Below are 144179 nucleotides of genomic sequence, written 5' to 3' on the forward strand. Positions count from 1 at the left end.
CTGATACCAAAACCAAAGACACCACAAAAAAAGAAAACTACAAGCCAATATCCTTGATAAAAATAGATGCAAAAATCCTCAATAAAATATTAACAAACCACACGACAATACATTAAAAAGATCATTCACCACAATCAAGTGGAATTATTCTGGGGATACAAGGATGGTTCAATATTTGCATATCAATCAATGTGATACACCATATCAACAAAACAAAGAACAAAAGCCATATGACCATCTCAATAGAAGCAGAAAAGGCATTTGACAAAATTTAACATCCATTCATGATAAAACTCAACAAAGTGAGTTTAAAGGAAATTTACCTCAACATAGTAAGGGCAATATATGAAAAACCCACAGCTAACATCATACTCAATGGTGAAAACCTTAGAGCTTTTCCTTTAAGATCAGGAACAAGACAAGGATATCCAGTCTCACCACTTTTATTCAACATAGTACTAGAAGTCCTAGCCATAGCAATCAGACAAGAAAAAGAGATTAGAGGCATCCATATTGGGAAAGAAGAAATTAAAAAGTCACTATTTGCAGATGACATGATACTATACATAGTAAATCCTAAAGACTCTACCAAAAAACTACTAGAAGTAATAAATGAATTTTGTAATGTTGCAGGATACAAAATTAATACCCAGAAATTGGTTGCATTCCTATACACTAATAATGAAGTAGCAGAAAGAGAAATTAAGAAAACAACACCATTTACAATTGTACTGAAAAGAATACAATACCCAGGAATAAACTGAACCAAAGAGATGAAAGGCCTGCACTCCAAAAATGAAAGAAATTGAAGATGACACAAACAAATGGAAAGATATTCCATACTCATGAATTGGAAGAATTAATATTGTAAAAATGTCCACTTTACACAAAACAATCTATAGATTCAATTCCCTATCAAAATACCAATAGCATTTTTCACAAAACTAGAGCAAATAATATTAAAATTTGCATGGAACAAACAAAAGACCCCAAGTAGTCAGGGGCACCTGGGTGGCTCAGTCGGTTAAACATCTGCCTTTGGCTCAGGTCATGATCTCTAGGTCCTGGGATTGAGCCACGTGTTGGGCTTCCTGCTCAGTGGGGAATCTGCTTCTCTCTCTCTCTCTCTCTCCCTCTGCCCCTCCACCCCCACTCATTCACTCTCTCTCTCAAATAAATAAATAGAATCTTTAAAAAAAAAAAGAGAGAGACCCCCAAGTAGTCAAAGTGATCTTGAAAAGAAGAAAACTGGAGGCATCACAATCCCAGGTTTCAAGATATACTTCAAAGCTGTAATAATCAAAATAGTATGGTACTGGTACAATAATAGGCATATAAATCAGTAGAACAAAATAGAGAGCCCAGAAATAAACCCATGATTAAACAGTCAATTAATCTAGGACCAAGGAATCAAGAATATGCAATGTAGGAAAGACAGTGTCTTCAATAAATGGCACTGGGAAAACTGGACAGCACTTTTTCAAAGAATGAAACTGGACCACTTTTTAACACCATGCACAAATGTAAACTCAAAATGGATTAAAGACCCAAATGTGAGACTTGAACCCCTAAAAATCCTAGAAAAAAAACACAAGCAGTAATTTCTCTGGCATAAACCATAACAACATTCTTCTAGGTGTGTCTCCTAAGGCAAGGGAAACAAAAGCAAAAATAAACTATTGGGACTGCATCAAGATAAAAAGCTTTTGCACAGTGAAGGAAACCACAAACAAAACAAAAAGGCAATGTATTGAATGGTTGAATGGAAGAAGATATTTGCAAATGTTATATCTGATAAAGGGTTAATATCCAAAATATATAGAGAATGCATACAAATCAACACCAAAAAGACAAACAATCCAATTAAAAAATGGGCAGAGAAACTAAATAGACATTTTTCCAAAGAAGACATACAAATAGCCATCAGACAATGAAAAGATGCTCAATATCACTAATCATTGGGGAAATGCAAATCAAAACCACAATGAGATATCATCTTACACCTGTCAGAATGGCTAAAATCAAATAGACAAGAAATAATAAGTGCTGGTGAGGATGTGGAAAGAAAGGAACTCTCGTATGCTATCGATGGGAATGTAAATTGGTATAGCCACTATGAAAAACAGTATGGAGTAATCTCAAAAAATTAAAAATATAAATGCCATTTAATACCATACCAATAATTCCACTATTGGGTATTTACATCCCTACCCAAAAAATCCCCACTAATTTGAAAAGATATATGCTTATTGCAGCATTATTTAAAATAGTCAAGATATGAAAACAACCTAAGTATTCACTGATGGATGAATGGATAAGGAAATGTGGTATGGTATATATATCTCACACACACACACACACACACACACACACACACACACACACACACAGGAATATTACACAGCCATAAAAAAGGGTGAGATGGTGCCACTTGAGACAACATGGATGGACCTAGAGGGTATTATGGTAAGTGAAATTAGTCGGATTGAGAAAGACAAATACCATATGATTTCACTCATATGTGGAATCAAAAAAAAACAACAACAACCCAACAACAATGAATAAAAGACAAAAAGCAGAATCAGACCTAAAAATACAGAGAACAAACATGGTTGCCAGAGAGAAGGTGGGTGGGGGTTGGGCAAAATGGGTGAAGAAAAGTGAAAGATACAGCTTCCAGTTATGGAACGAATAGATCATGGGAATAAAAGGCACAGCATAGGGAATATAGTCAATAACATTAAATGGCAATTTATGGGGACAGATGGTAGTTACACTTCTGATGAACGTAGCATAATGTATAAACTTATCAAATCACTATGTTGTACACCTGAATTTTTTTTTTTTTTTTTTGAGAGAGAGACAGTGCACATGCAAGCAGGAGGGAGGAGCAGAAGGAGAGAAAGAATCTTAAGCAGGCTCCATGTCTAGTGCAGAACCTGATGTGAGGCTCAATCTTACAACCCTGAGATCATGACCTGAGCTGAAATCAAGAGTTGGCTGCTTAACCAACTGAACCACGCAGGCACACCTGTTGTACACCTGAAATTAATGTAACATAGTGTGTCAACTATACTCAAATAAAATAACACAAAATAAAACCCAAGAGGACACAGTTCAGAGAGCTTCTGAGTTGGTGAACATGTGGACATTCAGAGAGAGTGGTGCCCTCGAGAAGGCATGGAAACTTCTTGCCCTTTCCCCATACCTTACCCTATGCATCTGTTCCATCTGGCTGCTCCTGAGTTATATCTTTTTATAATAAACCAGTTATCTAGTCATTAAAATGTGTCTTTGAGTTCTATGAACTACTCTAGCAAATTAATTGTACCCAAGGAGGGGTTCTTGGGAACTTCTGATCTATAGCCAGTTGGTCAGAGAAGTGCAGGTAACAACCTGGATTTGTGATTGACATCCTGAGTTGGAGGAGGTTGTTGGAATCTCCAAACTATAGCTAGTTGGTTGGAAGCACAGGTGATAACCTGGGCTTATAACTGGCATCTGAAGGAGTTGGAGGGGCAGTCTTATAGGACTGACCACTTACCTATGGGGTCTGATGCTATCTCAGGGTAGATAGTATCAAAATCAAGTTAAGCTTTGGATGCCCAGGTGGTGTTCAGAGAATTGCTTGGTGGTGTGTGAGGAAATCTATTCCCTCCTTCTAGGAACTGGGTCTAAGAACTCAAAAAGAGCATGGATACACACACACACACACACACACACATACACACACACACACACACACAATGAGAAACTAAAGTTTCATGAAACAGTACTTACTCTTACCATAGGTAACACACTTTAAAATTTTCTAATCTATTTTATTTTTTCTAAATGGTTGGGATCCACTGATAGATTATGACTTGAAGTTTGAAAAACCCCCTTCTCAGAAGAGTCCCTAGAACTTGCTGCTTCTGCTGAGAATCTGCTGAGTTTGTCACTGTTAGAGCACAGGGTAAAAACCTTCCCTTCTGCTAGGCATTTATATAATTTCTGTATGTCAGAAATCAGTAGGAAACAGATTTTTATCTCCACAATGGTAAATAAGCCCAGAGATGTAGGCCTATAGTCCGTTTAACTATAATCAAATAATCTTTACACCAGAACTTCTTGACTACATTCTGATGAACTTGTTAAACATACTGTGAGCTACAGGGGTAAAAAAGGAAAAATACAAAGTACTTTAAAATAAAAATTTAACATTACCTCTGCTGTTTGCAGAATGACATCTGCAAATATTTGGCTTAGGGCAAAAGGAAGGGATGCTGGCTCCTTGTCTGATGTCAATTTAACACAGCAGTAGAAGGTATACATTCCCATTTTGTCCTACCATGGGCAAGATCTGTAGTCAAGGCTTTCCCCACCCCCACCCCCAGTTATCTTTCTGTATCTTTCTAAATACCATTAATCTTGCAATCTATTGTAGTCCATGGTTCGAAATAGGTTTTTCACATAGCTGTGTGTGCAGCTGGTGACCAGAATCAGGGAGAGCTTCTGTCTGCTACAGCAGAAGTGAGAAGAGGCAGATGTGGCAGGTGGATGGAGCTTGGATTCAGAAAACTGGGGTTTGCAGGTTCCACTCCTTGGTGAATTACACTGCCTTAGAATAAAAGCATTAACCTTCTCTGAGCCCCAGGATCATAAACATGTAGGGTGCTTATCATATGCCAGGTTTGGTGCTTGATTTTGACAAAGATGACTAAACCATAGTGCATATCCCTAAAACAGAGGTGACAATACTGTAATACTATTCTCATAGTTATTATCAGAATTAGAATAGAGAACAAACAGGAAATACCCAGCACAGTGTTTTACCCATCTTAGGATTATTTGTTCATTTCTTTTTGAATTGGAACCATCTTATTATGAAATATAACCCACATTTAGAAAAATGCAAAAACATATATGTTCAGCTCACTGAATTATTAAAAAGCAAACATTCTTGTAACTGTCACCCAGATATAGAAAGAGAATACTGCTATTAGTCCAGAAATCTCTACTTGTTCCACCCAATCACAACCCCTCACTCCTGCTAAAAGTAGCCATTTGCTTGACTTTTACAGTTATCACTATCTTGCTTTTCTTTATATACACATACTTTTTTAAAAACCACATAAGTATGCATCCTAAACATTAGTTTGATTTAGCCCGATTTTGAACTTTATATGCAATGTGGTCTAGCTGGCTTTTTTAGTTATCACATTATTTTAACATTCACCCACACTATAAATATGAGTTGTAGTTAATTCATTTATATTGCTGTATAACATTCAATTCAATAAATATGCCACATTTTCCTTTCTAATCCACTTTATCATTAATAGATGTTTCATCACAAAATTTGTGATGAAATTTCTTGTACATATCTTTTGGCACATCTAAGTTTGCATTTCTGTAGAGTAAATACTGAGGAGAAGAATTGCTGGGTCATAGGACATATGTGTCTTCATTCCTGCTAGATAACATGCACTGTTTTCAAAAGTGCACCAATTTACAATCTAATCAGCAGTGGGTGAGAGTTGCTTTTGCACCACTCTCTCACCAACTCTTAGTACTAGCAGATTTTTAATTGTAGCTAGGGTATGTAGATTTCATTTTAGTTTAAATCTCACATTCCTGATTGCTAATAAATGAGACAACTTTATCAGCCATTTGGATTTCCTCTTACGTAAACTGCCTGTTTAAGATTTTGGCCCATTTTTTTTAAAAGTGAGTTGTCTGTTTCATAATGCTCTGGGTATGATCTCTTGGTTATATATGTAATATAAATGCTATGCAAATGAATTTTCCCACTTTGTAACTTGTCTTTTCATCTCTTACTGATGCCTTTTGATGAACAAAGGCTCATAATTTTAGTTAGTCCACTGTATCAATCTTTTTTTTTAAATGCTCTTTTTTTGTCCCGACAATGTTTTTTTGAAAAGATCTTTTCCCTCCCTGTACTCTAGTGCTACTTCTGTGATAAATCAAGTGTCCATAAACATGTAGGTCTGTTTGTGGGTTCTCTTTATTGTCCCATTGATCTATGTATCTGTATTGCAACAATCCCACGGATATATATCTTTACTGATTTTTATCTAACTATTTAATCGGTTACTGAAAAATTATGTTACAATTTTTCAATATGATTGTAGATTTGTCCATTTCACCTTTGGACCTTGTATCAATTTTTGTTTTCTATATTTGGAGGCTAAGTTATTAGATGCATACATTTTTAAATTTGTTATAAATTTCTTGTGAATTAAATGTCTTACCATAATGAAGTATCCTTTATTTCTAGTAATTGAAATAAAAATTTTTGTTTTCATGTCTTTTACATCTTTATTTCTTACATACGTTTCTTATAAATAGCACCTAGTTGTAATTGTCTGAAAATCTCTCTCTTGATTGGATCATTTTGTTTACTTACATTTCATGCAATTATGGATTCATTAGTTTATATCATTATCAATCTATTGCCTCTTTGGTCCAAATCCACCCTTCTTTGCCATGCTTGTGATATTGAAACATTTCTCTCTTGACAGCTGGTATGCTATTAAGCTTCATCAGCTGAAGCCACTGGAGACAGAATGAAGAATACAGAAGTCAAAACATGTAGCATCCTCCCATAGACAGCTTCCTCTGGCACTTAGAAGGAAACTTTCCAGAGAGTTCTATCACTGGGACACCTTACTGGACTCTTTCATATTTTAACCACTTCCTTTTCCATGCTGTTTCTAATGTTGACCTTTTCACATTGCTTTATAACTTATCTGGGTGTCAGACTGCTTCCACTACTAGTATATAACTTCTTTAAGAATAGGGTCTATGTACTTATTATCTCTACTCTGCAGTGCTTAAGCCTTGTTCTAGGCAACAACAATAATAGCTAATTTATTATATTCTAGACATTGTCTCATGTGTTTGAATATAGTAGATGGTTTGGTCAATGTTTGTGGATGAAATAGCAAATTATTATTCCCATTTTTCAGGAGAAGTAGCTGAGGATCACAAAAGGAAAATAACTTGCTGAAGGTCACATAACTGGTAAGTCGCATGGTCAAAATTTAAACATAGAATATGTTTCTTTCCTCTATTCTGTGCTTTTAAGATACAAGGATGCTTCATGCCTAGAGGGGCTTTTGTTATTTTATTACTTAGAGTAGAATCCTCTGTTGAATTTGAACTTAGTAGTAGACAATAAGGAAGAGTCTTACATAGCACTGACTATGTGCCAAGCACCTTGCATACATTCACTGATAAGATAGGTATTATTATCGTCGTGCTACAGGGAAAGTCACGGAAGCCCCAAGAGGTTAAGTGCAACTTCTCAGGTCGCACAGCTTCTAAATGGCAAAGACATAATCCAAACCCAGTTGGCTAGGCTCTTGGATCTATCCTCCTGATCATTATTTTTATTTTTTTAAAAAGATTTTATTTATTTATTTGACAGAGAGAGAGCACAGTAGGGGAAGCAGCAGGCAGAGGCAGAAGCAGGCTCCCTGCCAAGCAGCAAACAGAGAGCGCGACATGGGGCTCAACGCGGGGCTCAATCCCAAGACCCCCTGTTGGATCATGACTTGAGCCGAAGGCAGATGCTTAAGGGCTGAGCCACCCAGGCCCCTATCCTCCTGATCATTAATAAATATACTGACTATTCAGGTACCTAAAAAAGGTAAGAAAGCCAAAGTAACAAATACTTGTGTATGTATTTTTCAACATAGGAAAACATTACCCCCATGTACTGATCACATTCTCCTGTATTTGCTGGATTTCATTTGTTTGCATATCTTTGGTTTATATATTGTGTGTATATATATATATGTGAAAATACTGTATAATATATAATATTAGTTTCCATGTAGGTATACTTATATAAATGACATTTCTCAGCAAATATTTAAGCATCCACTCTGTGCCGATCACTCTTTTAAGTACAGAGAATATGGTAGTGACAGAACAAAATCCCTGCTCTCATGAGATTTAATTTTGGAGTCAGAAGACAGACAATAAAGCATAAACAAAGCAATATATATCTGTTAGTAATCAGTAATCAGTAAAACAAAATAATGCATAGTAAGGGATAAAGAATGATGAGACTGTGGAACAAGATAAAGTCCTCTTTTATCAAGAAATATTTGAGCAGATATCTGAAAAAAACAAGAGAGTGAGGTCTTATATTAAAAAAAAAAAAATTCTTGCCACTATGGAGAATAGATGACAGTGAGCCAAGAGTGGAAACAGGGAGATCTGTCACAAAAAGTTCAAGTGAGAGATAATGATGGCTTTGATGATTGAGGAGGTTGTAAATGGTCAGATTTTGCTTATATTTTGAAGGTATCATTTATAAAAGAAATGCTTTGTAATTTTTAAAATTTATCATTATGTGTTTTTTTTTATATTTTATTTATTTATTTGACAGAGAGAGAGACAGCAGGAGAGGGAACACAAGCAGAGGGAGTGAGAGAGGGAGAAGCAGACTCCCCGCCGAGCAGGGAGCCCGATGAGGGGCTCGATCCCAGGACCCTGGGATCATGACCTGAGCCGAAGGCAGATGCTTAACAACTGAGCCACCCAGGCGCCCCTATCATTATGTTTTTAAAATCAGGATTATATTAGCCTCAGAAAATGATCTGGGCAGCTTTTGTTCCATCTTCAGGGAAATTTGTATCAAATGGGAACTAACTTTTCCATGAAGTATTGGTAGAATTCACTGTAAACCCATTTAGCTTGGGATAATTTGGAGGTGGAATGGGGTGGGGTGGAGGTCTTTGACTATGATTTCAATTTCTTTAATTCTTAATGTTTTCTTCAAATTCTTACATTTAATTTTAGCGTCTTCTTTTTCTTTGAATTTTTCCATTTCATCTAAGTTTCCAAATTTGTTAGCACACCCTTGTTTGTATTATTGCATTTGCATTTTTATCCCTTTCCTCATTTAGTATGTTGTTTTTGTTTCTCTCTTTTCTATTAGTTTTACCATGACTCTTTGTTGTTGTTGTTTTTTAAAGAGAGAGTTCTTCCATTCCCTCTGCCCCTCCCCACGGCTTTCAGGCTTTCTCTCAAAAAAGAAAAGAAAAAATAAGAAAAATAGAGAGAGAGGGAGAAAGATCAGAGGGAGAGGGAGAGAGAATCTTTTTTTTTTTTTTGGCTCCACGCCCAGTGCTGAGCTCAAAGTGGGGCTCAATCTCACAACCCTGAGATCATGACCTGAGCCAAAGAGTCTGATGCTTAACCAACTGAGCCACCCAGGCACCCCAGTCTTGCATGGTTCTTATTAAACTTATTTTTTTTTTAAGATTTTTATTCCTTTATGAGAAAGAGCACACGCAGGGGGAAGATCAGAGCGAGAGGGACAAGCAGACTCCATCCTGAGCATGGAGTCCAATGTGGGGCTCAATCTCAGGACCCTGAGATCATGACCTGAGCTGACACCAAGAGTTAAGATGCTTAATCGACTGAGCTACCTAGGTGCCTCTCTTATTAAACTTTTTGAAGAGCAAGGTCTGCAGTTTTCAAAAATCTTCACTGATTTTTATTATCACTGTCATTTTTGTCTATTTCAGAGTTTTATGCCTATGAGAAGATAAGTAGTATTTCCTTTTTGTTTTTCTAGGTGTTCTCTAATGTTTCCCCTGACTTCACACGCCACCCCTGCCTTATATTGAATGCTTAGCTAACATATTCTCATGGTTCAAATGCCCAAAAGTACAAAACATTTTACAGTGGAAACCCGACCTTCCATACTTGTGCCCATATGCTCAGTAATTATCATGGTACCCATAGGTAAGTACTGTTCTTAGTTTCATATGTGTCATTCCAGAGTTTATGCACATATCAGTAGATATAAATATAGAGTCTCATTTTCCCACTTTTAAATTAAAGGTTGCATATTATAAATTCTCATCTGCACCTTTCTTTTCACCTAATATTATATTTTATAGATTTTCCGTAACTGTACATAAAATATTTTCTAATTATTTTTTTAGAGCTGCATAATATTATTCGTATTTCATTCAATCATTCTCCTATTGATATACTTTTGGGTTGTTTCTCATCGTTTTTGTTATAAATTATATTTGTAACAGACATTGCTTGTATCTTTTCAGACTCACCAGGGTTTTTCACTATTTTGTTTCCCCTATTTACTCCCGTGATGACCCATCTAACATGAGCCATGGCTCACTCCGACCAGACACTGTCTTGTCCCCTGCCCAAGATGTGTCTTTCACCTCCTGTTCCAGGGAGCCCAGTTACTACTGAGGCATGAGATGCACTAGGACAGACTCAGCTCTCATGCATTTAAAGCAGAACTGCAGGAAAATAAATCTTAAAGAAAACTGCAGAGAGTGAATCTTAGAAGAAAGGGAGATGGGGACCAGCAGAAAAGTGATCCACCCTTTCTCCCTCCCAAGGATTGCCCTGAAACACAGTGGATCATAGGTTCTGAGGATCCTGCAAGATCAAGCAATGAGTTTGCCTTGAAAACAGGTGGATAGCCTGCTCAGTAATAGACCTGGTGCCGGTTCTCTCTGCTTCTTTGCCTCTTTCATCTTTTCTTTCACTCTTGAGCTTGCATTCTCCAGTAAAGTAGCATTCGTGAGGGTTTGCCTCAGGCTCTGCACTTGGGAACTAAGACCTCTAAAAACCAGGGATAACCCTTGAAAGCAGCCCTCTCAGGATAGGATTTTGGACCTGTGTTTCTCTACAGTTTAATGCCAATAGGGACCCTATTGCTGGTGGTAAGTGGAGGTGGCAATGACTCCTGTTTGCAATAGTGCCACAATCACTAAGGCTTTCATCCAGGGTTAATGGCGATGAGGTACGGGGGAAACTGAGGTTCTGGCATATGCTGTGGCTATAGCACATCTCACGTTTTAGAGGATATGGCAACAATTACAGACATAAGGATTATGGAGGAGATTGGATCCTGTTCATGGCATTAGGCACCTCAAGTAAGGTCACACTGAGCCAATTACCACTGTGAGAATCTGAAGGGCACCTTGCTGGTTATTAAGCTATTGTTTCTCAGCTCCAACCCCACTTGTCTATACTTTGCTTTGTTTATTTTTTATTTTTTTAATTTAAATTCAATTAGCCAAGGTATAGTACATAATTAGTTGTTCGGTTGTTTTGTTTTTGTTTTTTTGGTTTTTTTTAAGATTTTATTTATTTATTTGGGAGAGAAAGAGAACACAAGCAGGAGGAGGAGCAGAGGGAGAAGCAGGCTCCCCACTGAGCAGGGAGCCCAATGCAGGGCTCGATCCCAGGACCCTGAGATCATGACCCGAGCCAAAAGCAGACGCTCAATTGACTGAGCCACTGGGGAGCCCCCATCATTAGTTTTTGATATAATGTTCAATACGCTTTGCTTTGTGACGCATTCTGCTTTCTGGTTTAGCAGTGGGCTCCCTGTTAGGTTTTTCCAAAAGGGAACACTAGAGGGAGACTGAAAACCTGGAGGAGAAGAAACAACCAGCTCCTTCCCGTTTTGTGTTCTGTGCCTGTCAACATCATCTCCTCAGATATACCAGCTTCCAGACCCCTCCTCAGAGGCTGAGTTCCTGCTACAGGGAGGTTCTCCAAGCTTCTGGGTTTTAATAAATCCAACCTCTGTCCTTCGATCCCCAACCCTTAGAATGGTAGCTTCTTTCTATGCTATTGCTTCTGTTATCCCAATATTTTCCTTTTGCCTTTTCAGTCTTTTCAGTTATCTATTTAACCAGTTCCTTATGATACACTGCCTCTGTTATATAACTGGATTGAGTCAAATAAATTGAAAGGAGTACCCTTTTCAGACATTATGGATGTAATGTGCTATCTTGCACATCTGGAAGTGATTCTAATAGTTTACTTGGTTGGTTGACAGAACTTGGGTTCGGTGATGATCTGCATTCATTGAGATGGAGATGCAGAACTTTCCCCCATATAAGGCAGAGGTACGAATGTAAAGGCTTAGAGGATAGGGACATTGGAATGGGTTTATCGTAAGTGATCTGTACACTAACTTGATCTACCCTCATTACATCATCTTAGGTGCCTTAGAGGACACTTCCTTCACTGGGGTTTTAAGCAATATGTCGGTGAGGGAAGCACCAGTACCCTAGAAAAGCTCTGTGGTCTTTGTCATCTGTAGGCCAGTCAGAATGTTGAGAGATGCTGTCATCGCAATGGGTCCCTGATTTCAATGAGAATGCTGGAATCCCAGCGTAGTAGAGCCAAGTGGCAGCACTTACCTACTAGAGATAGTGAGGACACAATTCCAGTGATAAGCACCCCAGATAAAGGGATAATCAAACCGTTTGGCCACCCACCACAGAAATGAAATAGATAGACATACTACTAAAATGTTACTTGATCTGCCTAACAGGAAAAAAAATAATCCAGGTCTCATGCCCAGAAAGCTGACTTGAGTCAAAGCCTCTCATCTTGTAGACCCAAGCAAGTTCACAAACTTTGACTGAAAAGAAGGGTAAGTCTGGGACACCTCAGTGTCAAAGGCAGACACCCAACCAACTGAGTCACCCAGGTGCCCCTTGACAGATTTCTTATGTGAAAGACAGGACCTTGATAGAAAAAGAATAGGGTCCTGAGATTTGGAATTAGGGCATTTAGGTAGGTGAGCCTAAAAGTACTGTAATGCCTAAATACTTCTAAACCCTCTAGACTGACAAAAGCAGACCCTTCCACTTACTAGGGAAAGAGGCCTTCTTCTACCTAGAGACCATGCAATGAATTCAGCTAGTATCACATAAGATGGTGCCAATTATTAGCAACATACCCCACCTCATTACTCCAGGCTGAAAACTAGGGTCAGACTTTAGAACAAGTTGAATGTGGAGGTAGTCTGCTCCAGGAAGAAACAGCTTACATATCAAGGGAATTGAATAATGTGAATCATATATAGAAGCATAAACCAGGGGAACATGTGAGAGACCAGATCTTTAGAGCATTGGACTGGGTAGGAATGTGACATACAAGGCTGGATAGGGGATATTTATTGACATGGGGACACTCATCCATCACTTGGGATTCAATGTTTTGGCAAAGGCATCTGGATCTAGTTCTCCCAATCTGCTGGGATGGTTCTCTGAAGTTTGGATACAGCAATAGCCTACATAAATGAAGTGGAGATGCCAGAATGTCCTTACATGAGATTGGGAAAGGGTTCAGGGGCTCAAAGATATGGGAATGTTAGAATGGATTTACTATGTAACACCCGAGGACCCACCACCTAACAGTTCATGAGAGGTCCTGAAGGATGGCCCCTTTTTAAAGGCAACAAAATGTACTTGTGAAATCATCACCAATATCTTTGAAAAGTGTAACAGTTGTTGTCTTGTATAGGCTGGAATTGATGATGTGAGGTGGTGTCCTGAAGTTGTGATTCTTGGAATTCCGGCGGATGAAGGGATTAAGAAATGGCAGAAGCCAGGTGGCAGCACTGAATCATCAGAGGCAAAATGGATTTAATTACCATGATGAGTAAGGTCAACATATTTCACAGTTTGCTTAGGGTAGTTTTTGCCAGTTGTCTCAGTATAATTATTAATAGTGTCAGCTCTCACTCTCAAAAGTGCCCTGGTTTTGACAATAAATCTTTGGCTACCCTAGCAATGGACAGAAAGAGTGGAATGACCATCAGGATGCCTTGATCCATAGGGATCTAGGGCAATGTCTATTAGATCATGTTTTTAGTGTCAAAAGAGAAGGACAATGGACCACAGTGTTACCTGATTTGTAGAAAAACAGAAACGATTGTTAAAAATGAGAGCTGGTGAGTAGTAGGCTGATGTCAGTTATAGGAAATCGCAATTTCTCACTTCCCAGAGCTGAGCCAGTTCACAGACCCAGAGCCAACTGATTGAAGCAGAAAATGTGTACCCTTGAGGAAGTACCCTGCAATGTCATCACAAAGATATATTTTCCAATCCTTCCCCAAAGAGACTTGTGATTTTTTTTTTCCAGGATAGCTGTCCACTGAAGAAAGGAGAATATTCAGACTTTTTGAGGGCCAGAGATAAAGAAAAATTTATGCAGTCTGGTTGATAAATGGAGTCCTGGCCCAAGTCCACCATACTGTTGATCCTGTGAGCCCATAGATTCCTACTGTAGTCATTTTCCTGGTCCTGAATATGTAATTGGAATAAATATTCTTGGCACAAACAGAACTTTTACATTTGACTATAGATTTGTGAAATAAGGACCACAGTGCTATTAAGAACCAAGTGAAAGTCCCTGAAACTGCCACCAACCCTAGGCAAAGAGAATAAATCAGAAGCAATACCATCCAAGAGAACCATGCGATTTAGTGGCACTATAAAGACTGAAAGGATTCAGGGATAGTGTTCCCCATAATGTCAAGGCTTGATTCTTGCTCCTGTAAAAAACATGGGTAATGGGGGGATATTATTGGTATACCATAAACATAGACAACTGGTAGCCTCAGTTGCAGCTGCCATGCCAAATACGGTAGTTTTAATGAAGCAGTTCAACATAGCACTGGCATTCAGTGTCTGACTACTGATTTGGTAAATAAATGTTTTTTGCTTCATCTCAATTAGTAGAAAGGATCAAAATCATAGCAAGGACATATAGCAAGGATAAACTTATTGTCTTGACCCACACCTATGTTAACTTTCTTGCTGTCATAATGTGTCTATATGCTATTAGTCATTTTGATATCTCATGGAATATCACTCGTCCACTATAGAAAAGCAGCACCATGTTTAGTGGACTTCTGGATTTTGGAGTAAATTGGCACTGTAATACAGAATACTGCATTGACCCATTTGTTGGATGACTTGGAAGGTTTCCATTTTCTAAGAGACCCAGAGCAAGAGAAAGCTTTGCAATAGGTCCAGGATAAAACTACAACCTTCTTTACCACTCAGGTCACATAAACCAGCCATTAAGTTTTCAGTATACAAGTTTTTCACATCTTCTTACAGATTTATCCCTACATATTTCATATTTTTGATGTTATTTGAAACTGTGTTTTTCAGTTTTTGCTTATACACTGCTGGTATATAGAAATACAATTTATTTTCACATATTACTTTATACTCAGTAACCTTGCTAAACTTACTCATTAGTTGACGGGATGCCATGTATTAAAATGTTACCTTGTTATGTGCATATTTTTGTATTCCTAAAATATTTTTGAGATTTGTTCTGGGAACTAATGAATTTAGATACAAAAATACAAACAATCTGATCTTTTCATGATTTGGTTCACAGGTTCACGGTAGTGCTCAATGGAATTATTCTCACCTATTGAGGCAACTTCCTGAGATTAGTCATTGCCCTGTGAATTATGGTTTTGTCCAGTCTGACTTGTGGGAACAGGCACTATTACCAGCCCTTTGTGAGTGCCAGGAACTATTCTCTAATGCTTTTATTTGGGTTTTATCCTAACATTAGATGATTTCTTCACACTGATGAACTGAAGAGTACTCTGCTGATTACTTGAGGGGGATTCTGCCGATGTCAGAATTCTCTCTCTGTGAAACTCTCTCTCATCTCTAGGACTCTGGTCTGCAAACTGGCTATCTTGATCTACTCAGACTCTCAACTTTATCTCCTCAACCCAGAGTGTCCACTAGGATTTGCCTGGGTTCCCCTCCTGGTGCTATGGCGTGGAAGCTCAGAGTGATAAATTGGGGAAATCATTGGGTTCACCTCATTTTTATTTTCTCGGGATTGCTGTTTTTCATTGCTTAATATCCTTGAAAACCATTGGTTCATTTATTTTGTTTTTTTGGGGAGGGGTGTTTTGGTTGGGAGGGCAAATCTAAATTCTATCACTCTATCTTGGATGGAAATGTAAGTCTCAGAAATGAATTTTAAGAATACATTTATTACATTTTATCTGAGATTTATAAGTGTTTTATAGCTTAAGGATTTTCATATTCTTTAAAGTGGTGGCATCTGCTAGTTGCCTTCCTCAACATCCAAAATCCCTTTCCTTTTCAGTAATAAAACACAGATTAAAGACACCCCTAGCTAAAAGACACAGTTCTCATTCTTCCTTGTATCTGGGTGTGAATATTTGACTAAGTGCTACTCATAAAGTTGTTAACAGTAATATTTTGAACTTCTGGGATTCTCCTTAATTTGTTTCTTTCCCCCATCCTGCTGATCGGAATGCAAGAGAATGACTGGAGCTGTGATAGCCATCTTGGTCCATAAAAAAAAACTGGCTCATCAACCTGCCTCCATCTTGAACTCAGAACCAGAGAGTAATATATTTGAGATAGATTCCATTACTTATCTTCCCTGAAACAGTACTACAAAATTTTGACATATATCATGGTCATGGTTTCTCTCTCTCTCTCTCTAGTCTGCTCTGGGAAGCTCCCATGTTACAGTGAATAGACTCAGTTGACCAGACATCCAAGCCCAGTTAAACCATTTACATGTAACCAATAATAGCAGGTAGAGAAACAAGTGTTATACAGTATATCTCCCATTTACAAACCCTTTATTTATTCAACTTCTCAATGTCACCTCTACATTTTCATTTTGAATGTGGTTCTCTAAGCTTCTGAGGGGGAAAAAAAAGATCTGTTAGGTGAGAATGTTATTTATATCAATTTTCTTTTTCTCTGCTACTTGTAGCTCTAGAAGCAATTGTTTACTATATGCTAGAAGAAAGTTCAGGGATAAGATAATCTCTTCCCATCCTGTGGGATCCATATAAGGCTATAATTTTGTGGCATTGGCCAAGACTCCCTGAGAATTTCTTAGCCCTGGGGATATGTGTAATTCTTGGACCTAGTAAACAAACTCATTCATAACTTATATGTATACAATTTAATAGGACTGCCAAGGCGTGTTTGCTTGGTTATGAATTTATGTGTACAAATGACAAATACATAACACAATTTCTTTAAAAAATGTAAAATACACTTTGAATCTTATATTCTCACTTGCTTGGTAAGTGGAGAAAAGTATTTGAAAGAGAAATATTTTAAAAACTGTAATGTTGATTGCAAAATGAATTGTCATTAAAATATTGTTAATCAACATATACTATTAATTCACTCATCTATAAAACATACATTCATCAAGAGCATTGTCTTTCTTTCTCCAAACTCTTTGTATGGCTTTTTATGGCATTCTTATCCTTCAGTTGTCAGCTTGAAGCCCACCTACTTAGAAAGAACTTTCCTTGCCAGCCTATCTAACGTAGCCTCCCCTGGTTACTCTTTACCCCTTTACCTGTTTTATTTCCATTATAAGATTCATCACAGTCATAATGATCTTCCCAACAACAATTGAGCTTTATGAGGTCAGGGATTTCTTTCTCTTTTTTTTTCATCTTGTTCATCTCTGTGATCTAGAGTCTAGCACAGAGTGCAGTACCTAGGATAGTATCAGTAAAATGTAGTTGGGTCAGTCATGAGTGAAATAGTGAGCTCTTACTATGTGCTAGGTATCACTTATCTAAGTATCCTCAATTTACTCAAAGTCTTACAGGTGAGACATGTTTTTAAATAATAAATATTAACATTATAATAAGTTTTACAGGGGTATGTGAAGGTGCTTTGCAAGCACATAGACAGATCTTCCAACTCAGAGTTTCTCAACCTCTGCCCCAGTGATATTTGGAGCCAGATAATTCTTTGTTATGGACAGTAAGAGGTTGGGGGTGGGGATTAGGGGGAGGGCTATCCTATGCATTACAGGATATTTAGCAGCATCCATGGCTTCTACATACCAGTTGCCTATAGAACCCTTCCTCTGAGTTGTGACAGCTAGAAATGTCTCCAGTCATTGCCAAATGTCCCTTGAGAGCAATATTGCCCTAGGTTTATAACCACTGATCTAACTCAATCTATATAGTAAGGGTTTGAAGTTTAAATTTGTTTTCCTATTCATCTGCCCATTATAATAGAAAAGTTGAAAGGTACAGAAGCAAAGAAAAAATCCAAAATCCTACCTAATTATGTCCTGGGATAACCATTATTTTAACATATTGACATACTTTTTTTTTTTAATATTTTTTTAATCTTTTTTTTTTTCTTTAAGTAGGCTCCACTCCGAACATGGGGCTTGAACTCACCCCTAAGATCAAGAGTTTCATGCTCCACCGACTGAGCAAGCCAGGTACCCCTTGACATGTTTCTTTCAACTAACTTCACTCTATATTTTTCCTTCTTTCTTTAAATTTTTTTTATTTTTAATGTTTTCTTAAGGATTTTATTTATTTATTTATTTGACACAGAGAGAGAGAGAGAGCACAAGCAGGGGGAGCAGCAGAAGGAGAGGGAGAAGCAGGCTCCCTGCTCAGCAGGGAGCCCGATGTGCGACTCAATCCCAGAGCCCTGGGATCATGACCTGAGCCAAAGGCAGACACTTAACTGACTGAGCCACCTAGGTGTCCCTCTTTTTTTTTAAAGATTTATTTAATTGAGAGAGAGAGGGAGAGAGAGCATGTGCATGTGGCCTTCAGTGGGGGGAGGGGCAGAGGGAGAGAATCTTCAAGCAGACTCCCTGCTGAGCAGGGATCCTGACATGGGGCTCCATCCCATGATCCATGAGATCATGATCTGAGCCAAAAACCAAGAATCGGACGCTTAGCTGACTAAGCCAACAAGGTGTCCCAATGTTTTTCCCTCTTCATAGATGAGATAACATATATTAATATTATATAACTTTGACATAATATTCTTTTGCAATTAAAAAATCTTCATGTAAATTATTTCAATAATTACAACTAGATAGTATAATTTTATATACAAATATAATATATATTTAATAATATATAACATACACCTATATAGTATTCCATAGTGTGATTATAATTGATGAAACTATTCCCTTAATATTAGGTGTTTTTAATTCTTTCAAAGTTTATACCAACTTACTCTACTACCTGTGGTATATAAAATTGCAGATTTTACTGTAACTTTACAATATTATAATCTTTAAAATGTTTGCTAATTTGATGGACAAAAAGTTACTTTTGCTTGCATTTGCATTTTTGTTAATTCATTTGCTTTACATGTTAATATCCTTTGTCTGTTTATTCTTGTGTTTTCCTTAGCTATTTTGAGTACTTTATGTCTTAAATTCTTTATATGTCATTTGTTAAGTTTTTGGTCATATACTGCAGGTTTTAAAAAATATGGTATTTAACATTTAATTTGGTTTATTGTATTCTTGAAAAAACAATGGTCAATTTAAGATACATTTAAGTTTGATCCTTTTGTTTATGATTTTTTCCATTGACTTCAAGTTTGAAAGTCCTCTGTATCTAGAGGATCAGATAAATATTTATCTATACTTTCTACTGCTTTAAAAATTATGTTATGTATATATTTCACTCTGCTACTCCTGGAATTTATTTTGGTATGTGGAATGAGATCAGGCTAAACTTGATATTCTCCCAAATAGCTAGCCAATTGTTCATGACATTTTTATTGAATCATCTTTTCCTCCCCCAATTTGTGTTGACTCTTTTATAACAGTAGAAGTTTGTACACATACTTTTAAGTGCTCTTACAAACTAGGAACAATATCTCTACAAGAATGGAACTTTATAGTACATGTTTTATTTTTTAAATTAAAGTTATTGTGGTATAATTTACATACAACAAAACGCAACCATATTAAAATGTACAGATTAGGGTGCCTGGGTGGCTCAGTTAAGGTTAAGGTTAAGCATCTGCCTTCAACTCAGGTAATGATCCAGGGGTCCTGGGATCGAGTCCCTGCTTCTCTCTCTCCCTCTTCCCAATCAATCCCCAGCCTGCACTCCTGGTCCTAGGCAATTCCTGACATGCAGGACCTGTAGATTAGATTTACCTTTTCTAGAATTTCATATATGTGGAACAATATGTTATGTATATTTTTCTACCTAACTTTATTTAAGAGATTCTTCCATGTTACTGAGAATGTCAGTAATTAATTCCTTTTAATTGTTGAAAAGTACTAAATTGTATGAATACACAATCTTTTTTAGCCATTCACCAATTAATAACTTTTCTACTGTTTTTAATTTGGGACTACTATGAATAGTTGCTCTGAACACTCATGAACACATTTTTTTGTGTGTGTGAACATACGTATTTATTTATTTTGGGGGGAAAATATAAGAGCAGAATTGCTGTGTCCTGTGGTAAGTGTATGTTTAATTTTACAAGAAACTGCGAAGTGTTTTTCCAAATGGTTGTACTATTTTCCATTCCCACCATGAATATATGAGAGTTCTAATTGTTCCACATCATTGCCAACACTTAATATAGTCAGTATTTTAAATTATACTCATCAAATTGTCATTTTAATTTGCAGTTCTTTGATGGCTAATGATGTTGAACATCTTTTCCTCTGTTTAATAGCCATTTGTATATCTTCTTTGGTGAAGTGTTCAAAATTTTTTACCAACTTCCACTAAGTTTTTTGTCTTCTTATTATTGTGTTCTAAGAGTTCTTTATATGTTCCAAAGCAGACACATTTATAGTAAATATTTTCTCCCAGTTTATAGCTTACCTTTTCCTTAATAGTCTTAAACATCAAAGTTTTAAATTTTTATAAACCAACTTATGAGTTTTTATTTTTATTTTATTTTTATTTTTTAAAGAGAGCATGTGCAAGCAGTGGGGGTGGGCAGAGGAAAAGGGAGAGAGAGAATCTTAAGCAGGCTCCAGGCCCAGCCTGGAGCCCAACCCAGGGCTCAATCTCATGACTTTGAGATCATGACTTGAGCCAAAATCAAGAGTCATGACACTTAACTTACTGAGCCACCCACGTGCCCCCAATTTATGAATTTTTAAGTAGTTTATCACTTATAAGAAATCTTTTTTCTGCCCTAATATCACAAAAGTTTTCCCCTGTGATTCATTTTGAGTTAATTTTTTAGCATGATTTGATGAAGAATCAGAGCTTATTTTTCCATATGGATATCTAATTCTTTTAACACCATTATGTGGGGGAAGAAAAACCCTGCCCTTTCCCTTAATGAATTACCTTAACATATTAGTTGAAAATCAGTTAATTATATATGTGAGCCTATTTCTGTATTCTTAATTCTTTTCTATAAATCTATCTAAGGATATGTCTATCTTTATGTTCTTACTACACTGTCTTGATTAGTATTGCTTTACAATAAGTCTTGTAATTATGTAATGTAAGCCCTTTTTTTTCTTTCTTTTTCAAAATTGTTCTGGCTCTTCTATGTTCTTTGCATTTTTATATGAATTTTAACACTAGCTTGTCAACTTCTATGTAAAAGCTTGCTTGGATTTTGATTGAGATTGTTCTGATCAGTTAGGGAGGAGAGGACTTCTTAACAATATTGAATCTTCTGTTCCAAATATATAGTATTTCCATCTGTTTTGTTCTAGTTAATTTTTCCTTGTAATGTTTCGTAGTTTTGAGTATATTAGGTTTTCACTTATATTGTTAAATTTATTGCCAACTATTTCACATTTTTGAAGATATGACTATTTTCTAATTTTAATTTTTGTAGCTAGTGTAAAATTACAATTGATTTTTAAATATTGACCTTGTCTCTGGGATTATGCTATACACACTTATTACCGCTAATAACTTTTCTGTCAATTCCATAGATTTCCAACATTCACTACTATTCCATCTGTGAATAAAGATAATTATACATCTTCCTTTCTAATCTGAATTACTTTTTTTCCTTTCTCTTGCTTTATGGCATTGGCTAAGATCTCAAGTACAATGTTAAATAGAAATGGTGAAAATGGATGACTTGTCTTGCCCCAAGGGCACTACTGTAGCACTGGCTCATAATAATAAAAAGAAGAACAACAATTATATTTCCAAAATTTTATCGAGTCTTTGCAATGTGCTCAGCAGACAATCTTCTATGCACTTTTGTATGCGTCAGCTCATTGGTCCTCACAACTCTTTATGTGAAGAAATCAGGCTGCGGAGAGGTGAACTAATTTGCTCAAACATGCACATCTATGATTTCCAAGGAAGATGGCAGAGGAGGTGGACCCTAGGCTCACGTCTTCCCACAGATACAACTAGAGAACACTCACAGGGGTGTAAATAACTTAGAAAATGACCCAAAGACTGGCAGAATAAACTCCACAACTAAATGTAGAGAAAAAGACACATTGCAAAGGGTAGGAAGGGCAGAGACACGGTGGGGAGCTAAATGGACTCTCAGGACTATCTTTGGGGGGAGAGGGATGCTGCCATGGAAAGGGGAGAGAAACAGACCCCCCCACCATGCCAAGGTACCCACAAGGGGAAGATGAATCCCCATGACATTTGGCTTTGAACACCAGAGGGGCTGAATTCTGTGAGCCCTTACAACCAGTTCTTAAAACCTGGAATTAAAAAAAAAAAAAATCAGCAGACTTGGCTCTAGGAGAGCCAGGAGGAAAACCAAGGAAACTGAGTCCCAGACCTTAAAGAGACAACACAACAACAGCCCATGGAAATATAACATATAAGCAGCAGTTTGAAAGTTGCCTGGGGCATATGGGAAGGAGAGTTGTTTACTTATCTCAGAGCCTGTCCTGAGCTAGTGAAATCACTATGGAACTTCTCCAGGAACAAAGGAACTAGCAGGTGCCATTTCACTCCTCTGCCCTCCAGCATAAACACATGGGCAACTGAGGGACAGGCTACCTAACTTGCTAGCACTGCCACCCGGCTCCCACATACTGAGCTTCTGCCAGTCCACCCCTCTGGATGGCCTGCTTCAGTCCAGAGTGGCAAGGCTGCTCCCTCAAAAGAGCTACTGCACACAAAGCTTAAGGCACCAACACCATGCCACCCCCATCCTCCATCCCCTGCTCTGTGCTTCCATGGATCCTGATGGCCACTTCAGTCCTGGTGCTGCAGGGTCCCTCTGGCAGAGGACAGGAGGCATGCAAAGCTTACTAGCACCACAGCCCTGCTGCACCACCCTGTGCACTGTGCCTGCAGGGCCCAGTGGCCATTTCAGTCCCAGTGCTGCAGGGCCCCTTCCTTGGTACACAAAGTTTGCTAGCACCATTACCCTGCCCCATGGCCCCCTGCACTGTGCTTCAGGAGATCCACCCTCTCCAAAATGCTCTTGGCCAGAGCCCATAGAGGTCGGTGCCACAGGCCTGGGGGTGTGCAAGCAGCCCCTGCAGGGCCAGTACCACTCCAAAGTGATTCCTGCCCCAGAGAGAGGGAATGATAACCCCACACACCAGTCAGATGGAGGCTGCAGCAGTGGGCTGGAGGCAGACAACTGGTCTGACTACAAGTCCCACCCACCAACAAAAGCTCAGCAGACAACACAGGGAAAGATCTCTGTAGTTTGGTGCCACTGCATCTCTGGCAAAAGCCTGGTCTGACTCAATTCAAGGCCAAGGTGCCCCCAGACTGACCCACTAACACCAGAGGGTCCAAACATTGCCTGCAACAGGCAGAGAGAGCCACAGCAGACAATTGGACTGAAGGAAAAAGCAGCCAAGACACAACAGCAGGGTACATATAGCACACACAGGAGACATCTCTGAAGTTCTGGGTTCTGGTGATAGGGAACACTGCACTGCAAGGCACAACTGGACCTCTTCTCCATAAGGCCATTACCTTCAGGAGTAGGAGACATAGCTGACCTTCCTAACACAGAGAAACAGACAGAGTTAGACAAAATGAGGAGAAAGAGGAACATGTCCCAAATGAAAGAACAGAACAAAACCACAGCAAGAGACCTAAGTGAAACAGATATATGTAATACGCCTGCTAGAGAATTTAAAGTAACAATCATAAAGATACTTATAGGACTTGAGAAAAGAGTGGAGGATGTTAGTAAGACCTTTAACAAGGAGATGGAAAACATATAAAAAGGACTAGGGATGAAGAACACAATAAATGAATTTAAAAATACACTTGATGGAATAAACAGAAAGGTGGAGAAAGCAGAAGAATGAATCAATGTCCAGGAAGACAGAGTAATGAAAATTAATCAAGCTGAGCAAATGAGAGAAAAAAAGAATTATGCAAAACGAGAACAGACTTAGGGAACTCAGTGACTCCATCAAGTGAATAACATTCACATTATAGGAGTCCCAGAAGAAGAGAGAGGAAAGGTAGCAGAAAATTTATGTGAATAAATAATAGCTGAAAACTTCCCTAATCTGGGGATGGAAACAGATATCTAGATCCAGGAGGCACAGAGATTCCCCCCCACCCCAAGAAAAACCAACCTAAGGAGGTCCACACCAAGCCGCATACATAGTAATTAAAATGGCAAAAAGTAGTGCATAAAGAAAAAAAAAATTTTAAGCAGCAAGAGAAAAGAAGACAATTACATACAAAGGAAACCCCATAAGGCCATCAGCTGATTTTTCAGCAGAAATTTTGCAGGACAGAAGAGAGTGGCATGATATATTCAAAGAGCTAAAAGGAAAAAATCTGCAGCCAAGAATATTCTATTCACCAAGGCTATCATTCAGAATAGAAGGAGATATAAAGTTTCTCAGAAAAACAAAAACTAAAGAGGTTCATGACCACAAAACTAACAAGAAATATTAAAGGGGACTCTCTGAGTGGAAAGGAAAAACTATAAAAGATAGTGTGAAAAATAACTATATCTGTAAAAATCCGTCAAGAAATTCACAAAATAAAAGGATGTAAAATATGACACCATATACCTAAAAAGTGGGGAGGAGTAAAGAATGGGTTCAAACTTAAGTAACCATCCACTTAATATAGACTGCTATACGCAGAAGATGTTATTTACAAACCTAATAGTAACCACAAATCAAAAACCAGTAATAGATATCCAAAGACTAAAGAGAAAGGAATCCAAGTATATCACTAAAGAAAACCAGCAAACCATGAAAGAGAGCAAAAGAAGAAAGAATCAGAGAAAAGCTATAGAAACAACCACAAAACAAGTAACAAAATGGCAATAAATACATATCTAATAATTACTTTGGATGTAAATGGACTAAGCACTCCAATCAAAAGATCTAGGATGACAGGGGTGCCTGTGTGGCTCAGTCAGTTAAATGTCTGCCTTTGGCTCAGGTCACGATCCCAGGGTCCTGGGATCAAGCCCTGCATCGGGCTCCCTGCTCAGCGAGGAGTCTGCTTTGTCCTCTCCCTCTGCCCCTACCCCCCCACTCATGTTCTCTCTCTTGCTCTCTGTCTCAAGTAAATAAATAAAATCTTTTTTTTAAAAAAAAAAGATATAGGATGACAGAGGGGATAAAAAAAAGACCCAACTATATGCAGCCTCTAAGAGACTCATTTCAGAATTTCAGACCTAAAGATACCTGCAGATTAAAATTGAGAGAATGGGGAAACATTTATCATGCAAATGAATGTCAAAAGACAGCCAGGGTAACAATACTTATATCAGACAAAATAGACTTTGAAACAAAAACTGTAAAAAGAGACAAAGAAGGACACTATATAATAGTAAAGGGAACAATCCAACAAGAAATTGTAACAATTGTAAATGTTTATGCACCAAACATAGGAGCACCCAAATATATAAAACAATTAATAACAAACATAAAGGAATAATCAATAGTAATACAGTAATAGTAGGGGACTTAACATCCCATTCACATCAATGGACAGACCATCCAAACAGAATATCAATAAGGAAACAGTGGCTTTATTTTATTTTACTTTTTAATTTTATTATGTTATGTTAGTCACCATACAATACATCATTGGTTTTTGATGTGGTGATCCACGGTCCATTGTTTTCATATAACACCCAGTGCTCCATGCAGTACGTGCCCTCCTTAATACCCATCACCGGGCTAACCAATCCCCCCTCCCCCTCCCCTCTAAAACCCTGTTTGTTTCTCAGATTCCATAGTCTCTCATGGTTCATCTCTCCCTCCAATTCCCCCCCCCCAATTTTTCCCTTCCTTCTCCTAATGTCCTTATGTTCCACAAATAAGTGAAACCATATGATAATTGACTTTCTCTGCTTGACTTATTTCACTTAGCATAATCTCCTCCAGTCCCATCCATGTTGATGTAAAAGTTGGGTATTCATCCTTTCTGATGGCTGAGTAATATTCCATTGTATATATGGACCACATCTTCTTCATCCATTCATCTGTTGAAGGGCATCTCGGCTCTTTCCACAGTTTGGCTATTGCGGACACTGTTGCTATGAACATTGGGGTGCATATGGCCCTTCTTTTCACTACATCTGTGTCTTTGGGGTAAATACCCAGAAGTGCAATTGCTGGGTCATAGGGTAGCTCTATTTTTAAATTTTTGAGGAACCTCCACACTGTTTTCCAAAGTGGCTGTACCAACTTGCATTCCCACCAACAGTGTAAGAGGGTTCCCCTTTTTCCACAACCTCTCCAACATTTGTTGTTTCTTTCCCTGTCCATTTTTGCCATTCTAACTGGTGTAAGGTGGTATCTCAGTGTGGTTTTGATTTAGATTTCCCTGATGGCTAATAATGACGAACATTTTTTCATGTGTCTGTTAGCCATGTATGTCTTCTTCAGAGAAGTGTCTTTTCATATCTTCTGCCCACTTTTTGACTTGATTATTTGTTTTTTGGGTGTTGAGTTTGAGAAGTTCTTTATAGCCCTTTATCTGTAGTGTCATTTGCAAATATCTTCTCCCATTCTGTGGGTTGCCTCTTTGTTTTGTTGACTGAGGAAACAGTGGCTTTAAATGACACACTGGACCAGATGGATTTAACAGATATATTGAGAACATTCCATTCTAAAATAGCAGAATACACATTCTTGTCCAGTGCATGAAAGATTCTCTAGAATAATTCACATATTAAGCCACAAACAAGTCTAAACAAATTCAAAAAGACTGAAGTCATACCATGCATCTTTTCTGACCATAATGCTATGAAACTAGAAATCAACCACAAGAAGAAATCTGGATAGCACACAAATATATGGACATTAAGTAACATGCTACTAAACAATGAATGGATCAACCAAGAAATCAAAGAAGGAATAAAAAATTACATGGAAACAAATGAAAATGAAAACACAATGATCCAAAATCTTTGGGATGCAGCAAAAGCAGTTCTAAGAAGGAAGTTTATAGAAATACAGGCCTACTTCAAGAAGCAAGAAAAAACTCAAATAAGCAACCTAACCTTACACCTAAATGAGTTAGAAAAGGAAGAACAAACAAAATCTAAAACCAGCAGAAGGAAGAAAATAATAAAGATTAAAGCAGAAATAAATGATATAGAAACTAAAAAAATAATAGAACAGATCAATGAAATCCAGAGCTGGTTCTTCGAAAAAATTAACAAAATTGATAAACCTCTAGCCAGACTCATCGAGAGAGAGCGAGAGAGAGAGGGAAAGGACTCAGACAAAATCACAAATGAGAGAGGAGAAATAACAACCAACACCACAGAAATACAAACAATCGTGAGAGAATATTATGAAAAATTACATGTCAACAAATTGGACAACCTAGAAAAAATGGATAAATCCTAGAAACACATAACCAACCAAAACTGAATCAGGAAGAAATAGAAATAGGAAATTTAAACAGACCAATCACAGCAAGGAAATTGAATCAGTAATCAAAAAACTCCCAATAAACAAAAGTCCAGGACCAGACGGCTTCACAGGTGAATTCTACTAAACATTTAAAGAAGAATTATTCTTCTCAAACTATTCTAAAAAATAGAAGAGGAAAGAAAACTTCCAAACTCTTTCAATGAGGCCAGCAATACCCAGATAGCAAAACCAGAGAAAGACACAACAAATAAAGAGAACTACAGGCCAATATCTCTGATGAATATAGATGTAAAAATTCTCAACAAAAAACTGGCAAACTGAATCCAACAATACATAAAAAAAATCATTCACCATGATCAAATGGGATTTATTCCTGGGATGGAAGGATGCTTCAATATTCACAAATCAATCAATGTGATGCATCACATCAATAGGAGAAAGGATAAAAAACATATGATCATTTCAATAGATGCAGAAAAAACATTTGACAAAGTACAACATCTACTCAACCCTCAAAAAACTTCAAAAACCCTCAACAAAGTAGGTTTAGAGGGCACATACTTCAACGTAATAAAGGCCTTCTATGAAAAACCCACAGCAAATATCATACTCAGTGGGGGAAATCTGAGAGTTTTTCCCCTAACAACAGGAACATGAAAAGGATGTCTGCTCTCACCACTTTTATTCAACATAGTACTGTAATCAGCTACAGCAATCAGACAAGAAAAAGAAACAAAAGGCATCTGAATTAGAAGGAAGAAGTAAAAAGTAAGTGTCTCTTTTGGCAGATGACATGATACTATATGTAGAAAACCCTAAAGACTCCACCAAAAAACTACTAGACTGATAAATTAATTCAGTAAAGTCACAGAATACAAAATCAATGTACAGAAACCTGTTGCATTTCTAAATACAAATAATCAAGTAACAGAAAGAGAAATTAAGAAAATGATTCCATTTACGATTGCACCAAAAATAATAAAGCACCTAGGAATAAACTTAATCAAAGAGGGGAAAGACCTGTACTCTGAAAACTGTGAAACACTGATGGAAAATATTGGGTCATCTCAATGCTTGACAGTAAGAGTTTTAGTAATATCAGGTATAGTGAATGGAAGAGAGGCCAAGTAGTTAAAATGGTGGGATCTGAAAGCAGAATGCCTGTGGTCAAGTGCTTGCCTAGCCCCACTTGTTAGCTACGGAACTTTGCACAAGCTGTTCGGTCTCTCTATATTTTGGTTTCCTCATTGATGGGAACATTACTAACTCTTAACCCTTTTGATTTTTATGAGAATTAATTGTGGTTTATAGTAAGTTCTCAATAAGAGCTTTTGCAACTCTTTAAAATTCATTTAAAATTTTTTAAGTTTATGTTCATCTTTTAAGAGTTGTCTTGTTACTTAACAGCATCACAATATTTCTAACTACACAAATAATATTTATTCCTGTTACTAATAGAGTATTCTCTGTTTTCAAGCATGCCTCTGTTTTGCTTGAGTCAATTCCTTAATTTTGTCCAGGATTTTATAACATTCAGGTTGTAAAGCATCCAGGATATTTGTTTGTGTATTCGAAGCAGAAGTGGGACGCCTGGGTGGCTCAGTCGTTAGGCATCTGCCTTCGGCTCAGGTCATGATCCTGCGGGCCTGGGATCCAGCCCTGCATTGGGCTCCCTGCTCGGTGGGGAGCCTGTTTCTTACTGTGCCTGCTGCTCATGCTCTCTCTCTCTCTCTCTCTGTCAAATAAATAAATAAATAAATAAATAAATAAATAAATAAAACCTTTAAAAAAAAAAGTAAAAGTAACACAAGGCTTGATGTTGTCTATAAGCCTGTGCACTGTAAAATAAGGTGATGATATTTGGGTTGCCTAAAGATTTAGGTCAACAATGGAAAGGGAATACATGTTGATTTCATAAAGTTGCAAATCAAGGAATTTTTGTTAGCTTTTCATTCTTTAAAACAAGTTGACTGACTGGTGAACTGATTAACACAGTACACACCCTACATTCCTCTTTCCTAGCCCAAAAAGTGTTACTATAATCTTAACCTTCCTTTAAAGAAATTCTTTTCTTCCTTCAATTCCCCAGTTCTCTCTTTGCATTTCTCTGTAAATCCTAAACATTTGTTGATCCAGGTACCATTTAATTTTTTATCAGTGATTCGGCTACAACACTTTAGGACAAAGATATAGACATCTTTCAGTACTCTGATAGCATATCAAGTTATTTTTAGAAAACAAATTGAAAATTGGTAGACGAAATAGGAGTGATGTCAGTATTTCCAAGGCTCAACAACTCCAGGTTGCAGGAATGTAGAAAGCTGATTTGACTGTATTAGCGTCCACCTGGAGGTTCTTGATAAATAATTTACAACTAATTTGCTCGTTTGAAAGATTAAAAAATGGGTTTAAAGGGTCATTTTCATTCAATCTGTCTGGTGTTGATCTAAGCAGTAAAGACAATACTAAAAAATCTCTCAAGAGATCACACTCCAAAGGAAGAATTTTGGGAGCTGGTATGAGGCTAGTTTTTGTCCAGAACTGTGAGAGGGTTTCCAAAACTAAGCAATAAAGTGTTGCAAGTGTTCCCAGTTTCCCTCTTGAGGTGTTCGGTGTAAAATTGCTCTCTGTATTTTTGGCCAAAAGATGTGTGTATCTGCCTCTCAAAGATTAAACCGTGTCTGTTGACAAGGAATAGGCACTGGGGAAGCATATTTGTTGTTAAAAGGCATGTTTTCTTTACATGAGGTGTTAAGGGAATGACAATAAATTAGTATTCTCCTTCTTTGTGTTAAGCTATAGAGTAAATTTTTGCTGTACAACATTAATCTCAGGAGATAGGATGCCTTAATTAACAGAGGAGGGCATAAGATCAGGAGAAAACCACTTTCCTGGCCCAGTTACCAACCTAGAACCATAATAGTCATAAAAGAATAGTTGATCCAAAACTATATACTGTCTCCAAATAATCACTAACCTCTTACTATAGATGTTTCTCAAGGGATATCTCATTCTTTCCTTTCCATTCCCAACTAAGATTCCTATGTAATCTCGTAGAAGACAACACAAAAATTAATTAACAAGACATTTCAATCAATAATTCCTTTTACATCAGGTATGTGTGCTTTTAAAATTATTCAAATGACAAACAGTTTAATTTGTTTTGCCTTTTTGTTTTCTTCTTTTTCTAATTACAGTTGACCTTTGAATAACATGGGTTTGAACTGTATGGGTCCATTTACATGCAGATTTTTTTTGGATAAATACAGTACAGTACTGTACTTATGGTTTTCTTAATAACATTTTCTTTTCTCAAGCTTACTTTTTTGTAAGAATACAGTATGTAATACATATTACATACAAAATACATGTTCATCTACTGTTTATGTTATTAGTAAGGCTTCTGGTCAACAGTAGGCTATTAGTAAGTGAGTTTTTGGGGAGTCAGAAGTTGTGTAGAGATTTTCAACTACAAGGAAGGTCAGTGCCTCTAACCTCTGTGTTGTTCAAAGGTCAATTGTATATATCACGTTGATTTTTTTTCTATATTCTAATTATAAGGGGAAAGATAAATACTGGGAGAACTATCTTAAATGTTTAATTCACAATTTTAAACATAAGAATTGAGAAATAATTCATTAATTACATATAAGCATACATACATATTACATTTATTAAATAAAATGTAATATTTCAATAAAATTGCCATAAAAGGTGACTCTAATATCCTGTTGAAAAAAAGGAATAAAGGGCAAGAGATGTCTACATATAAAAATAGAGTTACTTTTGGACAAATGTACTGAAATACTATCTAAATACTTGTATTTCAGAATTATGCAGCCAAATTTATTTACAACATACATAACTCAGTAGGTTAATAGAGAATCAAGAATGCAAACTCTAAGTGAATATGATCAAAATTTCAAATGTGAAGGGTTTCTCAGGTAGCATCTTTTCTCTTTAATTTTACTAAGAAGTATAGACATCATGTTAAGAAATGAGTTATAGATTTTAACTATCATCATTAAAAACTATTACTGTGTTATTCTTTTTTTAATTTAAAATCAATTAACATATAGTGTATTATTAGTTTCAGAGGTAGAGTTTAGTGATTCATCAGTTGCATATAATACCCAGTGCTCAAAAATTGAATACTGAAGATCTAACAAATTAAATAACATAATGAAGTTTTGAGATCACAAGATGGACAGCTAGGAGAATACACTCCGGGACATAATTTTGTTTGCCGGGGGGGGATTGTTCCTTTTATTAGTATTAAGTTTCTTTCTTTGGCCCTTTTAATGTTGTTCACCAAGCTATTTTATGTTTATAATTTGAATGTTGCTATACCAGTTTCTTTATGTTGATATTTATTAAAATATTTGTCCATTTTATCTATTTTTGGGTAATACTGGGAACAGCAGATAGATGGATTTATTTTTGCTAACTCTGAGAGTCTCTTTCAGAAGATAAGTTTGATATGTAAAATATTTTATGATTACTGATACACTTGTTCTTATATCTGCCATATTATATTATCTATCATACTTTATTTTTTCTTATTCTCTTTTCCTATCTTTTCTCCAACTGATCAAGATTTTGTTTTCCCTTTCCCCTCTAGTCATTTGGAAATGGTGTATTCTATTTCTTCCTTTCTTCCTTTTTTAGGTTGACCCTTAAAAATTTTAACATTCATGCATACATTCATATTTTCTAATAAAGTCCAAAGTTAATTACTATCTCACTCCTCCTTCTGAAGAAGTCTATCTTAGCCCACTCTACTTTTCTTCAAACTGTTCCCCAACTCCCATAAATTTTTTGCCTAAAATTTTAGATACACCTTGTTTCTAAACATAAAACATATTATTTTGTTTTTGTTTATAAACAGCATTCATTTGCATTTCCATTATAGTTTCTTGATTCTTTGCTCACTTTTGATTCTTGTATAGCACTACTCCTTCTAATTCTATTAATTTATTTAGCTGAAAAATAGACTTTCAAAGTTCTTCTAATGATGGTTTTTATTTTAGAGGTGTATGTATGCTTTAGATATCTTTATAAATTATAGTTTGGCTGTAGAATTACAGCTCTATTTTTCCCTCAGAAACCTTGCAGATGCCAATCTATTTCCATAGGTATCTATTTTTACTGAGAAAACTCTACAGCTCATTCGATTTTTATTTTTGTTTTATAGGATTTTCACTTTATCTTACTATTCTGCAATTTTACTATGATGTGTCTAGATGTGAATTTTTTAAAGTATATTTACCCCCATTTGACATGTGGTGGAATATATCAGTCAGAGCACTCTTGTCTTTGTTTGGTTCTGAGAAATTCTAGGCATTATCTCTTATAGTATTGCTTTGTACCCATTTTCTCTCTTCCTCCTTTTGGGGTTCTGGTTAGATTATGCCAGGCCCATGGCTTCAGCTGCTTGCAGGTATAGGTTTCTGTTTGATTTTGTTTGTTTCTATCATTTTTATGGTAATATCTTGGTTTCTGCAACCATATGTTCCCCTTTGTGTTTTTGAGTGTGGCCATGTGCTTTTCAATTCATAAAATATCTTTTACCTATAATTTATGTGTGTATTTGAGCTGAAGATGGGAATTTTAGCATTGCTTCCATTCACCATCCTGACTTGGGAGTTACCAGAACTTATTGAAAAGAGAAAATAAAAAGAAACAGTATACAATGGATACATGAAAATATACTATCCTAAACTTACGTAACCACTAACTTAACCCCAATCAATATTTCTCCCTCTGCCATAAAATAAGATTAAATTTTAAATAAGTCACTCTAACAGTTACTATTGAGTTACAGGGGGTAATTCCATAGGCCTCCATTATTTACTCCTAATTGAAGAAAAAGAGAACTTCTTCCTTCTAATTCTCCCCAAGGAAAATATTTTCATCACTCAAATCCTATTTCCCCTGCAGTTCATATCCTTTCTAGATCTGGCAAGGAAAAAAAGAGGATTATCTGAGGCCAATGGCCAATGGAACCATGTTGCTCTGCAGAAGTGAAACAAAGAGGAAGAAATGTCCTTTGATGCAGCAGAAAGTGAGAAATGAGAAAGGTACATAGACCAGAGGAGGAAAATACTTGCCACATCATAAGTCATAACCAGGCAAAAAAGGCTTTTGAATTATTGCCTTACATTTGTATCATTCCAGGTAGGCTGGTAATAGCAGTAGCTGTTGCCATGACAACCTACAGATGATGTTAGAGTTCTCCAAATCATGAGGCACTTATATTGTAAATAACAAAGCCTAAAAGGAGCAACTTTTAGTTTTTTTACTTACTTCTAAAATTTTAACATTCTACTGACATCATCCCATGGGCATTGTGCTCCCAAATGGTTTTTATTTGTATCTGCCACAGTAACTTGAGGCAAGCTTAAATAACTGAATAACTCTCAGACAGAAATAAAGATATTCAGATACAAAGCAGTGAGATGACTGGCCTGAATCCCAGAGAGAAGCCAGTGATATACCTCAGAATGAGGCTCATAGCACTTAAATGTTCCTCATCCCCCAACCCTGAGATAGCAGTTCTATACACAACATTAATCGTTATACCTAAATACATTTTTTTTTAAATGACCCCTGAAGTCAACAAAGCCAAACTCCTAAAATAGTATCTTTCTTGGCAGAAGAAAAATATATAATTTGTTATCCGGTCTTTTCTTCAGATTATTTTCCAAGTGATAATCAAATTTAATTAATGTCTCAGGCTGCATTGAATGAGGTACACATATAAAATCCTAGTAACATTCCAGGAAAGTAATTCTTGTTAGGATGGGGGAAGTCTGGAAAGAAATATAAAACCCAATATCTTATTCTCATCTAATGTTTATATAGAATAGAAATTAAATATCAGAGAGTTTAAATGATTTATCTAAGGCCACACAATTTGTGGACAGAGCCAAGATCAGAAAACCTGTTCTCACTTCCAGAGCGGTGCTCCTTCTATTGTATTACACTGAATATGATGGTTGCCTCCCTTAACACGAGTGACAGAGTCTGATGGATTATTAGGTAGGTAGGAGTGAGTAATTTGCTGTGGTAGTCATCCTCTTCCTGTTATTGTCACATGTGGAACAGAAAGCCTAATTTTTGTTATGCTAAAAGTAGCATAATAGAAATTAACTTTCAGTTAATATTCCACATGTGCCTGCTTCCTTTGTGGCAAGTAATTTTTCTATCTTAAAACTCAGACTGTTAGGGAAATAGGGAATCAAATACTGGAGTGAATTTGAATACTGTTTCTGATAAGGCAAAGAGAAAATCCACGATTGCAGCCAAAATTAGCACCTCTAAATGACCTTCAGTAGTAACAGAGTAATCAACACCATTTGGGAAATGCTTATTTGGCACAGACGCCCAGGCTTGCAGTAGTTCAAATCTTTGGTCTGACTCAGCTCTTGGTGACATTGCCCCACAGTTATTACTTTGTTTCCTGAAGGCTATCAACAGGTAAAAGATACACAGCCCATCAAAACCGTTCATCATCTTAGCTGCCATTGTTTTTTTCCACTGCTCACTTTCAGTAAACATTTTAAAGAAACAGATTTGGCTTTTGGCTTCCACTGTGATCACCTGATGAGTCATGGCACATTGAGAAAGGGAAGATGTCAAGAATGTTTAATCAGCAGTGATTTAAACAAGGGACATATTTGAGAGAATTAACAAAATCAGCATGCTCATTGCTCCAGGGTGATTTTTCTTGCTGGTAAGACTAAATGAAAATCAAAACCCAAAGCAGTAGAAGCCTTGAAAGGTCCAATTCATGCTGCCAAAGTTAAGAGACTGCCAGGATGGAAGGCTGAATCATTCTCTATGCCAGTTACAGCTGTGTTTTTCATATTTATAATGAAATCTTGATTCCAATGTTTAAAAAAATTCACTCATCTTCCCAAGTTTTATTCTTATCTCTTATCCTCCATCAATTCCCTTTCCCCCATCACCACTCCAATGCTAGGAATTGATTGCAAAGCTGTTAAAGGCATTTAGTATAACATCAGTTCAGAATGTCCTAATTTAGCCTGATGTAAACGTCCTGAGGTAAAATATTCTGAAGGAAGCCTGAATCAATGAGTGGTGATTCTCTTCCTAGTGAAGTCATCAAAGACAAGTGGGCCAGAGAAAATGCTTAAAACTAATAAGACAAAATGTATTTGGGGAAAAAACTATAAAGTTAAAGTGCGGGTTTAAAAATTAATGGTGAAAGTATAGAATGTGGGAGAACTGATCTAACAACAATTTGGAAGGCTGTGGGTTTTGTTGACTGTAGGTCAGACTTCTGCTGCATTATGAGAAGCCTGGTGTCCAAGCATAGTATGGACAAGAGTTAATTCCACCTTGCAATAATTATACAATATCTGGATCACTGTATATGGTCCTGGTAGCCAGGTTTTCATGCAACTGATGTTTCTGGCTGGTGTTCTTGGTCACTTCTATGTCACATTTAATTTTCATAAGGTGTACCTGTGTCCTGTGTCTACCAAGAACTAGCAGTACCAAATACTCATGGAAAAAAATGTCAAATAACATATGAAGAAGAATCTAGCCACAGAAAGGGGGCCTATAAAAACCCATTGTCTCACAATGAAATGTCTTCTTCAAGTAATATTAAGTAAGTTTCCGACTGAAAGGAAGTTAATCTTTAGTGTCCTGCTTGGGCCTTCAGATAGGACTTCAGATCACATGGATGCAAAATAAACAATATTATGTTTATTATGCTTATTATGATAGAAACCAAATGGGATTATCAAAGTGATATATTACAGATGCAGAGCATATTGACCAGAAAGCTGATGTCTTTCAGTATGTATGGGGAATTCTATGGCTGCATTGTGTTAAATAATTTGTTATGTCCAAATGTTTGTCAAAACCATCATACTTGTTCTATTAAAAGATGGTAAGTTTGATTACTTGTTTCTAGATTTGAACGTTTTAGCTTGGGAGAGAAGATAAGATATCCCGTAGCAGCAATTGAGAGTTATTTGCTTCTTGTGTGCCTATTGCTTACTTTGTATGATGCAGGTCCTCCAGGAAGAAAACTGAGGACAAATTAAGGTGACTCAGGAGCATCAGGAAAGTAATTCAGGGTTATACCATCACCTTTTGAGCAGATTTAAGACAAGCAGGCTTAGTCACTCCCAGTGACTACAAAGAAAATTCCCACAGACTATAGCAAACAAAGGAGCAGTTGTTAATGGGTGCAGGATCACTAGCCAAGGTTGTCCTCCCAGGGTTCAGCAAAGAGGGAGCAGACAAAATCACTCATCCTCTAGTCTTTCCTGAAAGGGGTCCATCTACATACTTTGAAAGCTGCTGCCTGAGGGTCAGGCCTCTAATTTAGAACATATCTAGGGGTTACCTGTGATACTCCCTGGACACTGGGGAAACATGGGTGAATCTAGAGGGTACTATGCTAAGCAAAATAAGCCAGATGGAGCAAGACAAATTCTGCATGATACTATTTCTATATGGAATCTTAAAAAAAAAAAAAAAAAAGCCAAATTCATAGAAACAGTGTAGAAAAGTGGTTGCCAGAGGCTGGGGGGGGAGGGGGGGAGTTGGTAAAAGGTAAAAACTTAATTATAAGTCAAATAGGGTCAGAATCTAATGTATAACATGGTGATTATAGTTGGCAACACTGTCATTGTACAGCTTAAATTTGCTAAGGGAGTAGAATTTAAATGTTCTCACTGAAACAAAAAGGGTAAATATGTGAGGTGGTAGATGTGTTAATTAACCCAACACAGGCAATCCTTTTCGAATGTTTACGTATATCAAATCACCACATCATCTCAATACAGCTGAAAAACTAGTAATAAATAAGTGCTATTTGTATACAGAATCAGTGATCTAAATAAGCCAGGTTCATAGCCTTCTACCTTCTACAGTTAACTTCTACCAGAGTTAACATGGTTAGATCACAAGGAAACTTAATTTACTGGCCCTCTTCTATTAAAACTGACCTTTTCCAAGGTGAACTGTTCAGCTTTAGAAGGGGAGTTGTTTGCAACTGCATCATTCTTAAATGGTACTCTCTGTAAGTTAGTTAAAGGTGAGGAGAGGGGAGTTTTTGTAAGCAGAGGAAATGATGTCACAGAGGCCAAAGAGATGAAAGAGACAGTCACACTTGGAGAATTTCAAATAGTTCAGAATGGGGTGATAAGAAAGTAAGGACAAGCAATGAGGCTGATTGGCTGAGTAGGACAGGAGCAGTCATGATGAGCTCGTTGGCCTTGCTAAGGAAAATGGATTTTTATCCTGAGGGTTATAAAGGCTATTTAGGTGCTTTAAGCAGGTGAGTATCTTGTCTCATATCTACAATTCTGAAAGACCACTTTCCCTACAATATAGAGAATAGGATAATACTGGGCAAGCCAGCATCACAGTAAGGAGACCAAAGAAAACAGAAAGTTGTTCCAGTAATTCAGCAAAATTTGGTGTATACTATCTCCAAGTTGAGTGGTAGTGATGAAACAAAGAAGTGAAGAGAATTAAGGAACTATTTAAAAGGTAGAACTCATAGGAATTGGAGTTTAGTTTGATTTTGAGATGAGGAAGAAACAGAATTAAGGATGACCTCCTGGTGTCTTGGGCAGTGATATAGATATATAGATATCTCTTTCACAGATAGGAGAATATAGGAAGGGAGGGCAAGTGTGGGGATGGGAAGACAAAGATAATATGTTTAGTTTTGGATATGCTGAGTTTAAAGTGCCTGTGTGACATGTAAGTGGAAATGTCTACTAGCACTTGAAAATACGTACCTGGAGGTCTGAAGAGAGAATGTGTCGGATCTCCAGATATGGAAGTTATTAGCATATATGAATGTTAGTTGGAGCCCATGGAGCAGATGAAGTCATACAGAGAGCATCTGTAGGATGAAAAGAAAGGAAAGTAAGGGATAGATCTTGAAGGAACATGAACTTCTAAGCGGTTGTCAGAAAAAGGAAACTTGAAGGAATTTGAGAAGGTGCAACTTGGGAAAAAAGAACTAGCTGAGTATACGATCACAGAAACCAAAGACAGCATTTCAAGAAGGAAGGAGTGGGAACCAATGACAGACACTTCTGAGAGGTCAAGTAAGGTGAGGGCTAAAAGGAACACATACAGCAACTGTTAGAATACAGCAATGACCTGGCCTTCAAGTTTTATCCAACTTACCTGGGATTGGCAGGGAAGTGGTGAAACAAATACATGGGAAGAGACTAGAAACATAAGAACATGTAAATTATGCTGTGAGCATGTATATATATAAGAATTAAAATGGTCTGAGTCACCTTCTGCATAATTATTTTTGAAAGGCTTAAAAATAGAATTTAAACAAGGTTTTATAAGTGGGAGATATTTGGCTTGATAGAAGATCCTCCCACAGGAGAAATGGAAAATCGATTCTGTTTCTGTAAAGTTTTGTGGGGTTGCTCTGGAATTCTCCTCACATATTTCATGTGTTCAAGGTAAGTTTCAAAACTGTGGCAATTTTATAGCAGCAATATATCATATTTGTGACACTTTGGATTCACTGACATATAATATGCAAGACTTTTCTCCCTACGGTCACTGTTGGTTTCATTTTGTATATTGTATTCAGACTTAAGTTTTTTGTTTTGTTTTGTTTTGTTTACCTCACTGAGGAAGAATAGGAAAATAAGATTTACTGAGCTATAAGTCTTAGTCTCATCATACTTTTGTAGGGTAGGCTTTGCTGTTCCCATTTTATAGGTGGAGAAGTTGAGCCTTGGAGAAGTTAAGGTCACAATGAAGCCTAACTCTTTCTAACATAGTTTATTATGCCATCTCTTCCCTTTGTCATTCTTCATATTTTGAAAACTTGTCACTAAAATGCTGGCAAGCTTCCCATTCTTTCCTCCTAATAGGTTTTTGGTAATATTTATTCATTCCAATACCGCCCAAATAACTAGATCAAAAATATTTGCATGTAGGGGCACCTGGGTGGCTCAGTCGTTAAGCGGCTGCCTTCGGCTCAGGTCATGATCCCAGGCTCCTGGGATCGAGTCCCACATTGGGCTCCCTGCTCCGCAGGAAGCCTGCTTCTCCCTCTCCCACTTCCCCCTGCTTGTGTTCCCTCTCTCGCTGTCTCTCTCTGTGTCAAATAAATAAATAAAATCTTTTTAAAAATATTTGCATGTAAATCTGCTCTAAAAGAAAACGAATGTCAGAGTTCTTTACCTGATGGCACTCTAAGCAATTCGGATAATTATTATTGTTATCTCCACCATCATCACTGTTACTATCACACTGGCAATTTACTCAGACACCAATAAAATGTAAAGACCTTACGAGGTGGCTTAAAAATAAAAAAGGATGATGAAAGTCATTCTTATATAGAAGAATAAGTAGAGTTTATGTGTTATAATCTCAGTGGTCCAAGAAAGCATGTTTATTTCTTAAATATCACTCCCACCCACATGTATATTTGCTGATGTTTAAGTTTCTATTAATTTTAGTGTTTAAAATTCTAGTAACAGGGAATAAAGCCTTTTGTCTCACAAGAGAGATGAGACTTAAGGACAAATACCTTTTGAAAGAGGGAAACTTGATGAATAAAATATCTCCAAGATATAAGTTACTATTCTAATTAGATCTGTATGGTAGAGAATAGGTAGAAGAATAGAAGTCACTTTATGACTGAAGTATCAGGAGTTAGAAGATGCCACAAAAGGGGGAAAAATGAGAGGCTAAAATTACCAAAATTTGCAGTTTCATATCTTTGCTTAAAAGCATCCCTTAGAGGGCTAAATGTCTATGATTTCTTCTCCCCACATTTTGGAAAAAGTGAAAGTGGACGTTTCTTTTTCATTCTGAACTATATTGCTTTCTTTAGAAGCTTGTCTCTGGCTTCTCCCTCTAGATTTATTATGCAGTTCCTTGCTTGTTGACACGTGCTTCAGCACGTTTATCCTTATTGATGGCTCTAAATTATAAATGCCTTGAGGCCAGGATTTAACTACCTCGCTTACCATAGCAGAATACTGTTGGTATATGTCTGTTAAACAAATAACAAATATCACTTGATTTGGTATGTACAAATTAGGAGTATTTGTCCTTTGATTACCTCCCATAGATGCTTCAAATATTGGGAATGTAATACAACCATTTTAGGTGCCTGTGAAAAGGGCACTATCTTAACCAAAGAAAAGAGAAACAGAAGAGTGAAGAAGTCAAGAAATAGTATAGATGATTGAGACAAGTACTGTTACGACTCAAATTGCTTCTAAGTAGGTGCTATAGGATTAAAAAAAATTTTTTTTTAAATCTCTTGAACTGACAAAGGTATGGACTTTGTCTATTTAAAGATTTTTCTATTTCTCAAATCTTTGATGCTCATACTTTGTATATTACCTTCTGAATAGTGAAGACTTTTATTTATCCTTTTGACATTCCCTTTCCTAGTGATTACTTCAAAAAATTTTATTTGAAATGTCCCTGAATGAAAGTCACCTGAATATTGCAAGGAACGATTTTTGATCAGAATATATCAAACAGTGTTTTATATTTTTTAAAGCCTAGAGACACCTTGATAGAACATTCTTAGATTTTCTGACAAAGTATTGAAGCTATCTCCATTTGTCTTGGTCAGATGAACTCAACTACCAGGGTTGATCAGCCATAGGAAGGGAGAGATTTCTCTGAAAGAACAATAAAGCAGGATGCTATTTGGTTAGGGATTTTTTCACGCTCTAAATTTGTCCAAGCACATTTTTTGGTAATGATTCCCAAAAGAACTGCCAAGGGAAAGTCACATAGAATGTAATAAAGACCACATAGTGGTCCTGTTTCAAAGCATACTAGCAGTCTCCCTTCCATTTCTATTTCCCACCATCTTTTCACTACTCCCATTTTTCCTGTCCTATGTCTTCTTCCATGTTGGTAGAGGGGGTCAGGATTGAAAGTGGTCAGGAGGAACACCTGATGGAGAATGAGAGGAGTGGGCACTTTAATATTGTAGAAGTGAGATGTGAGAGAAAGTCTTCAAGGTTTTCGAGGTTTTCAATCAATCCAATGCTGTTTGGTATACCCTAGGGGAGGAGGGGGTCTATTACAGTTTTTCAATGGCCACTTTATTATCAATGTGACATACTTTAAGTTAGTCGAATATTGAATAAGGGGGAGAAAATTTCTCCTTGTGGATTCAGATTAAATATAATACCTGATTTTTATCTTTCTCTGTTTTTAGTCATATTTTTAAATCAGAAATCATCTTATTGAATATTTCCTGAACCCAGATTATAACTTAACCTGTAAAGCATCTAAGTTAAGAAAAGAATCAGAATCATATACTTTAATAAAATCCCAATTAACCTTATTGAATTTAAAGCTCCTGCAGTAGGTACAATCTTTGGCAAAGAGGAGGGTGAAATGAAATGAACACAGGCATGCAGCTCACAGGAATAACTGACCTCACGCCAGAAGTATAATGTACTAAGGCTAACAAGCATTTTTACTCAAGAATCAGACCAAAATTAAAAGAGATGACAGAGAAGATAAAATACAGAAGGTCATTTGGGCCATCTAAAGATGAAATTCTTTTTGAGGAAAACATTTTATTAAGACACTGCAAAATAAATTCATGAATTGAACAGCTGTGCTTTACTTCTAAAAGATTCCATGGAGAATTTATTAGTATGCATCACATCTAAAAGCCTGAAGTTTAATTACACAAAATTATTAAAGAAAGAAAACTTGTGTTTCTCTTCCTTTCAATGAGAGAGAAAAATAAATGCTTAACTGTATACCTTCAGGGTCTTCCACAAACTATGTTGGGAATAGCTTTACTTGTAGAGTCTTGGGCTCTGCTCATATCAAATTCTACCTCTCAGGAGAGAAAATGCTTGGTGGGAAAAGATGATAAAGTATGAGGGTAGCCTACAACTCCACCTCTACCCCACTCCAGAGTTAACTCAATATTTTTTCCATGTTGCTGAAGTCTTAGTCAGGCCAGAAAACCCACAGTGATATGAAAGGTACATACAGTTCATTTTCTATCCACATCCACCTCCCCGCCTCAATAAGGGAAGAGCCTAAAATTATAAAGACCATGACATTAAAATTCCACAGCTTAGCCAGAGTTAAAGCCTATGATGAAATGGCTCCACGTTTCCAAAAACCGACATGTCCTGCAGATCAAGATTGGTGGCGCTGTCCATGGTCCTGACACCATTCTGCACCATCTGTGGCTCTCTGTCTCCTTCCCTTTCTCTGTTTTGAATACTAATTATCTTGACCTCCCATATTCCTTCAGAAATGCTGACACCTCTTGCCTATTACTTCAGAACACTTCAAGACTTTCCTATACAACCTGACCTTAGAAAATCTTAGTAAATATGACTTTCTCTCCCCCTCAACCTATGAATATCCAGGCTAGGGAAACTTCTGGTGTAAGGGCAGACTTTGATGACACTGAGGAGATATAAGACCATTCACTTTTTTTTCCTAAAGACAACGTGATTTACTTATATTTTAAATTTATTTCCCAAATTGCACTTCTTGGTTATAAAAATATCCATGATTTGATACTCTTGTGCCCGACTACCAGCATAATTAGTTATTAAAAGAGAAGGTGAGAAAACATACTCATAGAAACAAGGTCAATGTAAAAAGGCCAATATAGCCATGGTCTCTATTCGTTACAAAAATGTTCCCACACTAGAGCAAATGCTGCTAAAAGGGAAAAACAGTCAGATATTAATATAACACAGTCCAGTTACCAGGAGGTATTACTATATTTTCTGTATAAAGGAACGACAGGAGAGACCTAAGAAATGTCCTGAAACTCCTCGTCAGGTAAGAATAGCCAATTTTATGATATGATTTAATGTCTATTATTTACACAGGGCACCTGGGTGGCACAGTCGGTTAAGCATCCAACTCGGTTTCAGCTCAGGTAGTGATCTCAGGGTCGTGAGATTGAGGCCTGCCTCAGGCTCTGTGCTCAGCGCAGAGTCTGCTTGAGGTTCCCTCTCCCTCTCCCTACCACTCCCGCTTGTGTGTGCTCTCCCTCTCTCAAATAAATAAATGAATAGATCTTAAAAATAATATTATTTACAAATGTATCTATAAGTTTTTCTCTTGAAGCCATAAATGTTCAAAAACCCCTCATATTTGTAATAAATATAATTTATGGTTGGACACTATTTTTTTTACTCTGGAGATTTAGATTATTATTGAAAGTAATATAAATCCACATGGTTAATTTTCCAAAAGTGGTTTTTAAAATCCAGTAAATTTATTCTTAAATAATGCAACTTCTGACCTGCTTAGTATTCAAAACCGAAAACTGAAATTCTGCCACCCTCTTTGCAGTCTATTGATTTGAGAACTACAGCTGCTGAAATTAAACTTTATTGTTAGCATAGAGCTTTCAGCTGAGGAAGCAATTTCAAATTGGTTTCTTTTCTAGTCCAGCTTAATATTAAGTAAATATGTGCCTATAAGTGTCTCTAGCAGATTATTACCTAAAGTGGTGCATGCAACTCTGCAGGTGTAGCTCTGAGAAACTAAAATCTACTTTGGTAATGTATCTTACTACCCAATGGATAAACATCAGTTTTGAAACTGAATATGCAGTTATCCTCAAAGCTCTAAGAGTGATTTCAAGTTAGACCTTTCTTCATTTAATGCACTTTTTAATTTAGTGCTCAAGGAAATATACATACAACAATGAAATGGCCACAGCTCCTGTACTTGAGGAGTGCCCTGTTGGAGAGAAGACAGAAACAGAAATAGATATTATAATGTAACAGGGCAATAAATAGAGATATGCACAGTATATGCTGGAAAGGCTTCTTACTTATGGAGGGGGTAGTTTTAGGGAATGAGGAAGGCCCCCTAGAGGAAATCAAGTAGAGACTGATAAGAAGGATGTTTTTGCTTTATTTCTCTAAAATAGCAAGTTCAATTTCCTGGTTCAAGAAATAGGTTTTATTCTCTAAAAATAATAAAATAATGTTCCCTCTGCTGGCATAAACACTAACTGAAGTAGTGGAAATAATAACCCATCATTTTATAGACATTCTGAAAGACAAGGGGGGAAATGAGGAATAGAAGAATAATATGAAGAGCTGTGAGTTCTTAATTACAAGATCAGTAAAGATATCACCTATTTTGATCTCAAATCTATAGACAATGAAATTTTGGGAACTAAAGGAAAGAAACACAATGTCTTTTCATGAATGTCCTATCCTTTAAAGAATATTGTGCCTTTCAATGTTATGCCTTGAACTACAATGAACAAAATAGAAACTTGTGTCAGAAATCAATAAAAGTTGGCATATTGATATTGTGCCAATTTAAGCTTACATCTGTGTTCTATCAGACTTCCCTTCTTAATAGAGAAAGCCATCATTACTAGCCTAAGCAAAAATAAATCTCTATCCCCCAAAAAATCTCATGCCAATTTGATGCATTCTTGTGTCATAAAAAGGTGAGGTTGAGAGTTCTGAGTGCAACTATTTGTAAAAAAACAAAAACAAAAACCAACCCGCCCCAAAAAATCCACTTTTATCAACTTACTGTAAAGAACAAGGAAAGACAGTACAAGCTATGCTCTGTATCTATATAATACAAACATGAGTGACAATTTGTCACTTTGCCACATGGTTTGAACAAAGGAAAAAGCTAATCTAGATAATTTAGTTCAAATGGATTTTGGGGGCTGTGGTTAAGTTCTAGAGTACAACACTCAGGAAGAATAAGAAAGGGAAACCACTATGTTACCTATAAGCCAAAGAGACAAAATTATAAATGGTGACAAAACCTAGGGATAATTTTATGTCCTAAAAAGAATACTTGAGTTAAGCCATACACATGTTCTTATTTATATATAGTGTAACCATCATAACCACACTAACATTTACTCAGCATTTGCTATGTGTCAGCACTATTCTAGATGATATAACTTTATTATTTTATTATATCTCTGCAACAACCCCATTAAGGTTGTATTTCCATATTTCACAGAATCTAAGACATCATTGACTGTGACACATGCCATTGTTCTATACATACACCATTAAGAAAGTAAAAACAATTAAAGTATGATTTTCTTTCCATTTAAGCCACATTTAAATTTTAAAATGTGAGATAATACATACTTGGGAATCAATGAAATTCAGTACTCTGGCCCTTATTTTAAAGAGGAACAAACTAAAGCCAGAGAGGTTATTGTAACTTTCCCAAGGTCATATTTAGGCAAAGAAAGAAAGTAGAGGAGCTAGGGTATGAATCTGGAAATTAGGTGCCCCGACCAGGGCTACTGTCTATTTTTATGATTTTGAACCACCAATGATCCTTTGTGCCCAGGCTCCTTGTCTTTTGAAGCAGGATTTTTAGTTCTGAACTAGATTCTTTCTAAGGTCCCTTTCAGCTCTCACATCTTGGATTCTTTATCTTTACAAACAGGCAATGGTTTGGAATTCAATGAGGAAAAAAAAACTGATCACACAGAGCATAATTTTATGACCATGGAAATGAGAATGGACTCTGGGACATAACTCAGACTTTGGGGTAGCATAGCACAGTGGAAGCACAATGGCTTTTGAGCCAGAATGACCTGATTTCTAGAGCCAATGCCCATTTGCCTTTAGCTATGTGATACTGGGCAAGATGATTAGCCTCTTTAAACAGAAGTTTATCTAAAAAATAAGAATATGCCTGCTTCAAAGCATTGTTGTGAAGGTGAACTATCATAATAAAAGTGAGTCCCTGGACATGGAACATTTGCTCCATCAAGGCTAATTCCCCACACTCTCAAAAAATTGGTCTAAAATAAAATTATAGTCTAAGATCTGGCAGTGGATATTTTGGGGCTATACATATTTTCTTTTTATAAATGTCATATGACAATGGTACTGGAAAGTTGAAAAGGATGGGGGAAATGTGTAATGTATTATTAAAAAAATAGCCATTTTAGAATATGACAGTTGTAGACATTTGCTATCCCTGCCCCCCCCACACACACACACAGTGTCCATTTCCCCTTCTTCTGGTGATAGTGCCATGGGAAATCACTGTCTTTTTCATTCTCAGTCCAAGTGCTTTGAATGGAGTTGACTGAACACCTAACTCCATGGAGGGACATGAGACTCAGACTTGGAAAATCAAATATCTCATCAGGTCTGAAGAGATATGATATGGAAAGCTTTGTTGCAACTGTTGAGAGGAAGCATATGCTCTTTTCCACTGGATTTGAACCCTGACACTTGAAGAAACTGATAGCTTGCTAGCATGAGAGTACAGGAAATAACACAGCGCACTAGAAAACAGAATTGAGAGATTGATAGACACAGTGCCCTGATGGCGTCACTTTAGTCCATCTAGTGGAGCCAGTCACACTGAAGCCATGCATGACTCCTTGGTTCAGACAGCTATAGCAAAGTACCATAGACTGAGTAGCTTATAAACACAGAAATTTATTTCTCATATTTCTGAAGGCTAGAATTCTGAGATCAGAGTGCCAGCATGGTTGGGTTCTGATAAGGATCCTCTTCTGTGTTACAGATTTTTCCCCGTATCCTCACATGGTAGAAGGGATGAGAGAACTCTCTGTAGCTCTTCTATAAGGGAACTAATTCCATTCGTGAGGGTTCCACCCTTGTGACCGAATCACGTCCCAAAGGCTCCACCTCCTAATGCCATCACATTGGGAGTTAGGCTTTCAACATATGAATTTGTGGGGGGGGGGGGGTGACAAACATTCAGTCCATTGTAACTTCTGTGAACTAATAAATTCCTTTCTTGCTTAAGCCAATTTGGGTTAGATTGTCTGTTACTTGCAACCCACAAATATCCTCAATAAATTTAAATAAGATAATGTTATTAGATTGCTTGAAGGAATTTGTCTGTTGAAAGAGAAACTACTACAAATTCCTCACCTAATTCTCTTCCTAGGACTGGACAGAACCAAGACTACCACTATCATTTTGCAAAGCTACCTCATTTGCAACCACCAATGACATGAAGTCAAGCACAGAGAAAAGAACCACAGCATCTCCCTTAGTTCCAGTGTGTGGACAATCTGTACCTACATTGTTCCTAGGGTCACCAGTTGTTCATTTTCTGACACAATCATTTAATAATCAAAGACCATATTCTAGAGATTTTTTTTTCCTTAACCCTTTTAGTAAAATTGGAAAACCCAATGCATAAAATGGACTGATATTTGTTCCATTTTCTCTCATCCTGTAAAAGTGCTGATGAAGAGGCCAGTGTAAATGCAAAGCAGGCTGAAGGAGGAGAGGCCATGGGATCAGAAAAAGAACACCAGTGTGGGGGAAACTGGTTGTACAGAACACAGTTTATGTAGACATGGAGTTAGTACCTTTAAATCAGAACTTTCATTAGGTGCTTTCTAAATCCTATATGATAAGCGCTGGATGTTATAGGCAACTGATGAATTACTGAACTCTATATGTGGAACTAATGATGTTCTGTATGTTGGCTAATTAAGTTTAAATTAAAAAATAGATCCTATATGTGATTTGGATAAAATCCAAATGTATATCCATTCCACATTCCTTCACCTGGCATTTAAGGTTCCCATTATCTGACCCTAAACTACTTCTCCAGCCTTACTCCTCCCTCCTTTCCCATACTAACCAGCTGTCTTAGCCAGACCCACCCACTCCCATCACTTGAACACATCCAGTAGTCTCCCATGGCTGTGACTTTGGTCTTTCCACCTAAGGAAACCTTTCATCTCCTTTTGACTTTCCTAATTTCCACAGGGATCAAATCAATGCCCTTTGGTCTCATGAAGCCAAAAGGATTTTTCCTTTTTCTCAACACTCAGAGCATTCATATCCTATCTCTCATTTGACCTGTACTGATATATACTGCCTTGCACTATTAGCTGTCATTTAATGTGAATGCATTTTATTTCCCCAACTAGAGTGTTTACTCCTTAAGATCAAGCATGATTGTACCTTAGGTTTCATAATAAACCTGGTACTACCTGGCACAGTGATACGTACAGAGTAAATGTTCAAAAAATAATTTGTAGGTTGAGGATTGAGGCTGAGTAAAATACTTCCCTATACAAGTTTTTGTTCACAATTTCTCTTAAAAATGGTGTTAGTAGCTGGGTGTCAGATCTGAAAGAGAGAGAAATGTGGATATTTGGAAAGGAATGACAAATGGATAAGTGTAAAATGGGAGGGGAAGGGAGAGATCTGGTCAGTAAAGTTGAAATTAAACATATACGGTATCAGATATGGTATCTGTGCAGAAGCTTAATTTCCAAGACTTCCACAAACCATACCTGCACAAACCTCAACTGTACCAATGTATACATGTCAGAAATTATTTAGTCTAAGTTCTCTGTTCTCTTAATGATACTAAGGCATCACCTTGCAGATGGAAAGTGATAAATCCTGAGAGGAGAATAATAGTTCAATATGTACATGAGAAAGTCTGATGAAAGAGCTGTACTTGGGGCATGGTTATGTGACTGAGGTAGTTTACTTAGCACTTTGGAGGCTTGGTTCCTCAGCTGTAAAATGATAATAAGATTACTGTGACAGAGATTGCTAGCAGCCTAGCTAATATACATTTTTCTCTCTTCCTTACTAGTAGAAACTCTTATTATTGGGGGGCAGAATATGATCAGCTAAAAGTACATTTCCCATCCTTCCTTGCAGAGAGGGATGAGATCATTGTTCAGAAATCACTGAACTGGGCTTTTTGGAAATCTTTTTAAAGAGAACTTAAAACTTGGAATCTTTTCTTTTTTTTTAAAGAGCTAGGAAGTATGCCCTTCTGCCTTTAGCTTCTTTTCTTCCTTCTCCCACCTGGAACACAAATACGATGATGGGAGCTATAGTGACCATCTTGTAATCATGAGGCCATCATAAGACTAGAAGCCACTCACTAAATCTGATGAACACAGAAATGAAAGAAGCCTGGGTCTCTGGTGGCCATGAAACTGAATCAGGACTATCTTCAGAGGGGTTTTTTTTTTTTTAATTTTATTTATTTATTTGACAGAGAGAGAAACACAGCAAGAGAGGGAACACAAGCAGGGGCAGAGGGAGAGGGAGAAGCAGGCTTTCTGCTGAGCAGGGAGCCCGATGTGGGGCTCGATCCCAGGACCCTGGGATCATGACCAGAGCCGAAGGCAGACACTTAATGACTGAGCCACCCAGGCACCCCATCTTTGGAGGTTTTTGATGTGAGAGGAAAAAAACCCTTTCTTATTTCAGTCACTATATTCCCTATCTCTTTTAGTAGTAACCAAATGCAACTCCTGCTTCACAGAATTGTTACATAAATTAAATGAGACAATATAGAAAAAGTCCATATATGTGCTATTACCCTTTCTTCATACTATTAATAAAAGACTTAATTGTGGAGAAAGTAATTAATGTTTGGGATATCAATTTTGACTAAAACACTGTCATTTTATCTATTTTTTTACTACAAGTGAGGTTGACAAATATTTTTAAATATTATTAGTTCACCATGCATATCATGAATAATTGCAAACTCCCTTCTTCTACTTGTCAACTGCCCCCTCTGTTCTTTTTCTTTCTTTTTTTTTTCTTTTTTCTTTTTTCTTTTTTTGGCATTTGTGGACAGGTGCATGGGGTCACAGTACTTATTTCTAGTTATCACCCACTCTGTTCTGATCAGGCTGTGGATTCACTCTTTCCCTACTCTGTACATTTTTTTCTTGTTGCTTTCCACACACAGAAAGTCCTTGCCTAACTCTGCCTACCGAGTGCATATTCATTCTTGAAGCTCATCTAATTTCCTTAGTCTATAGTATTCACCCTCCATCAATATTGCTCACAGATTCTTTCATATCTGTGTTCCTTTACCAATTAACTACACCAAACTATTCAACACTGAATAATTTCCTCCTTATCTTGCCTTTTAGTTGTTTAATATGTAGAATTCTCATCCTCTGCACTAAACTGTTTGTCCTTGAAAGAAGAAACCCCATTTTTAAAGGAATGTTCAAATAAGACCAGTATACATGACATGCACAAAAATATCATTTTTGCTTTAGGCTGAGCACAGTGAGGGTTGCTTCTCCCATCTTCCAATAGTGTCTAGAACAGAACTTGGTACAGAGAAGAGGCCTAATAAACACATGATTAATGGAATTGAAAACTCTTTGCCTTGTTAGTTATGATGCAAGAACAAAAAACATTCAAATGATATTCAATCAGGAATTTTCATCTGAAAATTCGAAGTATGTCCCAATGAGCTTGATGTACTGGAACAGACAAGTACAATTGAAAAGAACACATAGCCAGAGACAAAATGGAAAAATACCAGGCTAGTCAAGAACCATTTCCAAGTTCTCTGTTTCCTTCACTGACCAAAGAATTTACTCAATCCAGTCAAAGAAGTACTTTGCCAGTGAGCTTCTTTCTACCTGGAGGAGGCAAAAGGCTGAACTTGCCATCTTAGAAGAAACCTACACATGCGTATTTAAAATTTTCTCTTAGAATGTCTGGCACAGAACAATTATCATTTCCACCTATCTCTTGTTTGGAGGAGGTGTTTTCATGCTAAGTCAGAGATTAAGTATAACATTTAATTTAATTTTCAGTTTTCCATTTCCTTTACAGCTTTGAAACAGAAATTACTTTTATTAAAGTATGAGTTGAAAGTCAAAACAAAATGTGGTGACAGAATTTTAAATTTAAGTGTATATAAAAAAGAGTCAAAAGGCAAGGAATTCATTTCCACATCTGAGAATTAAAGCAATTTGCCAGTAAACTGAAATGCAACTAGTAATAATTTGATGAATATTTTTAAGGAAGTCTAGCAATTGTCCATTAATAAAGGTGGAGCATGCAGGGAAACTTCTTTATTTTTATTATACAATGGATATATGCTCATTAGGAAAAAAATAGAAAATACAGATGAATAAAAAGAAAAACAAAAAGAAATCATTTTAAATCATCCAAGAGCCCACCACCCTAGGAGAGAAGAGCAACTGTTGACATCAAGGGGTATACTCATTAAGAATATGTATACTGTTAACAAGGTGAGTTAGATCCTTCTTGTTCTCCCACAGTTGAGGCTAAGGCTGGTTGAGGATGAAAGGCAATCATCACCTCACAGTTTAACCATCAGCCTCTGGGGACAGCCTTGTCCCCTGCATCCTTGCTGGAAAATACTAGTACAGCACCTAGCACCAACATCACTTCCTCCCCACTGACAGTTTATATAAGATGAAGAGAAAAGGCAGAAGGATCCTTCTTCCTCTCTCACATGAAGAAGAGGAGGTTGTTCTCCTCTCTGAAATTCAATGAGGGGAACTCCAAAAGTATCATCACTGAACGTTAGGGGTGTCTGTAAGCTGAGGCACTAGCATCTTATTCTCCAGCTGGATGATGACTCAGGAACAGACCCTTATACGTGCATCCTGTATAGGAACAGAACATGGTGAGAGAGTTCTTGGCATTTGGGGGCCCTGAGGATCTAGGAATATGGCACTGGGTTTTAGCAATTCTTTCCATCTATGGGGAAAACATGGTTTGCTTGCCATATATCCCTTGAGGATTGGAGGTGCACTCAGTTTGGAGCATTCTCAAAGAGAACCATTTTTGGAGAGACATGATTAATGGAGAGCCTGCATCAGTCAGCAGTGCTTGGGTGTAAGATAGATAGAAAGAAGAACGGTCCAAATCCTACCCCATTCTGTTTTCTAGGTGCCTTATAGGGCACAAAAGACCCTGGTAATTCTCCTGGCTCCACACAAAGAAGCATGGGCATTTTGAGACAGGAGCCTTGGTGCTGTCCAGATGTGTATTTCGAGGGTCACATAATAAGGTATTCAAGTTTGAGAGGGCATTGGGAATACATACAGCAAGTGGGGCAATAGGAGACATTCTTGCTCTGTGAAGGAGGCTCTTGAGCAATAGAAAGTGTCAGGTGAAGTCTAAGGTCTCCTCAAGAAAATCACACTCACAGCCTGTGAGGAGCTCATCACAACAGTAGAGGTCCTCAGTATCAGATCAAATCAGACTGATCCAGAGCAAAGATACGGTCTAGCTAACATTTAGGTAAGGAGACCTCTGCGCACTCTTCTCTGTATCACCAACACTGAAAGAATTCATGCCTGGAAGAGGAAGGGAAAAAAAGATGTCTTAGAATCTAACCATACTATCATACTCTCCAGTCTCTGCTCTAAGCAAGAGGTTAAAGGGAAGAGGTTGAGCCTTGAACCAAGAATTAAGAACTACATCTTAAATACAAAAATAAGATCTTTCTAGAAGCTGAAAGTGACTGAGAAGTTATGGAAGAAGCAACAATGCACATATTTATGCCCCAATAAATTCTCAATAAGCCTGCGTGTGTGTGCGTGTTTGTGTATTCTGGTAATACGTAAGACTAGGTTCATGCCAACTCTCCTGTTGAAAACAACTAAAAACACTGAATAAAGTTTTTAATTTTTTTAACTTTAAGAGCAAAATGTAAATGATTATTAGATTAAAATTTAAGTACAAGAAACAACTCAGAATGGTAAGTCAAGGACAAAGTCCCCTTGTATCTTGAGGACATTTGCTTAAAGCAGAAGAAAATAAGTATAGTTTTCACTGCCTGGATGGCACAGGGAAGCAGTAGGCCCCCAAAACCTATCCATCCCTCTGTAAAATTTGGATTCCAAACTGCTACACACTTAGTGTAAAGATAAATCATAAGAGATTTTAAAACAACTGTGCCTACCACCTTTACAGAAATAAGAAATAAACTTGAAAATATTTGTAAGAAACAGATAATTATAAAAAGTGATCTAGCAAATTTGAGAAAAAGTGAGTGTATTTTTTTTTAAAGATTATTTATTTAGAGAGAGAGAGAGCACAACGGGGAGTGGCAGAGGGAGACGGGGAGAGAGAGAATCTCAAGCAGACTCCCTACTGAGCGCGGAGCCTTATGCAGGGCTCAGGACCCTGAGATCATGACTTGAACCAAGATCACGAGTTGAATGCTTAACCCATTGAGCCACCCAGGCACCCTAATAGCAGATTAGATACAGTTGAGGAGAAATTAGTGAACTAGAAAATAAATCAAAAGAAGTTATTAAAAATGCAGAATTGGGACGTCTGGGTGGCTCAGTCGGCTAAGCGTCTGCCTTTGGCTCTTTGGATCAAATCCCACATCTGGCTCTTTGCTCAGTACAGAGCCTGCTTCTCCTGCTCATGCTCTGTCTCTCCCCCGCTCGTGCTCTGTCTCTCTCTCTCTCTGACAAATAAATAAATAAAATCTTTTTTAAAAAATGCAGAACACAGCAAAAGATGAAAAATGTGGAAGAGACATTATAAGTCATGGGAAATAAAGTGAGAAATTGAATATATATTTAACTGGAGTTCTAGAGGAGAGAGAATGAGACAGAGGCATATTTAGATAGATTATGACTGAAATTTTTCAAGAGATGGAAGCCACTAATCAAGCCATTCTAAATGCCCAGTGAATCCTGAGTGGGATAAATAAAAAGAAATACACACCTAAACACACTAGAGTAAAATTGAAGAAAGCCAAGCAAAATAAATCTTAAAATAGACAAATTTTTTAAAGCAAAATTACTTTTATAACAGCATCAGATATACTAAAAAACTTCTCAAGAGTAATACTGGAAACCAGAAAACAGGAGAATGATGTATCAAATATGTTTGGGGAAAAAAACTCAACAAATTCCACACACAAAATGATCTTTTAAATATTTTCAGTTCAACAAAAACTGACAGAGTCTGTGACCATTAGGCCTCTCAAATGAAAATTCTCAAGGAATACTTCAGGAAGAAAGAAAATAATCCCAGAGAAAGGTCTGAGATGCAAGAAGAAATGAGGAACAAAGAAAGTGTTAAATAGGGGGTAAATCTAAATGACCATTGAATGTTATAAGCAACAACAATAATGTGTTTGGGGGTTAATAAGATGATAGCATTAAAATACATTAAGAAAACAAAATAAGATCATATGGGGGCTAAGTGAAGTTAAAGCATTTTAAGGTTAATGTAAAAAGTAAAGGTATTGGGGCGCCTGGGTGGCTCAGTCGTTAAACGTCTGCCTTCGGCTCAGGTCATGATCCCAGGGTCCTGGGATCGAGCCCCGCATCAGGCTCCCTGCTCCGTGGGAAGCCTGCTTCTCCCTCTCCCACTCCCCCTGCTTGTGTTCCTGCTCTCACTGTGTCTCTCTCTGTCAAATAAATAAACAAAATCTTTAAAAAAAAAAAAAAAGTAAAGGTATTTATTAAAATTTTATGTATTTATAAGTTAAAGTGCATATGTTGTAACTCTAGAACAACAATTAAATGAATAGAAATAAAGTAAATAATATTACAACTTGTAGAAGAAAGTCCAAATGAGGCAATACAGAGAGAAAAATAAAATAGACATAGGCAGGATAAATTCTTTTTAAATAATAGATAAAAAGCTAAATTATCAGTAAATACTCTGAATAAAGGATAAAAATGGCTTGAAAAATTCTAATTATATGCTATTTACTAGGGATATGTCTGAAATACAAAAACACAGAAAGGTTAAAAGTAAAAAAAATTAAAATATATATACATATAAATACTACAATTCCTCCCCCCCAAAAAGGATGATAGAACAAATTAATATTACAAAGGATATATTTCAAGACAAAAAAAAATTACTAGAGATTAAGATAATAATATATCAGAAATATTGCTTTTTCTAATTTTTATGAAATATTTAATATCATGTCAAAATTTATGAATCAAAAATTAATATAGAAAAAATAACTTTATGATCATAATAGGAGCCTTTAAACACACTTCTTTTAGTTATTTTTTTCAACAAATAGACAAGAGTTTAACATAGAAATAGAAAATTTGAACAGCATAATTAACACACTTGTCCTAATGGGCATATATAGAACATAATAATCAACATATGCTGAATATATATTATTTTTAAAGACACAGAAAAGTTTATGAAATTGATTACTGACCCATAAATTTTCAATGAGTTGAAATCATACAGTGTATATCTGACCACACTGCATTTCAACTAGAAATGAAAATGAGGGAGAGAACTAGAAAATCCTCTTACGTTTGGAAATTTTAAAAATATGTTTCTAAAGCAACAATAGTTTAAAGGAAATCATAATACAAATTAGAAAATATTTTGAACTAAATGATAATAAAAATACTATATGGGGTGTAGACAAAGCAATATAGGAGAGAGATATATACTCGTAAGTGCAAATATTAATTAAGAAAACAAAACTAAGAGGCAACCCATGGAATGGGAGAAGATATTTGCAAATGACATTACAGATAAAGGGCTGATATCCAAGATCTATAAAGAACTTCTCAAACTCAGCACTCAAAAAACAAATAACCCTGTCAAAAAATGGGCAGAAGACATGAACAGGCACTTCTCCAAAGAAGACATACAAATGGCTAACACACACATGAAAAAATGCTTAACATCACTAGCCATCAGGGAAATACAAATCAAAACCACCATGAGATACCACATTACACCAGATAGAATGGCAAAAATTAACAAAACAGGAAACAACAAACGTTGGTGAGGATGTGGAGAAAGGGGAACCCTCTTACACTGTTGGTGGGAATGCAAGCTGGAATACAGCCACTCTGGAAAACAGTATGAAGATTCCTCAAGAAGTTAAAAATAGAGCTACCCAATGACCCAGCAATTGCACTACTAGGTATTTACCCCAAAGACACAGATGTAGTGAAAAGAAGGGGCACATGCACCCCAATATTCATAGCAGCAATGTCCACAATAGCCAAACTGTGGAAGGAGCTGAGATGTCCTTCAACAGATGAATGGATAAAAAAGATGAGGTACATATAGACAATGTAATATTATTCAGCCATCAGAAAGGATGAATACCCACCATCTGCATCGACATAGATGGAACTGGAGAGGATTATGCTAAGTGAAGTAAGTCGAGCAGAGAAAGACAATCATCATATGGTTTCACTCATATGTGGAACATAAGCAATAGCACAGAGGACCATAGTGGAAGGGAGGGAAATCTGAAGGGGGAGAAATCAGAGAGGGAGATGAACCATGAGGGACTATGGACCACGGGAAACAAACTGAGGGTTTCAGAGGGGAAGGGGGTGGGGGGAGGGGGTAACAGGGTAATGGGTATTAAGGAGGGCAAGTGTTGTGATGAGCACTGGGTCTTAATATGTAACTAATGAATCATTGAACACTACATCAAAAAGTAATGATGTATTATGCAGTGGCTAACTGAACATAATTTAAAAAATAAATAAACAAAAGAAAAAGAAAACAGGCTGATAATGAACTAAGCATACATCTAAAGAAATTAAAAAGACCAAAATAAACCCAAAGAAAGAAGAAAGCAGGAATAGAATGACGAGTAGAAATCTATGAGATTAAAAATAAACATATTAAAAATAAACATAATAGAAATTAAAAAGACCAAAATAAACCCAAAGAAAGAAGAAAGCGGGAATAGAATGGTGAGTAGAAATCCATGAGATTGAAAATAAACATATGAGAATCAACAAAGCCAAAATTGATTTTCTGAAAATAATAATTATTAAGATTACAAACCATGGTGAAAATGATCAAGAAATTAAGAGAGAAGGTGTTATTAACCATTATCAGGAGTGAAAAAGTGAGTATAATTACAGATGCCTCTCAGATACTTAAAAGATAATAAATTTGATTTAACAACTTTATGACAAAATGGATAAATTATCAGATAAAATTAGAACTCATCAAAAGAGATTCAAGAAGACATAGATATCATAGAAATCATTCAAGAAGGCATAATTAGTTATGTTTCTATACATCAACAATGAACTGTAAAGGAAATAAAGAAAATAATCCCATTTATAAATAACATCAAAAACAATAAAATACTTAGGAATAAACTTACCCAAGCAGGTGAAAGATCTGCACACTGAAAATTATGACATTGATAAAAGAAATTGAAGACAACACAAATAAATGGAAAGACATCCCATGTTTATGGATTGGAAGACTTAATATTAAGATGTCTATATTACTGAAAGGCATCTATAGATTCAATACAACCCTATCAAATTCCCAATATTTTTTTACAGAAATAGAAAAATATCCTAAAATTCATGTATAACCACAAAACACCCTGAATATCCAAAGCAACCTGAAAAAGAAGAAAAAAGTTGGAGATAGCACATTTTCTAATTTCAAACTATATTATAAGGCTATAGTAATAAAAACAGTATGGTCCTGGCATAAAAGCAGGCACACAGACCAATGCAACGGAATCACAAGCCCAGAAATAAATTCATACATATGTAGTCAACTAATATTAGAAAGAAGGAAGTCAAGAGTACTCAATGGGGAGAGAATTATGTCTTCAATAAATGGTATTAAGAAAACTGGACAGTCACATGCAGAAGAATGGAATCGGACTCCTATCTTACACCACTCACAATAATAAACTCAAAATGGATTAAAGACGTGATGATCGTGATGATCGCAGGGTGTTGTATGTAAGTATTGAATCACTAAACTGTACACCTGAAACTAATATTACACTGTATGTTACCTAACTGGAATTTAAATAAAAACTTAAAAAAGATAAACATAAGTGTAGATGCATATTGGGAAAAAAAAGACTTAAATGTAAGACCTGAAACCGTAAAACTCCTAAAAGAAAACCCAGAGGAAAACTTCCTTGACATCGGTCTTGGTAATAAGTTTTTTTATGATATGACAACAAAACACAAGCAACAAAAGCAAAAATAAACAAACGAGACTACATGAAACTAAAAAGTTTTTGCAAAGCAAAGGAAACCATCAACCAAATGAAAAGGCAACTTACCAAATGTGAGAAAATATTTGCAAATCCTATATCTGATAAGAGGTTAACATTCAAAATGTATAAGAAGTCCATACAACTCAATAGCAAGAAAACAAATAATCTGATTTTATTTTTTTTTAAGATTTTATTTATTTATTTGACAGAGAGAGCAAGAGAACACAAGCAGGGGGAACAGTAAAGGGAGAGGGAGAGGCAGGCTCCCCGCCAAGCAGGGAGCCCGATGTGGGGCTCAATCCCAGGACCCTGGGATCATGACCTGAGCTGAAGGCAGATGCTTAACCATCTGAGCCACCCAGGCGTCCCAGATAATCTGATTTTTAAAAGGACAGAGAACCTGAATAGGTATTTTTCCAAAGAAGACATACAGATGGCCAATAGGTACAGCAGGGTGAATGTAGTTAACAATACTGTAATATATACTTCAAAATGCTGAGAGTAGATCTTTAATGTTCTCATCACACACAAAAAACAATAGTAACTATTTGAGGTGATGGATGTGTTAACTACCCTTATTGCGGTAATCATTTTACAGCATACGTGTATCAAATCATCATGTTGTATACCATAAACTTACACAATGTTATACACAGTAATATCTCAATAAAGCTGGGAGGGGGAAGAAGACAGAAATCCTGAGTAGTCCTATAACTATTAAATAAATTGACTGGTATAGTCAAAATTTTCTACCAAGAAAAGTTAAGACCAAATAGCTTCAAAGTTGAGTTCTCTCAAAATCTTAAAGAAAAAATAGTCCAATCTTATATAAACTCTTAGAGAAAATTTAAAATAGAGGGAACACTTCCTAACTCATTTTATGATGTCAGCAAAACCTTGACATCAGAATCTAAAAGGATAATATAAAACAAATGATAGACTAATTTCACTCATGAAAAAGTAAGCAAAACTCCTAAACAAAATATTTGCAAACCAAATCCAGCAATATGCAAAAATATAATCCATCAAACCAAGAAGCAGAAACAGTACTTAATAAAATTTAGCATCATTTCATGATAAAAATTCTTAGCAATCTATAAATAAAAGGGTGCTTTGTTAATCCACTGAGAGTATCTACAAAAATACCTACTCTAGGGGCGCCTGGGTGGCTCAGTAAGTTAAGCGTCTGCCTTCAGCTCAGGTCATGATCCCAGGGTCCTGGGATCGATCCCCACATCAGGCTCCCTGCTCAGTGGGGAGCCTGCTTCTCCCTCTCTCTCTCTGCAGTTCCCCCTGCTTGTGCTCTATCAAATAAATAAATAAAATCTTTGAAAAATAATACCTACTGTACAAATCATAGTTAATAGCAACATATTAAAAGTTTTGCTTTGATAGTAGAAATGAGTCACCAGAGATGCTTTCTGTCACTACTATCCCACATTGTAGTGAAGGTCTTCAGTATCATAGTAAAGAATAAAGTTATATAGGGATGCCTGGATGGCTCAGTTAGTAAAGCGTCTGCCTTCAGCTCAGGTCATGATCCCAGGGTCCTAGGATCAAGTCCTACATTGGGCTCCTTGCTCAGCGGGGAGCCTTGCTTCTCCCTCTGCCTGTCGCTTCCCCTGCTTGTGCTCTGACAAACAAATAAATAATATCTTTAAAAAAATGAAGTTATATAAATGATGAAGAGATCAGGCAAGAAAATACAAAATGGTAATTTTCAAAGATATGACTATATACATAGAAAATGCCAAAGAATCTAGTCATAAATTATTAGGATTAATAGTAGAGTTTAACAAGTTTGCTGTATATACAACATGCAAAACTAAATTGCAGTTTCACATATAGGCAATACTTATGATTGATATCAAGAACAAAAAAATATTTTCAAAAGCATCAAAAATATGAAGCACCCAGGAATAAATCCAAAAAATGTTCATGCTTCTAAAAGGAAAACTAAAATTTGAATGAGAGACATTATAGAAGACCTAAATAAAATGAGAAGTATGCCATGTTCATAGACTGAAAGAACTCAATATTATTAAGATTTCAATCTTCCCTTAAGTGATTTATAGATTCAATGTAATTCTAATAAAAACCCCAATAGATGTTTGTGTGTCTGCATGTAAGGGGAAAATTTATTAGCTAATATTACATTTATATAAAAATGCAAAAGGCTAAAACTGTCACGACCTCTTCAAAAAAGGAAAATAAAGGGGTGCCTGGGCAGCTAAGTTGGTTAAGTGACCAACTTTTGGTTTTGGCTCAGGTCATGATCTCAGGATCATGAGATTGAACTCTCCTGTTGGGTTCCGAGTTCAGCATAGAGTCTGCTTGTCCCTCTCCCTCCCCTTGTGCCCCTTACCCTCCATGCTCTCTCTCTAAAATAAATGAATAAAATCTTTAAAAAAGAAAAGAAAAAGAAAGATGAGGATGAGCTCTCTCAGGTAACCATACTTAATATAAAAGTGTGGCAGGTGACTGGGTGGCTTAGTCAGTTAAGTCTCAGACTGGGTTTTGGCTTGTGTCATGATCTCAGGGTCATGGGATTGAGCCCCAGTTGGCTCCAGGCTCAGCGCAGTCTGCTTAGGATTCTCTCCCCCTCCTCCACTCTGCCCTTCCCTTTGTGCATCCCCCACCCCCGCTTGCACTCTCTCATAAATAAATAAATAAATAAATAAATAAATAAATAAATAAATAAATAAAATCTTTAAAAATATATATAGAAGGGTGGGAAAGATACTTTGTCCCATAGAACAAAATAGAGTCCCAAAATACCTGCAAGTATATATATGAATTCTTGATATATGGCAAGAAGCACAGTGAATCAGTGGGTATGTTTGGAATATTCAATAAATGATGCTAAAACAATGGTTATCCATATGGGCCAAAAAGAAAATTAAACCACTACTTCACATCATACACAAAATCGAAGACCTATCACTGGGGGAAAAAAAAAAAAACTAATAACACTTTAAAGGGGCAACATAGGAGAATATCTTCATTTCATGGCTTTGGAAGAGGTAGGGAATTGTTTAACTATACACAAATAACGATAACCATGAAGGAAAATAATTAAATGCAACTATATTAAAATTAAGAACTTCTATTCACCAAAAAATTATAGAAACAGTGAAAAGATGAACACACAGGAGGAAAATATAATTACAACACATATAACCGACAGAGGTATATACAAGTGTAGTATTCATATAAATAATTCATTTAAAGATTTTGAGTATCTACTAGACAGCAGGTACTGGTCTAGGTAATGGGAATATATTCTAATAGCAACAGAGACAATAAAGTAGATAAAATATATGTAGTGTGTTAAATAGTCATCGATGCCTAAGGAGAAAAAAAAAAACAGGAAAGGAGCATCATATTTGCTGTCAGTAAACATACACTAACATTGTCATTCATTCACAGATGAATGTTCCAAGTCTGGGATAAGTTGGGCCCTCTGTAAGATCTACATAAGCTTGGGGAGGGTATTGCATCTGCACCCCTCCCCTCGTCCACCCTCCCCTGTGCATGTATCCATACCTTCCCCTGAGTGCACACACATACATATTTCACTCTCTGCTTGTGGTTATATGTAACTCCTTAAAAAGAAACAACACTTTTAAAATGCAAAGATGCCTTAGAGAGGTAACACTGTATTGAATTTATATTTAATTTCAAATTACCCATCTTAGACTTTTTTTCCTGAGAATTTATAAGGAGACACAAGTAAGAACTGATTTCTGGTGTTGGATGAATAGGAGCGCTGTAGAAACAAACACTCATGCAATTTATCTTCCAGTTCCTAGATACTCAGCTAGTAAGTGTCTATCCCATTACTGGGAATGTGCGGTATACAGGCTGGGGCTGGGTTTGAGTTAGAAGCTGAGGCAGGGCATCCAAATTTACTCGAAAATAATTTGAGATGAGAATGTAAAAAGGGTCTGTGGGAAGAAATTGCGGGGTGGGAGGAATTATCCGCAGTAACTGAGGCATTCTGCCCATTAGTGCACATGTGGGAGAACTATCTACCACCATGAGCTCACATATCCTAGGTGTGATGATTTGGGACTGAGGTAATCATAATCTGAATAATAAAATAGCCATAATCCAAAGCCAGAACAGTTGAGTTTCAGACTGCTGAATCTCTGACATGAGTTGGGAATAACTCAATTTTCAATTCATTTATTCAATGTTTTGAGTAAAATATTGCTTTTGTCAATAAAACAGACTTTTGTGTATGTGTGTCCTTCCAATTTCCTACCAAATCAGAGCATATAGTTTGATAACAAGAAGAGGGGGAGGTCCAAAGAATGAACACAAATGCTGATGAAGCCCGGAAGTAGGGACCAGATATTATCCAGGCAAGAAAACATTCAGTAGAGAAAGTTGAGAGGCTTGAAATAAAATTTTGCTTACTACTTATTTTTTCTATGTACAAATATAGGTCCTGGCAATGTCCTCCATTTTCCTAGCTTAGTCACCCTTTTCCTTCCACAATATTCTCCAAACAACTTTAACTCATTATATCAAAATGAAGGCAAATATGTGGGGTGGGCAGCATGGAAGTTGAAGTAATTGGGAACATCCTGTGGCTCCTCCTACTTCTCCCAAATGCCTGCATCACTGCCGTTCGTTCATGGACATGATCAAGATCTTTGAAGTAATGCTGTCATTATCTGGGCTGAATATCCTGGATTTGGATAATTTCTCACAATAACTCCACTTTTCCCCTGAAGCAAGAAAAAGAGAGACATAGCACTCATAGCTACCATAATTCGGATTCCTGTTTAGTTCTGAAAATCAAAAAGCTCTGAAAATTTGGTATCCCTCTTTCATTAATGTAAATACACCAAGGTCATTGAAAGCCTAGCACAGCATGTCCACATCTATTCCTTGGTACCACTGAGCTGATTTTGATTTGTTTTCATCAGTCTGTGAGATCATTATTGTCCTGCTGTATAATTGAATGGTTCTGTATTAGCATCAAGCTTTCTCAAAATGAGTTCACCAACAGGGAGTGAATATTCAGTAGTAACAATCATCTGGGTATATTTTTCCTTAGTAACTTCTCTTACGGAATGTTTGACTTATGTTGGAGAGTAGTCTCATACTGATAGCTTTTACTAAATCCTCCTTTTCAATTTCCTTGTATCTCTTCATCATAGGTACCAAAAATAAAAACCCAATTTTTGGAATGGATGAGTTAGCATATGGCAGTCTTTCTCTATATGATTGTCCCAAATCTTTGATGTCTATAGTCCTTTCATTTGGGGTTTTTATATAAAACTGTCATTGACCTTGCAAGTACCAGCTGTCCTCTTGAAATATGAGGCTGGTAATGATGACACACAGGATTGATAATAACAAATGGTAGCTCATATTTCAGCTGAGTTGGGCATTTATGCTCTATTAGACCCAAAGTATTCCATATGGATAGAAAATATTAAAATATAATTCAATTGGCTAATCTCTTCTTTTTGCTACCAAGCAGGACATCTGGAATTGAAACCTACATTGAGTCTGCTCACAAATCAGGTCAGACCTGGCATTGGGGTAAGGTGACGCTTCTAAACTAAAGATCTGAAGTTCTTGTTTGGGGAGATTAGATTTTTATCTGGGATGGAGATTATTTTACCATGACTCTCAGCTCTGTCATAGATTTTGTGAGAGCAAACTCACAAAAGCTGGACTCTTTCATAGTTTAGAATGAAAATGAAGCCAAATCGGTGTCTTGGGAATAGCAAACCAGCAAGTAAACAAAATAAAAAAATTTGAGACTCAAATTAAGTCAAATCATTTTGACTGTAAAAAAGAATGTTTCTTTATACTATCTTGAAATACTGATCTTTGGTCAAGTTTTGTCTTGCTAAGCACATTCCTATATAGACTGTTTTTCTGGTCATTAAGAGATGTTAACACTGCCTTGAAAAAAAATTTTTGTTATGGCATGACTGTAAAGAGAAAGAAATTATTAATGTTTAGTCTTTCTTTAACTTTCAAAAGAAAAGACTTTTAAGAATCAAAGGAGAAGTTCCTAAGGAAAACAGGACATAATATGAAAATGATAATCATTGTGGTGGACATGGGATGTGCCCCAGATCTCCCTCCAAGGATGGGCTTGCCCTAGCAGCTAGAAGCACCATCAGCAGAGAGCCTTCAGCTGTCAGCTCTTTTAGGAATTGCCCAGCTGCAGGGACCTACCTCACCTAAGGTCAAAATTTCGTGAGATGGTCCACATCCAAAGGCTGCTAAAAGTGGGAGTATAGAGATCTGGTCCTTTTGTCCCATTGCAGGATCGCCAGGACCAGCCATTTTAGACCCACATGTCAGCCTAGACAATTATCAAGCTGCATCACAGCTCTGCTTCTCTTTCTGCCCAAATCCCACCTCCTTCCCTTTGTGACACAAGTATAGATACCAAAAGGACCCAAGTAAAAATATTCTGCACACTAACTCAGGTTTAGTACCCAACTTGCAACAATGATAGAACCATTAGAAAATAGAAGTGAAGGGTGGATGATATTGTCTCTGAAATTTTCTGATTAGAGTTTCTAGGTCAGGAAAAGAGAAGAAAGCATGGTGTGTGCAGGTGTAAGTGTAAGTGTGTGGGGGGAGGTGGGGTGGAAGGAGCTTCCCATACAACACCAAGCAATTCTAGGATACCAGCAGCATGTCCAAGAATTCAACTCAATTATGACACTATCTACTTGGAGATAGTATCAGATTCCACAGATTAAGGTTTATGAGACTGCCCATCACCCTGCCCCACTTCAGATGCCAGTCACAAGTCCGGGTTGTTACCTGTTCTTCTGACCAACTGGCTATAAGTCAGAAGTTCCCAAGATTCCCTCCATAGGTTTCATTAATTTACTAGAGTGGCTCACAGTACTAGATTACTTCTTTATTTAAAAAAGGATGTTTAAGGGTGCCTGGGTGGCTCAGTCGTTAAGCGTCTGCCTTCGGCTCAGGTCATGATCCCAGGGTCCTGGGATCGAGCCCCGCATCGGGCTCCCTGCTCTGAGGGAAGCCTGCTTCTCCCTCTCCCACTCTCCCTGCTTGTGTTCCCTCTCTCACTGTGTCTCTCTCTGTCAAATAAATAAATAAAATCTTAAAAAAAAAAAAAAAGGATGTTTATATTATATAACTTATATAATATATTATAAAAAGGAAGAGATGCAAAGGGCAAGGTATGGGGAAAGGGCGAGGAGCTTCCACATCCTCTCCAGGTGCGCCACTCTCCCCAAATCTCCACATGTTTACCAACCCAGAAGCTCTCCAAATCCTGTGATTTTATGGAGGCTTTGACTAAATCATTGGCCATTGGCAATCAAACTAAATCTCCAACCCCTCTCCCCTCCTGCAAGTGGGGGAGAGGGACTTATCACTTGGTTGGTTCTCCTGGCAACCAGCCCCCCCCATCCCTAAGTTACCCAAGGGCTTTCCAAAAGTCTCATTACCATAACAAAAGACATTTTTATCACTCTTATCCCAGGAAATTTTGAGTGTTTTAGGAGCTGTGAGCCAGGAATTGTAGACAAAGATCAACTCTATATGAGAAATACATTACAGTTATCTGAATGAGCAAATAAATATTTTTCTTATAAATCACAGTATCTCAGAAGTCAATATCCATAGATTCCCAAGCACCTCTGGGTCAGCACCAGGAAGTCAGGTGAAGAAGAATCAAGCCCTGCAAACCACTCATTTTGTCTTTAAGTAATTCTCCCTTCTCTCCTCTGTATAGGAGTCTTGTTAGCTCTATTTCTGGTTGCAGCTGGGAGCATCTTGTATATTCACCTGTAGGTACTCTGTTTCCAATTGCCCAAATCTTCAATAAGTTCTCTCCATCAGAGAAGGTTTCTCAACAGCAGTGGCACGAGAGGGACTCACAGTGAGGAAATTCACCTCCTGGATGCTAATACAAAGCTCTTCCTTAAGACATCTCTATCACAGAATCAATGGTGCGCTTGCTCCAAAGACTAATACTAATGTTTTCTCCAGAGATGCTCCTATCCAGAGGAAAAAGAAAAACACATAGCTTTGATCTGAAATAGGAAATAAAATTCTCATGCTGGTTTCTGATTCCTGCTACATGGAACAAGGAAAACAGAAAGAAAAATGCATGTTTGTCCTCCTTGTGTATTAGCATGCCCAGCGACCTTGAGCTAGAACACTCAAATATTAAAAAGACAGCCATCTTAGAAGTGGCTTAAGAAATAGGAAGGCTTTGCAGAGTGACAGAGAGAAGGGAAGAAATGAACTTTTCTATCAGAAAGTCTAATTAAATTCTGGAGTTTGTATTGAAGATATGTTAGGCTATATTACACAGTGTTCCCACTAGGAGAAAATTGCTTCTGAAAGAAAGAGGAGGAAGCAAAAGAAAATTTTAGAGGAAAATCCTTTTCATTTCTGCAATCAAGTGGAACAGATGGAGAAGGAATTTGTAAAGAGAATTTTTCATTGCAAAAATCTTATTTAGAGTTATAGTTGTTGCAAATCCCAAATCCAAGTTCAAGTATTCTTTCTGTGGATTGAAAGCAAATAATCATCTCATGTTCTAATGCTCTGATTATGGTTGTGGTGGTGATGATAATAATGATAACAAACATTTTTCTGATAATAAACATTTTTTAATGTACTAGGCATTATTCTAACCAAATAAGCAAGTATGCAATGGCTTTCCACACACTTGTTTCTGCAGAAGTAGTGTACAAATTGTTCTTGACATTTAACCCAGTATGTAGACAAATGAACCATCTGATTTTCTATTTCAGTAAGTTTACAGTGAATTTCACCAACTCCTCTGTGGTCCTATGGAGAATTGGTTTATTTGGTTGTGAGGGGGTGAAGGTTTGCACTTATCTTTCACAGCATTTATTATAGAATAAATATTTAATAATTGCTCAGAAAATTCTAGTCACTGTATTAAATATACCTACACTTCTTTTGGCAGCCTGTTTGTTATTTCAATTTAACTCACCAAGTAATTATTTGTACCTGTGATGTAAGGATGCTGTGAACAGAGAAAAGACAGGGGAGATTAAGTCCTCTGCCTAGACACTTGTAGTCATCTCTAAAAAGAAAAGGCAAACACATGGAATGGGCAGGGAATGATCCAAGACAGGGTATCGTTAAATATCACAGTGTTCTAGGAGTTCTGATAAGGAACGAGAACAGCAATGACTGGAGCCAGAAGGGGAGAACAAGGTGAAGAGACTTGATCAATGACTAAGATGGGTAAAAAGAAGAGCAGTAGCTGGATACTCCAGCAAGAGAAACCAATCACAAGGAGACCTATGTGGTTGGAGCCCAGAATTTGCCCTTTCTGCAGGGATAAAATACTTTTGCTGAGAATTCTAATTCTTCACAACACAAGATGTCAGATCATTAAAAATGATAATTGATATATTATTTATTGAATTCAAAACAATAAGAGAAAATATAGCATTGTGTATTGTCCCCCAGATTTAAGGGAAAATACAGACTCTGATTAACCTTTTGTGTGTTAGAATAACTCATTAATATTTCAATTAGTGAAGATGTTGAAATAAATTTTTTAAAAGTTATTTTTGGTTTCCACTGTTGTTTACTAAAAGGTTGAAAAGGGAAGCCTGAGTGGCTCAGTCAGTTAAGTATCTGCCTTCAGCTCAGGTCATGATCCCAGGGTCCTGGGATCAAGTCCCACATCGGGCTCCTTGCTCAGTGGGGAGCCTGCTTCTCCCTCTGTCTTCTGCTCCGCCCATTTGTGCTCTCTCTCTCTGACAAATAAATAAATCTCTAAAAGAAAAAAGGTCAATTTCTGAAAAAAAGTTTAAAAAAAAAGGTTGAAAAGATCTAGAATCATAGATAGATAGTTGCTCCCTCCTTTAGGCTTCCATAGCATTTTGTACTTAAATCTTTTTTCACATTAACTATATTGCGCAGAAGTTTTTTGTTTTTTTTTTAAATGACTTCAATCAGGTCACCAAAATAGATGATGCTCTCCATTCTGTCTATAAAACATGCTGACTGATGCTTGCAACATTTAGTGCTTAAAGATTCTACTCTTCAAAATGCCCTCACCTACTCACACCAATTGAGCTGTTTGCTTATCAAGAGTCAGTTGGGCCAGTTCCCAAAGCTCTTTAATCCAACTGTACTTGTTATTTCAATTATGTATTTTAAATATTGTAGGCACTAATAAAATATAGACACAAAAGGAACCATTTCTATGAAAAAATGATTTAAAAACTATTGATAAAGGCAAGCCACTAAAAAATCCTGTTAGCATAGATGTAAGTAATAACAATTATTAAAACCTGGGTGAAGGGATCAGACGTGATTCTGCACTCAGTTTGATGGCATATGCCTTTAAATTCCTGCTCCACTTGAAAGAATTTGAAATTAAAGGTAATTTATATACCAAGTGATGGGCCCATACTTTTGTGACTCTACATCAAAATATTGGTGAATTAAGATACATTGATTTGTATTGAGAAAAAATAATTGTACTATGTGTGTATCATACTTTAAGTATCCCAGTTTCGATCTATTTTTTTCTATTAACTGACCTACCACTAGTCCCAATTACAAATAAGTAATCCACTATCTTGTGATGTTTGGTTTTTAAGCTCCTACGTGGTTGAGGCAGCCACCCCAGGTCAAAAGTTCTGACTTGAATGAGTGATCCCACTGCCAGAACACTGGAGACAGAAGATCACACATTCCAGTCGGCTGCCGCAGACCAAGACAAGCAGGGGTTCATAGCTTTGGAACGTCATGAGCTGGTAAAATTTTAGTAACATTTTGTCAAGTAAAAGCATTAAGGAAGCCTACCATGTGTCATCACCAATATTTTATAGGACAATTTTAATCATCCAAAAAAGTGGAAATATCAGCTAATGAACATTCCTTTAAATGTACAGTATTATTTAGTATCATTCAAAACTTACTACATTGTCCTTATTTTGCCTCAACTACATCAAACCTTCATTTGCAATCCGCATGATTCAAAGACCAGAAGTTTAGCTCCTGAGGGTGTAGTTTAATGTGTTTTTTTTCTCTCTCTGTTTTTTAAAGATTTTATTTATTTATTTGAGAGAGAGAGAGAGAGCATGAGCAGAGGGAGGGGCAGGCAGAGGGAGAAGCAGGCTCTCCACTAAGCAGGGAGCCCGATGTGGGGCTTGATCCCAGGACCCCGGGATCATGACCTGAGCAGAAGGTAGATGTGCAACCAACTGAACCACCCAGGCACCCCATATTTTCTCTTTTAAAAGGGAAAGGCAAGCTCACAGACACTCTCCTCCCCATGTTGCCTTACATTATTTTATTACGATGTAAAATAAATATGCACATATTTAATGAGAATCTAAAAGAAATATGTGCTCACTCCTATCCACCTAAAAATCAAAAGCAAGTTTAGAAATTAAATACTAACAAAACCACAAAACAATTAAAACTCAAATTAACAGTACTAATTTAATATAATACATGATGTTGTCTTACTGGAACTTCACTGCTGATGTAGGCTTTAATATATAAGGATGTAGCTTCAGGTCAGATATTATATATAGTCAATTTTTATATTTTGATTTCAATAATACTAATGGAAGAAAAAAATGTGTATTTTCCTAAGTATACAAACACAAGCTCAGGCACTAGAATTACAAGGCATTAATTAGTTAGGATGCTATCATTTTGATAAGCCAGAATATGCTTACATTAATTTTTAAAATTTATCAATGAAACAAAAACATGAAGTTAAAAATCTTTTGCCAAAAACTGAGATTCCATAGAACATATCCATGCTTTCCCACAGTTCCAAAGAGTAGTTTTCAAAACAATGGTCCAGGGCATCATGAAGGGAAGACCAATGAAATTAAGAGGATTTCAGGTATTCACAAACTTCCTAGAATAAAGCATCAGTTGTCAATCACTTTTAAATGAAAAAAAAAAAGAACAAAATTGGGGTAAAATAAGCATGGAAAATAAAAAATATGGGAAAAGAGAGGTTCCTAGGGCAAAGATTATAAACAAAGAGGAAGTCAAAAGTTAAAGACCAATAATGTGTTCCAAAGGAAAGACCCAACTGATGTAGGAATTAACAGATAAACCAGCAGGGTCTAGGTGCTTAGGAGTTCAGCCGGAATGCTGTCAGACAAGGAGTCAGCAGGACGCTAAGATCTCTGTGGACATTTCTAGTTCAGTATTTCCACCCCCGAGTATTAAAGATAGGCACTGATACCATGTCTGTTTCCCTGTTTAGACTCTTAGCTCTTCAAGAGCTAGAACACAGCCTTATTCATCTCTGTCCCTTCACTACCTCAGTTTCAGGTACACAGTCGAGCTCAAGTAAAACATATGGGATGGGAGAATTTCTGCATTAGAAGAAACATTAAAGACTCCTAGGCCAGTGTTTTGCAACTTTCAAGCTGCAGACGGGGAGGTAAATTTTTACCTGTCTAGCAAAAGCTTCTGCTATATTATGGAGGCAAGAGGCAAGAATATTTGACAACACTGATTGAGCATTTACTCTCCAAACCCAAGTCTTTCTGATTTTAGAGACAGAATTGTTAACCATTTTGATATAGTACCTCCAAACAGGTTTTAAAGTCATTAGTCAAGATACTAACTTATAAGTACCTAATTTTTAAAAATCCACAAGGTGGGCATTATGGTGGAGTTGACCAGATGTCTACCAAAATTTTTATTCCCCTTTGCATAGTATAGAGTAGCTGGAAAGTGGCAGTGACTGCCCAGACACAGATGACATTTCTCAGCCTCATTTACATCTCCATGAGGCTATGTGAGAGTGGCCCATGAGTGCAAGATTTGTGTGGCACTTCTGGGCCGGAGCTTTAAGAAGTATTGTACCTTCTCCCAGCTAGATTCAGATGATGATGATTAAATCCTAAGGCAGGCGTCAGCAAACTTTTTCTCTTAAAGTCCAGATAGTAAATAGTCTGGGCTTTGCAGGCCATAATATTTCTGTTACAACTATTCAACTCTAACATTACAATGTGAAAGCAACCATAGACAATATGTAAATGAATGGGCATGGCTGTGTTCCAATAACATTTTATTTACAAACACAGGCAGTTTAGATTTGGTCCACTAGCTATAGTTTGCTAATTCCTGTCCTGGAGCATTCTGGAGCCACTATATTGAAGGAATCTAGATCCCTGTATCCCTGCAAGGAAGAGAGTCTCCTAATAGGAAATCCACTTTGGATTCGAGAGAGAAATACTTGAGTGAAAAATAAATTTCTATTTAGTTTGAGTTGATTTTTTTTTTTTAGGGGAATCTATTTGTAGCAGCTCCTATCATCCTATCAAACAAAAACTGATAAATTGAAGTGCAAGGTTACCATAACCAAACCAATAGCAAAAAACAAAACCCTAAAAAATGTGTGGTACCAGCTTAAAGGGCAGGTGGTGGGTACCAAGGAAGCAGATGCCTAATGTTAGAATGAATAATGGAGATATGAAGTGGCAAAACATTTGGTAAAACTGTCATTTGCAATAGCTTGGAAAGAAGACAAAGTACCTACTGAGTCTGCAGCTCTCACTGTGTGGGTGGGTGGCAGGGAGGGGAGAGGATTGGAAAAAGCCAGAATCTTAGTGTGTATTGACAGTTGCATTAGTTGCTTGATTGCTGCCTTTGGTAAGATGTTGCAAGAAAAGTTATGAGCTTCGGCAAAGAATGTCTAATTAGAGTGCAAGAAGTAGAAGATAAAATATGAGGCTTTCCGGTGTTAAAGAATGTTTCTAGACCTTAAACAAAAGGAGATAAGTTGGAAACGGATCTTGAATGACAAAGGTCCAATAAGACTTCCTCAGTCAAATAAAGTGACTCAGCTCTACAGCAAAGATACCATTGAGGGTACTGACTCTTACTTAAGCCTATGGCTTCAGAGGCCTCAAGATAATTCTCATCAAATTGAGTGAGAAAGGCTTCTGGGAAAGGGAGCTAAGAAACAAAACAGAGTTGAGAGCTATATGCGGGAAAGAACTTGGGTGTGGTTACACTTGGAACTAACTGGAAGCAAATAGATTGAAGCCTACTAAGTTTCTGGGGGACTTGCTAGATTGTATTATTGTCCCCGCCTTCTAATAAGATTATATGGCTCTTCCCACTGCCTTAAGACTGGCAGTATCTCCCTGAGGGAGGAATATATTTCCCTATCCCATCAATATCAGACTTCGGCCATTGGAATGTAAAAAGAAATAATGAATGTCACCATGTTCTATCATATGCCTTAGGAACCATTACATGGTTCTGCTAATTCCAGACAGGAGCTGATTTCCTAGCCTGGATCAGCTCAATGAAGTAACACAGAACAAAATTCTGCCAAACAAGAGTTGACATTTAATATCAGCAAAAAATAAATTTTTATTTTTGCAAGTTACTGAGTTTTGCTTATTACCACAACAAAACATAGCAATAGCTAACTGTCATGTAAAGAAATGGTAATCCTATGGCTCAGTTGGTTAAGCATCTGACTTTGGCTCAGGCCATGGTCTCAGGGTCCTGGGATCAAGCCTCATGTCGGGCTCCCTGGTCAGTGGGGAGTCTGCTTTTCCCTCTCTCTCTGTCCCCCTCTTCCTCTTCCCTTCTTCCTACTTGTGCTCTCTTTCTCTCTCAAATAAATAAAATCTAAAAAAATGAAAGAAAGAAAAAAAGAAAGAAATAGCCCAAAATCTAAGACCATTTGAGCTTTTTTTCTTTTTTTAATTTTATTATGTTATGTTAGTCACCATACATCATTAGTTTTTGATGTGGTGATCCACGATCCATTGTTTTCGTATAACACCCAGTGCTCCATGCAGTACGTGCCCTCCTTAATACCCATCACCAGGCTAACCAATCCTCCCTCCCCCCTCCCCTCTAAAACCCTGTTTGTTTCTCAGAGTCCATAGTCTCTCATGGTTCATCTCTCCCTCCAATTCCCCCCCCCTCATTTTTCCCTTCCTTCTCTTAATGTCCTCCATGCTATTCCTTATGTTCCACAAATAAGTGAAACCATATAATTGACTTTCTCTGCTTGACCTATTTCACTTAGCATAATCTCCTCCAGTCCCATCCATGTTGATGTAAAAGTTGGGTATTCATCCTTTCTGATGGCTGAGTAATATTCCATTGAATATATGGACCACATCTTCTTTATCCATTCATTTTTAAAGCTCAAATGGGCATCTCGGCTCTTTCCACTGTTTGGCTATTGTGGACATTGCTGCTATGAACATTGGGGTGCATATGGCCCTTCTTTTCACTACATCTGTGTCTTTGGGGTAAATAGATGAATGGAGCCTGCTGGCTCTTGGACTGGAATTTACACCACCAGCTCTCCTGGTCTCAGGCCTTTGGGCTCAGGCTAGAACTATACCATTGGCTCTCCTGGATCTCCAGCTTGCTGAGTGCAGATCTTGAGACTTCCCCGTCTCCTTAATTGTGTGAGCCAATAAATCTCTTTACATGTGTGTGTGTGTGTGTGTGTGTGTATGTGTGTGTGTGTGTGTATACATCCTGTTGGTTCTGTTTCTCTGGAGAATCCTATTACCCATATATTAATTGTTCAATAAATATACATTCATTCTATTTCTAAGTACAACAATTAAACCCTATTTTCTTTTCTGCTACCTCAGTTCTGTTTGCTTTTATTCCTAGTGTATATGACAGAGAATACTTGCTCCATTCCAGCCTATTTAAAGGAATCTTCCCTGCCCATGTAAGAATGCACTAAAAGCTTATAAAAGCTAATCTTGGATATTAGCTTTGGTCTCTGGAATTCATCCAGAACATATCCTAGCATATTCGTTCCTATGCGTTAATATTTATTGTCACATTCCCTCACTATACAACCTCCACTGGGTACTTTACTGCCCATTCTTGATTTTTAGTTCAAATTCTGATCTTTCGTGCTGGATATACATTCAGCCTGTTGGACGCAGTGATGATATTTGCCCTCTGGCACCATTCACTTCCACTTCTGGCTCTGTCCAACACTCTAGTTCCACTCTCCATATCCATATTGAACCCTTCTGGAAAAGGAGAGTTTTGTGTTTCGTGGATTTAAAAGTGGCTTCCTCTTACATTTAGTCAAAGACTGATAGATTAAAGTATATTGTGTAGCTTCATGAATCATGTCCTTACCCAGGAAGCTATGAAGCACACTTGACTAAATGCTATTACTGTGCATTACTAAATGCTATTCCCCCGCACAAACTGCATGCTGGAAAGCCTGTCAAGATATCAAGAAACTAATGGGGTCCTTTATCCATTACCAAAATTCCCCTTTATCTCTACTCTCTCATGCTTAAAGGTATTAGCCACTTGAGGGCAGGGACTTTGGCTTGTTTGCTGCTGTATTCTAAATTCCTAGAAAAGAGCTTAGCATGTAAATATTTGTTAAATAAGTGACTAAACACCCATGCTCTGTGGCCCCTATATCCTTTTCTTTACCTTGAAACTCTGCCACCAGCACTAGTAATACGTTTATTAAGTCTCAACTTCACCTCTTCCCTATTCACTAAAGTTATCTAAGTTTGCAACAAACTTAGTGAGTTCAAATGTGCAATAAGAGCATTGATTTAGTACCTAGGTTCCAGCAAAGCAGACATATTTGCTCTCATTGCTCAAAACGAAGGCCTTCCACAAGTTCCAAGGCACTGACTGTTATAGTGGTCCCTCAGTCCAACTTCTATAAGCACATTGGGGTTTGTTAGGATTACTAAAGCCTAACAATACCATTTGAGATAATTACTCTTACTAATCCCTATTATAGACCAGCTCCGTGAAACCTCGGGTTTGACAAAGTAAGACTTTTATGGAATCTACAGGTTTGGGTAAAACAGGAAGAATAATAAGTGATGACAGTTTTGCAGGAACATCTCAACCAGTTCATGTATTTGGTGATACTGTTGAGCTGTTATGACGGCCCTGCTTTCCAATGAGTCATAAAGGGGATACTCCATGAGCTTCTGGATGAGAAGGTTTCTTTATGAATATGACTTTCAAAGAACTCTTGGTTTAGTGTTGTAGCTAGGTCATATTTGGTCTAAAGTAGATGATCCAATGATGCCAGGGAAAGTGAATGCCAATTTAATATGTGGGCACCCTACAAAATCAAGAACTCCAGGTTATTTCAAGTTTATTACATGATTTCTAGGGTTTCCTGGTCATTTAGCTCTCATTTCTTTAATCCAATGGTTGTCAAAGTATATTCCCACGCTAGCATCATCATTTAGGAACCCATTAGAAATTCACATTCTCAGGCCCCACCTCAGACCTATTTAATCAAAAACCAATCTGTGTTTAACAAGTCCTGCAGATGATCCAGATAGACGCTCAAATTTGAGAATCACTGCTCTAACCTGACTATATTTGGGAATTCTTCACATGGGGAAAAGGGTTTTCTTGGTACTTAGATGTGGCCATGATCTCACAGTCATTTAAAATCTTATTCATCTCAGCTTTAAACCTTACCTACTCTTGTTCTTCATTAACCTTCATGATACACCAAACATTATTTGGAGGAAAGCATATTATTTCAGAGCAGCAGAGCAGAAGCAGAAGCTCTGGTGGTCTCTGTGCTATGATTCTTCTAGAAGTTGACCACAGCCTGAGCCAATTACTCTGTGTGGGAACAAGTGGTATTAGGGGTCATGGCCACCTTTGAAATGTGTAGACCTTCTTCTAAGGAACCCTGAATGATGTTCCTAGACAAACATGAATAACTGAGGCACACCTGTAAACTCAGTTCATGTCAATTGAAATGGACTACTTTATGCTGATATCTGCATTACATGCTATACAAACAGACCTGCCTGACTTCACTATGAAAGCGAGAATTCAGAGGACAGAAGAAAGACCCAACCCCAGTCAATCCTCTCACACCATGGCAATCAATGAAGATAATGTGCCTGAGGAGGCAGAAATCCAATTCTACTTTGGGATGGTCCTTAAGCTGTGGAGTATTGGTAAACCCCTACTTCCAGACCAAATATATCTAGTACATAGAAACCAATTAAAATTTATAATGCAGTCTACCAGGATGTTTGGTGGTCTCTCACTTGATTTGAAACTCTCCAGCACTTCTCTCCCGGCCATATCTGCCACGAGTCAAGGGACCACTGGACTTGCTCACAAACACAAATACTCCTGCAACATCTTCATCCTTCATTTTCAACTTTAGGCTTTTTCCCTAGCCACACTCCATCCTATGGATGGGGTACCCTATCCATAAAAATGTCATATTTCTTTTCTGCATTACCTCCTCCCACCTAGTACCCCTGGCTTAACAGAACAATATTGCCATTTTATTTATTTTCTATCTCTTGGTGCTCAGATATCTGGGTCACATTTGTGGCTCTCTGTCTTCTCAGTACCAATTTATTTTACAAATGTTGGTTAAACACTTATTATTTACCTGGCATTGAGAATACAATAATAAAGCTGATTATGCTTTCATCTTGCCCTACATCAGTTTTGAATCCATTTATTGAGCACTTACTATGTACCAGGCACTAGGCAGATGGTTATATATATTTTCTCAAATAACAGATGAGGCATGTAAAATTAATATTTTTACTTTACAGATAGGGCAATTAATGCTCAGATGAGTAATGTTCCCAAGGTCAAACAGCTGGCAATTGAAGGGCTTTAGATTCAAGCTCATGAATACCATAAAATACTGCATTGGCTACTTTTATAAAGTTATTCCACTTTAGTGATTTAGTGAATTAGTTCATCTTCTCTCTCTAGAATAGTTACTCCATCCTAGCATGAGCCCTTTAAATGAGTTTGAGTCAGCTGTGTAAGTATTAGATGAGCAAGAAGAGCTCATTGACTAATATAGATGGAACTTTTTAGACTTAGTCTTATGTCATCTATTTGGATCAACAAATCAACTAATTTTATTCCCCAGCTTCTGTTTGATTCTCTATCAACCCCTTTGAATAATCCAATTTGGCTAGGCCAGCATATTCCCTCAGGCACCTAGCACCCTGCCGGTGGCTGACTCACATTTCTAGACCCTCAATGCTGTGGAAATGACTAGCCTGGCCAACTCTGAACAATTTCCCCACCAGGGAAGGTGCTGATCAGATGAAAAATTTACATAACTTACCATTTTAAAAAACCTAATTATATTGGAAAACTCTGGAGTAGTTCAACTTTGCTTGCATTTAACATGGTGACAATCATCTTAAGTTGTCCTCCAAGACATGTTTTACATGCCCAGTGTGGAGATGTGGGCCACTCCATTTGTAGACAACTCTAACTTATACTAGGATTCTACTAAATCTGTCCTGTGATGTTGCTGTTGTTGCAGCTGCTGTTGTTGTTTTTAACTCCTTGTAGTTGTACAGAACAAATCATTCCTTTTTGCATAGTACTGTTACTCAAATATTTTTATCATCTGTCAGGCTCCTTGTGCCAAGTCCTATTCCTCCCACCTCCAAGTCTTCTCAATATGGCTAAACCTCCCTGGTCCATTCAACTTTTCCTTATATCAGGGTCTTTGGTCTCATCGCTGTTTGGGTCATTACCTTCTAGCTACTCTCTAGTTTGTCTAAATCTCTCCTTAAGCATGGCATCCAGAATAGCACATGATTCTCTAGGACCTTGAAACACATCTTTCTTTTAAAAGTGATTATGAAATATTTGAGACAAAATGCATAAAGAATATTATAAATAACACCTATGTACCTATCATCAAGTTTAAACAGAATATTATTGAATGAAGAAGCCTCCCATAGGACCTTCCCTTCAACCTCCTCTTATCTTCCAGAGGTAATCGCTGGAGGACATCACCATTATCATAAACAGAATGATAATCACTATTTACCAATCCAATGCATTTTTTATGCCAAAGATCAGTATAAATTATCCTTTCTGCTGCTCATGCCATCTCAAACTAATAACTATCAATCTTGTTTTTATAAACCTTCCAGAAGAGAGTTAGTATAAGCAATAGCGCTTTATCTGTGTTCCCAGCTTTTCATTATCATTCCTCCCAATGATTTTTTTATGTTTAACTTAAATTCTTATTATCAGTTACAACAATTAAATCTAGAACTGACAATAGCAGAAATGGAGGACCATCTTCTGATGTAATCTTCTCATATCTTTTGAAGACATGTTTTAAATCTTCTGTGCAAATATCTGTTAACAAATCTGGGTAGGTACTAAATAAGATCACTTTGTGTTTTCTTCTCAGAAAGTCTGAGCCATGAAAACTGTAATCGCTTCCCGTTATCAAAGTGATATTAGTTTGGCAGTCTGAGCCTCTCTTGGGAAGATTAGATTTTCTCCTATATCTCTGTGGTCCTGTAAGTCATCAATAGGTTAATCTTCAAGCTGGATCTAGCAGTTATCTGTGAGCTTTCCTGAAAGAACTTAAGTGATTGTATGTATAACATATTGTCTGTCCCAAAGCTAATAGCAAATGACTAAATTTCCCCATATTTCGGGACTGTTGATTATACTGAAATCTCACATTCTTCAAAAGAGTTGGTCAATAAAATAGAATAGCTAGGGAGGCAATAAACAGCTCAAGATCTGCCTTTAACACTGTAGCTTCAAGGGTATTCTGAATATATATTTTAGAAGAAAATATCTTCAACTTTCTGCTGTTTAAAATAGACTCTTCAATGAAATAATGTTTGATTTAGATGCTGTTACAATTGAAATAAAACTAATTCCAAAAGTATTTTTTCCATATTAAAGAAAAATGGCTTTAGTTTCTGTTACCAAATGGATTCTATCTTCATTAGCTAAAAGGCAGCAGACAAATCACTTTTGGCAGATTATACAAAAGGAAAGAAGTTAAATATAGTTTATACCCTTGAGAAAGATTATATCTGAACCTTTAATATTAAATAACCTGGAAAATGTACAAATCTCTGTAGTCATCAAAGTGAAATGCTAATCAAATGAATTATATAGCTTCAGCATCACTAATAAGGTTGTGCCCTTTATTTGTCCAAAAGAGAAGCCTATGAAAGAGAATAAAAAATTTCTGGAAAAATGGATTAAATTTGTAGGACCCCAAAACTCAAATAATATAGTTGAATAACCATGATTTTCCCACTTTTTTGAAAGTTATTAAAATATAAGGGAAAAAATGGAGCACTTGGGTGACTCAGTTTCTTAACTGTCCAACTCTTGGTCATGATCTCAGGGTCCTTAGTTAGAGCCCCACATTGGGCTCCGTGCTCAGAGTGGAGTCTGCTTGTCCCTCTCTCTCTGCTCTTTCCCTTTCCTCCCCCCACCCCCCACCTGCTTGCTCTCGCTCTCTGGAATAAAAAAATCTTTTTTAAAATAGGAAAAAACAACTTCTATGTATTCATCACCAAAAAATTAACAGATGCTATTAACATTTTAACATTTTTACTTCAGATTTTAAAATTTGATAAAGGAAATAAAGTATTTCAAATGAAATTAAAATTCCCTTTGTCTCTCCCTCCTTCTCCTCAAGTTCCAATCTCCTCTTTTCCTTCCCAGAGGCAATTTCTACCTCACTGATCAAGAATGTGATGTGTATCCTTTAGTCCATGTTTTTATACTCACTAGATTTATGTACTCTTTTTATTTGTTTTTAATTTACATAAATGCTCTCATATAGTAGCTATCATTTTTGAAACTTTTTTTTTTTTTTTTGGCATCCTGTTATTGAGAACCATCCATTTTTGACTAGTATTGGTCTAGGTCATTCACTTTAAATGCTGTATAACATTTCATTTCCTCACACAATTCACTTATTCACTAATGGAAACTTAGGACATTTCTAATACATTGCTATTTTAAACACTGATGCAGGTGACATCTCTTACATGCCTTCTGGTGCACATGTGCTGAAGTTTCTCCAAAAAATATACTCTTAGGTGGGTGCAATTACCAAAATGCTCTCCATATCCACTGTACCAATTACAGCTCCACCCCAGAGTTGTTTCTCTGCATACTCTCCAGCATATGGTATTGTCAATGTAGTGAACATTGTCATGCTTTTTGGGTACCCAGCACCCTGAACATGGTTCTATATTTGGAGAATCTCCAATCATGAGTCTCCACCTCCCACAATAGACATCAATACTCTCTTTTCCATCCTTCCTAGACTTTGCCATTCAGACTCACCCACACCAGATCAGGAATGGAAAGCCAGGGACTTAACAGGAAATAGGTGTTCCTTGAAATTCACTGTTAAAGAACAAAATAAATAAATTTACTCTACTGAGTAAATTTAAAGATCTAGTTGGCTTTATTCATGATTCATGAATCAGGCAGCATCTAACAAATAGAAGGGTGTTCTGAGGAGTTGTGCAAAATGGGAGGCTTTTAGAAGCAGAAATGGTTGGGGGCGGGATAAGGAAGTTATTAGCAAACAAAAAGAAAAAACTGTTTCAGGCAAGATCACTTTCCCTCAGAAGGAAGAGCAGGAGGCCTTATCATGTAGATTACCTCACAATGCTGATCAGGAAATTCCAGACTGACTGGTTTGAAATCCCACTTCTGGGTAAAGTGGAAACTGCAGTCAGGTTAGGTATTAGTCTTGCTGGGGCTTAGCATAAGTGACTCCATTTTGGACCTGTTTCTTTTTTTTTTTTTTTTGGACCTGTTTCTTTTTAACATCACTCTTATTGGAAACAGCTACATCCATTTTTCAGAGACTTCAGAAACAGAGGTTCTAGAAGCAACATTCTGTACTGGTATTGGTGATACAAACAGTCTTCAGTATTTAGGATTTCTGAGGGTTGTGGAGTTTCAGTGGCCTAGAGTGGTGTGATCTGGGGCATGGCTCCTGGTCCTCCCTTAGACTCTGAGTTTTCAAATAGGTAATTGAATGCATCTCATAACAGGGTAGGCCTTGGAAACAGACTGCCTATGTAAAAGCCATTCTTTCTTGATGATCTGTGGAATCTTAGGTAAATTAACCTCTCAGAGTCTCTGCTTCCTGTTCCATAACAAGTGAGAAATAATTGCACCTATCTTAAAGAGTTGTTGTGAGGATTTAACGAGCAAGTACATATGAGACATTTAGAATCGTGCCTGTACATAGTGAGTAATCAGTAACTATTAGCTACTTTAATACATTCTTTTTTTGCTTAAATTAAGTGTACTGATTTCTATAGTTTGCAATTACAAAACCATGTGTGATCTATTCAGATGTTTTTATTTTTTCTAATTTGATAGATGAGAAATCATATCTTATCGATTTTATCGCATTTTCCTCAATGCTAGTGGATCTAAGCTGTTTAGTTTTTTTCCTCATGTTTATTGGTCATTTGAATTTCATCTTCTGTGAATCGCCTGTTAGTAGTTTTTGTGCATTTTCTATTGGGTTCTTTTTCTTTTTCTTATTGAATTGTAGGCTGTCTTTATATATTCTGGATATATAAACCTTTTCTTTATGTATTGCAAATATCACCTCCCAGTCTGTCACTTGCCTTTAACTTTGTTTATAGTGTCTTTATCATGCTGAAGTTTTAAATTTTGATGTGATCCAATTTATTAGGCTTTTCTTTTATCAGTTAGGCTTTTTGTGCCTCGTTGAAATTCTTTCCTATCCTGAGGTCATAAATACATTATCCTATTTTTTTCTAAGAGGTTGAAAGCATTTTTTTTTTTAATGTTTCAGTGTTTATACTATAATGACCATGATTTTTAAAAATAAATTACGAAAAAGGTTATAATAATAACTTTCCATTATTTCTCAGCTGCTAGCTTATCAATGAGTGCAGCAGAATTGTCCGTTCAGAAATTGCATAGCCATCTTACTAAGACACAGGAAGCAAAGAGGCAGACTATTAGGGAAGACTGATCATATGAGTTGATGAGAGTCTAGTTTTTTAGGGCTTTATCTTTGTAAAAGCCCTTCCAATTTCATGCAAGCACACCTCACACATGTTTTAGATATATCTATCTAACTAGAGGTCAGCAAATCAGGAGATAGCACTTATGTCATGCTAAGATTAATTTTAATTTCTCCTAAGGGAATTCTAGGCTGCAGGGTGCAGAACAGAATGAAAGAGCAGCATAGAAAAATCTTTGGAGGCTCAAAGCTGCCAACAGCCTTGCTCCTGCTCTGCTCACGGACAGCATGACGTCCTCTATCCACTGCATCAGTGCTCTTGACTCAGGCTTGGAATGGATTGTGTCATTTTAAATTAATCACTTCCAAGCTTCTCTCCATATCTGTTTTGGCCCAGAATAGAAGCCTGGTGTTGCAGATTCTTTCTACCATTCAAATAAAAATGACCATCTTCATTTGTTTCCGTATCTCTCCCTCAGGAGTCCACATAAAGTTGGATTTTGTGTACATACTCTATAAATATTCCCTTCCTTAATACTAGGTTAGTTTTGCTTAAAGTTGAAATTGGTGAGGGTACCATAGTGTAGCTGGAAAGGCACAGCTGAGACAGTTGGAAACACTTGGCCATTACGTTGTGACAGTCTGCTCTGGACTTGAAGTCCATGATAGTGGAGATTCATGCTAACAGGTGAAGACATTCATTTTCAGATTCTAGGGTCCATAAGAAACAGCTGGAGAGGGCGCCTGGGTGGCTCAGTTGGTTAAGCAACTGCCTTCGGCTCAGGTCATGATCCTGGAGTCCCTGGATCGAGTCCCGCATCGGGCTCCCTGCTCGGCAGGGAGTCTGCTTTGCCCTCTGACCCTATCCCCTCTCATGTGTTCTCTCTCATTCTCTCTCTCTCAAATAAATAAATAAAATCTTTAAAAAAAAAAAAAAGAAACAGCTGGAGAGCTTATAAAAGTAAAGGGTCTAATTCAGTAAGTTAAGAATGAGAGCCAGGTATCTGCATTTTCACATGCACTCCTAGTGAAAGTGTCCATGAATCTCTTTTTGAGAAAATGTAGGTTATGTTATCTCATCTCTAGGGGTCTTCTGTTGAGTTCTAAACACTCCAGAGCAGAGTAACACATTATACATTAATGTCAATCAATTATCAGTTTTGCTAGTCATTTAAGATCCTTGGTGGAAAAGGATCTGGGAAAATACCTTTTGTTGAAGTGAAAGGCAGATGTAGGGATCAATTTAGAGTGTAAAGAAGGCATTGTCTGGAAAGGAGAAGTTTTGGTGGATCAGAAAGATAAAGGTACTAGGAAAGACACAAAAACCATATCAGCTCTGTCCATGGGAACAGGGATGGGCCACTGGGCATGACTCACTTGCTGATCCAGGCCTCCAGCTATGCCTAGGAACATGGCTTGGTCCTGGACACTCTTCTCAAATGACATTCTCTGCCTAGCGATCTCACTTTGAATGGGTGAATTTTGTAGTAAGTGAATAATAGCTCCATAAAGTTTTTTTTGTAAGCATATTGTATATAGCAAAAGGCAAAATTCGTAAACTCTAAAAGACCAGTCAATAGAACATGTCCAAAATTAAGTAAAAAGAGCAATTTTTAAAAAAGGATAACAGAGTAAAAGAGATATGCAGGACTAGGCCAGAAGACCTAACAAAGAGAAGGTGGCAGTAGCAATATTTGGAGAAATATTTGGAGAAATATTTGTGGGTTTTGTGAAACTGTTTAAAAAATATTAATCTACAGACTCAAGAATTTCAGCAAATCCAAAGCAACACAAATACAAAGAAAACTAGCTCTTGGCACATCATAAACTGCTAAAATCCGAAGATAAAAAGATACTTAAAAATATTGGAATCTCTCTTACCTGAATTTCACACATTGGTTCTAGAAGAAGTGGAAGCAAGAAATGAAAGTGTTGAGAGAGGCTGGACCAAGTGATGACATTCTTTTCACGACTGATGAAGGACCTGGTATAAAGGAAAACCTACAGTTTTCCACCTCCTATGTAGGAAAAACCAAGTTCTTCCCTATGGTGTTTCTTTATCCTGTGTGTCCCCTTTACAATTCACACAGAACACTTTCCTTCTGGCATTCTGGTCACCAAACGTGTGGGGTTTTTTCTCCCACAGCACAAGCTGCTGGTTGTCCCACAATTCAACTCAATTCTGACACAATCTACTTGGATTGTGTCAAAGGTACGGGCTCAGCCTCTCAAGACTGTCTTCCCATCCCCACTTCAGATGCCAGTTGAAAGCCCAGGTGATCACTTGTGCTTCTGACCAACTGACTATAAATTGGATATTCCAATGACCACCTCCTCAGGTTTGATTAATTTGCTAGAGTGGCTCATAGAACTCAGGGAAACATGTTTATCAGCTTATTAAAGGAAACAGATAAACAGCCAGATGAAGAAATACATAGGGTGAGGTCTGGGAGGGTCCTGGGCACAGGAGCTTCTGTCCCCATGGAGTTGGGGTACGTCACCCTTCCAGTGTGCATCATGTATTCACCCACCTGGAAGTTCTCAAATCCTATACTTTTGGGATTTTATGGAGGCTTCCTCGCATAGGCATGATCAGTCATTAACTCAATTTTCAGGCCTTTTCCTTTCTCAAGAGAATGTGGCTGAAGGGGGAGGGAGAGGGGGAGAACTAAAAATTCCAAGATGCTAATCATGGCTTGGTATTCCTGGTGACCAGTCATCATCCAGGAGATGTTCAGGAGCCCACCCAGAGTTGCCTCTTTAAAACAAAAGACAATCCTATCATCCAGGAAATTACAAGGGTTTCAGGAGCACTGCACCAGCAACCTGGGGCAAAGATAAATATATATATTTTCTATTATCTCACACCGTATTTAAATAGGGGTAAGAGAAATTGGAGCAGAATGAAAAGAGCCTTCTCAAAGCCAGTTGGCACATGTCTTCTGGCATAGTCCAGCCTCAAGGACCTTGCAAACATGACCTCACCCTGAGTACACTTTGGTAACAATGCTGGAATTTAAACTCATTGGTTTAAACCAATCACAGGGGCTTCTAGTAATAGGATGATGATCCACAGATTTGGGGAGGAGGATTACCTCTACAGGGACCTCACCTGATGCATGCCAATAAAATAAAGACCTTTCTGAATGGGAGAATGCAATGTGCTTTAGAATCATGCGCAGCTGGGTTTGAATTCTAGCTCTAGCATTGGTTATGTGACTCCAGTACTTCACAAGTTTTGGTTTCTTCATCTGGCAAATGGAGATGATATCTATCTTGCAAAATTCTTTTTTTTTTTAAAGATTTTTATTTATTTAACAGAGATAGAGAGCACAAGTAAGCAGAGCGGCAGACAGAGGGATAGGGAGAAGCAGGCTCTCCGCCGAGCAGGGAGCCCGATGCAGGGCTCGATCCCGGGACCCGGGGATCCTGACCCGAGCTGAAGGCAGCCGCTTAACTGACTGAGCCACCCAGGCGCCCCTATCTTGCAAAATTCTTGATAAGATTAGATGAGTACCAGAGTCTATTTATAAAATATATAGATGAGAATACATATAATCCTGGCATGTTGGGTCATCTACAACATTAGTTTGCCTTCAACTAGAAAAGGAGAGGATTCAAATTCCCAGGCTCTATTTTCTAACACCATATCAGAACAAAACACATAGTATACTATGCCAGGGTTAATAAAAATCATCATGATTTTAAAAGAGATATTTATATTTGGTTATTTGGTATTTATCTTATTCCCTAGACATGTGACTTTTTCCAGTTAAGTCAAAATTGTTTGCTTTACCACTGTAGTCTTGCTTAAGAGTTTTATTTCAAGGGAAAATTTTAGCTTTTGCATATCCTAACAGAATAAATGCATTTAAAAAAATTATTTCCAAGGACCTTTCTTCAAAAAAATTTTTTTTTAAAAGTAAAATGCTAAAAATACACAATCTAGAATGGATTGGCTATGTGAGTTTTATAATAAATACAATAGAACTTACATCACTCATGCCACTCCTCCAGCTTGTTGCATGGATAAACATTGCCTTTTACTTATAAAATTAGATTTAAAGAATAAAAATTTCTCTATTCAGCAGAAATTCTAATTCAGTGCTCATGATAGTTGAATCTTGTTCATTACAAATAATTTTCAGGTGTTTCTTTCAGAGTTCTGAATATTTTGGCATACATTTTCTATTTCCTTACAAGGGAATTCAAATTTGAATGTATTTCTCTTTAGTCTTATGAAGATGACTCAAAGCTCCCGGTGGAATTATCTCTATAACATTTTCTATATTAGATGCAATTGTTCTCCTATGGATATATTGCTGCATTTGGGGGGATTTTTCCCAACAATGTCAATTGCCTTCTATACATTTCAGTTAGTAAGTTTCCAAAAGATTAAAAGATCATTGGGGTTAAAAAAAAAAAAAAACACTAAGAGGAGCTTTTGTGCTTTCTGGATTGAGGAAAGTATTGAGTCTTTACTCTCACTCAAACAATTATTTTCTCAAATCTCTTTGGTATAATTTTATTCAAAAACTCATCTGTGAAAGTGTCCTCTACAGTGAATAAAACATTTAAAAATGCAGTCCTCATTAGCTAGGTGATTTATAAATTCTTAATTTTGAAGGTATAATGATCCTTTTTTTTTCTTTGTGGTCAATGTGGATGATTCCATTATATGTGATTTGGCAAGCATATTAACCAGAATGATGTTTGATAGTTAATCAGTGTCTTCCGCCTGGGGAAGGTTCCAACTGCTCTATAAGGTTAAAAGAAGTGATAAACAAATCTCTGAGATCTCAGCATTCACTCCTGAAATGTCTCCCCTAGAGTGAAATTGCCCCCGCTTAATAGTGCAGAGTGATGTTTCATGCTGTGTAGAGGAAATAAGCAAGAAAGAAGAGGCCAAGTTCTATTTCCAGACAACTGAATAAGAATTCTTTATATTTCAGGAATGTATCCAAAATCTCTGGAGTATCTCAGGCTATGACTCAGGTTTCTGTCCTTTGTGTCCTATTGAAATGGTATGGATACCAGGGCCGACAGAATGTCAAACCTATATTAAAGCTAGGCTTTACCTAGGACAGGAAAGCTGAAGTCTATACTTTGAGCCCATTTCTAAACTGGTAGAGTCAGAGGGAGAATTTAATTCATAAGATGGACAGGAAAAATTATTTGGATATTTTAGAATAAACTTCTTAAGGAAACATTGTTTTCTTATTCTGTTAGTTTTAGAGAGAAAATTGTCTTCCAATGGAAATGAAATTATAGTGTAATACCACAATATACTTACTGTGGTTGACAAACTCTAAGATGACCTCCAACGATCCTGCCCTCCTGACGTGTACACCTTGGTAAAACTCTTTCCCCTTGACTGCAAAGAGGACTTGTGATATGCTTCTAACTGATAGAATATGGCAAAGGTGGTAGGATGTCATTCCTGTTATTACACCATATTTTATAAGAGCCTGTATAGACATGCCTCATTTTATTTTTTCATTTTGTGGTGCTTTGCAGATATTGCATTTTTTTTTTACAAATTGAAGATTTGTGGAAACCCTGTGTCAAGCAGGTCTATCAGCACGATTTTTCCAACAGCATTTGCTCGATTTGTGTCTTTGTGTCACACTTGGGTAATTCTCACAATATTTCACACTTTTATTATTATTATATTTGTTAGGTTGACCACTGAGATAGGCTGAAAGCTGGGCCTCTTGTGCTGAAGAGGGAGCCAAGTTGTGAATGCAAAGGACAAGATCCTGAAGGAAATTAAAAGTGCTACTCCAGCGGACACATAACTGATAAGATAGTAAAACAGCCTTATTCATGACTTGGAGAAAGTTTGAGCAGTCTGGATAGAAGATCAAGCCAGCCACAACACTCCCTTAAGTCAAGTCTAATCCAGAGCAAGGCTCTAACTCTCTTCAATTCCATGAATGCTGAGAGAGGTGAGGAAGCTGCAGAAGAAAAGTTTGAAGCTAGCAGAGGTTGGTTCATGAGGTTGAAGGAAAGAAGCCATCTCCCTAACATAAAAGTACAAGGTGAAGCACAAGGGCTGCTGTAGAAGCTGCAGCAAGTTATCCAGAAGCTCTAGCTAGAATAATCAGTGAAGGTGGCTTCACTAAACAACAGATTTTCAATGTAGATGAAACAGGCTTCTATTGGAAGGAGATGCCATCTAGGACTTTCATAGCTAAAGAGGAGAAGTCAGTGCCTGGCTTCAAAGGACATTGAGTCTCTTGTTTTGGGCAAATGCAGCTAATGACTTTCAGTTGAAGCCGATGTTCATTTACCATTCTGAAGATCCTAGGGCTCTTAAGAATTATGTTAAATCTATTCTTCCTGTGGTCAGTAAATGGAACAAAGCCTCAAAGACAGCACATATGTTTACAGCATGATTTATTGACTATTTTAAGCTCACTGTTGAGACCTACTCCTCAGAAAAAAAGATTGCTTTCAAAAGATTACTGCTCATGGACAATGCACCTGGTCACCCAAGAGTTCTGATGAAGATGGAAAGAAGAATGTTGTTTTCATGCTGCTAACACAACATCCATTTTGTAGCCCATGGACCAAGGAGTAATTCAACTTGCAAGTCTTATTATTAAAGAAATACTTTTAGTAAGGCTATAGCTACCATAGAGAGTGATTCCTCTGATGGATCTGGGCAAATTGAAAACCTTCTGGAAAAGACTCACCATTCTACATGCCACTAAGAACATTTTTGATTCATGGGAAGAGGTCAAAATATCCACATTAATAGGGGTTTTGGAAAAGTTGGATGACTTTGAGGGGTTTAAGACCTCAGTGGAGGAAATAACTGCAGATTTGGTGGAAATAACGAGAGAATTAGAATTAGAAGTGGAGCCTGAAGATGTGACTGAATTGCTACAATCTCATGACAAAACTTGAATGGATGAGGAGTTGCTTCTCATGGATGAGCGAAGAAAGTGGTTTCCTGAGATGGAATCTACTCCTGGTGAAATGCTGTGAAGACTGTCAAAATGACAACAAACGATTTAGGATATTACATAAACTTACTTGATAAAGTAGAGGCAGGTTTGAGAAGATGGACTCCAATTTTCAAAAAGTTCTACAGTGGGAAAAATGCTATCAAACAGTATGATACGCTACAGAGAAATTGTTTGTGAAAGTGTCAATCAATGCAGCAAGCTTCATTGTTTTATTCTAAGAAATCCCCATAGCCACCCCAACCTTCAGCACCCTGATCAGTCAGCAGCCATCAACATTAAGGGAAGACCCTCCACCAGCAAGATCATGACTTGCTGAAAGCTCAGATGATGGTTACCATTTTTTAGTAACAAAGTATTTTCTAATTAAGATTTGTACATTTTTTTAGACCTAATGCTATTACACACTTAATCAACTACACTATAGTGTAAACACAACTTTTATATGCACTGGGAAACCATAAATTCCTTTGACTCACTTTATTGCAATATTCGCTTTATTGCAGTGATCTGGAACTGAACCTGCAATATCTTCAAAGTATGCCTATATTAGAATACTGGAAGTAATGCTGTGAGCTTGATAAAGTAAGTGGCTGAATTAGAGAAGGCTATGTAGCAAGGAACTGGGGGGGGGGGGCATCTAGTTATTGTGAACAACTTCTAGGACCTGAAAGCAGCCTCCAGACAACAGCCAACAAAAAACTAGGGCTCTCAGTCATACTGCAGGAAGGAAATGAATTCTGCCAATAAGTGGAATAAGCTTGGAAACAGATTCAGGTCCAGTCAAGCCTCCAGATGAGAATGCAGTTTGGCTAATGTCTTGACTGTAACCTTGTGAAACTCTGAGCAGAGGACTCAGTTAAATTGTACTCCTAATGCACAGAAACTGTGATATAATAAATTAGTATTGTTTTAAGGTACTAAGTTTGTGATAATTTGTTATGCAGTTATAGAAAAGAAATATACCCACCCAAATGGCAAAAACATAATATAGAAAATACCAAGTATTGACAGGGATTTGGAACAATTGGAATTTTTATATCCTACTGGAGAGAGTGTAAATTGGTTCGGCTACTTTAGAAAATGCAGCATCTCCTAAAACTGAATATATATGTATCCTATGACTCAGCAATTTCATTCCTAGATATATAACTGAAATAAATGCATGCATGTTTACCAAAAGACATGTCCAATAATGTCCTTAGTCACATTATTTATAACAATCTCAAACTGGAAACAATCCAAATATCCATGGTCAGGAAAATGAAAGAATAAATTGTGGTTTATTCTTAAATAGAATGGTCTATAGCAATGAAAATAAATGAACTACAAATACACACAACATAATAATTGCAAACATAATGTGGAGAGAAAAAAAGCTGATGGTTTATATAAAGTTCGAGAACAGGCAACACTAAACTACACTATTAGAAATCAGTATAGTGATTATTCTGGTGGGGTTAGCGACTAGAAGGGAACATGAGATGTGCTTCCAGGAGCCAGCAATATTCTATTCCTTGATATGGATGCTGTGATACATGAGTGTGTTCACTTTGTGGTAATTCATTGAGTTACACATTATGCATGTCCTTTTTTTCTGTGTCAATGTTATACTTAACTAAAAGGTTTACTTAAAGATAGTATTTCTTCTAGCTAGCCTCTCTAAACCTTTTATGGTTAGATCCAACTCACCTGTCCTCTTGTACTTAGGGTATAAAAGAAGAAAGTGATAGGGAAAAATTAAAACAGATAATAAGTGCTAAATCCAGGAAGCAAATCCATGTCCCATATTTGTCTAATATAAGACTTCAGGCTCTTATATATATTTCTGGACTATAGAGAGTAGATTGTACACAGCATGCCCTTCTATCCCTCCCTAATCCCATGTGTTTTTTCTAAGAAAATAGATTCTTATATAAGCCACAGTACAGTTACAAAATTCTAGAAACTTAACACAAATACAAGATTTTTATTTAGCCAAATTTATATTTTATCAATTTTCTCAATAAAGGGCTTTACACCATTTTTTTTCCTTCTTCTCCATTTATCTATTTACCTATTATCAGTATGAACTCATGAGTTTTCAATGACTAATAATTCATTGTTATCAATTATTTTGATGCTCAGTTTCCCCAGATTTAGCCATTGGAAGTCCTTTCAAACTGCCCTTGTGTCTTTTTCCATGATCTGCAATTTTTGAGCACGTCCTTAACGTCTCACACAAGATGTACTAGGCTCATATATTTTCCCTGCCCCAGCCCTGAAATCAGCCTTTCTCCAAGGTACTTTGGTTGCTTTCAGTGGAAAATGGTATTAGAAGCCAAAATTTGGGTCCCAGGTGTGGTCATTCTTACTAGGGTGCCTTACTTCTGGCCCTTTTGAGGAAGAGATGAAGATGTATACACACACAGGTGTGCACACACACATCCACAGACACTTGGACGTGCGAGAGCATAACTGAATAAACAAACAGGGATTGCTGTCAGTTCCATTGCCTCCTTACTTCTGAATTCCTAACGTTACCCCTGGTATATCCAGCCAGGTCTTCTCAGCATACACAAATACAATTATATAGTCCTTTGTACTTTATGAAACACTTTCATGGACATTATCTCCTTTGATCCTCATAACTACCCTCTGGTAGAGCCAGAGAAATATCATTATCATCAATTTATAGAAGAGAAAGTTAAATCTCTTAAAAGTTAAGTGACTACTTCACATCATATTGTTAATAAGGGCTAGAATCCCAAGTCTAATGTTTACTTTCCACATAGGAAAGTTCACTGGTCCTTGAACATAGCTAGACACTTCTTCAGTACAGGTAAGGTACAAGGAAATCAGGAGTTCCCTTCACATCTATATGACTACTCAATTCCCAGCTTAACCCTCACCTTCACATGTGATATGTGAGAAAACAGCTCTTTTATCTCTAAGTTTGGATTGAAAAATATAGTTTCTCCTCCTTAGTTTTTGTGCAAAATAATGTGGTAAACAAGTAACATATCGAAACCCTTCATTTTGAAGACAGTTAAACCACTCTAGAGCTAATGAAAATATAGCACAAATGGAAATGCAGACAGTCTACATCTTTACAAAATCTCATCAGAAAAATTCCATGTTAAATCATTTATGAACTTACGGAATCCCGGCTAAAAATCCAACTTATGAAAATGTTCCTTTTTGATAATAGTCCCAGATATTTGGAAATAATAATTTTAGAGCATCATGTTATTATAGAGAGTACATGTATCTCTTATCTAATGTCATTATCTCTATACAAGTCCTGTTGAATTAATTTGGTCCTATATCCATGTTTATTTCTAGTTTATAACCTTGATATGTATATGAAAGATAGAGTTTTATGTAACAGTTGTGAAAAATCATTGCTTCTTACACCTGCAGTACATTTCTCCTAAGAGGAGATCCCCCATGAGTGTAGAAAATTGATTTGATTTACTTAAATAATGGGGCAACTACAAAACCCCTCAGAGCTTCTTAGACAGAGTAGCTTAGCTTGCAGGAGACTTACGGCCCTCCTCTGAGGAAAAAAACCCCACCTCATATCCTTTATAATTGAAATAGCTGTGCTCTTTTAGGATTTCCTGGTTTATGGTATTATGAGCTGATGGCTATTACTCCCCCCATTTAGACTATAGGTAGTGTGTATCACTACTTCCTGATTCTGTGGCAGCCATTGTTAATTGATTGTGTTTTCTGACTTTTTCCTACTATTCATTATCCTTTCCAAACACCTTCCCTCCCCTTAGTTAGTTCATATGTGGTCTCATAGTTTATAGAAGGAGTATAGTTCAATAGGAAAAGCATAGTATTGGGAGACAGAAAACCTGGACTGTGTTCCCACTTTATCTAGAAATATCTGTGTCACTTTGTGCCAGTCACTTTTCTGGGTTTCAATTATCCTCCACCCCCACCCCCACCATCATCATCATCGTCGTCGTCATCCTTGAAGTTATTCAAGCTCTGAAATTCTGGTTTCTGTTTCAAGTATAAAGGTCCATACTAGTTTAACAGTAATCAGTTTAAGATGAGGAATCAGTCCATTCTGCCTGTATCTGATATACATCTGTATACACGTAAATATGGTGCCCCAAAAAGCTGAATATTATGATCCCCATTTAGGAAGTGGGACAGGGAGTCCAAGTGGGAACTTCATTCACTCATTCATCAAATATTTATTGAGATATCTCCATGAGTCAGCTATTCTTCTAGGCATTGCAGATCCAACAGTGAACAAAAATGTTCAAGGACCCTGTTCTACAGAATCTTCCATTTTAGAAAGTGTGGAAGGACAAACAATAAACATATAAATATATTAAAGGAAAAACACAAGTTCAAATGGTGACAAGTACAATGAAGAAAAAAAAACCCAGAAAAGTGGGATGAAAAGGAGCCAGGAAAATGAGCAGGTACTTTAAAAAGAATGATCGAACAAGGCTTGGGGGGGGGGGCGGGGTTACAGCTAAACTGAGCCCTCTGGCCAGTCATACAAAGATCTGACTGCAGTGCTTCCAGCTAGAGGGAGTAGCATGTGTAAAGAAAGGTTTTACAAGATGGTTTAGCATGTTGAAGGAAGAGATAGAATGCCAGAATCATTGCAGTGTAATGAGTCATGGGAGACTTATTGGACCTGAGGTCAGAGAGGTGAGTTGGGCAGATGGGGAGTCTATCTGGAAAGGAGAACACCTTTTCTGCATGAGGCAGGAATGCTGCTTACAGGGCAGTGGTCTTTCTCCTTGGGAAGAGCCAAAAGTGTCACAAATGTGGGATCAAGTAACACCAACTGTCAGACTAACAGGCCAATCACTGATGTAGGTCTCTTACAGAAATCCTAAATCCAGTTGAAAGGCTAAGGGTAGAAATCCATGTTTCAATCTAAGACATTCACTGTATTTTTCCTCTGAGGAACCCATTATGTTTAGCAGAGAAAACCTCAGCCTTTCCCTGAAGGGTAGATCATGAGAGATCGTGAGAGAGAGAGAGAGACCAATGACAGATGATGCAGAATTAAATCAAGCAGCTCACTTGTTGGGAGGCTGGGGAGGCACATTACCTCTCTTGATGTCTGTTTTGACAGTGAAGGCTTAACAATGAAGACAATGAAGGCTTAGACAAGATATTCTTGAAGTTCCTTTCCCATTCTAAGTTGGAATTGTTTATTTGTAACTCTAAGATAGATTTCTAAAATGATTTTTCTTGCTATTTAAAAAATCTCTGTCCTATCAGACTTAAATTTGAATAAGAAACACTAATTTTTCTAAAGCATTTTGTAGTTTATACTTCTATCCCCAGTGCTGTACATAAGTAATTTATATTTAGATGATTTCTTCCCATTAGCACATATATTCTCATTAAATTTCATTATGTTAGCTTATAACTCATATTTTGAGCAGGATAAATTGAAGACTGAGTCCTATAGCAATCCACCAGAAACCAACATTTGGGATCACTCATTTAATCATATGGGAATCTGCTTATCTCCTTTATCACCATTACATCAGGAAAATTTGGAGACACTCATTTAATTGGGTGGGAATCTACATACCTCCTTTATCACTAGTATATCATGCAAATTGTACCTTTTTTTTTTCCTTTTGTAAAACTCAAGGCAACATTTAACAGTTTCCAGATATCAAGAAACTCTCCTATTCTGCAAAATTTCGTAAAGATCAGTTTTAATCCATAGTACTAGTACTTTGGCAATTAATTCAATGAGTCCCAAAAGGTTAAACTTATTTGAAAGTAAACTCTGATAATCTCAATAGGATTTCAATTCTTTTTTTTTTTTTAAGATTTTATTTATTTGTTTGACAGAAACAGAGAGAGAGAGGGAACACAAGCAGGGGGAGTGGGAGAGGGAGAAGCAGGCTTCCTGCAGAGCAGGGAGCCCGACGCGGGGCTCGATCCCAGGACCCTGGGATCATGACCTGAGCCGAACGCAGACGCTTAACGACTGAGCCACCCAGGCGCCCCCGGTAGGATTTCAATTCTTTCCTACCAATGTTAAATCTACATTTCTGGTCTGGCCATCAATCACCATCACAGAGAATATAAAGTAAAATCAATATATTCTTATTTTTCTCTTCAAGCTAGATCCATTAACAATGCCCTGTATTACTTTTTATAAATTTCAATTCTTTCTAGACATTTATCTTTCTGATAATATCATAATGTGGTCCATGCCATCCCTTAATGTGTCTAAAATTATTTGTTCTTCCTTTCGTATTTTGTTTGCATTAAAATGCTGTTTTAATCAGAGAAAGACAAGTATCATATGATCTCACTGATATGAGGAATTCTTAATCTCAGGAAACAAACTGAGGGTTGCTGGAGTGGTGGGGGGTGGGAGAAATGGGGTGGCTGGGTGATGGACATTGGGGAGGGTAGGTCATATGGTGAGCGCTGTGAATTGCATAAGACTGATGAATCACAGACCTGTACCTCTGAAACAAATAATACATTATATGTTAGGAAAAAAAAAGAAGATAGTAGGAAGGGAAAAATGAAGGGGGGGACATCGGAGGGGGAGATGAACCATGAGAGACTATGGACTTTGAGAAACAAACTGAGGGTTTTAGAGGGGCGGAGGGTGGAGGGATGGGTTAGTCTGGTGATGGGTATTAAGGAGGGCACGTATTGCATGGAGCACTAGGTGTTATATGCAAACAGGGAATCATGGAACACTACCTCAAAAACTAACGATGTAATGTATGGTGATTAACATAACATAACAAAATAAAATAAAATAAAATGCTGTTTTATTTAGGACGCAAAAGTTATTACATAGATAGTTCACAAAAGGAGAAATATGAATGTGGATAAAACATGGGAATACATGATGTGCCTCACTAGTAGTCAAAGTAATACAAATTGAAGCAATGAAAAGACACATTTTGCTGATCAACTTGGAGAAGTTTAATAGCTTGTGTAGGTTAGGGTCAGGAGATATGTAAACTATCTTATTCTGGTGGTGGGAAAGAAAACTTGTATAACCTTATCATAAGGCAGCATTTGATGTGTACTTTTGATCTGTCTCTTTCCTTTCAAATTATTTATCTTAAGGAAACAATCAGTAATGTGCACAAGATTATGCCCAGAGGATTTTTTATTACAGGGCTATTCATAATTCAAAGCAATCTAAATGTCCAACAGCAAAGATTAAGAGTTGGGTTAAATGAGTTATGGTACATTCATTCTATGGAATTCTATAAGCCTATTAAATTTTATTTTATTTATTTATTTATTTTTTTGCTTTTGTTTCACTAGCCTTTGGAGATGTATCTTTTTTTTATTTTTTTATTTTTTTTATTTTTTTAAAGATTTTATTTATTTATTCATGAGAGACAGAGAGAGAGAGAGAGGCAGAGGGAGAAGCAGGCTCCCAAGGAGCAGGGAGCCTGATGCAGGACTCAATCCCAGGACGCTGGGATCATGACCTGAGCCGAAGGCAGACGCTTAACCATCTGAGCCACCCAGGCGCCCCAAGCCTATTAAATTTTAAATGTTGTCGTGGAAAAAAATTAATGATGGAGGAAATGTTCACAACATATTACAAATACAGATTTCAAACCTGTGTTTATACTATGATCTAATTATAACTAATATTTGTATACATGTATAAATAATTTAATTATTTATTCACTCATGATACCCTGAGTTACACAGGCAGACAATGTTGTTTGCCTACCTTACAACCATTTTCCTCTTTTTCTTGTAGCAGACTCCCAATTTAATTCAGTTGTTCCCTCCTCCATTCCTCCCCCACTTGACTCTGCAGTAAATCCTAAATTTAAGATAATCATGGTAGTTCTCTTACTGTTCTGGCCAGTGTGACTTAAATAAAAGTCTATGGATATGTATGGGGGTTGCTTCTGAGAAAGGATTCCTGTTCTTTAAAGAATCACACTGGAAAAGATGAAAAAATAAATAAAGATCCTTTACTTTGGCTGGCTGGGTTTTATCTTTTCTGAATACGATATGAGAAGCTGTTCCAGGCATTTGTGTCCATGAGAATAATTAACAATTTCCAGCTCTAGTCATGCTTTTGTGTAAATTCATGTTTCTGTCCATATTTTCCTTCTGCCTGAAGGACTTTCTTTAACATTTCTTTTAGTTCAGGTCTGCTGGAGATGAGATTTCTCAGCTTTTACATATTTGAAAAAAGTCTTTATTTATTGAGAGATATTTTTGCTGGGTATAGAATTCTAGGTTGAAAGTTTTTCTCTCTGCTTTAGAGATTTTTCTCCACTGTCTTCTCATATATGTTTTTTCCAACAAGAAATCCACTGTTATCCTAATCTTTGTGCCTCTGTACCTAATGTATCTTTTTCCTCAGGTTACTTTTAAGATTTTCTCTTTATCACTGGTTTTGAGCAAATTAATTATGATGGTTATCTTCATGTTTCTTGTGCTTGAGGTTCATTTAGCTTCTTATATTTGTGGTTTATAGTTTTCATCAGTTTGAAAATTTTTTGATCATTGTTTCTCCAGATATTTTTCTATTCCTCCATCTCTACTTCTGTTCCCCCATCTCTACCCCTGTCCTCTACTTTGCAGACCCTAGTGATATGCACATTAGGCTGCTTGAAGTTGTCCCACAGCTTATTGGTGCTTTCTATTTTAAAAAGTTCTCTGTCTTTCATTTTGGATAATTTCTATTGCTTTATGTTTAAAAGTCATTAAACTTTTCTTCTACAGTGTCTGATCTACCCTTAATCCCATCCAGGATATTTTTCATCTCAGACACTATAGTTTTCACCCCTAGAAATTTTATTTGGGTCTTCTTTTTTTATATACCTTCCATGTCTCTACTTAATTTTTTGAACTCACGGAATATAGTTATAATAACTCCTTAAATGTCCTTGTCTAATTCTAATATCTGCATTAGTTCTGGGTCAATTTCAATTTATTGATTTTTCTTCTGATCATGGACAATATTTTCCTGCTTTTTCATGCCTGGTAATTATCAGATGCCTGACATTATGAACTCTATCTTTTTGGGCACTGGATATTTTTGTTTCCCTATAAATACTCTTGAGCCTTGTTCTCAGATGCAATTAAGTTACTTGGAAAGAGTTTGATCCTTTGGTTCTTATTGTTAAAATTTGTTAGGCAGCACTGAACAGCATTTAGGCTAGGGCTAGTTATTCCTCACAATGTAAGCAAACTCTTCTGAGCGCTCTACCAATGCCCTGTGAATGATGAGGTTCTTCCGTCCACCTGATGGTCCCAGGTACTATTCCCAGCCTTGTGCTGGTAATAGGTACCATTCCCTCTAACCATATGAGTGGTTCTTTCCCATCCTCAGGCAGTTTCCTCACATGGGTGTGCTGATCAGTACTCTGCTGGATACTAGAGGGGACTCTCTGCAGACCTCCAGAGCTTAATCTCTGTGCTGATTTCTCTTCTCTGTCACTCTTTCTTGTGAATTCCGGCCACCTGAAGTTTACCAAATCCTCACCTTGGTCAATTCAGACTTTACCTGGTCTCCCCTTTCCTGAACTGCAACCTGGAGATGCTCTCAAGGCAGCAATCTGGGGCAAATGTAGGGCTTGGCTCATATTTTACCCATCTCTTAGGGATCACTATCTTTAGTTCCCTGTTGTCCAATTTCTTAAAAACCACTTTTTCATATATTTTGTCCATTTGGTTGTCTCGGGTGAGAGAACAACTCCAGTCCTTGCTATTCCACCCTTTCTTTCATATTTTAAAAATGTCTGATAACTCATCAGGGACCTTTCTTTGTAGTCGCATTGGCCTTTTAGATGCCTCCCACCGGTCTCCCTCATTTACAATAAAATATTTCTGCAAATACTCACTCTAACATTTAATGTAACTTCAGTATAATTTCAGTATAATACCCTGAGACTATCTTCCATTTAAAGTCATAGATATTTTGACAGACATTTACTGTCCTCTGAATTTCCATTTGCTTGGCCACATATCTTTGTAGTTGGGGTGGGCCATAAGATTACTTCTAATGAATGGGTGATGACTGGAAGTGGCATGTGTTGTTTTTGGTCAAAGATTTCAAAATAAAGAGTGAGTTCTTCATTCACTCTCTTCAATGGTACATGGAAGGCTGAAATCACAAGTTGAGATAGCAGTACCAAGAGATGGTGGACATCCATCAGTCTGAGTTCTTAGAGTAGAGCTCCCTACCAAACTACCATTCAACATGTAGTGTGATAAGAATGAATGTTTGTTGTATAAAACCACTAGGATCTGGGAGTTAATTTGTTAACACAGTAAATATGGCCTAATGTGAATAACACACTGTAAAATACTATACATCTTTTCTACAAACAAATATATTTTTTTAATATCTAAGTTGCTATAACAGAATTTCAGACAAATCTCAACTACTTGGAAATAGCAATAATATATTTTTAAGCCCTCCAAAATAATTTTGGAACAAAGAAAATGTTATTTCAAACTATTTAGGAAATAATGACAATGAGAACATCTAATAAATCCTATATGCAAATTATTATTAATAGCTGATTGAATTTAATACTAAAAAATGCACCATGACCCAATAAGTTTATTCCAAGCATGATTAATGTTAGGAAATATAAAGCATCCACACCAAAACGTTTAAGAAGAAAAATAATCTCAAAAATGCTAAACAGAAAACTCTAATTTGATTTAAAAAAAAAAAAAAAACTGTTAGCAAACGAAGATTTGGAAGGTGGTTCTTTAAAATTATAATGAAAAATCTATCCCAAACCAACCACTGATATCATGCTTAATGACTAAACACACATTTCTTATTTTGAAATTATGAAAGACAAAGGCTTCCTCGATTAGCACTTATTTACCATTTCTCTGCAAATGTTAGCCATTGTAAGACAATAAAAGCAAGAAAACAAAACTGTCAGAATCTGTTACCTAGAAAACTCAAGAGAATCAACTGAAAAGATTTTAGAAGCAATGAAAAAGTTTAGCAATATGACTATAAATAAATAAAAATTGGATTTTTATGTGCCAGCAAAATCCAACCTTGAACAAAGGCAGATTGCCAGAGAGCACACAAACAGGCCCCTGCAACAACATTTATTGAGGAAACTCATAGAAATGGAAGTAGTATCATGGTTTGTGAGCTTAACATTGCTCTTCACATTCTGAGAAAATGCTAAGAGATCCAGCAGGGTCAGGTGTCAGGTACTAGGAGAGGGATCCTGGCCCAGGGATACGAGGCTTATAAACTGCTTAACTGGGGAAACACCAGCCCCTTGCCAAGCATGGCCAAGATGCTGACAGAAGCTTATTCACCATCACCACACTGCCACTTTAGGAGTCACTGTTTGGGAAGCACCAGTCCTTCCTTTGATATTATTTGGGGACTGTGGCGGATTCTGTTATCCAAAAACAGGCACAGCAATATTTCTGATTTTAGACGCTCTTCTAGAAACTTGCCACACTCCATCAAGTGTAGGGTCTATCTAGCATCTCCTTGAGCTAGAGTATCCATGTGACTTCTCTGACCAATAGAATAAGGAAGAAGTAATATTATGTGACTTTCAAGGCTGGTGCAACAATAGGACACAGCTTCCAACTGGTGCTTTCTTTCTGTGAGGCTTGGATTGGGGAAACCAGCCACTATGCTATGAGAAAGCCCAAACTAGCCTTTATGGAGGGACTACATGGAGAGGCCAATGTGGAGAGGAACCGAGGCCTCCCCCAACCAACAGAAACATTAACTGATAGACATGTGAGTTAATAAGTCTTCAGGTGATTTCAGGTCTAATCTTCAAGTGTTCCAGCTGAGCCTCAGACATCAAGAGCAGAGAAAAGCTGTACTCACTGTGTCCTGCCGAAATTCCCGATCCATGAGTGTAATAAATGGTTGCTTTGTGCCACTGAATGTTGGGGTAATTTGTCATGCAACCATAGGAACTAGAATAGCCACAGAAGTTTAAGTTTTACATGTGTAGTTTACGTGACCAGTGGTCTGATCTACCATCTTGATATTATGCCAGAATTGATTGCTTTAACACTTGGCTTTATCCAGGTTCCATGGAATTTTGTAGAAGGCCAATTTTCTGGGAGCCAAATTTCAGGGTATCAGTCAAGATAACCATTACCTCTGAGCCATGTAGAAAATATAATGGGAAAAGATCACATTCAGAATAACAGCAACACAGTATCTAGAGAATAGCAAGGTATTTGTAGGGCCTAAATAAAGAAAACAAATTTTCTTCCAAAAAACATAAAGGAGACTGGTTTATCTGGAAGGAAACATCCAATGCTGAAAATATGTTAATTTTTGCAAATTAATGTATAGGATTAATGTAATTATAATGGAAAATCTAAAAGTGTTTTTCCTAAATTTTACACAGTAATTCAAAAATTCATCTGGAAAAATAAAAAGAGGATTTATGAAATTTTTGAAAAAGAATGGTATCATTCAGGGTCCAATCACGAGACAGAAGCAAAACAATGATTCAAACAGAGGACGTTTAATATTAATAATTATTAACTATGAGAGAGGACTGGAGTAATGAGGGTTTAGCTAGTAAGAAGTAAAGAGAGCAAACGAATATAATAGCATATAGCCACTAATACCAGGGCTGCAGAAGAAAGGACCTTTCCCAAGGGCTGAGATCTAGACTTTGTTAAAGGCCCAGCTATGGCTCACCGAATGTCAAAGAAGTTACAATGTTACAATGGTCTTACCCATGGAACTTGCTTGAAATTTGCTTTCAAGAGTGCTGGGGAAAGCTGCTCAGCGGAAGATGTCCTGCTAAAAATATTTTACCACAAAACTGCCCAAGGGGAGTGCTGGAGGCATTTATTGGCTGCTGGGTCCTCCAGACTACTGAGCACTGGAGGAGGTAGGCACTAGGGAGCCCCTGCCACCTGCAGACTGCTCAGCAGCTCTCCGGAACACGGCCTCTCCCTCTTGCAATGTCTCTCTACCGCCCTCTACTGACGGAAAATTAACTTCATGCCCGCTGGCAAAGGAAAATATTTAAAGGACTCCACTATATTTTCCCAGAGCATTCAATGAAGGGTGACCTTGGAGCTGAGAAGCAATAAATTGATTACTGGCAGAAGGTGATTTGGATTACCACTATTTGATATTAAAACATGCTTTAGGGGCGCCTTGGTGGCTCAGTCGTTAGGCGTCTGCCTTCAGCTCAGGTCATGATCCCAGGGTCCTGGGATCGAGCCCCACATGGGGCTCTCTGCTCAATGGGAAGCCTGTTTCTCCCTCTCCCACTCCCCCTGCTTGTGTTTCCTCTCTCGCTGTGTCTCTCTCTGTCAAATAAATTAATAAAATCTTAAAATAAAATAAAATAAAATAAAATATGCTTTAAAACTGTAATAATGAAAACAGTATGAGAGTGGCACAAGACTAAGAAACTGATTAATGGAAGAGACTAAATGAATAAAAAGCTCAGAAACAGATATGTGCATATACATAAATATATAAATTTAATGTATGAAAGAGGTAGCATTTCAAATCATTGGGGAAAATTAGCATTAAGAAAATTAGCAAAAGATTAGATTTCTATTTCACATTGCACACACAAAAAATTTCAGATGTACTGAAAAATTAAAGTTAGGGAAGCTTGCTCCTTTATTTATTATTGCATCAATTCTTCCTGGTGCCACCAGGGCAGCAGAACCCCCAGCACCACCCCACTTGCTGAGCATCTATGACAACAAGCAGGACTGTAATAGAGAGAAGAGTCCTCTTTCAATTCCTTTAAAGGAGCTTCATATGGAAATTAAGAGCTCCGCTGGAAGAAAGTTTCAACAAGGCACATCCAGGTTCATGGGAAAACAATAGAGGTACAGATAGGAACATGCAGGAGAATAACAATAATGCTGACCTATGACATCAGCACACCACCCCAGGGAAATATGTGCCTTGTGGTTTATAATAATGCTAAATATATCATATATAAAAATGTGGAATGGTAGCTAAAAGAATGAAAAGATTATAACAATAGAAACACCATAATGCATGTTAGGAACAGGAATTATTACTTCCTCTCCAGGCAATCCCAAGAGATGAAGCAAGAGATTTTGCTAAAGAAAATGGTGTGTCGCTCCTGGAGACATCCACTCTACATAGCACAAAGTTCGAGTCGTCTTACAAACAATCTTTCCAGGGATATTCCATAGCATTTCTCAGAAACAAATGAAATAACCTTATAAACCTAAACAATATTATAAACCTGTGTTTCACCAACCACTAATAAAAAGTTCAAAGGATGGGGCACCTGGGTGGCTCAGTCAGATAAGCGTCTGCCTTCGACTCAGGTCATGATCCCAGAGTCCTGGGATCAAGTTCTGAGTTGGGCTCCTGGCTTAGCAGGGAGCCTGCTTCTCCCTCTGCCCCTCCTCCTGCTCATGCTCACTCTCTCTCTCTCTTTCTCTCAAATAAATAAAATCTTTAAGAAAAAGTTCAAAGAGGGGCGCCTGGGTGGCTCAGTCGTTAAGCGTCTGCCTTCGGCTCAGGTCATGATCCCAGGGTCCTGGGATTGAGCCCCGCATCGGGCTCCCTGCTCCGCGGGAAGCCTGCTTCTCCCTCTCTCACTCCCCCTGCTTGTGTTCCCTCTCTCACTGTGTCTCTCTCTATCAAATAAATAAAATCTTTAAAAAAAAAAAAGAAAAAGTTCAAAGGTACAGTGAGGTCATAACATACAAGTCAATTCTTTTCTTGCCTAGACTGCTGTGTATGATTTGATTTGCACGTCATTTACAATTGACTCTTGAAAGACACAGAGGATGGGGCACTGACACTGAAAATCCGTGTATAACTTCTGATGTCCCCAAAACTTTACTAATAGTCTACTGTGGACCAGAAGCCTTACTGATAACATAAACGGTCAATTAACACATATTTGTAGGTTATATGTATTATCTACTGTATTCTTACAATAAAATAAGCTAGAGAAAAGAAAATGTTCTTAAGAAAATCATAAGGAAGAGAAAATACATTTACAGTACGATACTGTATCTACCAAAAAAAATCCGTGTATAAATGGACCTACACAGTTCAAACTTATGTTGTTCAAGGGTCTATAGTACTTAAATACATGTAAGATACACGTACCTAAAAAATGAATTCAATTTCTAAAAGAAAGTCTTTTAAATTTGCTCAAAAATAAGGCTATTTGTCTGAACTCAGAGAACACAGGGTCTTAATGTAACAACAAATGAAAAAAAAACAAAGAAAATATTGATTTATTACCTAAAATTTTAAATCTCATAAAGACACCATGAAGACAATTTCAAGGCCAAATTTTAGAAGAAAAATTTGAAAAATTCATGATAAATTTTGACTATCACTAATATATAAAGAATTCTTACAAATCAATAAGAAAAATTTTAAAGCCAGAAGAAATTATGCTAAAAATATTATCAGGTATTTAAAAAATAAATCTATGTAGCCAACAAATTTATTACCTCATTAGTAATCTAAGAAATATAAATTTAAAGGAAAGATGATTTTTTTGTCAAATTGGCATATATTTTTAACTATATAATGTCTTAGAATTATTGTATACTCTTTAATTCAGCAATTTCATTTCTATAACTTTATCTTAAGGCAGTAAAAATAGATATTCATAAAAGTATATGGCCAAAATTGTTAATGACAGCATTATTTATAATAGCCTAAAAATCTAAACTCTTTAGAAATCCAATGATAGAAGATGGGGTTAAACCAATTTTGATAAATTCCTACAATAAAATACCATAATGTAGTAGGTAAGCGCACAGACTCTAGTTTTAAATTAGTGGGATTCAAATCTGAATTTTATAATTCTTACCTTTAGAGCCTTTGACAAGTTATTTATTTTTCCTAAATGTCAGTATAAAGGGGATCCTAAAAGTGCTTAACATAATGATTGAAATGAGCATTAAATGAGATAATCCAACAATCACCCCTTATATAGTGTTTAGCACATAACGCCAATGAAAATCAACTTCATATTTTCTCTTAATAGATTATCATGTAGACATAAAAATAATGTTTCAGTTGGCCTTGTAATAAAATGGGAAAGTGTTTATGATGAATTGTTAATGGGAGAAAGAAGAGTATAAAATTTTATATAAACTCTAATACAAATTATGTAACAATAGAAGCATAACACAGGTATTAAAAAGCCGGGAATTTACATCAAAATGTTAACAGTGCTATCTCTAGGTTACTACATTATTTTTTCCTTGGTAATTTTCTACATTTTCTACATTGCATTCCTCTGCAATGAACACATATTTTATAATAAAAATAATCATAAATAAAAATGTAATGTGATACATTGCCGAGTATGTCCAGCTTTTTTCTCCTTGACTATCACAAAATATTATGCAACATCATTTTATGCTTCGGAAGTTCCAGCACTTATACTTTATCAACAAATTCTTTCTTGTAGGCTATGATTAGATCCAAAGTAGCATTTTCCCTTCACTGCTTTCCTGGTCATTTGGCAGATAGAATTATCAGGAAGGCATGTCAAGAATGTATATTCCTGGCAATAGCTGATTTAATGCCAGTGTCACATTTAAAGCGGTGTTTTAATTTTTTTTCCCTTTGTACCCTGATAGGATTAAGGGTATAAAGACACTGTTGATTTGCCAATACTCAAATGAAATTTATTTCCTTTGTTAGAAATAAAGCCAACGCAGCATCTACTTGCACATTTTAATATTAACTAAGTTGCCTAAATAACAAATATAAAATTGTGTTGATAAAATGATAATATTCTAAGTGCCAAGCACATAATATATAATCAACAAATATTTGTTTAATAAAATAGAACCAAAATAGGTACCAGCCACTTACAAAATATTCATATTGAGCTTGTTAAATTGTTCTTCACTTTTAGAGATATTGTGTATTTCACCATTTTTTTGACAGAAGACTTCCGTGAAACTTTTGCCTGGGGGGCTCGGGGACCTATATTTTAACACTGTCACTGGGCTAGTGTTAGGGCACCCTTGACAATAGCACTTAGTGACACGTTTTCTCCCCTTTATAATAAATACCCCTGCATTTTCTGCTCGTCCTACAGAAGTCCCTGTCTCCACTGCTCATTCCCACAGGCTTGGCTCATACTTCTTATCACTCATATAGTACTTGTTCTTATCACTATCCACCTGCATCAGCCAGGATTAGGTTTGGTCCAGTATAACAGGAAACACAACAGAAAGTAGCACTGGCTCTTTTAGGGAAGTTTAAGTTAAGGAAACAAGAGGAAGGCGGTCTGTGACTAGGGAGGGAGTCCCACAGTGCCTTCAGAAACTTTCCCAAGGTTCTTCCAACTCAACGTTCTGCCATCCCCGGAGGGTGTCTGTTAGAAGGTGGACGAGGGACAGTAGAGGATCCTCCAGGCTGGGAAGGCACCTTGAGACAGAAGAACGAAGCAAGCCACTCCATACGTCTACGGTTTCATTCAGGGTAACTTAGTGACTGGGCAGAGGGCGAGGGGAGGATCCAGGCACCACGCATCCATCCTCCACCCTCCGCATCCAGACCACAATCCACAGCTTTTACAGGGTGGGAGGCATTGTGGCGAGCTCAAAGGGGAGTTACCTAAAGTGGCACCATCTGTGCACCAGTCCTCTCCTACTGATCGGAAGTGGTGTCACCCGCGGGACATTCGTCCCCGCCAGTTCCCTTCAGTGGCAGCTTCTGTGCACCACTTTAGGGAAACTCAGCACAAGCTTTCCTGCATTCCGGTCAGGGCATACGTTAACCTCCACGGAGCCTTGGAGGGAGCCCCAAAGGAGGTCATTGCATGGGCATGAGCAAGGTGGAGCACCAAAGAGGGAGTCAGTATGACCAGCACTCCTAGAGTCTTGACTCCTGATCCAAGATAGCTGGCGGAGCTCCGACCAGCACAGTCATCTTCCAAGCAGCATGACACATGATGGCTATGCCTCTTCCTCTTAAGAGACTTTCTATGCATAGACCTCATGGCACTTCCTTAACACCTATGTTAGTTATCTTTTGCTGTGTAACAAATTATGCCAAAATTTTGCAGCTTTAAACAACAAACATGTATTGTCTCCAAGTTTCTGTGGGTCGGGAATCCATGCGCACCTGAGCTGAGTACTTCTGGCCCAGGATTTCTCACAAGGCTGCAATCGAGGTGTTGGCTGGGTCTAAGTCATCTGAAGGCTTACCTTGGAAGGATATGCTTCTGAGATCTCTCATGAAGCTGTTGACTGGCCTCAAGTCCTTGCTAGCTGTTGGCTGGGGACATCAGTTTCTCGCCATGAGTGTCTCTGTAGAGCAGATTACAACATGGTAACTGGCTTCCCTCAGAGCAAAAGAGTGTGAGAGGACACCACAAGATGGAAACCATAGACTCTTTGTAACCTAATCTTGGACCTAGTTTTTTCACTTTTGTCATACTCCATTCATTAGAAGGCCCAGGTCATTCTTGAGAGGAGGCAATTGCAAAAGGGATCATTGGGAACCATTTTAAAAACTGCCAACCAAAAAATTGTATTAAACAAAACGTGGCCACATATGCAGATTTTCCTCGACTTATAATGGGGTTATGTCCAGGTAAACATCACAGGTTAGCCTAGCCTACCTTAAGCATGCTCAGAACACTGACATTAGCCTATAGTTGGGCAAAATCATCTAACACGAAGTTTATTTTATAATAAAGTGTTGAATAGCTCAATCGATTGAATACTATACTGAAAGAGAAAAACAGAGTGGTTGTATGAGAATAGAATGGTTGTAAGTGATCAGTCGTTTACCCTCATGATGGCTGGCTGACTGGGAGCTGCCCAGCATCACACTTAATAGGGGCATTTAACCTAGTCTGGAAAGATCAGAGAAAAATTACCCAAGGAAATAAAGTCCAAACTTCTTTTCTCCCAAACTTCCCATGTTCAAATCCCACCCACATTTATTTTTGTTTTGTTTTGTTTTACTGTATATTTGCTACTCCCCCCTTGCCAACCCTCCTCTCTAACGGAAATGGATTACCTGTTCTGTGCTGAATACACTGTATGTGGTTATAAAACCTCTGTCTTCTTCTAGATTAGAGTAATACATATCTTGGACTCCCTTTCTCATTCCTATTACTGAGCCATCGATATTTCCTAGCAATATTTCAGGCAGAGGGAGGTTTTCATTCTAGCCTAGCAACAAAGTTTTGAGGCCATATTTTTCTGGGCTGATTTTATAACTGGTTTGTCTTTTTAAAACTCATTTCAGACTGTGCTGTTAAGCTCCCACTGCACAGCAGTCTATAATCTACAAAATAACTTACCGGGCTTGTTGTTCTAGCGTACAATCACTTGCTCCAAGGAAGTTCATCAATGGCCCCCTCAAGGATTCTGGGGATATTTGAAGTCCAATGAAAGAGAAGTATCCTTGAGACTTAGAAACATATTCTAATAATAGCATCTAGGTCCCTTGTTGTAATGTCAGGCATTGGTGCATAAAATAGATTGAGTCCAACTGTTCCCATTATGTACTTGTGCTTCACAACGTTAACGACGGGCAAGTAATCAAACCAAGCATTTTCTCTACCTCCACAAGCTATTCCACCAGGAAACCATTTCTTTCACTCAATCAGGCACTGTGAAGTCATTTCAAGTATTTCCACTGCTCCCATTTCAGCCAAATGTTTGAAATTCTTCCAAGCCCTTCTGAAAAAAATTTAAGATACAAATTGGCACTTGAAGGATTAGACAAGACAGTGGTTGAACTCTGTGCTTAGCTTGGGTTCTGCCAGCCATTTGCTGCATGACTATCATAAGACACCTGACCACCCACACCTTAATGATCTAGAAATTGATGGCTTGAGGGAGGTATGTGCCTTAAAGAGTGTCAATGAAATCCATGGAATGCTTTAAAGAGACTGTTATATAATTTAAGTTCATCACTACTGGTATTAATCAACCTCTTTTCTTGATGCATTATTCATGTCAATTAATTAATATAATTAGTAGGACTCAACTTTGTCTTTCACAATGAGCACAGCACGTCTTTTGTCCTTATTTTTTTTTCTTATTTGCATTTAGCCTTTTACTTGGCAGTAATCAACCATATATACTTCACTCACAGAAGAAGCAACACATTAGTCATCACCAGTCATTAAATAAATTCCTTTATTTTTGAGAAAAAAAATTCCACACCAAACAATCTCTACTCTCTGCCATGCTTCAGTACCATGGATGTTGATCATTGTTCTTGCCATTTCTGCCCATAAAAAGCTGTGAATCTGAAAGCCAACAGCATTCAGTCACCTTTTTCATGCCTCATGCAACAGCTCATTCACCCTGAAAACATTAGGGTTGGCCTCAGTGATGGACTAAAAATACTCTTCAGCGCAAGACTGAGGCATAGATGTAGGCTGAGGCAGTTTCAAGTTTTGAACTTGGAATTTACATCAAACGTCGGCACCACCACTTAGTTGGGGGCTAGGGAAAGATGGAGCCAAAAATCATATAGAAGATAAAACTTTGAATGCTGCCCACCTACCTCTGTTTTTATTCTCTCTCAATATTCTCATGCTGTCCATAGTTCCTGATTTCTTCCCAGCTCTGTGCCCTACCTGCTTTTTTCTCTTCCCCCGAGAAGGCTCTTCTATTCCAATATCCCTAGAATCTTAGAATCTCAGTGATAGAAAAGCATACAAACTTCTCTGGTTCAACAAACCTCTATCCAGTGCATCAATCCTGCCTATAACATTTGCCAGCATATTTTCCATCCTCTGCTTAAGATCTCCTAAAATTAGAAGGGAGTAGCCCCTTGCATTGCAAAAGATAAACTTTTAATCTAATTGATTAAAAACAAGTTTCCCATTGAACCAAAAATCCTCTGTTACTTTCTACTTGCAGCATTTTATTCATTCGTTTATACATTGAGAAGACAACTGGGCAGAATCTTTATGGGTAACTCTAAGGGTTTCCAGAAGAAGAGGGGGTTCATACCTTCAGGTGGTCAGAGAAAGCAGAAAGAGGTATGTGAAAAAGCACAGAAAGCCAAGCTGCAAACAGTTTGGGGGTAGATGGTGTTACCATCTTCACCATCTCTTTATCTAATTCTTTTAGGTCTTGAAGAATACTTCATCCTTTACCAACTACATCTCTCCAGGACCTTGTACTACCAGATAGCATCTTTTTTCTTTGGCATCTTTGTCTTTCCTGTATCTTTCAATAATGTTTGAGGGGTGCCTGGGTGGCTCAGTCAGTTAAACATCTGCCTTGGGCTCAGTTCATGATCCCAGAATCCATGGATCAAGCCCCACATCAGGCTCCCTGCTCAGCAGGGAGTCTGCTTCTGCCTCTCCCTCTGCCCCTCCCCTTACTCGTGCTTTCTTTCTCTCTCCCTCTCTCTCTCTCAAATAAATAAAATCTTTTTAAAAAACAATATTTGAGTCTTCCCCAATGGAAATGCCTTCCATGGACCCTGCCTAGCTTCAAGTTTCTACCCTTCTTCTTCCTTCCAAGTAATTCCTAATGAGAGTAGCCCAGTGTTCCTTAAGGTGTGGTTCATGAACAACTCACACCAGAGTCTCCCAAGTCCTTGTTTAAAATGCAGCATCCTGGGCTCTAACTCTAGAAGTAATGAACCAAAATCTGTTCAGCAACCTAGTATTTTTTTTCTCTTAAAATGAAGCTGCTCCAACATTAGAGAAGCACTGAAGTAGCCAGTACTCCCAGTCCCCTGAGTCCACTGTAAGCAAGCTTCCACCCCACCTCGTTACTAAAACTCTCAATACTCTCTGCAGCAATCACCCCTTCTTAAAGTTGTATCCTCTTGTTTTCTGAAATCACCACCCTTTGGTGATTTCCCTCTTTACTTTTGTCTCCTCTTTCTCTGTCCTTTCCCTGGACTCTATTTGCTCGAAATTGTTTCTCAGTTGTTCATCCCTGACCCTTTTCTCCCTGTACATGTACTTCCTGAGGAATTTTTCTAAATCGTGGCTCCAAGGACCATCTATAGATGATCTCCAATACCCATATTCTGCTCCACCTCTATTTTAATCTTCCTAGTAGTCATGGTGAGCCATCAAAGTCACCATTTAAAAAATAGAGTCCTCTTCATAGTCTCCCTCCCCTCAAACCTGTTTCTCCATTTTTGATTTAATATCAGTAAGGATGCTTTCAAATTTAAGTAACAGAAAACTCAGACTCGGTTGGTTTGAATAATCAGGAAAATGTATTGTTTCACATAATGAGAATTCTAAAGATAGGTCGGTCCCTTGATTGGTTAACTCAGAGGCTAAATGACATCAAGCAAGATGCAACTCCTCCTATTTTTACTTCCTGCCATTTTCAGCCCATTGGCTTATCCTCAGGCTGGTCTCTCATTGAGATCACTGTAGTGGTGTCAGACATCATATCAAGACAAGTAGTATTAGTTGGAAGAAGACAGGGACTATTACTTTTCCTGTGGGTCTTCATATCAGCAAAGAAAACCTTGACCAGAAGCCCTTTAGAAGACTTCTCCTCTTCTCATTGGCCAGAATTGTGCTACATGCACTTTCCAAAATCATCTACTGTAAAATGGACAGAGAGGGGCCACTGTGGTAGGCCTACCTCTCTTGTACCATAATGTTGCCTTGAGGATGGTCGGTATGTTACAGTGAGGTCATATGATACATGTTTTTCTCTGTTTGACTTATTTCGCTCAGCATAATACCCTCCAGTTCCATCCACGTCGTTGCAAAGGGCAAGATCTCATTCTTTTTGATGGCTGCATAATATTCCATTGTATATATATACCACATCTTCTTTATCCATTCATCTGTTGATGGACATCTTGGCTCTTTCCACAGTTTGGCTATTGTGGACATTGCTGCTATAAACATCGGGGTGCACGTACCCTTTCGGATCCCTACTTTTGTATCTTTGGGGTAAATACCCAGTAGTGCAATTGCTGGATCGTACGGTAGCTCTATTTTCAACTTTTTGAGGAACCTCCATACTGTTTTCCAGAGTGGCTGCACCAGCTTGCATTCCCACCAACAGTGTAGGAGGGTTCCCCTTTCTCCGCATCCCTGCCAACATCTGTCATTTCCTGACTTGTTAATTTTAGCCATTCTGACTGGTGTGAGGTGGTATCTCATTGAGGTTTTGATTTGGATTTCCCTGATGCCGAGCGATATTGAGCACTTTTTCATGTGTCTGTTGGCCATTTGGATGTCTTCTTTGGAAAAATGTCTGTTCATGTCTTCTGCCCATTTCTTGATTGGATTCTTTGTTCTTTGGGTGTTGAGTTTGATAAGTTCTTTATAGATTTTGGATACTAGCCCTTTATCTGATATGTCATTTGCAAATATCTTCTCCCATTCTGTCAGTTGTCTTTTGGTTTTGTTGACTGTTTCTTTTGCTGTGCAAAAGCTTTTTATCTTGATGAAGTCCCAATAGTTCATTTTTGCCCTTGCTTCCCTTGCCTTTGGTGATGTTTCTAGGAAGAAGTTGCTGTGGCTGAGGTCGAAGAGGTTGCTGCCTGTGTTCTCCTTTAGGTTTTTGATGGACTCCTGTCTCACATTGAGGTCTTTCAACCATTTGGAGTCTATTTTTGTGCGTGGTGTAAGGAAATGGTCCAGTTTCATTCTTCTGCATGTGGCTGTCCAATTTTCCCAACACCATTTGTTGAAGAGACTGTCTTTTTCCATTGGACATTCTTTCCTGCTTTGTCGAAGATTAGTTGACCATAGAGTTGAGGGTCCATTTCTGGGCTCTCTATTCTGTTCCATTGATCTATGTGCCTGTTTTTGTGCCAGTACCATACTGTCTTGATGATGACAGCTTTGTAATAGAGCTGGAAGTCTGGAATTGTGATGCCGCCAGCTTTACTTTTCTTTTTCAACATTCCTCTGGCTATGCGGGGTCTTTTCTGGTTCCATACAAATTTTAGGATTATTTGTTCCATTTCTTTGAAAAAAGTGGATGGTATTTTGATGGGGATTGCATTGAATGTGTAGATTGCTCTAGGTAGAATTGACATCTTCACGATATTTGTTCTTCCAATCCACGAGCATGGAACGTTTTTCCATTTCTTTGTATCTTCCTCAATTTCTTTCATGAGTATTTTATAGTTTTCTGAGTACAGATCCTTTGCCTCTTTGGTTAGATTTATTCCTAGGTATCTTATGGTTTTGGGTGCAATTGTAAATGGGATCAACTCCTTAATTTCTCTTTCTTCTGTCTTGTTGTTGGTGTATAGGAATGCCACTGACTTCTGTGCATTGATTTTATATCCTGCCACTTTACTGAATTCCTGTATGAGTTCTAGCAGTTTTGGGGTGGAGTCTTTGGGATTTTCCACATAAAGTATCATATCATCTGCAAAGAGTGAGAGTTTGACTTCTTCTTTGCCGATTTGGATGCCTTTTATTTCTTTTTGTTGTCTGATTGCTGTGGCTAGGACTTCCAATACTATGTTGAATAGCAGTGGTGATAGTGGACATCCCTGCCGTGTTCCTGACCTTAGGGGGAAAGCTCTCAGTTTTTCCCCATTGAGAATGATATTCGCTGTAGGTTTTTCATAGATGGCTTTTATGATCTTGAGGTATGTACCCTCTATGCCTATACTCTGAAGAGTTTTGATCAAGAAAGGATGCTGTACTTTGTCAAATGCGTTTTCTGCATCTATTGAGAGGATCATATGATTCTTGTTCTTTCTTTTGTTAATGTATTGTATCACGTTGATTGATTTGCGGATGTTGAACCAACCTTGCAGCCCAGGGATAAATCCCACTTGGTCGTGGTGAATAATCCTTTTAATGTACTGTTGGATCCTATTGGCTAGTATTTTGGTGAGAATTTTTGCATCCATGTTCATCAGGGATATTGGTCTGTAATTCTCCTTTTTGATGGGGTCTTTGTCTGGTTTTGGGATCAAGGTAATGCTGGCCTCATAAAATGAGTTTGGAAGTTTTCCTTCCATTTCTATTTTTTGGAACAGTTTCAGAAGAATAGGTATTAATTCTTCTTTAAATGTTTGGTAGAATTCCCCTGGGAAGCCATCTGGCCCTGGGCTTTTGTGTTTTGGGAGATTTTTGATGACTGCTTCAATTTCCTTAGTGGTTATAGGTCTCTTCAGGTTTTCTATTTCTTCCTGGTTCAGTTTTGGAATGCATCCATTTCTTCCAGGTTATCTAATTTGCTGGCATAGAGTTGCTCATAATATGTTCTTATAATTGTTTGTATTTCTTTGGCGTTGGTTGTGATCTCTCCTCTTTCATTCATGATTTTGTTGATTTGGGTCCTTTCTCTTTTCTTTTTGATAAGTCTGGCCAGGGGTTTATCAATCTTGTTAATTCTTTCAAAGAACCAGCTCCTTGTTTCGTTGATCTGTTTACTGTTCTTTTAGTTTCTAGTTCATTGATTTCTGCTCTGATCTTTATTATTTCTCTTCTGCTGGGTTTAGGCTTTATTTGCTGTTCTTTCTCCAGCTCCTTTAGGTGTAGGGTTAGGTTGTGTATTTGAGACCTTTCTTGTTTCTTGAGAAAGGCTTGTATTGCTATATACTTGCCTCTTAGGACTGCCTTTGCTGCATCCCAAAGATTTTGAATAGTTGTGTTTTCATTTTCATTGGTTTCCATGAATTTTTTTAATTCTTCTTTAATTTCCTGGTTGACCCATTCATTCTTCAGTAGGATGCTCTTTAGCCTCCATGTATTTGAGTTCTTTCCGACTTTCCTCTTGTGATTGAGTTCTAGTTTCAAAGCATTGTGGTCTGAAAATAGGCAGGGAATGATCCCAATCTTTTGGTACCAGTTGAGACCTGATTTATGACCTAGGATGTGATCGATTCTGGAGAATGTTCCATGGGCACTAGAGAAGAATGTGTATTCCGTTGCTTTGGGATGGAATGTTCTGAATATGTCTGTGAAGTCCATTTGGTCCAGTGTGTCATTTAAAGTCTTTATTTCCTTGTTGATCTTTTGCTTAGATGATCTGTCCATTTCAGTGAGGGGGGTGTTAAAGTCCCCCACTATTATTGTATTGTTGTCGATGTGTTTCTTTGCTTTTGTTATTAATTGCCTTATATAATTGGGTGCTCCCATGTTAGGGGCATAGATATTTACAATTGTTAGATCTTCTTGTTGGATAGACCCTTTAAGTAGGATATAGTGTCCTTCCTCATCTCTTATTACAGTCTTTGGTTTAAAATCTAATTTGTCTGATATAAGGATTGCCACCCCAGCTTTCTTTTGGTGTCCATTAGCATGGTAAATGGTTTTCCACCCCCTCACTTTCAATCTGGGGGTGTCTTTGGGTCTAAAATGAGTCTCTTGCAGACAGCATATCGATGGGTCTTGTTTTTTAATCCAATCTGATAGCCTGTGTCTTTTGATTGGGGCATTTAGCCCATTTACATTCAGGGTAACTATTGAAAGATAGGAATTTAGTGCCATTGTATTGCCTGTAAGGTGACTGTTACTGTATATTGTCTGTGCTCCTTTCTGGTCTATGTTGCTTTTAGGCTCTCTCTTTGCTTAGAGGACCCCTTTCAAGATTTCTTGTAGGGCTGGTTTCGTGTTTGCAAATTCCTTTAGCTTTTGTTTGTCCTGGAAGCTTTTTATCTCTCCTTCTATTTTCAATGACAGCCTAGCTGGATATAGTATTCTTGGCTGCATATTTTTCTCATTTAGTGCTCTGAATATGTCCTGCCAGTCCTTTCTGGCCTGCCAGGTCTCTGTGGATAGGTTTGTTGCCAATCTAATGTTTCTACCATTGTAGGTTACATATCTCTTCTCCTGAGCTGCTTTCAGGATTTTCTCTTTGTCTCTGAGACTCGTAAGTTTTACTATTAGATGTCGGGGTGTTGACCTATTTTTATTGATTTTGAGAGGTGTTTTCTGTGCTTCCTGGATTTTGATGCCTGTTTCCTTCCCCAAATTAGGGAAATTCTCTGCTATAATTTGCTCCATTATACCTTCTGCCCCTCTCTCTCTTTCTTCTTCTTCTGGGATCCCAATTATTCTGATGTTGTTTCGTCTTATGGTATCGTTTATCTCTCGAATTCTGCCCTCGTGATCCAGTAGTTGTTTATCTCTCTTTTTCTCAGCTTCTTTATTTTCCATCATTTGGGCTTCTATCTCACTGATTCTCTCTTCTGCCTCATTTATCCTAGCAGTTAGTGCCCCCATATTTGATTGCACCTCATTAATAGCCTTTTTGATTTCTACTTGGTTAGATTTTAGTTCTTTTACTTCTCCAGAAAGGGTTTCTCTAATAACTTCCATGCTTTTTTCAAGCCCAGCTAGTATCTTTAAAGTGATGATTCTGAACTCTAGATCTGACATCGTACTAATGTCCGTATTGAGTAGGTCCCTGGCAGTCGGTACTACCTCTTGTTCTTTTTGTTGAGGTGATTTTTTTCTGTCTTGTCATTTTGTCCAGAGGAGAATAGATTAATGAGAGAACAAAATGCTAGCAGGGTAACAACGTCCCCAGAAAATATACTCTAAACAAATCAGAAAAGACCTGAAGCACCGGGAAAAGAAAGGGAAAGAGAGAAAAAAGAAAAAGAAAAAAAAAAAAGATAAAGAAAAAGATAAAGATAAAGATAAAAGCAAACAAAAACAGAACAAAACAAAACAAAACAAAAACAGAATGTGATCAAATATGATCAGGCTGGTGCATAGATCAGTGCCACACACTAGATTTTGGATGTATTTTGGTCTGTTAAAAGAAAGTGCCTCCCAAAATTTTAAAGAAAGAAAAACTTATATATGTACAAAAATAAGGGTTGATATGATGAAGGGATGGAATATGACTGTAAAGATGGAAATTATAAAAAATTTTATAAAAGGAATTGATAAGTTGTTTGAAAAAAGAAAGAAGAGGATTTTTAAAAGAAAAAGAGGAAAAAAAAGGGAGAGAATGTGATCAGGCAGGGGAGTAGAAAAAAACCATACACTAGAGATTTAGAGTATATTTTGATCTATTAGAAGAAACTATCTCAAAATTTTAAAGAGAGAACAACTTATATATATATGCCAAAAATATGGGTAACTACTATGAAGGGATAGAATATGACTCTAAAAATGAAAAATAAAAATGTTTTTTAAAAAAGGGATTGATAAGATGTTGGTTGAAAAAAGGGAAAAAGAAAAATTCAAAAAGAAAAAAAGACAGTTAAAAAAATAATTAACTTTGAAAGACTAAAGAATCATGGTAAAAAAGCCATGAATTCTATGTGCAGTATTCCCCTAGCGCTGGAGTTCTGCCATTCTCATTGATCGGTAAACTTGGTCTTGGCTGGCTGTTCTCGCTGATCTTCTGGGGGAGGGGCCTGTTGCCGTGGTTCCCAAATGTCTTTGCGGAGGCGGAATTGCCCCGCCCTTGCTGGTCCGGGCTAAGTAATCTGCTCAGGTTTGCTCTCGGAGCTTTTGTTCCCTGCAAGCTTTCCGTACAGCTTTGGAGGCGGAGAGTGAAAATGGCGGCCTCCCAGTCTCCACCCCGGAGGAGCCGAGAACTCGGGGTCCCACTCCTCAGTGCGCCCCCAGAGAAAAGCAGTCAGTCACTCCCGTCTCCCCGGTCTCCGGCCGCACTCCGTGCTCACCCAGCCTGTGACCGCGCGTTTCTATCTCTGGCACCTGACCCCGGGTGGAGTCTCCAAACCCAGCAGATCCCTGCAGTGCGCTCCCACGCTGCTCCTCCCGGGGGAGGAAGGAGAGTCTCCCCAAATCTGCCACTTGTCGGGTCCCTGTTGGAGGAGCAGTGGCCCGACTATGCCGCAGATCACGGTTTATGGCAACCCTGGAGCCTCGGCTCCGTCTCTGCAGCCGGCTTCCCTGCTCCGGTACCTGGGAGCTCTGCCGCACTCAGGCACCCCCGGTCTTTCTGTGACCCCGAGGGTCCTGAGACCACACTGTCCCGCGAGGGTTCCACCCCCCGCTTAGCCACCAGAGTGACGTTCCTCAGCGGAGCTGACTTCTAAAAGTTCCGACTTTGTGCTCCGCGGCTCTATCACTTGCCAGAAGCGGCCGACGGAGGCCCCTCCCCCGCCATCTATCCTCCCGAATATCGCCTCGGATTCACTTCTCCGCACGTCCTACCTTCCAGAAAGTGGTCGCTTTTCTGTTCAGAGAGTTGTTGCTATTCTTTTCTTCGATCTCCTGTTGAGTTCGTAGGTGTTCAGAATGGTTTGATCCCTATCCAGCTGAATTCCTGAGAGGAGACGAAATCCAGGTCTCCTACTCCTCCGCCATCTTGCTCCGCCCCCCCCAGGGTTGTTTTTTAATGATTTATTTATTTATTTCAGTGAGAGAGAGAGAGCGCATGCAGGGGGAGGGGCAGAGGAAGAGGGAGAGAGGAACTCGAGTGGTCTTCTCATTGAGCACGGAGCCCAACTCACGACCCTGAGATCAGACCTGAGCCGAAACCAAGAGTCAGACTCTCAGCCAACTGCACCACCCAGGTGCCCCAATTATAATTAGGTTTGATTGCTATTAACAAACATCCAATTCAACAGTGGCTTACATATATAAAGAAATCCAGAGGCAGAAAATCCAGGACACTTGTCTTAGCTCCATGAAGGGATGAGGGATCCAGGCTCCTTCTAAGTTTTCTGCTTTTCCGGATGAAGTTGCCACAGCAGAGTCCGGCCAGCCTCTTGAGTCTAGGCAGTAGTGTTCCACAAATGAAAAAGAAGAGCCTCATCTCTCTCTCTCTTTTAAGGAGACTTCTCAGGTAAGATGTATTCTTATGTTGCAAAGGAAGATGGTAAATGTCATTTTAACTTGATACATTGTCCAGGGCTTTGTTACTAAGGAAGGAAGCAGGTCTATTGGGAGGCAACCAGCAAATCTGCTATGGGGTGAGTATTCATACAGGTGTCTGTTACTGTCACCATTCTTTCCCTCAAGTCATCCAAGCTGGAAACCAAGCACCTTCTTTAGTTGTCTCACATCATTTGACATATATGAGCCTGGATGATTTTGTCTGCAACAGACTTAACATACCTTCTCTTTTATCTCAATTCCCACTGCCTCTGCATTAGATCGGAACTTCGCGATGTCCGGACTCTTGTAAGAGCTTCCTTCCACCCCCATCTGTATCCAGACTTCTTATTTCAGTCTATTCCCAATGCTATCTTCAGATTCTTCCTTAAACACAATTCTAATTTACTAAAATAACTCCAATAGCACTCTACTGCTTACTGACTGAAGTTAAATTGCCTAGTAAGTCAATCAAAACTCAATACAGTGGCCCCAGCCAATCTCCCACTACTCCCTGCATTTCCATCACACCAGACCAAATCCTTTCAGAGCCATCCAGGTATCACTGATTCGTTTAGTGATATTTGTTTTGCTAACATATTACAATATGTGGTTAATATATAGTTTTCATTTTTCCTCCTGCCAAATACTTTCAACCAATGAGATTCCCAATATGATTTCCTAAGTTATATCTATTCTATAATGTGTATGGTTTATTCCACTCTGGGCTCTCTGTCATCTATTTTCTTTTTTTTTTTTTTAAGATTTTATTTATTTGAGAGAGAGAGAGAGAGCAAGAAAGAGAGAGAGAGAGCACAAGCGGGGGTGGAGGGGATAGCCAGCAGAGAGAGAAGCAGGCTCCTGGCTGAGCAGGGAGCCCGACGGGGGGGCTCAATCCCGGGGCCGAAGGCAGATGCTTACCCAACTGAACCAGGTGCCCTCATCTATTTTCGTGATCTAGCAAAGAGTTTGGATCTACGATGGCTAACTAAAGGTATGCGTGTTATATTCTTGAACAGACTGTGATGGAGCAAAGGAAAAATAATTACCTGAACTGAAAATGCAGGTTCCTTTTTTTAATGTTTTTTCCAACTTTATTGAGGTATACTTGACAAATAAAAATTATATATATTTAAGGTGTACAACATAATGTTTTGATATTTGTATGCATTGTAAAGTGATTAGCATACTCAAGCTAATGAACATATCCATCACCTCACATCATTATAAGTTTTGTGGTGAGAACACTTAAGATCTACTCTCAAAAAATTTCATTTATATAATACAGTATTTTTTAAGGCGTACAATGTAATAATTTGATATAAGTATATATTACAAAATGATTATCACAATAAGGATGGTTAATACATCCTTCACCTCAAATAATTACTATTTTGTTGTGCTGAGAATATTTAAGATCTCTCAGCAACGTTCAAGTATACAATACAGTATTGTTAACTACAGTCACCTTGATTTATGTTAAACCCCCAGAACTCGCTCTTCTTACAACAGGAAATTTGTACCCTTTGACCAAACTCTCCCCAGTTCCCCCACCCTCCAGCCCCTGGCAACCGCCAACCCACTATCTTTTGATGAGTTCATTCATTTATTTTAGATTCAATGCGTGAGATCATATGGTATACATACAGGTTCCAAGGAGGGTCAAGATGCTCTTTGAAGAAAGAGATGATAAAAAAGTAGCAATCATCAGATAATTAGGGATGGGTGAAAGTTCTTTGACATCTCAGAAGCACTATAACGTTACTGCAGACCAGAAGGATTAACCATAACCATCTATTATTTAAGTTGGAAGATGTTTATGTTGGAGACACATCATGACTCCAGGGAATTGAAGATAAATAAAGAGAAACAGCTGGTTGATGATACTGAAAAAAAATTTTTTCCCCAAATTTATGCAATAACAACATGATTTTATTTCTAGGAATGCATCCCATCTTCAGATACTTAGAGGCAAAAGCAGATTTATCCTGAAGCCAATGAAATCTTAAGTATAACGACCTCCACCAGGACAGGTCTTTTCTCAAGTTCTGTGATAGGGCCATAGCTCTATGTTCATGTGGCTGTATCAGTATTTTTTTATATGATTTAAAAGTGACAGGAAAATTGCAAAAATAGATGCATCACTACTATCCAGAGACCCAATTTGAGTTTTGCCAATTGTCCCAGTAATATGCCTTATAGCACAATGATTCACTTTATGATTATATATTGCATTAGACTCCTTCAGTCTGGAGCTCTTCCTTAGTCTTTCCTTGACATTCATGACCTGGATGCTTTGAAAATTATAGGCCAGATATTTTGTAAAATGTCTCTCAGTTCGGGTTCATCTGATGTTTCCTCATAGTTAGATTCAGCTTATCCATCTCTAGCAAGAACATTACAGAAGTAATTCTCTGTTCTTCTCATTGCATTTCTTCAGGTGGTACAGGATTTCCATTTGTCTAGTTAGTGGTGATGTTAACTTCAATCATGATTGAGGTGGTGTTTGCTGGGTGTCTCTAAAGTTACCTTTTCCCTTTGTAATGAAGGTATTTGGGGGAGGTATTTTGAGACTTAGTGAACTTCACTCACTAGTCTTAGCATTCATTAATACTCGAATTATTACTATAATGGTTGCCAAAAGATGGTTTTCTAATTCCCTCATTCCTTCTACATTTACTAGTTGGCATTCTACTATAAGTAAACGCTTTTTCTTCTCCCCATTTATTATTCACGAATTAACTTAGAGCGGTGTGAATTCATGATTGTTATTTTATTCAATGAGCAATAATCTATTATTAGCATCCTTTATTTTGACCTCAAGTTGTCCCTGATTTGGCCAGTGGGAATCCCTTTAATCTGGCTTCTGTGAATTTTGACACACTGCCATCATTCTTTGAGTATCTCTTGCTTTCTAAAAGAGCAATATTTCCAAGCTTATCTTCTAATTTCCATGGTCCGAACCTGCAATAGTATTGACAAACCAAGATCTGAGCCCTAGGAGTGCTCACTGCTTTGGGGTGTTGCTATTCCCAAGGCTTCTCAGTGGAGAAGCTAAGGAACTTATATACGTTTACATCTGTATTTATTTTTATATCTTTCTTTTAGATTTTTATTTGTTTTTATTTTTATTTATTTATTTGAGAGACAGAGAGAGAACATGAGGGGGTGGGCAGAGGGAGAGGGACAAGCAGACTCTCTGCTGAGCAGGGAGCTCAATGAGGGGCTCAAGATTCCAGGATCCTGTAATCATGACCACCCAGGTGCCCCTATTTTTATATCTTTTTATATATGAATTTACACTGATACCTCCTATTGCAATCCAACACAAGGTTCATTTTAGCTGTCTCCTTAGCATATTTAGAACTCTGTTCTCTGACAGTGAGAAGCCTGGCTACCAAAACATCCATTTATTTACCTATTGGATCAATTTCCATTTTCTATAACCAATCTTCTCCCCAATACCTGCCACATGGATGCCCCCCCCATCCCACCCCATGCCACACACCACCTGACTGTGCACTGGCTCTCTCCTCACCCAAATAAGCCCTTCTCTGGGCTGCCTCTACCCACCGATCCTACCTCACCCTGAGTTCAGATTTCCTCTTTACCACTATTGAACTTCGAAGTCCCCCACTGGCCTCATGGACAACCTCCTCAGTCTTCTGGGGCTCTGACAGCTCACATCTACCCATCCCCTCCCCCACAGAAGATGCCGCCTTCCTACTCCCCCCGCGCCCACCCCGCCGTGGTCTTGCATACCTCATGCTGCGGCCGTTGCCCTGACCGCTCCTGACAAGACACCTACTTTGGTTCCAATTAATGTTTTTTGGACTTAATTGTTCAGAAAATAAGGGTGGAAGGGAGGAGCATTTTAATGTTTTTATAAAATAAGGATATTTTATAAATGGCCTTTCACAAATTTGGAAAAGATAGTTCAATCACTTTCCGTCAAGAACGCCGTCTCTTCCCACCGCGGCTTCCCGCTGTCACGTGGCCCCCGTGTTGCGTGGCGCTGGAGCACGCACAAGCATTTTGGGGATCTAGCGGAGGAGAACTTGACCTGGAGTCACATTTAGTTTGGATATTGTAGAATATATTTGTGTGGAATAATTATATATTTATATTTAGCTTTATTTTGCCACCTGAAAAGCATTTCTGTGTGACTTTAACAAAGTGAAACAGATCTGCATGATTGGAACCTGCCCCGAGGCAACATTGACAATCAGACCTTGCGACAACAGAGCTGCGATAAAAGGTGAGTGAAAAGATCTCATTGTTGGTCATTATACGTTTGCCGAATATGTGCCGCGTGCAGCTCACACCTTAATCTTGCTGGAATAAAAAAATACTGACCCCACCGAGGTTGGTGATTGCTTTGATATTTGGTAAAAGTTCGTGTTTTCTGGCTCATCTCCTAAATAAGAGTATTTAAACCCACGTACCAATTTGGCTTTTTCTTTTCTTTAGCCTAGATGTAACAATTTGACCTGCCCTTTATTTATACAGACTTGCAACATGGACACAAAGAAGATGCAAAAAGTTTATTTAAAAGTTAGTGGAACTCAGGGCACGTGGATGGCTCAGCTGGTTGAGCTTTGACTCAATTTTGGCAAAGATCATGAACTCGGGGTCGTGGGATCATGGGATCGAGCTCCACGTGGGGCTCTGTTCTCAGCGGGGAGTCTGCTTGGGATTCTTTCTCTGCCTCGGCCCCTCCCCTATGCTCGGACGTGCACTCTCTAAATAAAAAGTAAAATCCTTAAAAAGTAAATAAAAGTAAAACTCAAAAATACTACTTAACTGTAATTTGGTAGTCGTTTTATGAACATCTCAATAGAACAAGAATTTATAGATTCCTGATTTAAATGCATGTGAACAATACCTCCTTTTATGTTTAAGTTTATGAAAGAAAGGTAAAAATTTAGATGAAATTAATAAAATACGAAATGTGATAAAGATGAGTGATAAAATCTAGAGAAATTGTTTGGACACCAAAAAGTCATTCATAGGAAGAGATAAATTTTGAATAAAAGTAATAAAAAAAAAGCTCATAGATAATTGTTTGATAATCCAATTAATGAAGTGGAATGAAGCATTTGAATATAGTGAAAAAATGTTAAATTTCTTGCTGGTTTGACATAAAATAACTGACATCAAGGAAGATAAAATAAAACCCATGATATACCACCATAGTGAAAACATTAATGACAACAGGATGATAATGTCATTAATTCGAAAAGAGTTAAAGACAAGTCACTGTGAAAAGGAATTTGAAACCCCCTAAAATCTTATAGCTCATGTATAAAAGAAACTGGATAGTGTTTTCCCAGATTCGATAGCAACGCTAGAAAGTTAACATGGTATTAACAACAAAGAGTTGTGAAATTGAAACATTTTTTCTAAACTGGTAACAATAAAATTCAATTTTATCAACCATCCTAGAAAAATTAATGAATTATCATTCCTTTTTCCATACAGACTATATTGTAAAAATTGTTCCTATAGGAAGAGCCTGTCAAAGATTATAAGCACCGCACCCCCCACTAAATGAGAGTGGAAAATATTACAGTTATGTGAATTAATTCAATATTATTTTATTTTTCCAGATTTTGTGAGGTTAGTGATATTTGCCAGCTTTTACATTTGTAAGTTGTTGTCATCTACCTTCTCATCCTAAATAAATCTTCATTTGGGGGGCCTGGGTGGCTAAGTTGTTAAACGTCTGCCTTCGGCTCAGGTCATGATCCCAGGGTTCTGGGATTGAGCCCCACATCGGGCTCAATCCCAGGGTTCTGGGATTGAGCCCCACATCGGGCTCCCTGCTCAGCAGGAAGCCTGCTTCTGCCTCTCCCACTACCCCTGCTTGTGTTCCCTCTCTCGCTGTCTCTCTCTCTGTCAAATAAATAAATAAAATTTAAAAAATAAATAAATAAATTGTAAAAAATAAATCTTCATTTTAATATTTTAGTTCATGTTCATAAGTTTTATTATTTTTATTAAGGAGGATTTCCCAAGTATATAATCTCCAGGCCCCACTTAGTCTGGATCTGCCCCTTATAGAATTTATAGTATTCAAGCAGTCTTCCAAGCCTTCGCTCATGCTGTTTCTTGTGCCTGGGCCTGCCACCACCCCTTTTGTTATTTATTATTCAAGATGTAACTCACACGTTGCCTACTCTGTAAAACCCTTCAGCCTCCACTCCTAGCCGTCTCCCAGGCAGAATGCTTTCAGAGAACATTTATATATCTCATTTGTAATAAGACAGATAATTATATCCCCTAATAGAAATGAGCTCTTTGAAGGCAAGAGAGTGTCACATTGTCCCCAGCTCCCAGCCTTACACCTGTTACTCAGGAAGATTTAGTAAATATTGGGTGACCAATGACTTTTTGAATGAGTTGCAATGTCACACAATACGGTAAAATTTTAAGACGTATAGTTGCCAATAACCAGAGAGAGTATGGTGCTCCCTCTCTTTTATCTTGTTACTTAGATTTCTGGGTCTTTTTCCCTGAGCTCTTTTATGCCTGTAATCCAGTTTGTATGGCAGGTCTTCTGTTGGTGGAGAAATACTTTTATTTTCTTAAGCTGTTGTTAAGGTATCTTTTACGAACAAGTAACTTATTAGAGGGGAAAAAAAGAAGAAGAGAATGTTGGGTCCACAGTGCTCAGGGGGAACTTATCATTTCTTTGTATGGTGGACAAACGAACAGAGAGCCTCTGGAAAAAAATTTCATTTCCTGATCTATTCAGCAATCTATTAACTTCCTTTCCTTCATACACAGTGAGCTTTTTTCCTGCTTTTTTGCCCTCCCTCCATGGCCTACTTCATTTCCTCTCTCATATTTAGCACATTAGTGCTTTCTCTAAGTTTCGACTCTTCTTAGTATCAATGTGCTTAAGTGCAGATGTCACTTTTCAGGTCTGCCTGCGGCAGTTTTTCCTATGTGTCCTCATCATTGGTTCCAAGCGGACTTGCACAAAGCCATACCTCTCTTTGCTCAGGCCTTTGATGTATATTGTGTCCCAGAATGGATGCACGACTCTGCCCAGAAATTGCCTGTCCATCACCTTCTGCTGTGCACTGCAAAATTAACTGTAGCCTCCATCATTCATAAACAACATGCTCCCCATGTTATATATCTCTGAACATTGTTTATTGAAATGAGGGCAGCCTATTATCACCGAGTTGTTTGATTATTGCCTTGTGCTTGCATTCAATATTCATTTATGCATTCATTTATTCAACAGACTGTAATGGAGTACTTCATAGGTATTAGGGACCATTAAGATCCTGGAGGTACAATTTATAGGATTGGGTCTTCCCTGACCAACAGCTCTGTGTGAATTATAGAGTTACGGAAAGCAGAGGCGCTTTGAGCCAGAAAAGTTGGGTTTGTATCCTGGCTCTGTCTCCAACCAGCTGTGAAGGGGTTTACCTGAAGGTCTTTAGTTTTTTTCATAGGTAGAATGGGCAAACAATATCTATGTTCTAGTGTTGTTGTTTGGATTGAATGATACAATTTTCAAAGCATCACTGAATGGTGGATTAGAGAAGGGAAGGTGAGGGCATGCCAACATCCCAGGGTTTTCTCTGTTTCAGTTAGAAACACATCTTTTCCCTTTCAAGGAAATGAAAAGCAGCTACTGAGCAGTGCTGAAGACAAGGAAAGTGGTCCCAATGCCAGACCCCAATCCAGCACCGGGAGGAAACACAGTCCTATTCCTTCCACATCCTTCCCCACATCAGACCCCAGGCCCAGAGCTAGCAGCAGTGGCTTGCACTTGACAGTGACCGTGATTGGGAGAAGCATCAAGGACAAGCAGTGAGAGTTGCCCGCAGCATCAGCACTGCTGACAACACCCAAGAAGTGAAGATTCTGAAGACAGAGCAGTATTCCTCAGATCCCAACTTCTAGCACTCAGCGCAGTGAGCATGAGCATGACCTTGACATCAGCTCTTGGCTGCGGCAGGTGGAGCCGATGACGTGGTTCCTGGTTCAGAAGGAAACAAAGGGGTCTAGGATTAGGGGTACAGGAGGATAGCTGGAGCCCAGAAGGATTCTTTGGGCATTGTCAGGAACTATTAGTTGCACTAAATTTTTACATTTCCGATAACCACACCCCACTGTCTTTCCCCAGTTTTGTGGCTTGAGGAGATGCCTGCTCCCATGTGCAGAACCGCGATCCTAATGTATTGAGTGCTTGCTTTCTACATGCCAGACACCTTACTAGATTTTATATATATGTTCCATCTGCACAACTCTTTAAGGTGAGTGTTATGCCCATTTTACAGATGAGAAATCCAAGTTCAGAGAGAAGATAAGCCCCTTTTCCATGATCACACATGGGAGATGTCGGATTTCTACCTGGGAGTCTGACTCCCACAGAAGGTTGCTTCTAGCTCCCACGTTGTAGGTGCTCGGCTTTTATGGCATGAATTTTGAATGAATCTTGGGCCTGCCTCCCTCTTCACAGTGCCCAAGAGATTCAAATATGAGCACTTAAAATTTTCATGGCTATTACTTACTTCATCATCTCCCGAGGAGGGCCATGGAACTGTGGACCGTACCGTGGAGAATTGTTCGAAGTGCTGCTCCATGACCTTGCTCCACTTCAGCTAAGTCCTTCTCTCTCTCTCTCTCTCTCCCTCTCTCTCTCTCTCTCTCTCTCTCTCTATGTGTGTGTGTGTGTGTGTGTGTGTGTGTACTATCGCCTGACCTAACATTGCACAGAGGGGACTGGGATTTCACAATCACAAGTAGAAACGGCAATATTCCTCTCCAGTATCTTTATCCCCTCACTTCTTCCAAGCAAATTTTCCTGAGTGAAGCCGTTCATTTTAATCACTCTGTGGAATGCTTTATTTTAATTCGTTCTCCTTGTTTCATTCTGCTTCATATTTTTAAACATATGGTGACTCCCAAACTAGATTCAACAGCTCTAGAAGTAAAAGCCGTTTTTCCGGTTTGTTGGTATCCACACTGAATTCTGTAGGTGCTCATTAAATATCAGCACTTTCGGGGTACTGTGCGCAGGTCCGGTGTGGCAGTGGGGGATGGAGGGGAGCAGGCAGCGAGAGGAGATGGGATTTTTGAATAAAAGCCGCTTACATACATTACCTGTATCTCCCCAGGTCCCACCAGCCTTGGGGAGTCTAGCAAGGCGACAGGATCAAGAGATTTTTAACCAAAGAGTATCTGTCTGGTCAGGCCAGGTGACTCCTAGGAAGCTCCAGCCCCATCCCAGGCCTGCTGGAGGGGACAAGGAAATCCTTAGAGGTTGTGTCACTTGGTGGACTCCCAGGTTTAGTCCTCCTGGCTGGGACACAGGAGACTCTGCCCTCCTCTTCCCCAGCAGTACTCACTTAGGTGTCAGGTTGTCACGCCCCTACCAGGCAACCAGGTGGCCGTGGTCCTTGCTCTTTCACTCAGACAACATGGCCAAGGGGATCCCAGGTGGCTGATCTGAAGGACATTCCCAGCACAGAAGTGCTGCAACCCATGCCAACCGCCTTCCGGCTAAAGTGAGGAATTCACCGCCCCCTTCACCTGGGTTACCGCTCTTACAGGTCACGGAGCCCTGCTGCCCGACCTGTAGGTTACAATGAGGCCGGTGACCCGATTCTCAGCAGACGCTCTTCCTCCTGGGACGTGGGTACTGGTCTCCGGGTGCAACGAGGGCCAGAGGGAAATAGGAGCCAATTAAACCTCATAAGCCTCAGACTGCTCCTCCCCTCTGACAATGACCCATTGTCCTTGGGCTGAGCTTGCACACCTCTACCTTCTTCGGGTGAAATCATTCCCACAAGTCTCCGTGGTTCCTCTTGTAAATAACTCCTTGGCAGGCAGGACTGCCCTGCTGATCCTGGCCTGTTTGTGGAATAGCAGGATTTGCAGTGGCTTCCCAGACCCTAGGTCTCACTCTGGAACTCTGCTAGACATCGGGTGCCTTTGGCCATTTTGAACCGTGAAGTCTAAAGATTTCTGTCTGCCCGCGGGTGCTGTTTTCTCCTCACCCCCTTTGCCCACGTGAGAATTATAAGTGGGTTTGGAATCTTTTCAGGTTCTATCCTAGGACTCCTGTTTAGAAAACGATTTCAATCCTAAATTTCTATTTTAAAAAGTCGTCCTTAAATGATTTAAGCAACTAATTCTTGATATTAAGTTCACTGGACTTGTTTAAGTGTTTTATCCTAAATACATGTGAAATTAGATATTAGTAAGGGTTGTGCCATCTATGAAAAAAAGTTCCTGAAAACTGGAAACTTGGCAGTCACCCAGGAGGGAGTACAAGTAAGCCTTTTTTTTTTCTTTTGGAATAGGGTCTAAACCCTGCAGTTTTCAAAAGTCTACTGAAAGGGATTCATGGTATTCCCATTAAGGCCAAGATGAAAATTGGAGAAGCATAATTATCTTTGAGAATTTTGAAAAAGCCGCCACACTAGGAATACTCCCAAAAGAAAAACTAAATTTCAATTGCTTCTCCTATAACTGTAATATTCCTTCCCGCACTTCCCCCCCCAAAAATGAGAAAACTTATTTAGAATTGTGTTTAACTGATTAAACCACAATCATAATACACAAAATAATCACAAACACACCCACAAAAAAACTTTTTTCCTCCTCCCCCTCCTCCTTCTCCTCCTCCTCCTCCTCCTTCTTCTTCTTCAGTTTGGGCATATTGAGGAGTTAACTTCAATTTTTGAAATATTTAAATTATGTGACTGGAATCTTGAATGTATAATCTTAGTTGTTATAATGTGGCTAATCTTGGTTAAGCGTGTAATGTGTTGCTTAGAAAAAGACAACTTAATCTTCTTATTTCTTATCCCCAAGGAGAAGTTTATGCATATGTAATCAGAATAATCCTGACTAATAATTAAACTAAGGGTCTTCAAGCTTCATGATATTGTGAACTTGTCCTAAATTATTTCACTGTCTCCAGCAGTTCTCTTATTTTGGAACTTGTCTGTATGAAGTAAGTGCATAGAAGTGAATTGTGGTATTTTGCCTAAGTTTTTTTCTCTCATTCATTGTTACTGAACTAAATGAAACAAAGAGAAAAATATACAGGTGATGTGTTTCAGTAGCTCAGTAAAGATAATCCTGTTGGACGGTAAAAAAGGGTAAATGCCACATGGCTGTAAACTCTGGTGGCTTGGTAAACCCGTAGAAAACGGGCAAATGAAGGTCATTCTCTCAGAGAGAGACCAAGAGATACAGGCATGCTGATAACAGCGGATTGACACCGGACCTGAGGCTGATGGGTAGACTGTTGCTACAGTAAATAATTATTTTTAAATAATTTATGCAAATTCAACCATGCTTGCTTAGAAGAGAGATGTGAAAATAGCAGTTGTCTGCTGTCCCCTCAGTGATCATCCTCCCCAGAGTGAGACAAGAGACATGAACCTCCCATGACGTAGTGTACTCCGTTCCCCTGTGCTCTTCTGACCATGTTTAAATATTTCAGGTGGCTCCAGGATGCAAATCAATCATTTTATCTGCGGCTCAACTAAAGAAACAGAAATCTACTCAAATGCCAGAAGAAAACCTGGCCGTGCCAAGTTCATGAGAGATGGTCTGCTGGTCTCCAGCCGGCACTCAGCAGAGGAATTTTCAAGGATAATTTTCAACATTCCCATTAGGTCTTGAGCTGATTTCAGAAAGCCACCTCTGAGTAATTCGCTATTCCAGCATACAATCATCTCATTGCTATTTACCTCCATCCCTGCTCCCATCACTTCTAAGGGAAACCCTGTGATTTCTCTTCTCTGTTCCAGATACACTTGTTTTAAAATATGAGGCTAAGTTGGAGGGAGGGAGGAAGTGGAATGTGATTTGTCTCCAGAACTCTCCTCAGCCAGGCCTTGCTTCGGCAATGCCATCCAAACCTGGGCCCTGGTTTACAATATCTATGCGCTCTATTCTTCGTGGTCCTGCTGAATTTCATCTAATGGAAACTCTGAGTCCAACTTCTCCAGTCTGAGATTCTGGTGTCACTTTTGCTGTGAGGCCTGCCCTCAGCAAGCTATTTAAAACGGGGATATTGGGGCGCCTGGGTGGCTCAGTTGGTTAAGTGCCTGCCTTTGGCTCTGGTCATGATCCTGGGGTCCTGGGATGGAGCCCCGTGTCAGGCTCCCTGCTCAGTGGGGAGTCTGCTTCTCTCTCTGCCTCCCACCCCTCCGCACTCATGCACGCTCTCTCTCTCTCTCTCTCAAATAAATAAAATATTTTTTAAAAATGAAATGGGGATGTCACTTGTCAACATTCCCAGTGCCTCTTGCCTTACTGTCCTTTTTTTCCTTTTTTCTCATGGCACTATCACCTTCTCACTTTTTTATTCTGGCTATTTTAGTCCAACTTTTATTCTGATGCCCTGACTCTCTTAGCATCTTATTGTTTGTTGCCTGCCTCCCCGCTCCCCCCACCACCCCCACCACTAGGAGCAAACTCCTTAAGGCGGGATCTTCCTCAGTCTGTCCATTGATGCATCGCAATCACATAGAACAGCGCCTGGCCCACAGTGTTTAATGAATATGCTGAATGAATATGTGAGGATTCTACTCTGAATTCCCTGGGCAGAAATAGTTGGAGGGGTAGTTATTGGCTTAATGCAGGTCTTACATCTGTGCTCTGCTAAATTCTTTATCACCATAAAAACAGGCCACTGGTAATTAACAAAATTTCCAGAAGTTGCTCATCAGTTACTACCTGCATGGGAAGCGAGGTACAATGTCCAAAACAGTTGACCATTTTTATAATAGATCAAAATCCATTACTGCAAATATATTTGGAACAGAAATTTGTATGACAGAAATGTCTAAATCTAGCCAGTGGCCCATTTATTTTAAATTAGGTTCTTATCCACAAAATCCTATTACAGTAAAGTGATTTAAAGAGATTCTTCATCTTCCCTTTAATGTAACTTAACCTGGGTATTAAGAAGACTTCAATTAAATAGTTTGATGAGGAATCTACATTTTATAGACCATAAGAGTCATTTAAAACAAATGGCACTAAGAGAGGGAGGCAAACCAGAGATTCTTAACTATAGAGAACAAACTGAGGGTTGATGGAGGGAGGGGGGTGGGGGGATGGGTGAAATGGGGTCTGGGGATTAAGGAGGGCACTTGTGATGAGCACCAGGTGTTGTATGTAAGTGACACATCACTATATTGTACACCTGAAACTAATATACTGTATGTTAACTAACTGGAATTTAAATAAAAACTTGAAACCAAAAAAATTAAACAAATGGCACTTCTTAAACTCTGCTGTTATGAAACTCTCAACCATGCCTGTCTCTTTCTGAAGTGTTTTTAGTACTAACATAGGCAAGACTTAAATGTTTGCCTCAATTTTCACCTGCCTGTGCCCCCAAAGGGTACAAATATTTCTAAAGACTTGAAGAGTTACTTAAACACCAGTCCACATTTTTCTTAACATCATTAAAACATACCACTGCCTGTTCACTCTAGGTCTAACCATGATCTATCTGATGGAATTCAACTGGTAAATCAATGAGGTGCCATTTCAGCATTGCTGGTCACAATTTTCTCTTTTTATTAAAAGTTGAGTTTGTCTCAACTCTCATTTTTTTATGTCCAGCCATTATAATTTGTACAGATGATTTGAGCCACAAATGTGCAGAGACCATATTTTCTGAAACAAAAACATGCTGTAGCAGTTTGGGGAATCAAACACACATTGATTAGTATTCTGGATTTACCCCGCCCAGGCTGGGCCTGACCCTAGGCATGTTCTCTCTCTATCGTGAGATTCACTTTCTTCATCCATAAAATGAGTCTACTCACACCCACTTTGTAGTATTACTAAGGTTAAACTTCCAGTAGTGTCTGGACATGGAGGCTATGTGCCATGAATTATAATCATAATCATTAATTTGTCCAACTTGACCATCTATTTGAGAAATTTTACAAAGGGGCAAAACATCAATCTCTTTTAAGTATGTTTAACCAATTGTTTTCATTGAAAACATTACACGGGGTCAGTGTTATCCTAAAAATCCAGGTCATAGAATCACTGTCTTTACCGGTCCTGATTCTTGCCCAAGACCCTGGAAGTTATCTCAGCGTTTTAGGAGGCCCAGAGATCACTATTTGTCTTTGTTTAAGCAAAGGGACATACATATGGACCAGTTCCTCACAGTTATGCATTGAATTATGTCCCCCGTAAAGATGTTCGAGTTCTAAACCCCAGTACCTGTGAATGAGACCTTATTTGGAAACAGAGCCTTTGCAGACAATCAAGTGAAGATGAGGTCATTAGGATAGGCCTCATTCAATACGACTGTGTCCTTATAGAAAGGGGAAATTTGACACAGGGACAGAGGCCCACAGGGAGAACGCCATGTGAAGATGAAGGCAGAGAGCAGGGTCATGCTTCTACAAGCCAAGGAACACCAGATATTGCCCGCGAAATGCCAGAAGCCAGGGGAGAGGCCTGAAACAGTGTCTCCCTCACAGCCCAGAAAGGAACAACTCTGCTGACAGCCTCCAGAACCATGAGATACTAAATTTCTGTTTTGGAAGCCACAGGTTTGTGATACTTTGTAACGGCAGCCCCAGCAAGCTGATCTAGTCCCCCAGATCACACAGTAGCTGTGGAGGGAAGAGGGAAGTAGCTCGGGTGCCACGCTCTGCATTGTTGCTACAGCCATGCGCTCACCTGCTAGTTCTGGGAGGGAGAGCGGACAGTCGGGTGTATATTTCATCTGGCAATTTACATTTACCTCCTTGCCTGGCCTCCGGCTGGAGAGGAAAAGAAGTTAGGTTGAAAACCAGCAAGATTGTTGTAAAGTTGCCAAGAAGAGGGTGGAGGCACAGAGGTCTTAAAGTTCTTTCCTGGCCTCAGCTTCAGGCAGAGAAATCTTGCCACCATGAAGGCGAGGGATTTATTTTTTGTCTTTACCAAAAGAAAAAAAGCTTTGAACATTCCCCCTTTCCACCAGCAGGTGTAAACTGAGCTGCAGCAGCAGCAGCTGAGGGATTGCTGCAGGGCCATCCCTTATAGGCCAGTCTTAGCCTTTAAAGCACCAGGAGGGCTAGAAGGAGATTCCACACTCCCCTTTCCCCCCACCCCATTCAGGGCCCTTCTGTGGCTAATGCGCCTAGCAGAATCCTCAGCTGTTGGTGCTTATTCTTAATCAACCAAAGTAGTGTTGGAAAGCGTCCATCTGCCACGTGTGCACACACACTTGGGATCTCTAAACAATGTAGTTTCTAGTAGTTACTGTGTATCAACTACCTGCCGAGACTGTGCTAAGCATTTTGCACACATTATTTAGCAAACATTCGTTCAATAGTGACTAAGAGACTACTATGTGCCAATCAGTACACTGGGTCCAGGAGATAAAATGATGAATAAGATTCAATCCCTGCCTATGGCAGACACTATTTTTTGCTTACCAAATATACACTACACCTTTCTGCCCCAATTTAGGTTATGCAAAACCTTGCTCTCCCAGCCTCCCTTGCAGTTTAGCATTCTAAGCACCCAGTTATGACCAAGGTCAAGAATGGGAAGGTTGCTTTCCCACTAAAATGAGACAGATGTGATTATCTTCATCTCTTTCCCTTTCTTCCAGCCTTGATTTGGATGTGATGGTTGGGGCTGCAACAACCATCTTGAACCCATGGAGTAAAGACCAAAAAAGTCAGAGATGTCCTGATATTGTTGAGCCTCTGGAACATTACCAGCAGCCACTACCTCTGTACTTCTTTTTGGACAAAGAAGGTCAGTCCCTATTTGTTTAAGCCACTGTTAGGTTTTCTGTTACTTGTCGCTGAACGTACTCCAAAAGAGATATAACTTCCTTGATGAAGTTTATGCTCTATCTGGGGAGACAGACATAACCAATCTACATCACAACAATTATTTAATTGGCATTGTGACAAATGCTATGAAGGAGAGTTATAGGGCACTAGGAGCATGTATAACAGGTCTGTCCATTTCCAGAGTCCATGTTGTCTGGGAACAGAACTGGGTATATTGTAGATTCTGCTGCTTACTAGCTATATAAGTTTGGGCAAGTTACTAAACCTTCCTAAACCACAGTTCCTTCTGTAATCTGTGAAATGGTGACTATAATATTCTCTCTCATAGGTTTGTTGTGAGGATGAAATAATAAAATGCACATAAGCTGGTTTGTAAGTTCCTGACCCAAAGTAAGCATAATTATTAGTATAAGTAATCATTATTATATTATGTTATGTTATTGTATATCACATGCATGTTAATACTACATATGTATATTAAATATGATTGTGGTAGGCAGAATTTTAAAATACCCTACTCCTTGATGTACAAGCCCTATAACAGTCCCCTCCCGAGTTTGGACAGAACTTGTGAATTTGATGATGTATCATTCCTGTAATTATATTATCTAATATGGCCTTGATAACTGAAGGTTATCAGGGTGGGCCTGACCTAATCAGGCAAGCCCTCCTGTAGCCGAGTTTTCTCCAGATGGCAAACGTCTGAGCAAGAAGTCAGGGAGATGTGCTCCCTATGGTCTGAAAGCAGCATGACAATTATGCTATAAACTACCTATGGGGGTCACGTGGCAAGGAACTGGAGCCAGCCTCCAGGAAGTGAGGGGGTCACTGGCCTCCAGCCAGCAAGAAAACAGGGACCTCAGTCTCTAGCAGAAAGGAAATGCACTCTGTCAACAACACCGGAGCTTGGAAGAGGACCCTGAAGCTTCGATGAGATAGCAAACCCAACCAACACCTTCATTTCAGCCTGGAGAGATCCTGAGCAGAGACCCTACCTAAGTGTGACCTAAAGACCTGTGACATAATACATTTCTCCTGTTTTATGGCACTAAGTTTATGGCAATTTGTTATGTAGCTATAGAAAATGAATACAAATATACATATATTTTCTAGAAGGATGTATTGTGTAATATATTGCATCAGGATAAAGTGTCAGAGGCCTTTTCAAAGGGATCCAAAAAAACAGAGGATTCGAGAACATAGGAGTTTGTTGCCCTCACACACGGCAGTCGTGAGTGAGCAGTGCAGGTCCTGGGGGGCTCTGCTCTGCACCCGCCTCCAGGTGCTCGTGTTTCTCTCAACCTGTCCGCCTGGCAATCCCCAGAAAGAGCCCGGTCCTCATCAGCAGGGTCAGAGGTAAGTCCTGGGCACATGGTGAAGTGTACGAGAGACCGGCTTGAGAGCATCGATTTCCTTTTAAGCAAATGATGCGGGCGCCATAGGCATCACTCACGCTCCCATTCCATTTTTGAGAATTTAGTCCTGTGGCCACACCTCGTCTCAAAGGAGATCGGGAAATGCAATCTCGGGGTTCAATGGGGCTATGCCCAGAAGAAGAGGAGAGCGGATTTTGGTCAGCAATGAATAGTGTTCACCACAAATATGATAAAATAATAGCAATCAGTACAATATACTGCCAAATTCCTCTCAAGCCTTGCTCCTGCTGGGCACTTTGTTTGGATTACTTCAGAGAGAGCCAAATTTGATTGCAGAGGAGATACCTCCCAGTTTTGTAATGCTGAGTCACTCATGCATGTGGCAATGTTGACCCCTGCCTGGAATAACAGTAGCTGAACGTTGACAATGACCGTATTGCTCACCTCTCATTGCAGCAATTCATAATCAAATGTACTTTTCTTGGTGCTTTGCAAACTGATACAGACATGTTCCAATCAATAGGCTTTATCTACCTACCCATCCTCATCTGTGACATGGTGCTGGGGGGGGGGTGATGATTAAAGAGCAGAATGCATATACCCCCCCTGCTATAGCCTGGCATTTCCCTGCCCCTCATCTCCCCCCACCTTTAGAGGATTATAGGAAGAGGAATTATACAAGATTTGGGCCATTTTGCCGTGATTTAGTCAACGGGCTAAGAGGGTGTGCACTGCTGGACAGTTTTTCACTTGTGGCAAGAAAGACCATGTAGGCAGCTTCAGATTTTCTTTGAGGATTAGGCTATCAAAATTCCCCTTTCCTGAGACTCCCCCAGGCACTGCAAGAGAATGCACGTTTTGCAAGGAGACGGAGAGAGTAAATTTTATTTGGTTGACTGGATAGTCACCCAATAAATGTTAATGATATCAGTCATAGTATATATACCAATGTCATCCATTTTAAAGGAAAGGGGAAATTGTCTCACAGATTTTCAGAATTCCTATCACAGAATCTTATTAATGGTTGATTTCCTTTTTTCTGAAGCTGGAGCTTGGCTTTGGAGTTATTTTTCAAAATACCATGTATTTTGCTAACCGTATAGAGCTCCCTGTGTTATTTCATCCATAAAACTTGTTTCTAATGCTTTTTTTCTCTGAGCTCTAAGTTGATGACACCAGGCCTTTAGGAAAGGTCGGTCTTCTGATAGGATTGTTACCAGCTAGCAAAAGTTCTAGAATTCTGATAACATCTTTTATAAAGGAACTCAAAGCATTTCCCCAAATGATAAGCCCCTTCTCTTATTCTTTTCTATGCTCCCACAGCAAAAAGGCCATTTAGGTATTAGCAACATTTTTTTTAAAGATTTTTTTATTTATTTGAGAGCAAGAACAAGAGCAAGGGGGAGGGTTAGAGAGAGAGGGAGAAGCAGACTTCCTCCTGAGCAGGGTGCCAAAGTGGGGCTCGATCCCAGGACCCCAGGATCATGACCTGAGCTGAAGGCAGACATTTAACTGACTGAGACACCCAGGCACCCCTTTAGCAACATTTAATCATTTTTTTTTCTTCCAAGAATATTTCTTAAGCAGCAGAATCTATTTTATTTCAAGTTAACTCATCCCAATTAATGGTCCAGGTCTCCATACACTAAATTCAATCCATGCAGAGGCAGAAAGCTGGACACTGTAATTCCCGACTAGGGCAGTCTCATATACGAAGGGAGATCATGAACCTATGGGGTAACTCAAGGTATGGTGAATCTACTGACCAGAAAACCTAAGAAGGGGGCTGTCTAGGGCAGGATAAAGAAGAAGGAAGGAGTCTGACTCCTACTCCCATTTCTTTCCCAACATTTCTCAATTCCAAGGGCAAGGGATGGACCTGCACTTTATTAAAATAATAGGCAATCATCCAGATGAGGATATGGCTGCCAGCACTGTTAGGTCTGTACTTGACCAGACACACACACACCAAAGAAATGACTTTCTCTTCCAAGTTCCTGCAAACGAAAGTTGTAGGTCCTTAGCAAGACAAAGAAGGAATACTCATTCCCATTATGGTTTGAGATTTCATCCAGCCCTGATGAGTTACTGAAGCAGGTCTGATGGAGAACTGACAAACTAACAATAACTTGAATTAGCCTGGCCATTTGCAGTCACAACATTTCACATCTTTTATCGCAGCTGCTCTTTTCAGCAGCTCACGGGAGTAATAATAAACGGAGCTCTATAACTGAGCTTTTACTGTATGCCAAGTGTATATATCCTCACTCATGGACTCTTCATGACACTCCTCAGAGTTAGGTCCTATCATTAGTCCCATTTTACACATGTGGCTTGGAGAGGTTGAGATTCCCAAGTTCACCCTTTGGTAAGTGACAGGATCAGCTCTGTGAACCTAGACAGTCGGGCTCCAAGGCTCAGATGCTAAACCACTTGCACCATCACACTGGTTTTTAGAGAAAATAAGCGACCAGTAACCAGCAGCATTGGAACTAAGACCTGTTTGGTCTCCTTCTTTCTTATTTCAGCATTCTACTGGTTTGGGGGCCTCCGAGGTTTGTGCTCTAGATAATCATCACTTAGAGCCACTGTGGCTGTGTTTCCCCCCTGTGGTTACTCAAGAATCAACCTTTTTTCTAAGGTCAAGCTCAGGATTTGAAACCTTTAATTTCTTTCCAGCTGACATTTTACCATTTCATAGTTCCCAAGCCTCCTGGAGCTTGTAAAGGAGTGATTTCAGATATCCAGTCCCCGTAGCTCTGAGAACAATTCATTTTAATGTTGGGATATTGCCCAGAATTCAAGAAAATGAGGATGATCCTTCCAGTCTGGCTTTTTATTCCACCTATTGTCTAAAACTCTGTCTATAGGCGTAAACTACTAGGTTAGAGATGGGGAAAGAATTTTAGTGTTCCAGATGATAGTCTTTACCTGGTTTTACCTGTTTTTGTGTGTGTGTGTGTGTGTCAGGAAAACAAGAAGCTCAGATAATTGATGAATTTCTTTATTCATTTGGATATTTTGGGGTCATGTAAACAATGGAAAAAATACGTTCCTTAAGGTTTTATCACCAATCTAATCATAATAGAAAGTTGTTCAGCAGATCTAAAATAAGTACCATGAGTCTAGGAAAAAGAAAAGTTTTAATTATTTGTGCCAGAGAATGGCTTTAGAAGATTAATGTTAGGGAAGGTTCTATAATGGTCTTCTGGTAACCCAAAAGGATTTATAAAATAGAGACAACAAATACAGTAGGAATGTCTTCAGTGACTTGGCTGAAATGAACAAAATTACAGCATTCTCCTGGAGACTTGGTCTTGATTGGATGGCTATTGATCAAAGAGGATCTTGAAAAAGTGTTAAAGGGGCTCCTGAGTTAAACATTTATCTTCCCTGTTCCTTAAATCCTGTATCTTTACAACTGATGCCTTTAAAAAAAATCAGCCAAAATTTAGAGCTGTCAACAGCTAACCTAGTAAGGCATTTAAAATTAAATATAATAATGAAGTTTTATTCTATTAAACATTAGTCAAATGATCCTTTTAAAAATAAGCATAAAAGCTCATGACTCAAAGTCAATAACAATTCTAGAGACTGTTCTTGTGAAGAATAGAGCTATTTCTTTACAGTGTCAAAGTAGAACATTATTTGCAAATTTAGTTAAATTTAATTAAGGGGTACCTGGGTAGCTCAGTCGGATAAGCATCCGACTCTTGGTTTCAGCTCAGGTCATGAACTCGGGGGTCGATGGGTTTGAGCCCCACGTCTGGCTCCATGCTCAGTGGGGAGTCTGCTTGAGATTCTCTCTCTCTCCCTAGGCCTCTGCCCCTCTCCACCACGTACTCTGTCTCTGTCTCTCTCTCTCTGTCAAATAAATAAATAAATAAAATCTTTTAAAAATTTTTCATTAAAATTATCTGTGAAAGATTTGACCATCTCCAACATACTTGATATAAATGAGATGGAAAGAAGAAAGGAGTTAACATTTAGTGAGCAATAGCTATATATTGAGGAAGAATATTAAAAAGGATAAAGATCTTTATGATACATGAGCAAAAAATTTTGCCATCTGTTCTCTTCTCCCCTTATCTGCCACCATCTTCGCATACCACAGCCTATGCAGAGCTGAGCCATCCCTCAACCTGGACTTCTCATTTAAGGATTACAGTGTATGAGGGAAATAAACACCTCATACATTATATTTCTCTAATCCTCTGTATTTTTGTTTTTTTGTTTTGTTTTAAGATTTCATCGTTAAGTGATCTCTACATCCAACGTGGGTCTTGAACTCAGAACCCTGAGATCAAGAGTTGTGCGCTCCACTGACTGAGCCAGCCAGGTGCCCCTAATCCTCTGTATTTTTGGATCTCCTTGAAAAAGCATCTTAGACTTTACCTGATACAATGCTCTAGCTAATTGCTTTAGAATGATATCCTTGCCCTGCCCAAATGAATCAACCTTTTGGTTTGTATCACTTAGGTTACTTGTTTCATGGAGGTACCATGCCCAATCTATTGGTAGTGTTGAAAATCATGAAATAGAAAAAGACCTAAATCTTTTGGACAAGATGACACTGGCAGGAAACTCCCTTCCAGCTCCTATACTTCTGTGATGATAGGATGGGCTGCTACTGGGAAGACACTGGGCAAGGTATTGTAATATTTTGACTCATGAAATTTTCACAAAAACAACTCTTTCCCAAACAAGTTTGGACAGGTTGAGTATGTGACTTTCTTGGTGTGGGGCAGCCACATGTTAATAAAACTTCCCAAGGTTCTGCTATCCCGCCGTCTGTCTGGTTTCCATTTATTCCAGGACCCCTGAATGGGTCAAAAACAGTTTTAAAAGGGAAAGTGGGGCTCTTGGCTACTTTAATATTATATTTTATGGTCCATTTTAAATTTCATTCTCACCACAATCCTTCAAAATAGATAATACTCTGCTCCTCTTCCGGGTGATAAAACAAGCCCTAGAGGACAAGAAACTTGCCAGGGGCTAGTGAGCTGGAAAGAAAGAAAACCAGGATTCGATCCAGGTGGGTTTGCCTCTAGCGTCCCAAGTTTTCCCACCGACTCTTCCGTCTTCCTCCTTTTGCGTCCTGTTGGCTCTCTCCTTTTCTGCTGCCTAAGCTGGGGGCTGGCATCTAACAAGGGGTTGGGAGGGATGTCAAGATCATAACAACACCTAGTGGCTAGAACAGAGCCGCCTGTTAGAGGCTTCTCCCATATGTTCAGGTTGTTCAATGAGCTGAGAGGCAGAGTGTGCAATGGGGAAACAACTGGTCTTGAACTCAGACCAGGGTTCAAGTTCCTTCTCCGCTATTACTGAATGATATCTCCTACTGGAATCAGTTACATGTGACACTAGACTCCTGGGAGACCACATAATCAATGGACCACAGCCTCTCCACCAAATCTACTGCATCAACCTGTCCCTCTGAAGGGTGTGTTCCTGACTCCTGGTCTCCACTCTAATTCAACCTTAAGGAGGAGCCTCTCCTGCTTACTAGGTTGGTAACCAGTGGGCTCCGATGCCTCTTTCCTAGTCCTTCCAGGCTTGAGAAGTCTTCGTGGTGGCACCTTACATCCAACCTCTCTTGTTTTCAGCCTTTAAGTTTTAGCCGGCATTAGAATTGGACTTGTCGTGGCTTGAACTTCCGGATCTGGACTGTAGATTCCTCCCTAGGACTATCCCAGCCCCTTTGTTCTCGGTTTTCTCTAACCCTGCTACTTTAGCAGCAGCTTTCTCTTTCCTCCCAGCTCCAGCAAGGAACTACCGGCTACATGGCTGTGGCTCCCCAGATCGTTTCTGAGGTAGCCCCTGGATACACACTGGGTTGCACTTGGCATTTAAGGGGACTTGCACTCACCTGGGATTTGCACAATTTGCCTTCAGCCTGAATCACCACATTCTTTTCTACCGGGGTGAGGACAAAGCAGAGATTCTCCAAAATTAACAGATAAACCTGCTACTTCCCTAGTGAACACCTTTCTTTCCACCCACCAGTCACTCAATGTCTACATTTTAACAGACAGTATCATATTTTCTGAAGCTTTTTGGAGGAAAAGGAGAAGAAAGTGGGTTGAGAGTATCACTATACTCCTACAGAATAGATTCCATTTGATAGACCATGATTTCTAGAAAAAGCTTCTCTCTTGACACTAGAGTTCCTATTGCATCTGCAGAGAAATGTATTATTTGCTGAATCTTTTAAAACTTTTTTATTATGAAAAACTTTAAGCATATACCAAAGCGTATAAAAGTAGTATGATGAACTACCATCGCCAGTTTCAACACTTGTCAATTCATGGCCAGTCTCCTTTCATCTTTACCCTAGCCACATCTTCCACCCCCTGGATTATTTTTATACAAATCCAAGAGTTTGTATCACTCTATCTATGAATGTTTTATAATATATCTTTTAAAGATAAGGATTCTTCTGAGGAAAATAACGAAAATACTATTATTTTACCTAAAAGTTAATAATAGTTCTCTAATATTGTCAAATACCCAGTCTTCGGATTTATTCCTCTGATTGTTTCCTAAGAGATCACTTGTTTACAATTGCTTTGCTTTGTTCAAATCAGGAGCCAACGTGTATACATTACATGTTAATATGTCTATCAAGTGTTTTGTAATGTATGTGTCTCCTTTCCTTTTTTGTTTTTCTTGCAATTTATTGAAGAAAGCAGACAATTTTCCCTGTAGAATTTTTTACATTCTGGATTTTACTGATTGCCTTTGTGTGATATCCTGTCTCCTGTGTTTCCTATAAAATTGGCAGTTAGATCTAGAGGCCTTGATAAGAATCTCTTCCAGTTTTTTACAAGAATACTTTATAGTTAGTGTTGTGTGTGTGTGTATGCGTACTCTTAGTTTATTAATCCTCTCCTGAAAAATCTGCACAATCACCATAAAGTCACGGCAGACCCTTTACTCCTTCTGTTCTCCAATGCCCAGCTCACTTTTTGCAAGCACTGACATTGGCTTTTGCAGTCCCCCTGACTTTCTTCATTTGTTCTTGTGTTCCTTTCACTGTTTTCTTGAGGTCTTTCTCTTCTCATACCTATGTTTGTGTTCATTTTTCTTTATGTTATCCAAGGAATCATAAATCATGCCAAAGCCAGTTGTCTCGCCACCACCAAAATGTGTTCTGAATCCAAATAGCAAGATGACATCTGGTGTGGTCTTGTCCATTTTGGCTAGTTTTTCCCAAATTTCTGTCTTAGGTACTGTTGCCCTTCCAGGGTGAAGAACATCAATGACCATCTGTTTCTGCTGAATAGTTGGTTGGTCATGAACTTCCTGGTCTGGGTAGTTGCTGTGTCATTCATGATGGTGGCCATGCTTCAAGCAGCCAGGGAGGAAGAGAGCTGTATATATATATATATATATATATATATTTGTGTCATCTGAGGAGGCACAGAATGTGGTTGTTTCCCTTTTTGTAATGTTAACCTCGATCAGTGGGTTTTGGTATTGTCAACTTGATCCAATCTTTATAAAGTTCCCCATTAATTTTTCATTTAATGGTTTAGAAGCTATTGATGGTCATTGCCCAGATTCTTTATTTTATTAGGGATTGCACAATGGCAATATTTGAATGCTATTTTCCTTTCTGCATTTATGAGCTGCAATGTGTTAAAACAAAACAAACAAACTCCCTCATCAACTCTTTCCATTACAGACCATGGAAAGGCAAGGACTATATGCTAATCTAAATTAGGAAACTCTGAAAGTATAAAAAGGACTGCTGGCAGAAATGTGATCAAACTATGGAAAGTGGTCAACAACAACAAAAAACCCTGAAAGAACTGAAGCAGAACAGACAGGACTGTGTAGAGCTATCCGAGGCTATAATCCCGGGAAGCAGGGAGATGGGTTCAGGGAGCAGGGGAGGTCTGACAGGTGAGGGGCAAACTAAAGAGAATGTAGAGCCACTGAGTCAGCCCTGGGGTGACTGCAGGGAGAGTACTTTGAAACTGGAACTAAACTGGTAGGGCTGGGAGCCAGTGAGAAAGTCTTGAGTAAACGTGGGATCAAAGGGAAGAATATGAGCCAGCAAACCCCGCAGCGAACCTTGAGAGGGAATTTGGAATGAGAGCAAGGGGTTAAACTACAAAATTTAATTTAAGTAAAAGCCACAGTGCATCTGTACATCGACCAACCACATCCACTGTGTGAGCGAAGATGTGTTTGCTTCTGTTGTTATGCAGTCTTGCTGGGCATGTATCACACCTCAGAGATATTAAGTGGAGAGGGTAGGCAACACAAAGAGGAGGAAGGGGAAAGGGAAAGGGCCTGGGTTCAAGAATATAATCTTTGGA

The sequence above is a fragment of the Phoca vitulina genome, unplaced genomic scaffold (genome assembly GCF_004348235.1).
Source record: "Phoca vitulina isolate PV1807 unplaced genomic scaffold, GSC_HSeal_1.0 scaffold23, whole genome shotgun sequence".
NCBI classification, from domain to species: domain Eukaryota; kingdom Metazoa; phylum Chordata; class Mammalia; order Carnivora; family Phocidae; genus Phoca; species Phoca vitulina.